The 144179-nt window shown below is 35.3% G+C and overlaps 1 long non-coding RNA gene across 1 annotated transcript; it reads left to right on the forward strand.

The window, feature by feature from the left end:
- The first annotated feature begins 24931 nt into the window (after window positions 1-24931).
- On the forward strand, window positions 24932-120218 carry LOC139363116 (uncharacterized). Its single transcript, XR_011623027.1, has 3 exons — window positions 24932-25185; window positions 79793-79927; window positions 120135-120218. It is a non-coding gene; the product is annotated as an uncharacterized lncRNA (long non-coding RNA).
- The last annotated feature ends 23961 nt before the right edge of the window (window positions 120219-144179 follow it).

Here is a 144179-nt window from a genome sequence, read left to right on the forward strand (position 1 = left end):
AACAGTACCTTGACCTCTACCTATTAGATGTCAGTAATACTCCCTCTCCAAGTTGCGACAACCAAATATGTCTCCAGACATTATCAAATGTTGCTTGAGAGTCAAAATGGTTTCTGGCAGAGAACCAAAGTGGTCTAAAGTCACCATTTCATCTCTTTCATTCCTTTAATGCTTTCTAAATTATCATGAGGGATAGTAGTCTTACTATCTCTGGCACTGAATCTCTAATGTCACACATTTTAGTTTTTAAATATGTCAGCACCACACTTCTGATAGCAATTTCAGTATTAGTCATTTATCACCATTATGCTGAGTAACAAATAGCACAGAAGTGAAAAGTCAGTGTTGCTTATAACACCTAAGTTTGTTTATCACTCATGTGTTAGCTGAGGCAGCTGTGAGTTGGCTGTTTGTCATGTGTCTTCTTCATGCCAAGATGAAGACTTTATTGGTAGTCATCATTTGGAACATGATCTTCTCAAAGAAAAAGAAAAAGCAGAAATAATCTTGTGATGGCTCATAAAGTTTCTGCTAGGATATAGAATACTTCAGATTATACCATGCCAATGCAAGTCATATGGTCAAGCCTGAAGTCAATTGCCTGGGAAAATTTATTCCCATGGGAATACGCTGAAGCTAAGACAGCAAATAATTGAGAACAATGATACAGTCTACAATGATTAAAATAATTCTTTAGGGTTATAGGGCAAGGCTTTATCCCTCTGGGCAGGTGATTTCCCCTTCCTGAGCAGAAACAAGGGACTGAGGGTTCAAGACCTACAGTGGAGAAAGAGAGAAAACTTTTCTTTAATATGGGCAATTTAATGTTTGGATCTGGGCTCTGAGGCATACTACATTAATGTACATAAGCTTCCCTCTGCACCAAATAGATTAATTGGGAAATAAGCAGAGCTTCTTGGATAGGGAAATCGTGACCAAATTTGGCCTGGGTACCCTGAGAGTGGTCTCATCAAACAGCAGTAATAAGTAACTTTCTCATACTGCATTCTCCATACCTTTGCATTCTCCATACCTTTGTATGGTACTATGGTATTACGTAGGCTATGCTGTGGCTGTGTTGATTCAGGGTATAAGGTGGCAATTGTTTTCTATACAAGGCAAGATAGTAAATATTTTCATCTTTCTGGGTAACATGGTCTCTGGATCAAGTCTTCGATTTTGCCATTGTAGCATGAATGTAACCAGAATGCAAATGAATGTGTGTGTCTATGTTCCAATAAAACTATGAAATTAGGTGGTTGGGCTAGAAGGCTATAGTTTGTCATTCCCTGGTTTAACATAAAAGCTTGTTTTGTGCTTCAGATAGAGTGATAAAAAACACTTGACTCTCACTCCAATGCATCATCCCCTCTCTAAGGTCAACAGAACTGCAGGAGTTGGCCAGTGAAGGTGCAATACAGTGGTTAGTCTAGGGAGGCTAAGGCAGGTTGAATGACACACTTAACCTCTGAGGACCTGCCAAGAGACACCACAGAGAGTGGAAAACAAGCCCTGACACAGTGATATTATTTAGAATTTTTAAAATGCACTCCCTTTCTAGTGTATGTAATATACCACAATCCCTTTTGCAACGGAGTCTCACTCTGTCGCCCAGGCTAGAGTGTAGTGGCACAATCTTAGCTCACTGCAACCTCTGGCTCCCAGGTTGAAGTGATTCTCCTGTCTCAGCCTCCCATGTAGCTGGGATCACAGGTGTGCACCACCACACCTGGCACACACCAGTATACAAAATAATATACAAAATAATAATAAAAAATTATTTTTGTAATTTTTTAGTAGAGATGAGGTTTCACCGTGTTGATCAGGCTGGTCTTGAACTCCTGACCTCAGGTGAACCCCCTGCCTCAACCTCCCAAAGTGCTGGGATTACAGGTGTGAGCCACCTTGCCCATCCCAGTCATTTCTCTATGTAGCTCCATCAGAACATTTTAGTTCTGATGGAACTATATAGAAAATATTTTCACATCTCCCTAAAGGTTTTACATTATATATGTATGTTAATCTAATTGGTATATTTTGTCTGGAATTATTAACAATCATCACCATGACCCATGTAATTAGCCAGACTACTCAGTTAAAAAATGATCCGCAAGTATTTACATTGCTGCTCCCATGTGCTTACATAATGCAAGAGACTGTAGGACAGTTCAAGGCAAAAGTCCCATATTTGACTGAGCCAGTTGGGAGTGAAGAAGAGGAGGTATCAAGTTGTTACATACGTTATTGGAGAAATTTCCATGATTTGGCTAGACCCCAGCTACCACTGTTATGAGGAAAAGGCTGCTCTGGCATTCCTGTCATGCTCAAGGCGGCACATTGTGGGAGGAGACTGAGCCTGGAGGAGTCAGAACTCAGTGATTCCTGCAGAAACAGACAGGGGCAGCAGCGGTTGACTTTGGCCTTGTCTTTTTCCCAGTTTGCTAAAGTCCTGCCTGTCAAAATGCCAATTCCCTTGGCATGGGAACTTGACTTTTTCCCCAAAAGACTAAATGTTCCTTCTCCTGACTAAGAGTCACTGTCTGGGTCAAGAATTTTGCTTTCGAGCTTCCCTGAGTCTAATGCATTCAACTGACCAGTGAATTAACTTTGGGAATATAACCAATTGCTAGGAAAGGGACTACTTGTTCCTAGATAATTGACTCTCTTCCTTATTTTGTTGTAAAGAAAAAAAAGATCAGTAAGATGAAGGGCTGTGTTGTGAGATTCTTGTTTCTGCTTTCCTCCAAAAGAAAATAATGTAAAGTGATTGAACAGCAGAATCGCATTTTTGAGATAGAAATGTTCTTAAAGATGTTCAAGTCCTTCTTTTAGAATTGAATTAATAACAATAATGATCAGATTTTTTAAATAATCCAACTAAAAGGATATAATACCTTTGTTTGTTGTGTGCCCTCTCACAGCCCTTGCAATTTTTCATTGAAGGGTCAGAGAACCCATTAAAATATAGTCAGGATATTGAAGATCATCAAGCACATTAAGAAAACTCAATATATGCTCAATGAAGAGTTTGTAATTGGTAGTGGCAGAGATTCTAAGCTTTTACTATTATTTCATAAACCATGAAGATAAAAACAGAACAAGATCATGTATCTTCAATTTTAGCGCACATTAATAACAGTAGCCTTCAAAGTTTTATGTATGCTGATAAGAGGAAATAAAATTTCCAAGTATTGGAAATTCAGGACTGTATTATTGAGTATTTTTTACACCTTAAGTTATCGTTTTATAAAATTGAAATATGCACTTGGTGACTTTTATTTTTTTACCTTCTATATGTTACCATGTTTAATAAAGCCAATTTGAAGTTACATTTTCACAAGGATTTTCATATAAGCCTTCATAATCCAAGTTCTTTTAACCAACTTTTTTTTTTCCTAACAAGAAAAACTACATGACTTTTCATTATGTTAAAAGTTCAGAGCAGATCGCTTCCTACAGTCTCTATCTTCATAACTTCTCCATCTTGATTTAAACCACACATCAATCCCAATGGGCAGCTAACTTCATGTTACCAAAATTTCCATTAAAATCACTTTCTTCCTTTTCATTCATAGCAACCCCAAGTTATAGCAAAATCAAATGGGTAACTAAAAATAAACATCTCATTCTGATACCATTATTTTAGCACACATTGTAAATTAATTAATTCAGCCAAGAAAGGAATGTATCTGCTGATCTTTTAGAAATCCTTGTTTATTACCAGTGACTGTGCTCACTAACAGATACAATAACTATAAGGTGATGCTATTAAGGACTTCTATAGTATGTTATTGAGAGTAAGATTTTTTTCTTAAAGATACCGTAAAGTAATTTTGGGGTTATGAGGCATTTTCTTTTCTTCAGCACTGTAAAGGTAGAAGAATCTCTATAAACATATTAGAAAATAATGTTGAAAAAATAATCTTTTTGTCTCCTAGATTGTTGTTTCCTTTAATTTTTTCCCTACTGCTATAATGTGCAGAATAATGACCTCTCAAATGTGTCCACAGTCTAACTGCAGGAACTTGTGAATATGTTAGCTTACATGGCAAAATGTACTTTGCAGGTGCAATTAAATTAAGACTTTGAGTTTAATTGGTTTTCCTGGATTGGCCAGGTAGGGCTAATGTAATCACATGGGTTCTTAAAAACTTTAGAACCTTCAAACTCCCTCTACGCTATTGTCAGAGGGGCATGTAACCATGGAAGGATAGTTGGACAGATGCAACATTAGTAGTTTTGAAGATGGAGGAGGGGCCACAAATCAAAGAATGTGGGCAGCCTTTTGAAGATAGAGAAAGCAAGAAAACAGATTTTTCCCTTTAACCTTCTAAAAGAAATGCAGCCCTACTGACGCCTTGATTTTTAGCCCAGTATTGAACTTTTGACTTACAGAAGGATAAAATAATAAATTCATGATATTTTGAGCCTCCAAATTTGGGTCAACTTATTAGAGAGCCAAAACAAAACTAACCAACTGCCCATGGTTGTTTTCTTAATTATCCAGTTATCCATTTGACCTCAGAATGTATTCAGTGTAACATCTTACGTTATCTCATCTTTTACTGCCTCCTCTGGTGTCATATGTGATAGTTCTTACTAGTACTCAATTTTTCAGATTTCAACAAGAACATAACGTATGCCAAATAGCCTCAACTGTATCATATGAACTGTGTATTTCTAAAACTTTAATAAACCTCCATATATTCTTTTAATTTTAAAGTTACTTAACTGCATTTGACCCAACATAAAAAAATGCATTTATTTCATCTGGAACTCAGTAACTTTTCTTGATTTCAGGTTTTATTTTCCCCTTCCTCTATCCCTTGTAGCTTTTCCTGCATCAGCAACCAGAAGAACAAATAATGGAAAAATTTCCATTGCTAGTAGGTATTACACAATTATCTCTGCTCTCCTTCTTTTCTAATTTATGCAGCAAACATCATTTGGCAATAATCCTAGTGGTGAAATAAAAACTAGGAACTTTCAAAGAAACCATTATATTCCCATATTGATAGTTTCCTAAAATTGTCCTGGTCTTGTCCACCAAAACAACCTTCTCTCAAATAAACATTATTAGTAAAATAGATGATGCATCTTCAGAGATTTTTTTTCAAAACAACAACAATGACAACAAAACCTCAGTAATTTTCTCAAGAAAAAAAATTCCTTACAAAAACATGAGAATTATGGTTTTCTTCTTTCAATAATGTCAAAAATATAAATGTAGATTCTCAAAATAATTCACTATCAACTTAATTGCATCTTGATTTAAGATCAGTATCTCTAGAGTCAGAGAATATTTTTTCCTTCTTTTTATTTAATTGGAGTATAACTCATATATGATGAAATTCACATATCTTAAAGGTTTATGTCTGTGAGTTTTGTAAACTACGACCCTAATGTTTCCACCAACCATAGAATCATCTCATCAACCCAGGAAGTGTCTTTCTTCTTGTATCAGTCCATTTTCATGCTGCAGTTAAAGACATACCCGAGACTGGGAAGAAAAAGAGGTTTAATAGACTTATAGTTCCACATGGCTAGGAAGGCCTCATGATCATGGCAGAAGGCAAGGTGGAGCAAGTCATGTCTTACAGGGATGGTCAGGCAAAGAAAGAGGTGTTGTGCAGGGGAACTCCTCTTTATAAAAATATCAAATCTCAGCTGGGCGTGGTGACTCATGCCTGTAATCCCAGCACTTGGGGAGGCCGAGGTGGGTGGATCGCAAGGTCAGGAGATCAAGACCATCCTGGCTAACATGGTGAAACCCTGTCTCCACTAAAAATACAAAAAATTAGCCAGGCGTGGTGGCAGGCACCTGTAGTTCTGGCTACTTGGGAGGCTGAGGCAGGAGAATGGCATGAACCTTGGAGGCAGAGCTGGCAGTGATCCAAGATTGCACCACTGCACTCCTGCCTGGGTAACAGAGAGAGACTCCATCTCAACAACAACAACAACAACAACAACAAAATCTCTTGAGATTTATTCACCATCATGAGAACAGCACAGGAAAGACTTGCCCCCATGATTCAATTACCTCCTACTGGGTTCCTCCCATGACACATGAGAATTGTAGGAGTCACAATTCAAGATAAGATTTGGGTGGGGCCTTAGCCAAACCCTATCAGTTCCTTTTTCAGTCACTTCCCATGCCCTAGAGGCAAGGGCTTTCTGATTTCTATCACCGTAGATTTCTTGTGTCTGATTTTAAACTACCAATTGTACAGTATGCTCTCTTTTGTGTCTCTATGTCATTTACCATACTTGTATCATCACTTAACATGTGTGTATGTGTGTGTATCTCTCATGATTCTGTGTCTTTGGAGAACCCTGAAGAATACAATCACATCCATGGATTCACTCAATCTTGGGTAGAAATATTAAAAAAATAATGTGCCTGAACGTGTACAGACTTTTTCCTTGTCAATATTTCCAAACAATATAGTATGACAACTACTTATATAACATTTCTATTATATTAGGCATTATAAGTAAGATGACTTAAAGTATACAGGAGAATGTGTATAGGTTATAGACAAATCTATACCATTTTATATCAGGGACTGACCATCTATACATTTTGGTATATGTGGGAGGGTACCAAAGGAAAATTATAGATAGATACATAGATACACAGATACATAGATACAGACAAATTTATTACGGGAATTGACTCATGCAGTTATGGAGGCTGAGAAGTTCCACCATCTGCTGTCTATGAGCTGGGGACCCAGAAAAGCTAGTGACATAATTCATGTATAAAGAACCAGTGGAGCCAAAGTTCTAAGCCCTAGAGTCTGAAGACTCCAGAACCAGAAGCTCCAGTGTCCAAGGGCAGAAGATGAATGTTTCAGCTCAAGGAGAGAGAGAGAACAAATTTGTCTTTCCTCCATTTTTTTGTTCTAGTTGGATCCTCAGAAAATTAGATGATGCCTGCTCATGTTGGTGAGGGTAGATCTTCTTCACTATATCTATTGATTTAAGCACTAATCACTGTTGGAAACACCCTCACAGACACACCCAGAAAGAACGTTTTACCAGCTACTTGTGTATCCTTTGGCCCATTCAAATTAACACATAAAATTAACCATTACATTAACTACAACATGTACGAACTGAACAGTATTATTCACATGACTGACTATACCAAAATTAATTTGCCCATCGCCTTGTTGATGGACTTTTCTGCCTCTTTCAGGCTTTGACTAGGATGGATAAGGCTACTAGCAACCTTCTTATGTAAGTATTTTTCTTAACATATGCCCTCAAAACTAGGAGTAGAACTACTGGGTTATATGGGGGAAGAAATTGCCAAAGAGTTCTCCAAAGTGATCATGCGTTGTAGGTTAGAGTATAACATAATACAAGGTTCTAGTTGTTTCATAATTTTGGGCCCCGTTTGCACTGTCAATTGTTTTTATTTTACACAATTTACTTTGTGTTAAATAGCATATTATTGTGGTTTTTTCTTGTAGTTTTACATGGCAAATGATGTTAGCCACCTTTTTATGTGCTTATTAAATGTTTGTGTATCTTAGCTTGTGATGTACTTTTGAGAGTCATTTTTATATGGGTTTGTTGTTACAACTTTAGGAATATTTTTAAATACATGCTGAATATAATTCCTTTGTTAGGCATATGTGTGACAAATTTTTTTCCTTTCTGTGGTCCACTTATTTATCTCATTAAGAATGTCTGTTGACCAGCGGAGATTTTTATTTTCATGAAGTCTAAATTATTATTTTGTTTCTTTTGCAGTTAGGGCTTTTTAGGTCATGAGTAAGAAAATATTGCCTACAATACAGTAGGTTAGTTTTATGTGTCAACTTGACAGGTCCATAGGGTGCCCAGAAAATTGGTCAAACTCTATTCCGGATGCTGAAATTGGTTGACTGAGTAGAACAGATTACCCTTCCTAATGTGGGTGGGCCTCAGACCATTAGTTGAAAGTTCCCATAAAATAAAAAGGCTGACCTTCTCCTAAGTGAGAGAGAATGCTTCCTGCCTCCACACTGGAACTAAACCATTGGCCTTCCAGGATCTCCAGCTTGTTGACACACCCTGAAGATCTTGGAACCTGAGAGCCTCCATAATCATGTTAACCAATTTCTCATAATAAATCTTTTCTCTCTCTCTCTCTCTCTCACACACACACACACACACACACACACACACACACACACAGAGAGAGAGACAGAGACACACACACACACACACACAGTTGGTTCTGTCTTTCTGGAGAACCATAACATACCTAGTCTAAGGTCATGAAGGTCTTCTCCTGTTTCTTTGTATAAGCTTTAGGATTCTGGCTTTTTTTTTTTTTTTTTTTTTTTTAATAGAAAGGATCTTACTTTGTCACTTAGGCTGGAGTGCAGTGGCATGAACACAACTTACTACAGCCTCAACTCCCTAGGCTTCAGTGATCCTCCTACATCAGCTTCCTGAGTAGCTGGGACTACAGGAGCATGCCAGCATGCCTAGTTAATTTATTAATTTTTTGTAGAGATGGGGTATTGCCATGTTGCCCAGGCTGGTCTGAAACTCTGGGGATTAAGTGATCTTCTTGCCTCAGCCTCCCAAAGTGCTGAGATTATAGGTGTGAACTACCATGCTGCTGGGCCATTGTTTTAAATGAATTTTTGAGGATGGAGTAAAGTAGGAGTTGAGATGATTTTTTATTCCTCCCTGAGTATATTCCATTGTTCCAGCACAATTTCTTTAAAAGCTTTTCTTTCCCCATTGAAATTACTTTGTAAATTGATCAAAAATCAATTGTCCATATAGATGTGTAAATATTTCAGTACTCTGTATTCTCCTAATCTTTATTTTTCCTAGTGCTATTACCATAGTGTCTTAAATACTGTAGCTTTAGAGTAAGGCTTGTAATTAGATACAGAAGGTCCTCCAAATTTGTTCAAGATTGTTTTGATATTTGTATTTCCATATAACTTCCAAAATGAACGTGTCAATTCCCTCCAAAAAAATGTCTGGAACATTTTGGGTATTGCAATGAAACTGAAGATGTGAAATAAACATATTAGCATTATTGAATCTTATACTTCATTGGCGTGTTGTATCTATTTAAGTTTTCATTAATTACTCCTCACAATATGTTAAGTTTTTAATATCAACATTTTTCGCACTTTCTGTTAGATTTGCTTCTAGGTATTTGGTATTTTCTGATGTTATTGTTTCTTAATTTTGTTCTTTGCTTAATATAAATGAGGTAGTTATAGATAATTTATAATAAAAAGAAATATATATATTTTTAAGAAAACTCTTTGATAACTGCTGCATCTGGGACCATCTCTATGTCTGTTCTTTAGTATCTCCTCTCTTTACTATGAATCAGATTTTTATACATATTTATAAGTTACATACTTTTTATTATATGCTGGATATTATGTATAAAATGAGGCTGAAATAAATATTTATACCTAGAAAAGCTTATGTTCTGAGAAAAAAAGGCAGCTCAGTGTAGTTTTAAGACTATTAGGTATGCAAAGTTTATCAGGCCCAAAAAGACAAGAGCAGAGACTTCAGTTACTCCCCTGAACCACCCCTACCCCAACACACCTATCATGTTCTGGTTTAATTGTAGAAAGGCATTTTGTTTTTTCTTTCCTTCTAAGTAGTTTCCAGACTAGCTGATAAATTACCTAAAATGTTACCACAAGTTGCACAATGTGACCTTCACACATTATCTTCATGTTCCTAGAATTTGTGATACAAAGAACTATGTATAGCCAATCAATAACTTATGTCAACTTAAGAATTGCCCTTTCTGTTTTCCTTTAAAAACTGACTGGTAACTGCTGCCAGTCAAAGCATATATTCAGGGCAAGTTGAACCCATGGCTTCTGGTTTATGGTGTTCAAACTTGGCCTAAAGAAACTCTCTGCTTATACTAATTTTGTCTCAGTTTCTTTCCTTAGGTCGACAGTTTCTTCTTTGGTCAGGCTGTTAGTGTGGGGAGCTGAGTTCATCTAAAAGGTATTTGATTTGGGCAGACTTTGATGAAGCTCCAGTTAGTTTTAGTTTACAATTGGTTTCAAACTTTGGAGAATCAGGACTTTTCCTTAATCAGGGATTGAGATTCTAGCATGTCAAGACTCTTTATGCTTTACGATTTAGGTGCCAGTTTTCTGAATGAGGTGAAATTCTCTCTCTCTCTCTCTCTGTCTGTCTGTCTGTCTCTCTCTCTCTCTCTCTACCTCTATCTCTCTCTCCCCCTGCCCTCTTCTTTAAAGTTTGTCAGCCCACTTTATAGTGGCTACGGCATTCTTGTCTTGCATCCCCATCTCTGACTTTCCAAACATTAGAAGATCTTCTGTCTTACTGACATTTCCTCAGCTTTCTGAAAGCCTTTACAAATGTGTTACATGACAGCTTGGAGTGCTTCATGACTTTTAGCAATCCTGCATTACTACCATCAGTCTTCAGCAAGATGTACCCTTATTGTGGAAGAAGGTCTATTTGTCTTAGGGGATGGGGGCACTCTCTCAGATTTTGTTGCATTAAAACTATTCATGCATTCACTAAAGACTCCAAAAAAGTTAATAAGTGAGTGTAAACTCCAAATGGCTTGGGCTCCTTGGGATTTTCATTAACTGATATAGGCCACATATGGCCATTGAAAGTTCATTGAAATTTAGCTGGCTGCTCCTTGCTCCAGTGCAGGTGATTTTGATGATAGCAGTGCAAGTTTCTTCTTTTCTAGAAGAGTTCATCATTTTCTGGAATTTAATTCATTCAGGTTCTCTATGACTTTGGCTATCTGGTGGGTTTAAAAAATAGTATTATGAAGTTCTTCCGGCTTGTTCTCATTTTTGTTTCATATGGGAATCAGAAGTCCCAAATCAATTTGGACTTTTAAGTCAGTGGTGCTGCCAAGAGCCAATGGTGTGGAATTATTCTTACATCTGAAAGTAACTTCTTTGATTTTATGTTTTTCTTCTGTTTTTGATTTGTCATTGATTTATGGTGATGAAAAAGTCACCTAATTTTGAAGAGATGAATTCTTTGGGAACCCATCATAAACTTTTAAGTCAAGAAAAAATGGTTGTTATTTCATATGCCTGAATAAAAGAAATGTGAAGATTTTTTTTTTTAATCAGCTGGCTCTGCCTTTGCTAGTCCAGTGATATGGTTTGGCTGTGTCCCCACCCAAATCTCATCTTGAATTATAGTTCCCATAATTCTCACGTGCTGTGGGAGGGATTCTGTGGGAGATAATTGATCATGGGGTTGGATTCCTCCATACTGTTCTCAGGGTAGTGAATAAGTCTCGTGAGAGCTGATGGTTCTATAAGGGGTTTCCCTTTTCACTAGGTTCTCCTTTTCTCTCTTGTCTGCCACCATGTAAGATGTGCCTTTCACCTTCTGCCATGATTGTGAGGCCTCCCCACCCACATAGAACTGAGTCTATTAAGCCTCTTTTTCTTATAAATTACACAGTCTTGGATATGTCTTTATCAGCAGCAGGAAAACGGACTAATATGTCCAGTAAGTTATGTGTTTCAGAGATGTATGTTAAGCCATAACTTAGTGTCTCTATATAATAATAATTTCTATGGGTTCACATTTTTGTGTGAATGGAAACTTGTCTTTTGATTAGGAAGTCTTGTGTGATTATGAATACATTTCCATCCTTTGAGGTCTCTTTCCTATTTCTCAAAGGAAGATATTTAAGAGTGTTTCCCTTACCTTCTTACCTTTCTGTGCTCTACTATCAGGACACTCTAACAACAGTGTGGTGGTTAATAGCTTGGGCTCAGGAGTCTGATGGTTTTTATTTTTTATTTTTACTTTTTATGGGAACATAATAGGTGTATATATTTATAGGGTATGTAAACTATTTTGATACAGGCATGCAACGCATAATAGTCACATTTGGGGTAAATGGGTATCCATCAACTCAAGCATTCATCTTTTCTTTGTGATACAAGCAATCCAATTATACTAGCTTAGCTATTTAAAAATATAATAAATTATTGTTGACTGTAGTCCTCCTGTTGTGCTATCAAATACTAGATCTTATTCCTTCTATCTAACTATATTTTTGATAGTTTTGATTTGCATCTTAACACTGTCTGTTGGGCAACTAGGTCACAGTACTTAATCTCTTTAGTCTTAGTTTTCAAATTTATCACATGAAGAAAGTAGCAATATCTATCTCACATAGTAATTTTGAATATTAAATTGGCTGACACATAAAAACCTTTAAAATAGTGTACAGCACATAATGAGTACTTAATAAATGTTAGCTTATATTATTTCATAGTGTTTAAAGAGCAATTTCAATGTCTAGGTGGTGTGCAAAGCAACTTGCAAGCACCATCTCACTTAAGAATCCCTAAAATCCTGGGAGACCAGTATGAACACAGCCACTATGCTGATGAGGAAGCTCAGACTCAGGTGGCACAATTTATAAGGTAAAACCAGAGACAAACCCAGGTCTGTTTTATTCCAGAGCCATGCTCTTAACTACTACCTTGATAACTTTCATTTCCAGTGGCATTTCCCATGAAAATTGTTCCAGCATTCATTTGCATAAAACTTTCCAAGGATTTAATTTCTCAGTAGAATAATTGCATAGGAATGCAGACGTTCTTGATTCTAAGATCACATATCACTCTGATTATCAGTAAGCTTATAATGTTCCCATTTTATCAACACCATCAAGGGCTATGGGAACATACCAGAGAGATGCTCAATGCCAAGCTATTCAACCTTAACAATCACAATAACTGATATTTATTGATAACTTATTATGTGCCTAAAAAACTATGCTAAATAATTTAAATTTATTGTCTCATTCACTATTTGGAAAAATACTGTTATATAAAAGGTATTTGTGCCCTTAACTACAGTTGAGGACATTGAGACTTAATTGAGGTTTAATTACTTGTCCAGTGTTATGGTTTGAATGTGTTGGAAACTTAATTCTCAAAGCAACAGGAAGGTGGGGCCTAATAAGAGGTGATTAAATCATGATGGTGGAGTGCTCATGAACGGATTGATGTTCTTATATTGGGAGCAGGTTAGTTATTGAGAGACTGTGTTGATATAAAGCAAACTTGGCCTTCAGTGCCTCTCTCTGACTGGTGCACTTGCTTCTGCCTTACATCTTCTGCCTTGAGATGGTCCTTTCCAGACACCAGCATCATGCCTTTGGATGTCCCAGCCTCCAATACTGCGAGAAATAAATTTTTCTTCTTTATAAATTACCCAGTCTCTAGTATTCTGTTATAGCAGCAAAAAATAGACTAAGACACCCAAGTTGATACAATTTGTAAGAAATAGAGCTAAGAATTTCTTCCTGGTCTTCTTGACTCCAGGGTCCATATTTCTAATGACTTCCTGCAGAAAGACTGACTGCTGTAGTTTGCTTGGGACCAAAGGTTTTCCCAGGATGTGAGACTTTTAGCACTAAAACTGGAACAGATTTAGGCAAACCACCATGGTGGGTGTCTTAGTCCATTTTACGTTGCTATAACAGAATACCTGAAATTATATAAAGAACAGAGATTTATTTCTTACATTCCTGGAGGCTGGAAAGTCTAAGGTTGAGGAGTCCACATCTTGCAAGTGCCTTCTTGCTGCATCATCTCACGGCAGAGGGCAGAAGGACAAGTAAGCATACGAGAGAGAGTGTGTGGAAGGGAGCCAAACTTTTCCGTTTATCAGGAATCTGCTTCTGTGGTAACTAATCTACTTCCACAATAAAGTCATTAATTTATTAGTGAGGGCAGAGTCCTCTGAAGATTAATTTCCAACACACAAATTGTGAGGGACACATTCAAACAGTAGCAGAGGGCCACCTTACAATTCAAGCTGTTGTTTCCTGTGAGTGCTGTTCAAAATTACTTGTATAAGGATCTTGGCGTTGGAAGGGTAATAGTATAGGAAATGGTGATGATCCTGTTTTAGAATACAATAGCATTCAGGACCTCCTTAAGGTCTTCATGATCTTCTGGACACTTAACACCTTCATTACCTTTCTTTTTTTTTTTTAATTTATTTATTATTATTATACTTTAAGTTGTAGGGTACATGTGCATAACGTGCAGGTTTGTTACATATGTATATTTGTGCCATGCTGGTGTGCTGCATTACCTTTCTTAACATCTTCCTTCTTGAGGCTGTTAAAGAAACCAACGTACTTCAAGAGACTAAAAAAGCCCGTGGACTCTGGAGAATCTAGATAAAAACTATAGGATGTACTACATTACATTCGTTTCTGAATTTTTCATGGCATAAAGACTTTTCTATGTTACAGACATTTTTACTTCAATATTAGAATAGAAAACCAAGTTATATTAAGGGGAATTTTACCTTTTTTCAGGCAGAATAAACAAGAAGTTAGAAGTCAGGTGTGCCTCAGCAGTAGGTGTACAAGAAAAGCCAGAGTAATCTATGGGAGTCAGTAGCTAGATTTTAAGAGACTGCTCTACAAGAGGTTTTATTTGCTATTCTGAAAAATGTAAAAGAAAACTTACCTGGTCAGTGACTTAGTGAGGCCATAGGGAATCAGCGATTGCCAATTCTGATGAATAGAAGCTGTTTAAGTAGACAGACAGGTGGGCACCCTTACAGGGTCTTAGGGCAAAGAGTGTGAGGATGGAAAATTAATGACGTCTCTCAATGCTCGGAAAGAGTTCTAAGTAGAGCTTTGCTCTCAAGGCCGGAGGAGAAAGAACTGTGAATTCTTACAGCTGATTTGCAATCATAATCTGACCAGATAATGCACGGAAGGAATTCCAAGGGGATGATGAAGCGAATTTTTTTTTCTTTCTAGATGGCTTCACCTCCCTCCTTCCTATAATTTTTTAAAGTAACTATTTACCGAAAAGGTACTATATTTTAGGGGGAGGAATTTTTGGAATACTTTCGTGTTCTGTTAATGCTGATTTTTGGAAACAGTGCTTTATTTCTTTTGTTTTTAATTTTTGTTTTATTTTGATGAGAGAGCAAAACTCCTAAATTTCTAGATATTTTGAGAAAGCTGACATAATAATCATAATCAAAACATTTTATTGGGTGCTTGTTTTGTGGCAGAAAGAGTATTAATCCATTATTAATGGTATTTTATGTAATCCCCATAATTACCTTTAAGTTTTCTCACATTTTATTGATGGCAAAGCAGTTACACAGCACTTATGTCACTTGTTCATGATCTCACACCTAATAGGTGTCGCAGAAAGGATATGAATATTTATGTGCCTGTTTCCAAAAAAAATCCCTGACACTTCCTGCATGAATATCTGGGCCATAACACTAACGAAACCACCAAGAAATAGAGAAAATAAATGAGGACGAAGGGAATTTGGAATTGGTATTAGAGGAAAAAATGATGAATACCAATTGTGATTTTGAAACCAACCGCAGTTTGTCCTAACGTCCCTTTTCTGAATATCGTCTCAGGAGGAAAGGCCCCAGAAGTCTGAACGAAGAGTTCATGATTATGAAGTGGGTCTGCAAAGAGTGGACTGTGGCTGCCGGAAAGATATTCTGCTTAGATCTTCTCTCCAGAAAGAATTTACTGTTTAGCTCCAAGGACTGCAATTAGCTGACAACTTTTAGCTATGAGTGCTTTAAAGACCTACTTCAGTTTTTAAGTTGAAGTTAGGCTTCTTCTTCACAATGCCCCCAGCCAGTTATTGATTGTGAAAAGATACTAGGGTATGGATAAATATCAAAACAATAGACTCCTCTCCGGGTGATCTTTACTCTGGAGCTCCCTGTTAGATTGGCCAGACTTTGCCAAATTTCTACTGTGGTCTGAAGCTCTCCTTGAAAAATCCTGCTTCCTCTTCCTTTTCCTTCCATAGGTATCAAATCTGCATTATTTTCTGTGGCCTTTCCCTGCCCGATTCTGCACCTCACTCAGTTTATATTTCATAGTCATTATCCCTTCCTCAATTTACATTTCATAGTCATTATCCCCCTCCTTCCACCCAATAATCTTCTTGTACTCCTATCATTGCCTCAGCCTCTGCTTCCCAGAACACCCAAGTGACACAAACTCCCTACCCTAGTTATTATCACAGTTGAGCATTCAATCTGACAGTCACAGAAATCAATACTCAACACTGGATATAATTCTATCCCTTGTGGAGACCAAACAGTCATTTGATCTCAAGTTGATTATATTAGCCATCTTGTCTTCGAAGATGCAGTGATTCATCTTGACTGGAATTGATTCACATTTTCAATGTGGATTTGACTTTCCTGCCTGCAAGGTCTTAGCCAGTGCCAATATTCAAGGGTTTTCATAGTGGTTGATTCATCAATATGTGATCCCACATAGCATCTCCCTGAATCAAGGGACCCACATTACAGCAAAGTTGCTATGTAAGAATGTACATAATCATGAGGGTCACTGGGCCAGATGATAGTGCATCATTCCGAAGCTGCTGGAATAAGAGAGAAATTGATTAGTCTGTTGGAGGTGCAGATGAAGAGCCAGCTTGGACATCAGATTCTGCAAAAATTGGGTAACACTTTTGGGGATGCAGAAAGGTCAGTTACTGTTCTGTGTTTCTAATAATAGAATAAATGGGTCTCCAAAGCGGGGACAGAAGTTGGCATCATCTTGCTTATCATCATCTTAGTGACCCACTTAGGTAATTTGTGCTTCTTCTTCCCACAATTCTAGACTCTCTAGTCTATAAATTATTTTTCACAGAGGGGAAATGCTTCTAATTTGGGACATAGTGAGACTCCCATTAAACTTTAAGCGATGACTCTTGCTCCTTTGGATTTATTCTTCCAATAGACAGTCAGGCAAGGAAAAGAGTTACCCTGGCAGGGGTAATTGATTCTGATCATCAGGATATGCTAGGCATGCTATTACACAATTTGGGCAGGGAGGAATATGCTTGGCACCCAGGTGATCTCTTGGAGCTTTTCTGGGTACTTTTTTGTCTGATATTGATAATCAATGAACAAGTGCAGCAGCCAGGGCACGAGAAGGGCAAGATGACCAGGGATAAAGGTCTACATCATCTTACCCCAGTGCATCATAATCACGATGCCTAGACCAGTAGAGATGCTGGCTGAGGGTGACTGTAATCTGGAATGGGTAGTAAATTGAGGAGATGATGAACATTAGTTGTGACCTTGAGAGCACCTATAGCAATGTGTTTTTTTTTTTTATTAACCTTCCACTTCTAATATTCCCTATGAAAAGAGATCAATCAGAATCCCAGAACAGCTGTGTTCCAGAGGAAGTACATTTAATATCACATTGTTTAATTTAACATCACATCGTTCCAAGCAGGTCAAATGGTGAACTGTACTGGATATTGTGGTGGGTTAACCATATGTTCCCCTAGCCCATCTTCTAAGAGTTTTGACTGCTGAGGGCTGGATGCTGAGGCCTTCCTTAGGAACTTGGTTTGGCCAAAGGAAGCTGCTTTGCTCATAGTTACTTCTCCTATAATGAACAAGGGGAAAAGTGCAACAAAAAGCTGTATCATTAGCACTGCTTTGCCTCATTATCAAGTTTGGTGGAACTCTGCCAGCCACCAACACCTGGTAAATTACATCTTTTGAGCTTATTCCGGCTACATTCATCTTCTGAAATGAATTGTGTTTCCATAGGCATGATTGTTTTCATTAAAGAAAATAACAGAATAATGTTAGGGATTCATTTAGCAAATGCAATTAGCTAGAAACACAACAGAAATTATCACTGAGAGCTGAAACTAGGGTGAGGTGAGTGAGGCACTTCCTTCAGGTGTTAGATTCAAGATGGTGTCAGAAAACTCAGTAGTCAAGGTGGGTAATATTTAATGCAGTTTCACTAAGAGTAGATTCTAAGTGTCTTCACAACAGAAAATAAGTGTGCATATGCTAATTAGGTAAATTTAGCTATTCCACAATGTATACATATTTTACTATTTTTGAAATATGAAATATGTATATACTATTCCACAATGTATACATATTTCAAAATATCATGTTATAGATAATAAATATAAAATGTGTCAAAAATAAGTTGAAAATTAAAAATAATGTGAAACATCCACAATAAATGGAATACCAAAAATTTTTTTAAAAGATTACTACTTATGCTTTGTTGTTTAGCATTTAACTCTAGCATGTCCTGGCATGGCGCTGTTGCAATGCCAAGATAACATTAGGTTGTCTTGTTCACATTTTGGAGGGGCTTATTTTGTAAGGTCATTAGGATGATATTTAGAGGCTGGGAAGGGGAATAATTTGTGAAATGAATTCCATGATTGGAAAGACATAACACGCCATCTAAAGATTCATTACTTATCACCTCATTGGGGTTGGGGAAACAGTTTTTGAGAATATTTTAGACACAATTTTTATTTTAGCAGAACATTGGACTACATGAATTCTTCCTACTTTCAAACTGTGACTTTTTAAAGCATGTATCAATTCTTCTGTTATATTCAAAATTTAAAAAATTTAAATATAATGTTTTAGTCATATTATTGTTTTAGTATGCAGACATTTTTCCTCAGGGAAAAGACATTGTTAGGTTATTGTTATCCAGAATAATAAAGGCAGTAAGTCATTTTTTATTCAAATACTAATCTGATTAAGATTTAGAAGGTACAGAGCAATAGAAAACAGAATATTCAAAATAAATATATTCTGGCATCAAAATGTAAGTGTTTTATTTATGGTATCTACCTTATTAATAAATTAAAACTGATTGTTACATGAATCAAATAATTAAAAAGGATGCAAGTAATTCACTGAGCAAAACTCTGCTTCAGGTCAGATTTTCAGTCTTTACAAAATCCAGAAAATGTGATTTCCACGTTCATTACACTAAAACAAAGAAAACCAATTAAAATAATGTGCAGACAAATTAAAGTTTGTGTTTTAATATTCCCTGATACCATTAACACTGTAGATTATTAAAACTAAAATACTTTTAGAAATCCAATTTATTTTCATTCTTTAAGGTCATTTTCTTTTTTTGTATTCTTCTCAGGTTGGGAACTGAATGAAGGCCGGTTTTTCTTTTTTGTTTTAAGCCTATTTATTTTCTAGTCTTCATGCAGTATAATTGTTTTAAAAACAGAGTTGGAAAAGAGTTTAAATGAACATTTCCATAATAATGTTTAAAAATGTTCAGGAACATTTTCTTTTCAAATTGTTTTAAAAAATATTCACTGAGTTCTTCCATTAATTTGCCTAAAAAATTACAGTAAAATAACAATAAATAATATTTATGACAATGAGCCCACCTGAAGTTTGAAATATAATAAACTCTCATTGTCAAAGAGAAATGCCAGCTTTAAAATGGTAATGTCTTGTAAAGAGAGAGACCATGCATATAATGGTATTTAAAGATCATAGAAATGGAACATATATATTTCTAATTATTAATAAAAGCATCCATGTTGTGATGTGGAATATTTTTTGTGGATTAAAAGTAATATTAAAACAAATCACATAGTACAGAAAAGTATAGACCAGGCGCGGTGGCTCACCCCTGTAATCCCAGCATTTTGGGAGGCCGAGACGGGCAGATCACGAGGTCAGCAGATCGAGACCATCCTGGCTAGCACAGGTGAAACCCCTGTCTCTACTAAAAATCCAAAAAGTTAGCCGGGCATGGTGGCGGGCTCCTGTAGTCCCAGCTACTCAGGAGGCTGAGGCAGGAGAATGGCGTGAACCTGGGAGGTGGAGCTTGCAGTGAGCGGAGATAACGCCACTGCACTCCATCCTGAGTGACAGAGCGAGACTCTGTCTCAAAACAAACAAACAAACAACAAGAAAAAAAAAGAAAAGTATAGACAATAAATAATACATAATAAATTTACTTATAGATATTTCAATATATAAAAACTGAAAACATTTTGATGTGTTTTCTTCAGGATATATTTCTATTTTTCTCAGCACTCCAAATATAGTTAGTTATCAGCCGTTTTTTACTTAACATTATATGCCATTAACATTTTCCAATATCATTAAGAATTCTTCCAAAATGTTTTTATTAATTGCATGTTATTGTGAAACATAAACAAAATACAAAATAGTATTTTCCCCTCATTCCTGTGCTTACAGCATTTCTATTGTCTTGCTTCACATTTTTATTATTAATATAAACATTGAAATGAACATCATCAGTTTGAAACTTTTCATGTATTCATTATTAATTTATTCATATACTTTTCTAGAAGTTGAACTGCTGAGTAAAGAGGTTTAAATATTTTCCAGATTTAACACACGTTGGTAAACTGTTTTCTAGGAATGATGGACCAATTTACATTCCAAACAACAAGAAGCAGCAAAAATCAATTTAGACTTGAGATCATTGCTCTTGGTCTTTTGAGTATTCATTAAAAATTCTATAGGTGAAAAATCGTAACTTCTAGTTTTAAATTACATTTATTTAATTACCAGTTAGTTTAAGTTTTAAAAAAATGTATTAGTTAAATCATTTCTTTTTCAGTGAGTTTTGCACTAATGTTCTTTCCCCGTTTTTTGCATATTGTATTGTTTTTCTTTGTAAATTAAAAATATTAATTATCTGTTGTGTTAATAGAAAATATTTTTCTTAAGTCTTTTAATTCGCTTTTAAACATTTTGTGTGTTTTGTAGTTTTTATGTATTTATGTGCTTTTCTCTTTTTTAGAAGGTTTATTTTTAATAATTAGGAAATGTTTTCTAGTTCAGAGATGAGATAATTATTTTACTAACCTATTGTCCTCTAATTTTTCCTTGATTTTCCTTTATAATTTCTCTCTCTAAACTTAGTTCAACTTTCTGAAGTTTATTTCAGTGTTTGGAGCAAGAAATAAACTTTTAGTTAAAAAATAAAATTTTTAAAAATTAAAATAAGAAGTGAAAAGTTTAATCTCCCTTTTCATTACTTCCTGCCTCCTGTTTCCATGCAAAGAAGTAACCTTAACAAGTATTTATTCATTTGCTCTTACATGTACTCATTTTAGATTACTCATCCATTTGGCAAAGATTTTAGAGATCCTACTATGTATCAGCCACTATTGCAAATACCAGAGATAATGGTGAGCTGCCTTCACAGAACCCTCCTTGCAACAGAGTGGAGCAGAGAAGATTAAGAGTTAAATACATGAAGAAACACAGTAATTTCAGAGGGTGATCAATAGTATGAAGGGGGGAAACACATTAATGAGATAAAGAGCAATGTGGAGAGCCACTGAGGGAAAATTTCATTTCTCATCTCTTGCATTTTACTTTTTATTTTATATAGCTGATTAAAAAAAGTCTTTCTGAGGAGGTGACATTTAACTTAAGATGTAGAGGAAGAGGCATCAGCTATGGGAAATTTGGGTAAATTAGTTCCAAGCAGAGGGAGGAGTAAATATAAAGGCCATGAGGTAGAACCAGATTGACACATCTGAAAAACAGGAAAAGGAAGGACCAGAAGCACTGAGGTTTAAGCGGGGAAAAAAAGGAACCCCAGTAAGGTCAGAGGTAATTTCCCTGAAGATTGCCTCATGGATTGCTTCTACAATCCATTTCTCAGATTTTGAATCAGTTCTTGACATGTGTATTTGGGGCTAATGTTTTAATTTCTGCAGCGTTTGAATGCTTGGGGAGTGTATATAGCATGGATTACTGCTAGGGGTATTCGAGGGCTGACAGACTTGGGTCCAAACGTCTATACTGTCACTTACTAAATGTGTAATCTTGGGCAATATACACAGCCCCTTTAAGACTTGAAGCTTCCTCAGCTGTAAAAGGAGAAATAAAAATTCCCAACTTACAGAATTGTTGAAAAAATTAAATAAGATAGCATTTGTAAAAGATTAAGTTGGCAGCAATAGTAAGCCAAAAAAGTTACAATTTGGTAGGAAAATAACTTTTATTATGATTCTAAAATTATTATTCCAGATCTGCTTTAGAATATCTAAGATATCCTAAAATAATTCTTTGGGGATTTAAAATATTTAGATTTGTTTACACCTGTAGGTTAACTAAAGGAATATTGATATCTTATTATTCCCATCTGGAAACAGTCACTTAAATGGGAGAAAAGTTTTTCAATCTACCCATCTGACAAAAGTCTAATGTCCAGAATCTACAAGGAACTTAAACAAATATACAAGAAAAAGACAAATAATCCCATTAAAAAGTGGGCAAAGGATATGAACAGACATTTCTCAAAAGAAGACATTTATGTGGCCAACAAACATATGAAAAAATCTCAACATCACTGACCATTAGAGAAATGCAAATCAATACCACAATGAGATAGCATCTCACTCCAGTAAGAATGGTGATTATTAAAAAGTCAAGAAACAATTGATGCTGGCAAGACTGTGGAGAAACAGGTACACTTTTACATTATTGGTGGGAATATAAAAAAATCTACAACAACCAGAGATAACATTTGACCCAGTAATCCCATTACTGGGCATATACCCAAAGAACTATAAATCATTATACTGTAAAGACACATGCACACGTATGTTTACTGCAGCACTCTTTACCAACCCAAATGCCCATCAACCCAAATGCCCATCAATAATAGACTGGATAAAGAAAATGTGGTACATATACACCATGGAACACTATACAGCCATAAAAAGGAATGAGATCATGTCCTTTGCAGGGACATGGATGAAACTGGAAGTAATCATCCCCAGCAAACTAACACAGGAACAGAAAACCAAACACCACATGTTCTCACTTATAAGTGGGAGCTGAACAACGAGAAGACATGGACACAGTATGGGGAAAACACATACCAGGGTCTGTCAGGGGTTGGGAGACAAGGGGAGGGAGAGCATTAGGACAAATACCTAATGTATGCATGGCTTTAACCTTAGATGACAGGTTGATAGGTGCAGCAAACCACCATGGCACGTGTATATCTATGCAACAAATCTGCATATTCTGCACATGTATCCTGGAACTGAAAATAAAATAAAAATAAAAATAATAAAATAAAATAAAGTAAAATTCATCTGATATGGTTTGGCTGTGTCCCCATTGAAACCTCAACTTGAATTGTATCTCCCAGAATTCTCCCATGTTGTGGGAGGGAGCCAGGGGGTAATTGAATCATGGGAGCTGGACTTTCCCATGCTATTCTCATAATAGTGAATAAGTCTCATGAGATCTGATGGGTTCATTAGGAGTTTCCACTTTTGCTTCTTCCTCATTTTCTCTTGCTGTTTCAATGTAAGAAATGCCTTTTGCCTTCTGCCATGATTCCGAGGCCTCCCTAGCCATATGGAACTGTAAGTCCAATTAAAACTCTTTTTCTTCCCAGTCTCACATACATCTTTATCAGCAGCATGAAAATGGACTAATGAGGTAAATTGGTACCAGGAGTAAGGTGTTGCTGAAAAGATACCTGAAAATGTGGAAGTGACTTTGGAACAGGGTAACAGGCAGAAGTTGGAACAGTTGGAGGGCTCAGAGGAAGACAGGAAAATGTGGGAAACTTTGGAACTTCCTAGAGATTTGTTGAATGGCTTTACAAAAATGCTGATAATAATATGAACAATAAGGTCCAGGCTGAGGTGTTCTCAGATGGAGATGAGGAACTTGTTGGGAACTAGAACAAAGGTGACTTTTTTTTTTTTGAGATGGAGTCTCACCCTTGTTATGTTTTAGCAAAGAGACTAGTGGCATTTTTGCCCTTGCCCCAGAGATTTGTGGAACTTTGAACATGAGAAAGATGCTTTAGTGTATCTAGTGGAAGAAATTTCCAAGCAGAAAAGCATTCAAGTGGTGTCTTGGCTACTGTTAAAAATATACTGTTTTAAAAGGGAAACAGAGCATAAAATTTCAGAAAATTTGCAGCCTGATGATGCAGTGGAAAAGAAAAACCCATTTTTTTTGAGGAGAAATTCAAGCCAGTGGCAGAAATTTGCATAAGTAGCAAGGAGCTTAATGTTACTCCCCAAAACCATGGCGAAAATATCTGCAGGCAATGTCAGAGACCTTCATGGCAGTGCCTCCCATCACAAGCCCAAAGGCCCAGGAGGAAATAGTGGTTTCTTGGGCTAGGCCCAGGGTCCCTGTGCTGTGTGCAACCTAGGGACTTGGTGCCCTACATCTCAGCTGCTCCAGCAGCGGCTGAAATGAGCCAATATAGAGCTCAGGCCATGGCTTCAGAGGGTGCAAACCTCAAGCCTTGGCAGCTTCCATGTGGTGTTGGGCCTGTAGGTACACAGAAATCAAGAACTGAGGTTTGGGAACCTCTGCCTAGATTTCAGAAGATGTACAGAAATACCTGGATGCCCAAGCAAAAGTTTGTTGCAGGGGCAGGGCCCTCATGGAGAACATCTGCTAGGGCAGTGTGGAAGGGAAATGTGGGATGGGAGCCCCCACACAGAGTCCCTACTAGGGCACTGCCTAGTGGAGATGTGAGAAGAGGGCCACTGTCCTCCAGACTCTAGGATGGTAGATCCACTGATGGCTTGCACCCTGCACCTGGAAAAGTCACAGACACTCAACACCAGCTGGTGAAAGCAGCTGAGAGGGAGCCTGTACCCTGTGAAGCCACAGGGGCGGAGCTGCCCAAGACCATGGGAACACACTTCTTGCATCAGCGTTACCTGGATCTGAGACCTGGAGTCAAAGGAGATCATTTTAGAGTTTAAAATTTGACAGCCCTCTGGATTTCGGACTTGCATACACCCTGTAACCCCTTTATTTTGGCCATCTTTTCCCATTTATAATGACTGTATTTATGCAATGCCTGTACCTCCATTGTATCTGGAAAGTAACTGACTCGCTTTTGATTTTACAGGCTCATAGGCGGAAGGGATTTGCCTTGTCTCAGATGAGACTTTGGACTGTGGACTTTTGAGTTAATGCTGAAACAAATTAAAACTTTGGGGGATTGTTGGGAAGGCATGATTGGTTTTGAAATGTGAGGACATGAGATTTGGAGGGGCCAGGGGTGGAATGATATGGTTTGGCCGTGTCCCCATTCAAATCTCAACTTGAATTGTATCTCTCAGAATTCCCATATGTTGTGGGAGGGACCTAGGAGGAGGTAACTGAATCATGAGGTCAGGTCTTTCCCGTGCTGTTCTCATGACAGTGAATAAGTCTCGTGAGATCTGATGGGCTTATCAGGGGTTTCTGCTTTTGCTTCTTCCTCATTTTCTCTTGCTGCCATGATATAAGAAGTTCTTTTCACCCCCTGCCATGATTCTGAAGCCTCCCCAGCCATGTGGAAACGTAAGTCCAATTAAACCTCTTTTTCCTCCCAGTCTCGGGTATGTCTTTATCAGTAGTGTGAAAACGGACTAATACAATTTTCCTATATCATTCAAAAAATTTATAGAGATTTTTCCCATATAAATTCTACATGTTTTTTGTGAAGGTTAAGTTTTACATGCATATTTATAAGAGTAATTAATAAATATATTAACAGTCAGATTTTAGTATCAGTGTTATATAATAAACCTAGTAATTCCTTGATTGGCAGCTGATATTTTTGTAAATGGAATTACCTGCTTCTTGAGAGTTTAATGCAATTTATAGTTAAAACAATCTGGCTCTGAAGCCTCTTAAACAGGAAGTATTTTGATTTTTTTAAAGATATGTAGCAACTATTTGTCTTTTAATTTTGCCTATTTCTAAATATTTTTACAGAAGTAGCCAATTTTTAATTACCAAATTTATTAACACAGAAATATAGTGTGTACTGTATAAAACCTATATTTACTTTTCCCCCCTTAGTCTAATTTTGCTTATTTGTGTTTTTTCTCTCATTTTTCTTCATTCAATTTGTATTGATTTGCTAGGGGTGCCATAACATAGATACCACAAGCTAGGTGGTTTAAGCAACATAAATGTATTGTCTCACAGTTTTGTAGGGAAATAATCTGAAGGGAAAGTGCTGACTCCTTCTGAGGGCTGTGAAGGAAGGATTTGTTCCATACCTCTCTCCTTGGTTTGGAGATGGCCATATTCATGTTCCTATAGAGTTTTTCTATATATGTATCTGTATCCAAATTTTCACTTTGTATAAGCACACCAGCCAAATTGAATTAGAGCCCACCCTACTCCAGTGTGACTTCAACTTAACTAATTACATCTGCCACAACCCTATTTTCAAATAAGGTCACATTCTGAGGTCCTGGAAAATAGGACATCAGTATAAAAAATCTGCAGGGGGGAAGCAGACACAATTTAAGCCATAACACAATTTATCATTTCATTTTTTTTTTAATTCAGAAAAGTATGCCTGGGTTTTATCATTTTTAGAGATTTCCCACTTTATAATTTCATCATTTTCTTTCTTCCATATTCTTCCATATTTTTTTCTAACTTCATTTTGTTTGCTTTTGAAATGTTTATTTTCTCTTATTTAATAATAAGGAAATACATTGCCTTCAAGTGGTCTTTTCTCTATGTACAGCTCTTGCTGTATCATATATTTTGATCTGTTTTTGTTAAATAATTTATTATTGCATGTTTGCTTTTGACTTTGAAAAATCATTACTAAAGAAAAATATTTTTAAATTTCCAAGTGTAGAATTTTTTAAAAAATGAGACAGAAAATCAGTATCAGGAGACAGTTTAGCAAGCTGATTTCCAGTTATCTAAGTGAGTGATAATCATTACATTGACCACTTACCATGGTGCATGTTTTGGTTATCAACCTCACACAGAGAAAATACATTTTAAGTTTTATACTCAATTGTGCATTCATGTCTAAGACGTGAATCCACGTTAAACTCATTAGGATATTTTGTTAACAAAACCAGACATCCAAGATGTGAATTAATAAGGAACATACCTGTTGTGGGAAAACTTCCATATTAGTGACCAGTTCATTCTTTTCAAAGGTACACCTATAAGAGGTATTAATCAACTTCAGAAGTTAGCTCTTTGAACAAATAGAGTGAGTTAAATAGATTACAAATCTTGGGCACAAGGATAATATCAGTGCAAAACTATAACAGAAGGAGGTTGTTTCTAGTAAAAAGGGATGTTCTGGTGATCTCTGGTTAAGTTTCCTACTCCTCTTGAAGGGCACTACCAGCTGCTTTAGCTCAGTGCTTGGGCAATCAGGACTGAGGAATGTACTGTTATTGACTTGTGATATCCTTAGCTACACTAACGTTTTCATTTAGGTTATAAGGAGAACTTGCTGATTTAGGCAGACTGGACCTCTTTAAGGTGAGTTTTCCTACATATGCAAACGCTCTTAAAAACGAGGCTAGTCCAAAAAAACACCCAACTATTCTATCAAAAAGACACGTGCACTCTCAAGTTCATCACAGTACTGTTCATAACAGCAAAGATATAGAATCAACCTAAGTGCCCATCAGTGGTGGATTGGATAAAGAAAATGTGGTACATATACGCCATGGAATACTATGCAGCCATAAAAAGGAATGAAAACTATTGTTGGGTACTATGCTCAGTACATGGGTGATGGGATCATTTGTGCCCCAAACCTCAGTGTCAAGCAATATACCCAGGTAAGAAACCTGCACATGTATCCCCTGAATCTAAAATTAAAGTTGAAAAAAAATGAGCATAGCAACATTCTTTTCACTTATTCAAGAAATAATTATTGAATGCTAATGTAAGCTTGCCTCTGTGCTCTGTCCTGAAAATATAGTTGTAAACCTAGCAATAGGGTCTCTACCACCTGAGGCTTTCAAAGTAGAAGAGGAGATAGCATATGATCATATAAACAAATTTATAAATAAAGAAATGTTTGATTTACCATTGTAATATCTGCTAGAATGGAGAAATATATAAGTAACTTGTGAACTAACAAAGTTCACTCTTCGGAAGTGATATATAAGATGACTGTCTTAGAATAAGAATTTCAATAATGAAAGATAGATGGGTTGAGCATTCCAGAGAAAGGAAATTGCAATGGAGAAGAACAGAAGTCTGGACCTCCAAGCTGGCGCATGGAGAAAATAAAGTAAAATAGGAAACAAATAAACAAAAACAGAATGACTACAACACAAAAAGCAAAGGGAAGAATTGCAGAAAAGGAGATTCCTAGAGACTCTGCAGAATCTTGTAGATCATGTGAAGGATTTATCCTTTTCTTAAGATAGGGTGGCCATTGAAGTGTCAAGAAGAGAAATATTTTAAGATTAATTTGACTGCTGTGCTGAGAGTGATGGGAGCTAAGAGAAGATGTGGGAAGCTCCGTTACTATAGTGATTTAGGCCAAAAGTTGGAAGGCTTGATGTAGGGTGGCAGCAATGACAATGTTGAGAAGTAAGTGGACTGGAGATATGTTTAGTATTATTGGTAGAATTCACAGGACTTGGTACTTGTTTAGATATTCAGTGTAAATGAGAGCGCTATTAAAGATAACTCACAGATGTTTGACTTGAGAAATCTAATGGATGGCCTTGCCATCTCCTGACACTTAGTAGAAGCTCAATAAATCTTATCTATTTTTAGCTACTTGTGTAATAGTCACAAGAAAAATATGGACACGTGACAAGTTTACCCCATCCCCAATGTATCACACCATACATACATGCATATAGAAAAGCCACTTGAAAGAAGAAACTTAAACCAAACATACAAGCAAACAAAAAGTAGGCATACACCAAACTAAGCTACAAATTGCCTTTTAGTCTAAATCATTAAATAATTCATAGTTTGAAGGCTATTTAGTTGAAGACCTGGGTTACAGTCTCACACTGCCTCTGACTCTGGGGTGAATTTAGACAAGGTGAAGTGGCTTTGGTTCACTGAACTTTAGTTTTCTCAACTGTAAGAAAAAAAGGCAAGGACCGTTGGCTATTTATTATTACAAAACCTATAATCCTCTAGTAGAGAGTCAGATCCATAGAACACTATGCAAATATCTGCAGTGGTCATAACTGTGGTTATGTAGTAGTCACTATCTTTGCTTCATTATTCACACATTTATAATATGTTTTATTGCCTAGAAGGAGATAAGAGTAGGATGGTGGTAGAAAAGCAAGCCTAATTTTGGAACATGTTTGAACTATTCTTTTCAGATAGCCTTTTACATTTTCTATGGAAAACACAATGCTAAGTTGTTTCTTTTTAGTATAACTTTCTATATTTTTACTGTAGCATCCCATCTGCTTTTGGCCCTCAGTTAAATGTCCATTTGTTTACTGGTATTAATTTGCAACAGCTATTTATTAAGCAGAGAAATAATTATAGCTAGTAGGTCGTCAACTTTAATATTTCTTCTTCAAAATTCATCAATGGTTTCCAGTCCCTTTAGAATAAAATATCAACTTGCTACTAGGGCTTAACGGAAAATACTATGAGCTGGCCTTGACTGACATCTCTATTATCATCTGATATCCTCCTTTCCTTTGCTTACCATTTGTGAAAATACCTTTGCTCCAGCTTTGTATGCCTTTTTTTTTTTTTTTTTTTTTTTTTTTTCAGTTCTTAAAACATTGCAAGCTGTCTCCTGGCTCAAGACTGTATATAAGCCAGTCTCCCATTCTGGTAAAGCTCTACCCCTAGTCTTTTCTTGCCTGCTTCATCCATGATATCTCAGCCTGAATGACATGTCCTCCAGGAAGCTCTTTGATTTTTCCGCCTGTCTTGTTCTCTCTTGTTAACTTCTTTTACATAATCCTGTTTGTTTATTGCATTCATCTTTTCTAATTGTTTAGGAATGTTTGCTTTTTCAATTTTTTCTTCCAGGAATCATAGCTGTCTATTAATTATTATGCTATTAATTATTACCATGTTGCCTGACACAATAGTTGGTGTCTTTTAGACACTCAAAAATATTTGTTGAATGAATTAACAAATAATAGAGTTACAATATCTGGAATATAAACTACAGAATCTGAGTTCTGAACTTTTTCTACCTATACAGAATATGGTATTTGAATTCCATCAGCTTACCTTCAACTGATCTTGAGTCTCACAATGAGATAATTCAAAAGCATTTTTTAAAACTGAGAAATAGTACAATGAAGATAGTGTCCCTGAGGCAAAGTTAAGAATAAACACAAACCTCTTCTTCAAGTAACTCCTCCCTTTTTAAACATTTTCTCATTTTTTCAAGTGATGAAGAAAATATCACCATGTTATTCACACATATGCCTGAAGCATGTTTAAGCTACATTTTTTCAAAGTGTAAATTTAATTTAAAAGTCAGAAATAGCCAACAGAGTCATTGTTTTTATAGATTTAATCTGAATAAAGAATGTAAAAGTTTGATTTATTTTCCACATTAATTTAAGTTCAAATTGAAGGTAGTTTTTAAGTCCAAAGCCTGTCTCATATCACAAAGTAGTGTGCAGTTATCATCATTTCATTAGTTGGAATCTACTCAGAATTTCAAAGAAAAGAGAGAGTGCAATGGGTGCATAGATTGAGGATTAGAAATCATTGTAAGTGATGTATCCATGCTTTAATTATACAATAAAAGTCATGTAATAATATATCTTGGACAGGAAGGATTAAATGATGTGGTATTTCTCAGTTGGGGGAGTTCACAATAGTCTTTCAGATAACTCACTTGACAATCTTTGGTAGGGTGAGAGAAACTATATTTTGAGCCTAAGGGAAATTTGTATGGCTTCGCATATAATTCTTTTCATGATGTCCACTATTCTACAATTTTCCTTTAGCCATACTGGTACAGTAACAGAGGAAAATTTTTCTTATTATTTTTTTCATTCTATATCCATTTAATCAAGTGTTTCCTAAGCAATCGGCTAAAAAAATCCATTTCTCCTTCCTTTCTGTTTTCTCTAACAATGGACTTAGTTTGAGAAAATTTTGTATACTTTGTAGGTATTAATCATTATGTAGTACAAATAAAAAGTCCTAGGATTTTTTATACAATGATTCTAAATGTACATTATTTTCTCAATCCGATTTTGGGAATTGAACCCCTGCATTTCCATTTAGAGGGGAGAAAGATGCAATGCATTGTATTCACCATAGACAACATCAAGCATACAATTTATGCTCTGCCAACTTACTCTCAGGTTATACAAAATGGCTTGCATATTTTTCACATTTTTATAATTTATTCTAAAGTACCTATGAAAACAGTACTATAACCTTTGAAGTAGGAAATTTATCTCTAGGTAATATTCCCATCCTGTCAGAGCCATCCAGCTAAGTGATATTGATGGGACTTTAATGATATAAATTCATTACAGGGTTGAGTTGTTTCTCACCATTGTGTGCCACCATGTTGTCACACTGCTTTCAGCTTCAGTGCTCCCTGCTACTTGTCTCTCAAGAAAGTTTTGCGTGTAACTGAAGCATGAGCATGTTTATCTCAGTTTGAACATATGTGTGAGTGTGGGAGAGGATTTCATTTTGCTGATCCAACTTGTGATGACTGTTTAGTTCCTCAAATCATTTTTATTTTTCTTTGTCTATTTATTCCTTCCAGGACATCTTTCATTAAAAAGGACATTAAAATCTCCAAAAACAGCCACTCTAGAGCTGTTGCTGGCCATTCGTTAAACACAATAAAGATGACATCAAATATGTTAACTTTTAAAATATTATATTTAGAGTATAATGCATGCAAGTTAATCTACATTCAAGTAAAAAATATTACAATTAATCTGTGATCAGAAAAGAAATATTAGTATAACATGGTGATCATATAAAATCACAGAATTTTGAAGTTTTTATGAGCAGGGATGGGTGGGGGTGGGGGGTTAAGAATGAAAAAGAAAAAAATAAGGAAATAGAATATGTATCAAGAGCTTATGGAAATGTTTTAAGCTAATAGACAAAGTATGGAAATGCTTTTTATGCTAGGTGATGCTTTTTAAATTCTAAAACCAGATAAGGTTTAATAAAATCAATGGAGAAGAAGAGTTAGGAAGAATCTTAGAAGACACCTAAAAAAGAAAGAAAAAAGAAAGGGAAAAGAAGGGAAAGGGAAGGATCAGGGAAGGGAAAGGGAAGGGAAAAGAAAGTGGCTTTGACTATGAACCATGACTATGAAATGTAAGAAGTACATTTTACCTTGTGACCCAATATGTACATGTAAACGTACACATATAGTACTGAACATTTCAAGAAGAGATAATTATAGTTACTATATGCTATGTACTCTTACCTATTTTGTAATTAGTAAAGTTTAATTTTATAACAGTTTTAGGTTCCAGAAAAATTGAACAGAAAGAATAGAGAGTTTCTACATACTCCCTCCCTTCACACAGGCACGACCTCTCCCACTATCAACATTCTGCACATTTCTTACAACTGATGAACTCACATTGACATATCATTATCACACAAAGTCCACAGTTTCCATTAGCATTCGCTCTTGGTGTTGTACATTCTATAGGTTTTAGTAAACATATAAATGACATGAATCCACCATTGTAGTATTGCACAGAATAGTTTCATTAGCCTAAAAATCCTCAGTGCTCTGCCTATGCATCCCTCTTTCACCACTAACTCCTGACAAGCACTAGTATATTTACTTCAGTTTTTGCCTTTGCTGGAATGTTATATAGTAGAAATCACACAGAATGCAATATTTTTTGATTGACTTCTTTTTCTTAGTAAAATGCATTTAAGTTTCCTCCATGTCTTCTTGTGACTTGATGGCTCGTTTCTTTTTAGCATTAAATAATATTCCATTTTCTAGAAGTACTACAGTTTATCCACTCACCTACAAAGGACATCTTGGTTGCCTCTAGGAACTGGCAATTATGAAGAAAGACGCTACAAATATCTATGTGCAGGGTTTCGTGTGGACATAAGTTTTCAGTTTATTCGGGTAAATACTAAGGAGCACAATTGCTAGATCATAAGGAAAAAATATCTTTAGTTTTGTAAGAAACTGTCGAAGTATCTTCCAAAGTAGCGACACCATTTTGTATTCCTGCGATGAATGAATCAGAGTTCCTGTTGCTCTATATCCTTACCAGAATTTGGTGGTGTCAATATTTAGAATTTTTGTCATTCTAATAGATGTCTAGTAGTATCTTATTGCTGTTGTAACATGGAATTTCCTAATAACATATGATATTGAACATATTTTCATATACTTATTTGCAATCTGTGTATCTTCTTTGGTGAGGTGTCTGCTCAGGTCTTTTTTCCATTTTTAAATTGAATTGTTCACTTTGCTGTTTTTGAATTTCAAGAGTTCTTTGTATATTTGGGACAACAGTCCTTTATCAGATATTTCTGTTGCAAACATTCTCCCCTAGTCTGTGGCCTGTCTTCTCATTCACTTGACATTATCTTTCATAGAGCAGAAGTTTTTAATTTTAACAAAGTCCAGCTTATCAATTCTGTCTTTCACCAACTCTGCCTTTGGTATTGTATCTCAAAGGTCTTTACCATATGTATTGGTACATTCTTGGAGTGCTATAAAGAACTACCTGAGACTGAATAATTTATAAAGAAAAGGGGTTTAATTGGCTCATGGTTCTGCAGGACATACAGAAAGCAAGACTGAAGAGGAAAGCAGACACATTCTACATGGTTGAAGCAGGACAAAGAGAGAGTGAAGGGGGAAGTGCTATACACTTTTATAAACAACCAAATCTCATGATCTCATGAGAATTCATTCACTATTATGAGAACAGCAAGGGGGAAGTCCACCTCCGTGATCCAATCACTTCCTACAATGCCCCTCCTCCAACAATGGGATTGAGTTGAATATATAGATCAAATTGGAGGAGTTGACATCTTGACAATATTGAATCTTCCTATTTGTCTCTCCATTTATTTAGTATTTCTTTGATATCTTTTATCAGTTTTATAGTTTTTCTTATATAGATCTTATACATATTTTGTTAGATTATATCTAAATATTTCATTTTCAAAAGTAAATGGTAATGTGTTCTTAATTATACACTGCTGATATATCAAAAGGTGATTGTTTTTTGTATTTAACCTTCTATCCCACAACCTTACTCTAATCACTTAATAGTTTCAGGAATCTTTTTGTTTATTCTTTTAAATTTTCAACATAGATAATCATGTCATCTTTGAAAAAAGACAGTTTCATTTCTTCCTTCCCAATCTGTATATCTTTTATTTCATTTTCTTGTTTTATTGCATTAGCTAGAACTTCCTAAATAATGGTGAAAATGAACAGTGAGAAGAAACATCCTTGCCTTGCTCTTGATCGTAGCAGAAAAGTTCTTATTTTCTTATCACTAAGTATGATGTTAATTGTAGGGTTTTATGGTAGGCATTTTTAAACAAATTAAGGAAGTTCCCCTCTATTTCTAGTTTGCTGACAGTTCTTAGTATTAATAAGTGTGGGATTTTGTCAAATGCTTTTTCTGCATCTATTGGTAGAATCATGTGATTTTTTTCTTTAGCCTGTTGGTGTGATGAATTACATTAACTGGTTTTCTAAGGTTGAACCAGCCTTGCATATCCCATCTGGTCATGGTATAAAATTTTCTTTATATATTGTCAGATTTGATTTGCTACTATTTTGTCGAGAATTTTTGCATCTATGTCTAACAGAGGTATATGTCTGTAGCTATTTTGTTTGTTTGTTTTGTAATGTCTTTGGTTTGGGCTTTAGGGTAATGCTAGCCTCATATAACTAATTAGGAAGAAGTCACTGTTTCTGTCTTCTGAAAGAGACTAGAGAATTTGTATAATTTATTTCTTTAATGCTTGGTAGAATTCACCAGTGAAGCCAGCTGGGCCTGTTGCATTCTGTTTTTGAAGGTTATTCAATATTGATTCAACGAGGTTTATTCAAACTGTCTATTTCTTCCTGTGTGAGTTTTCATATAGGTTATCAAATTCGTGGGCATAGAGATGTTCTTAATCCTTTACTATCTTTTAATGTCCATGAGATCTGAGGAGCTATTCCCTCTTTCACTTTTAATGTTAGTAATTGGCGTCTTCTCACTTTTTTTTTTAGTTAGCCTGACCAAAGACTTATTAATTCTATTGATGTTCACAAAAGGTCAGCTTTTGGTTTTGTTTTCTCTGTTGGTTTCCTGTTTTCAATTCTCTTAGTTTTCCTTCTAATTTTTACTTTTTCTCTTTTTTCCGCTTACTTTGTATTTAACAGGCTTTTCCTTTTGTGGTATCCTAAGGTCGAAACTTAGAACACTGGTTATTTTATCTTTCTTCTTTTCTAATATATGCTTTTAACACTATAACTTTCCATTTGACATTTAAGATTATTGAAATGAGTGGATGAATATCCACAATATTTGTTATCATTTTCTATTTATTCCTCTTGTTCTTTATTCCTATTTTTGTCTTCTACACTTTTTCTATCTTTTATGGCTTTAATTTAGCATATATATACACACACACACATATATACATATATATACACATATACATATATATTTTTTGCTTTATTAGTGGTTGCCCTAGGGTTTGCAAAATATAGTTATGACTAATCCCAGTCCATTTTAAAACAACATTATACTACCTAATGGGTCATGCAAGGTAACTTACAATAACAATATATTTCTAATTCCTTCCTTCTGTCCCATGTATCATTGCTGTTATTCGTTTCACTGATACATAATTATACATAATTATATAGTCACATCTATATATATAAGCACACATAAACAAATACACTTTTACTATTATTTTTGACAAAATGTCTTCAAGTAGATCAATTAAGAATGAGAAAAAGAACAATTTTTATTTTATCTTTGTTTATTAATTCTCTGATGCTATTCCTTTATGTACTTACAAGTTTCTGACCGATACCATTTTACTTCCCTCTGAACTTGTTTTAAAACTTTAAAGGCAGGTCTACTGGCAATAAATTCCCTCTATTTTTCCTTTATCTGAGAAGTATTTATTTCTCCTTTACTTTTGAATAAAATTTTGCAGGATACAGAATCCCAGTTCAGTGGGATTTTTTTTTTCTCAAATCTTTACATATTTCACTCATCTCTTTTCTTGCTTGCATGGTTTCTGAGAATTATGATGTAATTCTTATCTTTGCTCCTCTATAGATAAGGCTCCCCTTCTTCACGCCCAGCTTCTTTCCATTTTTTCTTTATCATTAATTTTATGAAGTTTGAATATGATATACTTAAGTGTAGGATTATTTTTTTTGTTTGTTTCTTGGTATTTATCCAACTTGCTGTTCTCCAAGCTTCCTGGGTCTGTGGTTTCATGTTTGATGTTAATTTGAATAAATTCTCATTCATTTGTGCTTTAAATATTGCTTCTGTTTCCTTTTCTCTTTATCCTTATTCTGGTGTCTATTTCATGTATGTCACACCATTTATAGTTGTTCGGCAGTTCTTGGATACTCTGTGTTTTTTTTTTTGGAAGTATTTTTTCTCTTTGCTTTTCAGTTTTGGAAGTTTCTATTGTCATATCCTCAAGCTCAGAGATTCTTTTCTCTGCTTTGTTCAATCTACTGAGAGCATCAAAAGCATTCTTCATCTATGTTACAGTGTCTTTTTTTTTTCTTAGAATATTCTAAGAATTTTTAAGAATATTCTTTTTTATTAAGCATTTCTTTTTTATTCTTTCTTAGAATATTCACCTGTCTACTCTCTGCTTCCATTACCTATTTGCTCTTGCAGAGACTACATTCTCTGTTAAAGTCTGTAGCATATCAATCATAGTTATTACAAATTCCTTGTCTGATAATTCCAGTATTCCTGCTGTATCTGACCCTGATTAGATGTTTATTTAATCTCTTCAAACTGTACTTTTTTGCCTTTTAATATACCTTATAATTTGTTGTTGAGTAGGCATGATATACTGGGTAAAACAAAGGGCAGTAAACAGGCCCTTAATGTAATAGTTAAATTTCAGTGGGAAGAGGAAGCATCCTATAGTCCTATAATTAGGTCTTTTGGTGAGTCTTTGCCCGTGGACTTTGAATTTCCCCAGTGCTTCTCAATTTGTCCCTTTTTAGATGGTTGGAGGGGGCTGGAGTTGTTTATATCCTTTCCTTCAAGTGGAAGGCTAGAAGGGGCTGGAGCTAGGTTTTCCCTTCCTCCAGGAGGAAGGTTACAGCTGCTTAGAAGTTGGACATTTCTTTACCCTGATAGTGAAGCTGATAAAATAGTTTCTTCTGCAGACAGGCCATGTTAAGAAGAATAGTATGCTTTGATGTATTTCAAAACGGATTATTTCCCCCTCACATTGCTGGAAGCATGAGGGGACTTTCCTCAAATATTTACTGTGAAGACCTGGTAGAGGCCCTGGAGACAAAACTTACAAAAGTGTGAGGGTCTCCCTATGACTAGGTTTTCCTGGAGTTTTTATCCCTCAAACTTGTGCACATTGAGCCTCTAGTTCAAGTTTTTCTGCCTTAGCATTGATTCCTACAGTGGTTTATGCTTAGGAGTTTCTGCCCCAATAAGTTGTGAATCTCTGTATCTATCTGTCACTCCAATTTCTGGGGCAGTAATTTGCCCTGTGATCTTCCTTCTCTGATAGATCTTAGAGGAGGACTTGGTTTCCAGTCTGTTCAGCTCTTTAGTTGTTGCCATGGAGTGGTGACATCTAAGTTCCTTGTGTATTGGACTGGTCTATTTTTTTTTTTCTAATTTATTCTGCTTCACCTAATAGTTTAAAAAACACAAACTAACACTCATCTTCTTTTTTTCCAAATGAGGACACTTTCCCAGACAGGTTGTGTGATTTTCCCAAGGACAAGCAGGCTGCTACTTGCAGATCTCTGAGCTCCCATGACAGAATATTTTCTATTATGATTCAAGGAAAAGAACCCAGGGTTAAATTTTTAACTACCAGGTTCAGGGCTGGCTCTTCTACATTCAGTTTGGAAAGATATTTTACATTTTTACTGCAAATAAGCAAGTACTCAGATTTTTATAAAGATAATTCTGTACAGCCTTGAACAAATTATTTAACCTGCTTCCTACTTTACAGGTTTCCACACGCCCACTTTTCAGTGCTTCAACCACCGATGACTACTTTATTTAGTGGTTCTAAGTTTTATGATGCCATAGTTTATGCTTTTGCTAACATAAAGTGCTATGAATTCAAGGCATCTGCCACACTAATATCTTTGGTTGCTATAATTCATTTTTTCTATCAATAGATTAATGCCCCATCATTAAATTTGATAGGAAGAACTACTATTGTTACCAAATAGACTATTTTATATGTGTGAGAAAACTTTTCAAGGTCATTATCTCATTGATTCAACAAGTCATGTAAACCGTGCAGGTTAGTTCTTATTGCTCTTTGTTTACTGGTTACCTTTGAAATGTTTTGTCATTGTCCAAATTCTCATATCTAATAAACAACAGAGCTAGGATGGAACCAGGACTTCTATGTTCTAAAATAGTGCTCTTTTCATAATATAGATAAAACATAGCAGAATAGCAGAGTCAGAAGCTTGGAGCTTAGTTCCATACTACAGTGAATCTCTCCTGACTGGTGCTATAGTATAGCTGATTCTTCCCTTACAGCGTTATGGTACCTTCTCAATGAATAAAAGCTATTCACCCATCTGTGATGTAAACTGAAAAACAAGCAAATAGCTTTGCTGTGGCCTTCAAATATCAAGTATCAAATTATTCTTTGCAGAACAGCATATCATTTCTTATAAATTAGAATGTATTTTCAATAAAATTTGCTTATTTATTATAGGATGACACATAAATATGTGTTGATTTTCAGAGGCTCATTACCTTATGGTTTAGGTTGCATTGTCAATTTGAGTGAATTATCCCAAGTAAGCATCCAAGCTAGGTAGTCAAAATTCCCAATTTCCAGGGGAGCTGGGGCTGTACTTACTGCCCACGTCCCCACCATCAGAGCCAGCATTTCCACTACCTTGACAGCTGCTGTGCAAAGCTCTGCAGCTTTAAAAAAAACAGAAGTAGAAGGAGGAGATGAGCTGGGACAACTTAAGAGACCTGAGCCCAGGGACACATTCCCAGGCTGGAAACTTTGCCCATATGTTGAGGTAATTTTATGGTGAACAACTGTCTCAGTTTGCCTGGGACTGAGAAGTTTTCCCATATGTGGGACTTTTGGGGCTAAAATGAAGACATTCTTAGGCAAACTGTGATAAGCTGGTTATGCTAGGTTCTGTCCCCAAAGGTAGATTGCTAAAAGTGTCCAGAAAATTTCATTTGACTGTGTTACACTCCTAATATTTCAAAAATTCAAGGTTAGTTTGAATTAAGAAAAATAAATAGGCTAACAGAGCCTGAAGTTAAGGGGTTAAAATAAATTTGCTTAAAATTATGGCTTGATTCCTAAAAGTTATCTACTATAAGCTCAAAAGGAATGGTAGTTTGAGATAAGATGTCGGGAAGGATCAAAATAGAAGTAATTGGGATCATGGGGAACTTTGTATTCTAAAAGAGAGGAAAGAGAGGAGACTTTCCTTGTTTACCTTTCTAAAGTAGAAGTATGGGGATTCTATAGAGGAATGGGGTGGGGAAAATCACTCGGAGTGTAGGGGGAGAACAAGCAAGGGCTTAGAAAAACATAGAAGAATTAAAGTAAAAAATAAACCTAGACTATTTTGATCAAATTTCCTTTGATCAATAATCCTCCCCGAATCAGTAAGCAAACCTTCTATAGAGAGCACATGTACATACCTATTGTGTTTCTAGCCTACTTTCCTGCTCTCTTATTCATTCCATGAATTCTAGCTGCTAGGATGCTGATCCAAGGTTAGTAGCTCATATACTAGTCTGTTTAAGCCTCTGGGGATTTAAATGTGGACAAAACAGACACAAAGTCCTTCCCACATGGAGATTATAATGTGGAGTGAGAGAGAGACAGGCAATCCGTAAAGCAAACTGGCAGTTTACAGTACATTAGACAGTTGTAAATGCTTTAGAGGAAGATAAAGTCAGGGGAGAGGGTAGGAAATAAGAGTATTGCATGTTCATAAAGATCTCACCAACAAGGTAAAATTTAGAAGCAAACACATAAAATAAAATGCTTTAGAAATCAGAAATTCCAGCTGGCTATTATTCTGGAGATTTAATTCGTAGAGCCAGTAGACATGTGCAAAGGAAAGCTTTGCCTCTTAATAAATAAATAATAAAGGCAGAACACTGAACACAGTTGGAAAAAGTTAAAGAGGCTGACAGAAGAATCAAGCTTCTCTATGCGTATAAGACAATACTACTGCCATTTTATTTCATTTTCATTTGTTTGCCTGGAATTGACCAGAGAAATACTAGAATCTGCACCTTACCTGCAGCCTCAGGCACTGTATGCTACAAAGAAACCTCTAAAAGTGAACCGGAGCACAGCACATAAACCAGGGTTTCTCTTGACACAATTTGTCTCATACTTTTGTTTCAACAGAAACTAGACATTCTTCAAGCCAAGTTATAGGAGCTTACAGCCTGAGGCATTGAATTGCATTGAACATAAAAGCCCTTATTCAAAAATAACTTATTTAAACATTCTGTTATAGCTGCATGGTATTTATCTATCAGAGTGGTGAGTAAGTCTTACATCAGTAACTCTTGGTTTTTCTACACACTCCATAAATCACTGACAAATACATTATTTTGAAAGCAAAAGCTAGCATCTTTTGTTTTTCAGCAATGTGATACTATAATAATACCATTCTTACAGATTATAAAAGTGCTCTTTTTGAGTACGAAAGGCACTCCAAATACTTCTTGGCACTTAAGCTAGATGTTTATCTCATTAAATTTAATAGATATTGATATTTGCACAGTTACTATAAAATAGAACAATTGCTTTTCTTGAATTATTTTGACTATTGATCCCCTTGAGTGGATGACAAAGGTAAGAAAACAAATCTGGTCTTGCATCACAGATATTCATGTGCTATAAATGACCAGAAAAATTTAAATTAGCATGTTATATTTGATAACATCAATAATTAATTATTTTGTAATCACCAATTGAAGTACACAGACTATGGAATTTTCTAATTTCTATAAACCAACTGTGGTCTCTCAAGGAACAGATAATTATGCCTTCTCCTTCATGGGTATGAATCCAGAGGTTCTGTCTATTGGAGTCGCTACATCAGAGTTTACTATAAATTTGAAAGCTAAAAAGTACTTTGGGGCAAAAGTCTGCAGGTTGACTGTTTTGCATTAATGTATTTGGCGGTTCTATTGTCATTCAGGGGTGACTGAATTGTGGCAGTTGAAAGGACTCCTCTGGGGTTGCCTAGTTTAGGTTTTCATTGCCAAACTCAGCTAGTTGATGTAACTATTATATTGGCATGATGATTAATTCTCTTTATAAAGTGTTGACCTGGTGGGCTTGCCTTGCCCAGTTTTCAATCTCAACCGTCAGTCAATAAGATAACAAAAAGAAAAAGTCTAAGCTCTAGGAAGCTAAATAACTGAAATTAAGTTAATTTATACTAGATAGTTTCATTTAGTGAACACTTGATTTCTTAATGCCTTTCTTTTTCATTCAAAAACAGGGAAGGGGCACTTAGTTAAAATTCATGAATACTGATTGTTTTCAACTACTGGTAGCACTTTACCATTTATTATTAAAACAAAAAATAAATTTACCATGTTTATTTCAAAGTGGATACATATCCCTAAAAATAGTGCCATGAACTCATATGGCAAAGGGTATATTTAACTTTATATGTCAATGTAGATCATGTAGTTGTGTACTTTTTTTTTCCGGAGTGAAAATGGGGTTTCTGTGAACTACTAGCTTTTCACTTACCCGGAATAATTTTAAAAACTAAGAAGAGAAACAACAAAAAACAGAAATAGGAAAAAAAAAAATAGAACATCTTTGACTGGAAGGCAGGAACTCTTCAACAGGAAGTTGTAATTAAACACACAAGCCAAGCCAAAGTTTTAAATATGATATCTGCTTCACTGTGAGATCTTGGTTTGAGGTCAGTAAGAGAAGAAACAGTTCAATGTTCATCACCCATTCATCCTTCAAATACTTATTGATTGCCTAGCATGTGCCTACAAATTGGATAAAACTCAGACTTTTTCTTAAAGAGTTCATAATCAAGTGAGAAACTATTATAAAAATGTCTGTATGTGTATGTGTATAGATGTACATGTATATACACACATACAAATATACATTGTATATAGGTAAATATATAATTATATACTATGCAGCCATAAGAAAGAATGAGATCATGTCTTTTACAGGAACATGGATAGAGCTGGAGGTGATTATCTTTAGCAAACTGATGCAGAAACAGAAAACCAAATATCACATGTTCTCACTTATAAGTGGGAGTCAAATGATAAGAACTTATGAACACAAAGAAGGAAACAACATACACTGGGGTCTACTTGACGGTGGAGGGTGGGAGGAGGGAGAGGAGCAGAAAAGATAACTATTGGGTACTGGGCTTAATACCTGGGTGATAAAATAATATGTATAATAAACCCCTGTGACGTGACATGTGTTTACCTATGTAACAAACCTTCACTTGTACCCTCAAACCTAAAACTTAAAAAAAGAAAAATTAAAATTAAAAGGAAGAAAAAAAACAACCAAACACAAAATATATTAAATGTTACAATAGAAAATAATAGACACCACATATAAATACCACAAAGGCAATTATATTCCATATGATTTGTGACACAAATTACACAAATTCAGAATATGAATACAATTAGAGTACAGTGTATGCTACAACAGATATATCTATATAATAAGATATTTGTAATTTCTCAGTATATGGGTTGTAGGAAAGGTTTGAAAAGAAGGGTTTCTTCAAAAAGGTTTCTGAAAGCTTTTCAAGAGAAATTCAAGAAAAGGGGAGCAATTAGAGAGATAAAAGATTAAAAATCAAAACAGGGGGAGAAGACAAAAGTGGAGTTGAGAAGTGACGGTAGCCCACAGGGCAGCATCCGCATGGTGAGAGCCTTTTGCATTAACAATGGACGCTAAAATTTGGCTTTGGGTGAGAAAGCACATGGATAGTTGGGAGAGCTCATGATAAAGAGATAATAAGTGGGACCCCCCACCCGTCGACCGGAACTCTTGGTATATAGAAACCTTTACCTAAGTCTCCTTAGAAAGCACAGGTATTTGATTATTTCTGTGTTTGTACATGCGTGTGTGTGTGTGTGTGTGTGTGTGAGATTTGTTATGTCCCCATTTACGGATGGAATAAAAGTAAAGAGTAAAGATGTTAAAGAGCATACCATTCGTTATAAATTAGCTTTTAAAAGTGTGGCTTTTTTGTTGTTGTTGTTGTTGTTGATTTTTGTTTTTGTTTTTGTTTTTTTGTTTTTTTGTTTTTTTTTTTAATGGAGTCTCACTCTGTTGCCCAGGCTGGAATGCAGTGGCATGATCTCAGCTCACTGCCACCTTCACCTCCTGGGTTCAAGCAATTCTCCTGCCTCAGCCTCCCAAGTAGCTGGGACTCCAGGCATGTGCCATGACACCTGACTAATTTTTATATTTTTAGTAGAAATGGTGTTCCACCATATTGGCCAGGATGGTCTAGAACTCCTGACCTCGAGGAATCCGCCCACCTCAGCCTCCCAAACTGCTGAGATTACAGGCATGAGCCGCTAGGTCCAGCATAAAGTTTTAATGTTTAAAGTAATCTTTGCTTCTGTAGAGAACCTTCTTGCCAGAGTACACAACCCTCCTGGTGGTAATGCTAGCTGATGTTTGATGAAATTATGTCAACATTTCTTTTCATGGTGGCTAGTGTGATTAAACATCTTTCATCTCACAGCTTTATATGATATATGCATTAAATTGCTCTGCTTCTTTTTGCTATTCATAACTTTTATTTGGTGAAATAAATTGTAGACATACTGTTGCAGCTTTTTAACTCCTGTTGTTGGTACATGGGCAGGGGTGTTACAGCTTTTTTACTACTGCTGCCTGCAGCTCAGAGAGCATTACAGCTTTTTCACTCCCACTGTTTGGTGAGTTCTGGGTTCTTGTCCCATGACCAAGCAAAACAATGTACATGGACTCCTGAGAGAGGGTAAGTCAGAGTAGAATTTATTTTTTATTATTTTTTATTTTTTGAGACGGAATCTCGCCCTGTTGCCCAGGCTGGAGTGCAGTGGTGCAATCTCGGCCCACTGCAACCACCACCTTCCAGGTTCAAGCGATTCTCTTGCCTCAGCCTCCCAGGTAGCTGGGATTATAGGCACTTGCCACCACACTCGGCTAATTTTTGTATTTTTAGTAGAGACGGGGTTTTGTCATGTTGGCCAGGCTGGTCTCAATCTCCTGACCTCAGGTGATCCGCCCGCCTTGGCCTCCCAAAGTGCTGGGATTACAGGCATGAGCCACCGTGCCTGGCCAGCAGAGTAGAATTTATTGAGTGAAAGTAAAGCTCTCGACAGTGAGCAGGGACCAGAAAATGGGTAGCCATCTGTGAGACTGAGTCTGGGGTGTTTATGGACTTAGAATGGGGGAATGCATGTTGATTGGTTTATGGGTGGGCTTGGAAAAGGCACTCTGAAATTAGTCAAAAGGCACCATTCAGAAAGGGCCAATTGAGACAGAGTGGGTAAGACAGGGATGGAAGTTGTCTCTCTGGTCCATGGATCCTATCTGGAAATGGTAGCTCAGTTTTCAGGCTTTAGACTGACTGTGGCTTGAAGGTCAAGTATCACTGGGGATCCATCCCGGTCTTCCTGGGAATTTGTCTATCTTCTGTTACTAGCAATACATTTTGTGAATTGCTGTTATCCCAATTGATTGATCTGTATTTTTGTTAAACTTGTATGCTATAAAAACAGGTATCAAAATCAAAGTCAGTCTCTACAGGTAAAATTGATGAACTCTAGTAATGGTTTTAAAATGTGAAGGAATAACCATTGTTTAAATAGAAAACCTAATTGGCACCTGGCTTACTTTCCTTTTTCCATGTTATTTATTTATCCACACAAATCTCTGCTTTATTTTTACTAACCTCCTCGGTTTTTAGAAATTTCAGCAATACTTATACTTTTACAAGGCCTTATTTATTATACATTAAAAGGTTTTCTTCTTATTTCTTTAGTTTGTATAACATCTTTGTGAGATAGTCAGGCATTTGTCTTAACTGTTCTACAGAATGAAACGTTATGTGATGCATTTGTCTAGAGTTCAAGTTCAAGATAAATCATAGTAGAGCTAAGTTTTAATCAAATGCTTTTCTAAACTAGTTCTCTTCTCTCTTTTTCTTGGTTTCTCTCTCTCTCTCTCTGTTTCTGGCTCTCTTTTCTTCTTTTTATTTATCAAATACTGGTGTTCTATATTACATCAAAATCACTTTTCATAATTTTTATTTGCACATGACAATTTTTTGTTTAAGTCTTCAACATGGTTGGCAATTGGTTGTACATGTGATTCTTTTAAAAGTGGGTAAGGGATCAGCTCACCCACTGATCAACCCAGTGGGTGATCAGCTTACCCACTGGGTATGGGAAGTGGTGAGGAAAGGATTTTGGTTATGGACTATTCGTATACAAGGAATATTTACAAATGGTTAGCAGAAACTTCATGACTCCCATTGCAGTTACAAGAATAAATATTTTTCTTTTGTGTAGCCTGACAGCTCAATATTCTGAGATAAATTTTTGAGAGTCTTCTTTCAGCACTTCCACTCAAATTGTCCATATACCTGTTCTTTTCTCTCATTGTACATTTTCCCTTTTGCTAAACACTCAAGTAAAATGACATTAATAATTCTGATCTAGTTTTGGAATTTTCTTACAAAGGCAGACTACTGAAGTAGCAATAAAATATATAAATTGGACATTATTTGTTTCATAAAAATAGTAATTAGATGTGAGTTCTTGGCCAAATTGATATCTTTGTCCCACTAGCTATGTATTATTACTATCTCAAATTTTTGGAGGATGAATTTATAATTATAACTTTTTACAAATCACAAGTGAATATTTATACAAAAGTAATTACCATCTATAACTATTAAATCCTACTTAAACCAAATTCAAAACCTGTCATTGACTAGTAGAGATGACTTGAGTAAGTCAGTTAATCAGTTTTTGTTTCTCCAACTACTGAATGAAGGTGTTAATGAAAAGATTGAGTACAATTCTAACATTATAAAACCCTATTTGGAACTTCTAGAAAAAATGCTTTAAGCATGAATGTATTGTATTCATGCAGTGTATTGTTCAATGTTAGATTGGAATGCCATATTTTTTTCATGTAAGCCCTGACTTATCCCCACAGTTCAGCTGAACTGTATTTAGTAAAAAATAAATAATGATGTGTGTGGTATTTTTAGTTAGAGGATGTTATAGGAGTGGTTACAGTCTCTAATTCTGTGAGCTATGAACAACGAAATTTCTAAAGAATAAGGTAGAGGTAAACCAGAGATGGAAGAAATGCATCAAAAATGGGTTGAAAGAGACAACAAAAAAGAAAGTCCAATGTGTGATATAAAATAAATAAGGAACACAAACAGGGGCTCATGGATGGAGGACAAACAAGTTTAGTAATAGGTTTGGGATATGACATATTGTGACATTTGGCTCCCCATAAGCAATATAATAACATCTGACAGCTATAATCTCTAGAAAATTCGTATCAATGATGTTCTTTCCAATAATGAAAAATAAATGAAAAGCTGACGTATTTCTTTCTTTCTTTATGTCTATTTGAGCTCCTGAAATATAGTTTTTAAATCTAAGGAAAGGAAAACATCCTGAGAAAATATACAGTAAAAAATATTTGATGAATTTTTTTTCCTGTAAGTTATTGGGGTACAGGTGGTATTTGGTTACATGAGTAAGTTCCTTCCTTATTTATTTTTCTCCTTGTGCAGTTTTACCCCCTGCTTCTCTCCCGTTGGATCCCTGTGGTGGAACCAGCCAGCTCTCAGGGCCTTTCTGCTGCTTTCTCTACTCCTATATTTCACTCAACTCTCCAAATTGACTCAGCTCCAGGTAAAGCCGGAAACTTCTCTGGCAAACAGACCCTCAGCGCTTTGCCATTGGGGGTGTGTGTTCTGGAGAGAAGGTTCTCCCTTTCCCCCTTCCCCAGTTGGGGCACTCACAGTTTTCGGGGGGTCTCCTGGGTCCTGCAGGAGCAGTCTGCTTCCTTTAGAGGGTCCTCTCGGGATTGCTGGTTTGTTGTTGCAGTAAACCTTGAGCTAAAATTCACAGTGTGAGCCGCTGCCCGCTGCTCTGTCTGGAGCTGCGGTCTAGTCCTGCCTCCCATCCGCCATCTTTCTGGTCTCTCAAGTTTTTAATGATTTAATTGATAATACAATAATAGTTAAGCATATTAAAATTCAGGTATTAATATTCAGGTAATTGTTTAAATGTACTCTAGGATAATATTATGTTGGCTAATAGAACTTAAATGTCACTGAGCAGAACCTTTGAAATATTATGAAGAAAGACAATATTTATCTATCTTGAACTAGACTGCAGCCAAATAGGATGTCCAGAGTCATTTGATTATATGACACCCATATGAGAGTACCTGATGAAGGATAAAATAATTTTTAGATGACAAAATTGAATAATGTATCTTTTTTTGGGAGACATATTCACACTAACTATTATCTAGGACTTCTGGCATTTTAAAATTTAAATTTGAGAAGTAGGTAAAGAAGAAATAGTTTAGAAATAGAATGTACCTTTACATTTAGTCTATTCTTTGAATCAAACAATTTTTGGCTTAGCGTACACAAGGGAAATAAAATTATACAAAGCATGCTAACATGACAGAAATGAATTACCGAGATAGATATTAAGACTAACTAGAAAATAAATCTTAAAATCTTAAATAAATGGGTGGATGGCAGCCGTAGAGAAAAGTGCCTTATTCATTCTATTGTCAAAGGTCACAATTGCATACAACTGTTTATTGAGAACCTGTTAAGTGCTCAACATTGTGCTACACTGTTTATTAAATAAACAGTAAGCATAAACCATAAATTGTTTATCAGTAAATAGTATTAGGCCAATACTACCTACTAATAGTAAATTAGTCTAACAGAGTTTGGGGTTGATGAATCAACTTCAACATGAAGGTTGTAATTAGAGAACAGTACAGGACTTTATATAATAAAATAATGAAATGATAAAGAGGAGGGAACACTTGACCTGGGAGGTCAGAAATTTCTGTTTAATTCTCCAGTGCACATTCCATCACTTAACATTTATCAGTCTCTAAGGAAAGGAAATAAGCACAGAAACTTCATGTCTCTTTTTGCTGATAAGATTTATAGTAATAATAAAAGCTAATTTTATAGTGTTTACTTCATGTCTGATATTATTTGATGTGCTTTGTAATATTTGAGTTAATCCTCACTAAAGAGTTAAGTGCTGTAGATTTAAGAGATGAGAAACCAAAAATTTTGGGGGTCACACAGTTGGTAAATGGTGGCTTTGAGATTAAACCATGTGGTTAATTATGAAGCCTGTAATTTTAGTTATGACTCCTTCATCCAAAAACTCTTCTGACTTTATAAATCTTTAAAATGTATCCTGCAAATGTAACAGACATGTAATGGGGCATGAAAGAATTAGAAAGCAATTGAATGGATGCTCAATGTTATTACATGGGAAACATCACGATACAAGCCAAATGGAGACCTGTTTTAAATTCTTACCGAATGAATTAAGAATCCTTACCCAAAGACATTTTTCTCACTGGATTCCTCTTCCACCTCCATTAACACCCACTATTATCCTTAATGCTAACACAGCACACACATACCATATAGATGTTTTCTTAGTCTGTTTTTTGTGCTGCTGTAACAGAATAGTTTAGACTGGGTAATTTATAATAAAGAGAAATTTACTTGGTTCTGGAGACTGCAAAGTCCAAGAGCATGGGGTCGATATGTGAAGAGGGCTTTCTTGCTATGTCATCCCATGGTGGAAAGTGGAAATGTAAAAGAGCAATTGTGGGAGAGAGCATCAGATTAAAATTGCAGCCTTCAGCCTTTTTGTAAGGGCAGAGCCCTTACAACTAAACAACTTACATTAGGCCCTACCTCCCAACACTGTTGCACTGGGGGTTATTTCCAATGCATGCTTTCTGGGGGACAGATGCAAACCATAGCAATGCATATCAAGATAATTTGGCGTAACACTGAGTTGGCCATCTCTAGAGTACACAAAAAGAGAACAGCAGTATTGTGTGATCAGCCATAAGGATTCTGAAGCAAAAGTGACTACATGAACTACTGACTTGGGACACCAAGAAAAGTATTGCAACTGGATAAGGATATAGCCTCAGTCACCCTTGTTAATATGCTTTCACTGGTTCTAAATCATGCTGCTGAAGAATTTTATTTGGCATATATAACTATTAATATATCTAAAATAAGGCTATTTTGCTTTGGCACTTATGCCAACCTTGAAAAACTCAAAGATGCACAAAGTCAGATCCATGAGGAATAACATTAAGTTCTAACATTCAATCAGAAAAATGCAGAACTAGAGAGTCATTTGTGACTTAGTAAAATACAGTGACTATCTTTCAACCACTTCTTTAACTTCTATAATTACATTTGTACACAAGGATATCCCCTCATTTTATGTAATTTTATACATTTGTTAGATGCAACAGAAACTCAGAGGTTGTCATCTTATATTGAAGCATTTTAAATTCACGATAGACTTTTAATAATTTTTATTCTTTAACTAAAAGCTAAAAACAACTAATGAGAAGCCAATACAGTAAAATATATTTATTTGTATCTTAGGCTGAAATTTTATCATCAATTCTTAAACATATGCCACTAAATGGTGGGAAGGGGTGAGAATTTATTTGCTTATGCTTTATCAGTATATACCAGGATACATTAGTTATCCATATCTGAAAGCACACTTCTCATGGTAAGTAATTTCTGAATGGAATTTCATGAAGTTTTATAGCTTTACTATGACTAAAATATGTAATTTGAATAAAATCTTTGCAAAACACAAATGAACAGTATTCACGCATCCAAAGTGAGAGGGGGATGTGGCTTAATGTGGGGTGTGGCCTGTGAATCAAGTGGAAGGCTAATCATTCACACTTTGTGCTTTTAAACAAAATAGAAATATAACTTGGGACTCCTGGAAATGATTGAAATCACAAACAAAAAAAAATGATGTGTCCTTCACTTTTCATGTAAGTCATACTTGACATAAAATATATGTATTAAAAAATGAATAATTACCTAGAGTATTTTTTTACTAACCAATATCTCAACATGTAGCAGTCAGTGATAAGTAATTTTATGCATTTATAGTAAGAATTATCCTCACTATTAAAAATACTTCAGGGTCCAACTTAGTTATAGAAACGTATTTAGTTGAGACTCTTAAACAAATGCATCTTTGATTTATTTCCCTGTCACACTGTTCTTCTCTATGTATCCTAAACTAAAAAAGTCATATTATCCAAACTTTTAAAAGATTGTAGGGTAGCAGTTTTTTAAAGGTTATTCATAATCAGCATTTGAAAATAGCACTTCATCTCTCATATTCGCTTAACATGCCAGTTTTAGTTGTTATTTATTATCTATTAAATCTGATTGAAACAAAGCAGAGAGAGTAATATACTATAGCACAATTTGTTTCTCACCTCTGCTGTTGCTGGATTTTATTTGTCTAATATTATATTATCTCATCATATTGCAATTATTTATTTATCTATCTTCTTCACTGGTCTATAAGATCCTCAAGAGCAGAAGAACTGAGTGGGGTTGTAAAAATGCTGTGTCTTTGGTATCCACAAATATGTGTGGCTGGGGAAGACAGGGACTATTGTTATGTGGCCAGATCAAAAGATTTGTCTAAATTGAGCCTCAATGTATTTTTTAAAAATCCAAGTGGCAAGTCCAAAAGTAGCTCTTTTATTTTTACGATACTTTAAATGAGATAGATAGGCCCTTAAATGGATATGTTATTCATTCGTTCATTTGTTTTCTTGAAAGTACTATGATGTATTTCCACGAGTTATTCAATGATTCAAGCAAACTTTCCTAAATTATTTCAGACTTGTGAGGTTTTACTACATAATTTTCTATTAGAGTGAATTTATACAAGAATTTCCCTCACAACATGTTTTTTTTCTTCCTTATAGATTACAAATAATTCGTGTTACCTAGGTGTTTGTAGGTCTCATCAATACCTGTTTACAGTTAATAATTTTTCAACTGTTATTCAATTATGTCATCATCAGATGACTTTTTAAAGGTGATAGCAGTGATACATGATTATTTAAATATTACAAAGGATCATTTCAAAATGATAAATATCTATATGTGGGGTTATCCTAGAATTGGTAAAAACCAATCTGAATTTATAGAATAGAAGCTCATGGTCCTTTTAGTGAAGAATTAAAGGTAAAAATCACGGGAAGGGGGAAATAGACATGTAAGTAAAGTCACCCTAACTGCAGTATTAGAAAGGCTGTACTTTTATATGGCGTTTGTGAGTAAACTAAAGTGTCATAAGAAGTATTTAATGAATACATTGCCTTGTAACACTCCACAGGGTACATTTTAGGTGCTCTCTAGTATTGCTTTTCTCTGTATGGGTATTTCGGTTTGCTAATGGTTAAGGAAACAGAACTGCTTCTGATTATGTATGTTTGTTAGAAACAGTTGTTCATGTAAAACACCAGTGACTTTGATGATTCAAACTTTTCTGGCTATTTCAGGTAATTAAACACAGATGAGAATTTACGACTGCTGGGGTTTTCAGAACTTTTCCTAATGCTCTTGATGGTGATATATAGATGTGAGGGAACAAGGTACTTACAGCCTATACACACACATAGAAAAAGTACTTTTTGTTTCCAAACACTTCTGCAACTCAATTATCATATGGTAATTTATGTTAATTAGTTTTCTTTCACTCTGAGGATTCGTCAACTACCTAATGGCTCAATTTTAGCTCAGACTGGTTGTGTGATATGGTTACAGAGTTTTTGCTTCAGGTTTGTCACAATCTTATGTTATTGTATAAGCATTATGGCCTTAATTTTATTCTCTCAAGCCATTAGTATAATGACAATTGAACTTTTCATGAAGTAAGCCCAAAAGTTAAGAAGAGACTATAGTCCGTAATACTTGTGGTATCATGACTCTGAGAGTGAGAGATGAGAGATGCTGACCATGGGTGTATGATTTCTGAAGAAATAACAAGAAATTTTTAGAATTCTCCAAGTGCTACTTAATTTGCCATAATTGAGACACTTTACTAGAATCAGGATAATTCATCTTAAACTATGCATATAACATTTTAGCCTGGGATTAATGAAGTTAAGTGTTTTCATCAAAAGATTATCTTATTGTTTTGAGAATTTATTTCCCTTTTCTAAAAATTTTGCAAATATAATTCTAAATCTGTAGAACCTCTTTGATTAGAATTCTGATTTAAATATACTCTTGTATTAACTCCTAAGATGGCCTTTAACAATACTAATATCTTGGTATTCATGCCCTTGTGTGATCCCCTCCCCTTGAGTTGACTGAATTTAATGATATATTTTTAGTGAATTGAATGAGGCAGAGGTGATGGAGATTCAGAACTTTTCCTAATGCTCTTGATAGTGAAACATAGATGTGAGGGAACGTGGAACTCTCACAAGTGTCTGAGATTGTGTTTTAGAAGATTGTGGCTTCTGTCTTGGATGTTCTCTCTCCTTCTCCTGCGTGCTTGATCTGAGGGAAGACAGCTTCCATGAGCTACCTTGTGGAGAAGTCCACATGGCAAGAAACTGAGAGAAGCTTCTGGCCAACAGCCAGTAAGGAACTGTGGCCTACAGTCTGACAATGTGTGAGCAAATGAATCCTGCCAAAAACCACATGAGGGAGCTTGGAATAGGATCCTCCCAGTTGAATCTTCAGATAAGACTGTACACCTAATTGGTGGCTTAACTGCAAACTTATGGGATGTCTTGAAATAGAGATAGTCAGATAAACTTCAACAGAATGCCCGATCCTCAGAAACCATGAGATAATGATGCTTGTGTGTGTGTGTGTTTTAAGTGGGTAAGTTTTAGAGTAACTTATTATACAGAAATAAGTAACTAATACAACTGTGTATAAACTAACCTTTTGAAAATTAAAAAGAAAAGTCAAACTGGTTTCTGAGCGTCAAGTAGACTTTTAATGAAGCAACTGTTAAAATTTAATTATTTAGTTTATATGTTAGTTTGCCATGGTTGCCATAACAAAGTACCATAGACTAGGTGTTTTAAACAACAGAGTTATCTTTCCTCACAATTTTGAAGGCCCAATGTTTAAGATCAAGGTTTTGGCATTTTTGTTTCTTCTGGGGCCCTCTCTCCTTGGCTTGCAGATGGCCATCTTCTTCCTGTGTCTTCATATGATTTTCTCTCTTTATTTCTGTAAAGACCCTATCTCAAAATAGTCTGATATCCTGAGGTACTGGGGATTAGGACTTCAACATAATAGTTTCTAATAATAATGGTTAATATTTAGTTGGCATTAATGTATTATCTCATTTATCACAATAACTCCATATGATACATGCAATTATTCAGTGATAAAAAGAAGAAAATTAAGGCTTAAAGAGGCTAATTAATATGCTTGGAGTTATACATCTAATGTAGTCAGTTTTCATGCTGCTGATAAAGACATACCTGAGACTGAGTAACTTACACAGGAAAAAAGGTTTAATGGATTTACAGTTCCATGTGGCTGAGGAGGCCTCACAATCATGGCAGAAGGCAAGGAGGAAAAAGTCACATCTTACGTGGATGGCAGCAGGCAAAGAGAGAGTCAGTGCAAAGAAACTCTCCATTATAGAACCATCTGATACCATGAAATTTATTCACTATCACAAGAAATGGGAAAGACCTCCCCCATGATTCAATTACTTCCCCCGGGTGCCTCCCACAACATGTGGGAATTCAAGATGAAATTTGGTTGGGGCCACAGCCAAACCATATCATTCCAACCCTGGCCCCTCCCAAATCTCATGTTCTCACATTTCAAAACCAGTCATGCCTTCCCAACAGTCCCTGAGAGTCTTAACTCATTTCAGCATTAACTCAAAAGTCCACAGTCCCAAGTCTTATCTGAGACAAGGTAAGCCCCTTCTGCTTATGAGTCTGTAAAATCAAAAGCAAGTTACTTGCATCCTAGATACAATGAGGGTACAGGCATTGGGTAAATATAAAAAAGGGATAAATTGGACAGAACAAAGAAGCTACAGGCCCCATGCAAGTCCGAAATCTAGCAGGGCAGTCAAATCTTAAAGCTCCAAAATGATCTCCTTTGACTCCATATCTTATATTGAAGTTATGTTGATATAAGAGGTGGGTTCCCATGGTCTTGGGAAGCTCCACCCCTGTGGCTTCACAGGGTACAGCCTCTCTCCCAGCTGCTTTCACAGGCTGGCATTGAGTGTCTGTGTCTCTTCTAGGTGCAAAGTGCAAGCTGCCAGTGGATTGCTACCATTCTGAGATCTGGAGGATGGTGGCCCTCTTCTCACAGCTTCACTAGGTGTTGCCCTAGTAGGGACTCTGTGTGGGGGCTCCAACCCTGCATTTCCCTTCTGCACTGCCCTAGCAGAGGTTCTCCATGAGGGCCCACTCCTGCAGCAAACTTATGCCTAGGCATCCAGACATTTCCATACATCTTCTGAAATCTAGGCAGAGGTTCCCAAACTCCAATTCTTGGCTTCTGTGCACCTGCAGGCTCAACACCACAAGGAAGCTGCCAATGCTTGAGGCTTGCATCCTCAGATGCCATGGCCCAAGCTCTACACTGGCTCCTTTCAGCCACTGCTGGATCAGCTGAGATGGAGGGCACCAAGTCCCTAGGCTGCACTCAGCAGAGGGACCCTGGGCTTGTCCAAGTAAACCATTTTTTCCTCCTGGGCCTCTGAGCCTGTAATGGGAGGGGCTGCCATGAAGATCTCTGACATGCCCTGGAGATATTTTCCCCATTGTTTTGGGGACTAACATTCGACTCCTCATTACTTATGCAAATTTCTGCAGCCGGCTTGGATTTCTCCTCAGAAAATGGGATTTTCTTTTTTATTACATTATCAGGCTGCAAAATTTTCTGAACTTTTATGCTCTGCTTCCCTTATAAAACTGAGTACCTTTAACAGCACCCAAGCCACATCTTGTACGCTTTGCTGCTTAGAAATTTATTCTGCCAGTTACCCTAAATCATCTCTCTCAAAGTTCCACAAATCTCTAGGGCAGGGGGAAAATGCTGCCAGTCTCATTGCTAAAACATAACAAGAGTCACATTTGCTCCAATTCCCAACAAATTTCTCATTTCTATCTGAGACCACCTTGGCCTAGACTTTATTGTCCATATTGTTATCTGCATTTTGGGCAAAGCCATTAACAAGTCTCTACGAAGTTCCGAAGTTTCCCACATTTTCCTGTCTTCTTCTCAGCCCTCCAAATAGCTTTTGGATTATTTATAACCCAAAGAATAAGTGCTTGAGGTGATAGATACCCCATTCTTCGTGACGTGATTAATTCGCAATGCATGCCTGTATGAAAACATCTTGTGCTCCATAAATATATGCATCTATGTACCCACAAGAATTAAAAAAAAAAAAAAAACCTAGAAAAAAGTATAGAGTAGCATTGACATGAGCCCTTGCACAATCTGGTTCTAGGAGAAAAAGTTGGGTTTCCCTGCAGCCTTCTTTTCCACAGTACTACTGTTCTTTTGATCTATCTCAAACTATTTTATTCTCTTTTCCTACAAAAACTCCAGTTCAGGCTGAAATCTTGTTACAGTATGGTGAACTGCTTTTTTATTTAAAGAAATAACTCCTGGTTTTAGTGATTTACCTCTGTTCAGAAATAGTGAAAGACTGTAGATACCTACTTTTTACCAATTGCTCAAGTGATTTTCTATTTAATGCTTTTAATGCTGTTAATTTTTTGACATAAATTTCATTTTTTACTTAACTTCATTTATATAGCCTTTAGTCTCACATTCTTAGCTGGGTCATTCTTCCTTTTCTTCATAATTTTGTTTTCAGCCTATCAATCAGAAATTGTTTGTTTATAGCCTATTAGAAATTACTCTGAAGATTTACAATTTCTTATTAAACATCACAAAGCAGGGAAAAAGAGTAAGAACAAGAAAAGCCATTCTACTGTATAACATCAAGCTTATATAACCTTTATAATTGGGTTTTAAAAAGTGAAATACTTCAGCCTGTGAATAGGAACTTTATGGTTTATCTTTATTCCCTTTTAAAAATAAGAACAGTAAAAACATACACTTCCATATTTCATTAAGAAGTTTGTTTTGGAATTAAATCGTGAGTGCTATGGGCTGAATGTTTATGAGACCCCAATATTCATGTGGAAACCCAAGGCCCCTTGTGATGTTATTAGGAGGTAAGGCCTGTAGGAGGTAATTAGGTCATGAGGTTGGAGTCATCATGACTGAAATCAGTGCCATTATAAAAAGACATGATTTATGTCAAAAAATCAACAGCATTAAAATCATTAAGTAAAAAATCACTTGAGCAATTAATAAAATGTGTTCTGTCTCTGTGCTCTATGCCATGTATAGATACAGTGAGATGGCTGTCTGCAATCTAGGTAGTGGGCCCTTAACAGAGAGTGGGTCTCTTAACACCTTGATCTTGGACTTTCTAGCTTCTAGAACTGTGAGAAATAAATTTCTGTTTTTTAAGTCATCCAGTCTATGGTGATTTTTGTAGAAGCCTGAACTAACTAAGACAGCAATTTGTATAGAGGTACCCCTTTATCTGTGGGGGACATGTTCTAAGACACCCAGTGATGCCTAAAACTGTGGAGAGTTCCGAACCATATATATATATGTTTAATTTATAAATTAAGCATAGTAAAAAATTAACAACTAACAATGAAATCGAATAATTACAACATTATGTCTGCATCACTACTTTTGTACTTTGGGGCCATTATTAAGCTAAATAAGAGTCACCTGAACACAAGCACTGTGATACCATTACAGTTGATCTGAGAACTGAGATTACTAAGTGACTAAGGGTTGGAAGCACCTACAGCATAAATATGCTAGACAAATGGATGATTTATGTCCCAACCAGGACAAGTTGGGTTGTTACAAAATGTTATCACGCTACTCAAATAATGTGCAATTTAAAATTTATGGATTGTTTATTTCTGGAATTTTCCATTTAACAATTTTTGACCATGATTGACTATGGGTGCCTGAAACAATGGAAAGCAAAACCATGGATAATAGCAGCAGACAGGGGCTACCATGCTAAGAAGTAAAGGTGCTTCTGTAACAAATACATAAAAATATATGACTTTGGAACTGGCTAATGGGTATAGGTTGGAAGAATTTTGAGGGACATGTTAGAAAAATGCTGATACTGGCATGAAGGGACTTTTAGAGGTCATTTTCTTAGAGAGAACATAATTAATCGGGAATAGTATGTTGCTCGAAATATGGACAGTAAAAAACTTGGTCTGTTTCTGCTGCTATAACAACATACCTTAAATTAGATAACTTATAAATAACATGCATTTATTCCTCACAGTTCTGGTAGCTGGAAAGCCCAATATTAAGAAACCAGAAGATTTTGTTTGTGGTCAGAGGTCTCTGCTTCATGGATGTTGCCTTGTTGATGCATTCTGACATGGCAGAATGGGGACACAGGCTCTTTCAAGCCACTTTTATAAGAACACACATTTCATTCATAAGGGTTAAGCCCTCATGAGTTAATCTTCTCCCAAAAGTCCTACCTCAATGTCATCAAAATGGGAATTAGGCTTACATAAATTTGGTGGGACACAAACATTCATACCATAACAATGCCATTCTGATGAGATGTCAGATAGAAATGAAGAACATGCTATTGAAAATTGGAGGAAAGGAAAATTTTGTTACATTTTATCAAAGAGGTTAGCCAAATTATCTTCATATTCTAGTGTTTTGTGGAAATTAGAAATTGTGGAACAATCAAATTGAATATTTAACTGAGCAGATTTCTAAGCAAAGTGTTGAAGGAGTAGCTTCATTCCTCCTGATTGCTTAGGGTAAAATGTGAAAGAAGAGAAATGAATTGAAGATGGAATTGTTAAGCAAAACGGAGTCAGAACTTAAAGATTTAGAAAATTCTCATCAGGCTTTTTATATTTTAAAATACGAGAAACAGTGTTAGGAAGATAATGCGAATGATATGGTAGATGGAGCATTTGGTAAGAAGATGAGTGTGGCTGTGAACCACAGACTTAAACGACCATCACAACAGAAGCCAGGAATAGATATAGGATTATGGTAGCAGAAACACTGCTATCTGGGACATAATTAAGCAGAGGAAATGAGCCCAAATGAAGAAACACTGTTGAACTTCTTAGACTTTTAGGAACATACCATAGAACTATTTATCTGTGAACATGCTTTTGTTTAAGACAAGGAAAGAAGGACCTAGAAGGTGATGCAGAGGATATCAAGCCTGCCACTCCCACCACAGACCCAGAGTGAATAGGTGTAGGGATAGGGCTGTTGCTATCTCAATTTCAAAGGATAGGACCAACACTCAGTGGAGCCATGAGAGTGACATGGACCAACACTCAATGGAACCATGAGGGTGACACTGCACAGAACCATTGGCTTCAGACCTCTACCAGGCAGAACTGCAGAGAAAAGGCTGCAATTCCAGTGGGTCCTGTAGGCAGGACCACTGCCTCAGTAGATCTGAAAGGCAGAAAATCAAGCCAGAGAGGATTATTATTAAGCCTTAAAATGCAACACAATTTTCCTTGCTAAGTTTCAGATTAGCTTGGGACCCGGCACTCTGCTTCTTTCCCATTTCTCCCTTTTGGAATGAAAATATCCTGTGAGTGTTCCACTCTTATATTTTGGGAGCATATAACTTGTTTTATTTCAAAGGTTCACAGGTGGGGAGGAATTTTGCCCCAGGATGAATGGTACCTCGAGTCTCACTCATATATGATTCACATGACATTTAGATGAGGCTTTGTACTTTAGGCTTTCAAGTTGATGCTAGAATGAGTTAAGAGTTTTGGGGCTGTTGGGATGGAATAAATGTATTTAGTTTGTGAGTATGATGTGAAGGTTGGAAGGCCAGATTCAGAATGCTATAAACTGAATGCTTTTGTCACTGCCCCCAAATATATATGGTGAAATCCTAAACCTGAATGTAATGGTTTTAGGAGGTGAGACCTTTGGGGTGTAATTAGATCATGAGGGTGAATCTTTCATGAATGATATTAGTGCTCTTATAAAAAGATAAGATACAGTTTTTTTCCTCTCTCTGTCATACACCATGCGAGGATACTAGGAGAAAATGTCATCTGTACCCCAGAAAGGTGCCCTTACCAGACACTAGATCTGTTGGCATCTTGATCATAGAATTCTCAGCCTCCAGAACTATGAAAGAAAAAATTCTGTTATTTAGCCACCCAGTCTAACTGACTAATCCAATGGGTCAAAAGATAAATATATAATGATCAAGAAGACCAAGCCACAAAAATATCCGAGGTAGTTAATTTAGCTCCTGAGATAAAACAAAGCAGGACTCTTTGCCTATCAATGTGCCTAAAAATAAAGAAGTCAGTGAGAGACTACTGGTCTCCATTTCTGCTGCTCAACTCCAAATAACTTTGGAAGAAATGCAATCAGGAAAAAAGAGTTTTATTCTGATTGTCAGGTCTAAAGGATAGGTGTACAAGGTGGAGAAACTGACAGTATAAAAATTCTAAGCTTTTTTCCATTTCACTTGATAGAGTGAATGCTGTATCTAGACCATTATTATCATTGCCCCAGATTCAAAGCACTCAGTTTATCCAAGACTGGTAGGGTTGGGGGCCTGTAGAGCTCAGCCGTGGCCCAGTAGAAGCCATCATCTGGAATTTATCACAAGCTATTTTCATCCATGAGGAAATGTACTCAGACTCAAAAGAGGCTTTTAGACTGATTCCAACTGGGAGGATGAGTATATACATATACATATATATGTATATGAAATTATATGTATATTATACATATATATGTATAATATATGAAATTAATGTGTGAAAAAATACATATGTACACCTCTTCTCTGCTATTCTTGTTCTGTACTTTTCAACTTCTAATTCAGTTACCTCCTTTTATTGTTTTTTTCAATAAGAATGATTGACTGTTTTTTCTAACTCCAGAATCAAAATTCTCTTAAATTATTATAGGATAAATGAAACATTTATTTGCTTATAATTTTCTGGCAAGAGGAGATGGCGTTCAAGATTTCTGTATGTTCCTTTTGCAGACCATGGAATATCTAAATCAAGGAATATATCTTTTTAATGTTGATTTTTGAATAACTGGAACAATGCTAAAAATTCCCAAAATATATGAGTGGGTAGTATATTTAATTTGATTTAGCGAACTTGAAGTTTTAAACTGGAGTTATAATATGAAATCTCAGGGCAGCGTGCTAGAAATCAGGAGGACTGGGTGGGGGCATTCCTTGACCTTTCCATCTCCTAGAGTCCATCTCTACCTTGCAGTCATGTTCTATGATGAACTACTGGTCTCGTAGTAGGGGCTCACTGAGTATTTGACCAAGTGGAAAGGAAAGTCAGGTTTACTGGGAACCCTGAGGAGCTCTCCAGAGTGTCATCCAGAGTGTGGCCAGCTCTCTGTCCTTTTTCTGCTTTGACTTCCAATGCAGAGTGATTCTCTAGCAGAAGACAATATGGAAAAAGGTAATACAGAACCACACAGGAAAAAGAGTAACTGATTATGCTTACTTTAACCTTCATAGAAGCAAGGCCCTAGTATCCTCTTCTACAATTTAACATCTAAAAACCCAGTGATAGATCTCAATTCTCTCCTTTCTCATCTAGATATCTGAGGGTCTCCTTGATATTATTTCACTCTCAGTGAGAAAATGAAGCCTTGATCAACATTCTCAGTGCTTTCCCTACTTAGAAGTTCATTCAACAGTTTGCTAAGTTATAACTTTCTTGACAGCAATAGTTAATTCTGATTTTATTCCGCCTCCTGCATGTGTGCCCAGCACCAAATAGGTGCCAAATACAGTTGAGAATAAATAAACTATTTATTCAATCACTCATGAGTTTGAGCACTATTTTCTTCATGTTGAAAATTTCCTTTAACTTTTTCCAGTTTAGTTTTTATTGTTTTTTGCAAAGCTTATTTACTCTTTTAAATTTTCCTCCCAATTTTTCAATAGTAAAGAAGTACAAGACTGGGCATCATGCTCTATAAGAGCACAAACATTCAGTATTAAACGGAAAGATTACTTTATAATTTCAAACTGCAAGAAACCTTTTAGAGTTTTAAATACTATGTTTCCTTAAAGAAAATAATGTTTTACTGCTGACTCAGGATCAGCCTAATATCCATTCTAAAATCCTCCCCTTCCCTGCTAAGGTCTGTTTCTCCTGTATTAGCACTGAGGCAGTCATCCATTATAATAAAATCCCAAGACAGAAAGACAATTATCTTTCTAAATGAGCTTGTTCCCAGTTAGTGAAAAAAAATAAAATGCCTAATCCACAAATGTGTATTTTCTTTGCATTTCAATATACATGAATACTATTGTTTAAGCTTTCAACCAGGATTATGAGTATGATTCCCCTTTCTCCTTTAGGACAGGGATCTATATATAGGCAGTAAAGACACTTTAAAGAGTGAAAACCAAGAGGAGGCCTGTTGAGATGAGCTGATAATAGAAATGGGTGTCAGACTGGAGGGCAACAGTAGACTGGTGAGTCTAATGAAGAACACATGCAAGCATTGAGGTCAGGGTAAGGCAGGAAAGAAAGCCAAATAGACAGATCAGAGGCTGATAAATGCAGAATCAGGAGGTCAGATAGGTAGCTGGAACTAAAAATTAAGCTAAAAGCTATTAGCCAGGGGGTTTTCAACTTTAGGGAAAGAAGGGCAAGAGCAAAAAAAGAAATGACTGATAAAAGACTTCCTGTTGGCTCAACTCTTTCTATTTCTCTATTTCCCTGAAGGAGAGTGGCCAGAGAGTACAGAAGGCCACTGAGCAAAGTCAGCTGCAGAAAAAAATGAAGAATCAAGGTGTAATCACTGTCTGAAGAGAAAGCTCTTACAAGATCTATTGTTCCTAGACTGGAAAAGCAAAACTTGGCTTAGATAGGGCCTTGATTATTATAATAATACTTCAATCAATCTCAGTTATATTGGATTGTTTATTAATGAAGACATACATTACCATTAAGAAGGACCTTAATATTGGCCTTTAGTTCTCATATCTTTTCTAGGAAAAGTAGGCAAAGTGAGAAATTGTATGCATTGCTGCAACCCTGTGGATCTCTGCTTATATTTATTGGACTTAGAGTCAAACTGCATTCTCTGTGCTCTAAAGTATGGGTGATCTTGTGACAGACAAAAATATTTTGTCTTAAAAACTAATTTGTTAGCAGGAGCCAATGATCCACAATAATTTGATTGGAATTGAGACATAGAAAGAACATGGGAGTTGGCATTAGAAGACAAAGGTTCTCTTCCAGGAATGGTACAAACCTGCGTATTACATTTGGCAATGACATTTATTTCCCTCTTTGTCTCACTTCTCTCAACTATAAAATCTGGGAGAAATCGATGAGATCCTTTCCAGTTCTGCAATTGCCATCCCTTTCATGATGGTGTCTGAAGACAAAAGGTAGTATTTGTTATTGTTTATTTTTTTCTTTTCAAATATGAAGCACTACAAAAATAAAATGTTAGATTAGTCCCAAATAAATGTATATTTTAAAATTTCCTTAAAATGATTTAGTGATTTAGAATATAGCTGGATAGAAAATGACATGAAATTATAATATTCTACCTCAATATCAAATGTCTCTTCCCTACTCTCGAGTTGTTTGTAAGTATAGGATTTTTGTAAATGATAAGAAGGGAGCAGCCATTATATGCTAGCACATTATAGAGTTTTCAGGCACAATTAGTTTTGCAAGAGAAGATAAGTAAATATGTATTAATTCTTTTTACTATTTAGATACACTTTTATATCCTTTGCAGGTTCTTATCTCTTTGGGAAAAAGAAAGGGCGTGACCATGGGTCTGGCAGATGGTAACAATTCTATCAGCCCAGTTCCCACATATGAGCCACCATAGTTTGTGATAAGTCATTTTCAGTTGATTGCTAATTTACCTCTAAATTATTTAGTAGTTTTGATTTTGATTGTGCAACACCTAGAGGCAGTGATCTGCTAGAAACTAACAGCCCATACAAATTTGACTTTAATAACAGTCATTTGCTCTTAGAAGTTAAGTAATAAAAATGCTATCAATATAAATGTCAGGAAGGAGGGAAAATGCTCAAAACACTTAGGACATCTGAGTATAGAATTTGCTAAAAGTAAATTGATTGTAGAAGAGATTTGTTTGTGTATTTTAATTGCAAATTTCCCTACCAATTAAGAAAAATAATATTAAAAAATAAAAACCTAGGAGAGTTATTTTGTATTTAGAAAATGGCATAAACACAATTTAAATAAAAATAAATGCTAAATTAAAAATTAATTAATTAATTAATTGCCTTCTATTAAGCTTAGTACAAATTTCTGTCAGTGACCTCCACACACAGATAGATATTGGGTTGCAGATAAAAATGATAAGAATTCAAATTAGTAATATCATGGATGCAAAATAATTATAGGGCTAATAATAGGTGTTTATTATGTGCCAGAATCTGTTCTTACTACTTTGTAAGTAAATTTATTTAATTCTAACACAAACTTATGAGGTAGGTACTATTATAATTTTTGTTTAATAGTAGAGGCAATTGAGGCATAAAGTCACCTTTTGCCAAAGCTCACAAGCCCACCCATGGTCTATTTTCTCTAGGTATAGATACACATATGTACCCATTAAGAAAATAATGTTAAAGGTTAATTATATATAAATGCTGCTAGTCAAAACATTTAATATCAAGTAAGAGTAGTAAGTTATTAGAATAAAAATATGTATAATGTTATGTTTAAAACACGCACTGCAAAATTAGAGCTCTATAGTCACCTACAATGTTTACTTTTATCTTCTTTTGTTTCCCATGAATATTTAAATTCACTACTTGGTTTTGAGGTTCAATAAAGGAAATGCACATGAAATCATTCCTCCTCCCTGTTTCTTGGTATGCATACTACTGTCTTACACACATAGCAATTTTTATAATATTGTTATGTCTTTTCATATCCTTAACCCTTAACATGTTCCTAATGTTATGAGTGCATTATTTTCTGTTTGGAGATATTCCTTTAATCAGTGTTTATATTGTTTCATTGATTCACTAGATAAATATTTATTGAGAGCTACTGTCATTTGTCAGATGCTGCCAAGTAGTGGGGTAAAATGATGGATGAAGTACAGTGACTATCTTTAGGAAGACTGGTCATATAACTAGGAGACTATTTTATGATATGTTAAGCCTAACATTAAGTAGTATTTATCTGGGGGAAAGGAAATTAATATTGTAAACAGAGAAATAAGATACACCTTAGGATGACACTCCTTTCACATGTAAAGAATGAACTGCAATGGAGGCAATCATGGAGATCCTAAAGCCAGTTAAGAGACTGTTAGTAATACAGGAAGGAAGTCTTGGTGACTAGCACAAAAGCAGTGGCAAAGAGGATATACAAATTTTTAGAATTTCATGAGGTCTATTCATTAGAATTTAAAGATTAATTGAATATAGTTGAATAAATAATACTTTCCAATTTTATGGGGTGAATGATAGATGACCAGGATTTTCCTAGTATAATCTTTGGCATGTGGTTCAAACTAGCATAGTAATGATCAAATGTAGCCATTTTCTTCTATGACCAGTATTTTCAAAATAAATATTTACACATGAAATACTAAATGGATATTTCTTAAAAGTAGTAATTTGACTTAAATAAATAAATCACTGGAACATATGCTTTGAGAAAATTAGGAAGAATCTCAGGATAAGTAAGTCAGTGAGGAATATAATCCATTGTGTGTGAGAATAATCCAAGAGATGTCTGAGAGTAACCTACATGCAACCAAATTCTTAGAGAATGCAAACATACTGAGACACACAAAAGGTGTTCTTAAGAATGCCTTTGTAGTCACCTTGTTCTTCTTCTGAAGAAGGAATGTGTTAATGTGTTCAAAGATGGATTAATCTTAGCCAGGCATCCATAAGAGTTCCAAGAGAATGTATGTATATAGATTCTACTAATTTACTAGGTTTCAGCACAGGAGTTGTTCAGTCCCACAAACATGCAGAGGTCTGTTTCTTAGAGACTTTGGCTACTTGTTAGATAAGTTGACCTTCTGGATTTTATATATGGATCTTTCTGAGTTTGGTTAATGTAAATCTGCCCTCCTAAGACATACGGTTGCTCATGGCATGTTGACAAAAATTATTGCCATGAGGGACAGATATGGGACTAGGATGTATATTCAAGATAAAGCCTTCCTAAAAAGGGCCACATCTTGATGGCCAGCAAGCCAGCTTTCCTCTGCTGTCCATGGCTTTGATATGGACTTTTCTCTCTAAAACTATATGACTATCTCAAAGAGTAAATTTTATCTTTTATTGGAAAATTATTTTACTAAATATTTTAAGAATCAGCATTTTATTGCATAATTTGAATAGCACAGACTTTTCATTTTACTGTTTGGGGAAAATAGGTACTATTTATTTCATTAAAATAATACAAAATATTTTTCAGCTGAAAGTAGGCTTGGTCTGTTCTAACTATTTTAAGACCCGCCTTTTATCTTTCTGGAACCGTAGCTTGCTCTCTCTCTCTCTCTAATCTATCTCCCTCCTGACTTTCCCCCCTTTCTCCCTCCCTCCTTCCCTACATCTCTATTATCTGTCTCTTTTATTTGTTTCTTCACAGCCACTAACAGCTAACCCTGACAATTTACCTCGAGTGTTTGAACCACCCTTTGCAAGAGGGATTCAGAAAGGGGCTATGGTGTGGAATGAAGAAGGACAAACCCATCTCTTTTAGTTGAAACATAATTCATATATCCTGAGCCCTACTAAAGGTAGGGGTAGGTGAGATGACTTTTGAAAGAAGACCTACGTGCCTCACAGTAGCAACAGTCATTACTGCAGGATAGAATTACTGATAAAGGTTCTTGTCATCTCTTCAGTTCAATTTTATAACCCGAATTTGCAGAAAGTTTTAATGTAAGGTAGCATTGAAGCATAACCTGTAAGATTAAAATCAGGCTCCAAACACCATCCATTTAAACATTTTCTATTTTCCCTAATGAAAAACTTAGTCTCAAACCACACTGAAATATCACTGGAGAACCTAAGATATTTAAGCTTGCCAGGGTACCTGGATCTTGGGAAATTATCTTGGAGTCATTTTGGAATGAGAAAGCAGCAGCATTAGGCTAGCATTCAAGTCAAGTGAATCTGCTAGAATTTTGTTTTATTTTGTGTTTAAATCATTTGTCTTTTCTGTCAATCAAAGTTATTCCACAAGCCTCTTTGAGGTCTTCATTTGGGTTTATAGCTTTCAGATGATACCCTGCAGGAAAAGTTAATCAAACATATGGGCAAAGTTTATTTCTTTACAGAAAGAAGTAAAAGCATGTCCTCATCCCTACTCTTGATGTGTTAAACTTTCAATCTAATGAAACATTAGAATTTACATGGATAGGCTCTGCAGCATAAGTGGGTATTTCAAATTCCAAGTCCTGTTATTACATAAAATGTTTGAATATTATATTCCTTATTTTCTTGTTCGCTAACTTTAAAAATATTTTGGGAATGAATGGAGAGATTTATTGAGATGGATTATGTAAACTGAAGTTTAGATGATCTTGAGTTTTAAATTTATTTTTTCTAAATGGAGGTGGTAGTATGATTTTAAAAGTAAAAGACCTGTGAATCTAAAGTAATATTAAAGATATTTATATTACATGTATGCAACCACAAAATAACTCCATAATATACCAAATTAAAGAGGTAATTAGAAAAAGGCATCCTGTAATAAAAATATAGTACCCTGTCACAGCATCATACTTTCCCCTTGATTATATTATGTATATGCTATGATATTCACAAATTACCTAATAATCAAAATTCTTTGAATTGTTTTGAATACATCTATATGTTTCTCAACAGCACTCTCAGCAAAGCACCATTATTACTTTGTTAAATACTACTTTTGCCTACTTGAGCTTAACAAACAAATCTAATGGTACGAAAGAATTTAATTTCAGAGCTGAATGATAATTTATTAGACACTGTTAATTCACACAATTCAAAGTTAATTATGTTTGGAAAAATTAGGAGTATGGAAATTTTGTTTTGTGAGCTATAGCTTTTATGAAATTTTATATTCCGATTAAACAAAACTGATAGACAAGATATATAACAAATTATAATATTTACAGATGTTTTGTGTGTACATGTGTATGCCTAATCATATCATATTTTAGACTCTAATTAAGTCACACTTGGTAGATTTTGTATACTTCATGAAGAACTTGTGTTTCATTTTTTCAGTTTTTCTTCCTTGTTACAATTGAAGGTGAAATTCTCAATTATCATTTCCTATTTTTTCCTATTGTTTCTTTTCTCATATTATAAAAATTTAGTGACTTTTTTTGGCTTAAATTCACCAGACCAGCAAAAATGTGTAATAAATCACACTTCTAAAGAACGTTAAAATCAGCTTCCCAAGATGTGAATGTGTGTTACATCTCTTCCATACTGTTGTCTCTCCTAGTCAAGCTTTAAATAACAATGGAAACTCTTACTTTTGTTATGTCATAAATAGAGTCATAATGAAACCATTTCAGCTTTCAGAAAACACAGGAGACAGCATATTATATCCATAACTTTTTCAAAGGACCCATGGCAAGAGTTTGAATATTTGTTGACATATTCCTGTATTTTAAATGAGCAAAACCACCCTGGGATGTAAGTATAAAAAACAAGAGAAACAAAAAGAATACATTCTGGAGAGTATGCTTATCACGGGTCCACAACCTTGCATATGACTTCCTTGAGTCTTTAGCGGAATTCCATGGTAATTCTTCAGATCTCTTTGTTCACCCTGAACATCATTTATCCCTATGATCAGAACTGCCAATTTTTGAAGCAGTTGGATCCCTTCATTAATATTCTTTCAATTATTAAAGCTTCTCTACATACCTATCTACTCCATTTCAGAGCTGCCATAATTAACGGCAGCTTTTTATAATGGTACTTTTAGCCGAATAATGAAAACAGTCATTTTTACTTAAAGTAGCCTCATCAATAAAATAGAATAAAATTCATAATGTTATGTACTTTCTTTGAAAACTGTAAGCTAATATTATTTACAATTTAATGTGTTTATTGAAATTTGTTTAATTGCCTTTGTCTTCTTTATTTATGTACTTTTTTTTCTGTTTGTCTTAACAAGAAAGAGACCAAACCCATTTCATCAAAGAAACTGAACTTTTTGATGAAATGCATATTTATTTTGGTTTATTATTTAAAGACTTGTCTGCTTTCCATTAGATCTTCTGGTTATTTATGTCTGAGATTTTAATTTGCATGCTTTTCACTTCAGTTAAATTGTTTTGAAGGTTAGAGAAAGATGATGAAATAAATCTCTGGCAATTGGAAAATCTCTACATAAGAACATGATCATTTTTGATTCCTAAGTTCTATAGCCATGGGTCTGGAGCTTGGCCAGACATCCTCTAGTACTTACAATGCTTACTGTCTTCCCTTGCTTGTCTTAGTGGTAACCCATCATGCTTCAGTGCCACACAGAGCATCCAGCAGACACAAATGTTCAGGCCACAAAGCTGAGTTCTTGTACCTGGTTTCACTAATGGGACTTATATTTTGCTGTAAGCATGCTGGGAGGGTCTAATCTTTTATTCAAAAGGATAAACTTCTTCAGTTTAAAATTAAATGTTATTGGTCATAAAATACCACACATCTCCTCATTGTCTTTTAAAATAGAAATGAAGATTCTGTTAAACATTTAAAAGATACCCAAGAATGGCTGCTGATAAAAAAAGGAGATTGAAGCAATAAGGGTAATAAAAATTCAAATATAAATTAGTAGAATAAGGTTATTTCAGATAAAAGAATGATTGTCTGAATTATAGGATGTGGCACGTGGGATGGATCTTTTTAATACCACATACTCTTTTAGAGATGTGGTAACCAAGATATCCTTGGCTGTTGAACTTCAAAACTCCTAGCTAGGTAGAGCAGTGTCTTGCATTTTGAGGATTCTCAATTCATAAACTTGCCTTACATTAGTGTTGAGGTCCTTTGTTTCTTTCCATGAAACTCTGTCCCTCAATGCAACACTACTACCTTCAACATACAAACAGCATCATGGGTTCTAGGCCTCCAAGGCCAGTATCTTAAATCTAGCTCAGCTTTATAAAAATCAAAAGGCAATCTGAAGGACTGGGTCCATCTCAGTCATCAGTCTGGTGATTATGACCAGGTTCCCTGGTCATTATATGACCTGGTTCTCTGTGTACACATCAGATAATAATTAGAAAACGATCACCAAATTTTTCTAGGAGCCTTACTTATAAAAAACAACAACAACAACAACAACAAAAACGTATTTTTCAATGGTTTCCTTGGAGTTAAGCATCTTGGGGTGAAGGGTAAAAATTACTTAATTAAAAAATAGCTTTAAAAACAACAACAACAAACTAAAGCATCATCTGGGCATTTAGGAAAAGAAAAGGAGATGCGGCCCGGCGTGGTGGCTCAAGCCTGTAATCCCAGTGCTTTGGGAGGCCGAGACGGGAGGATCACGAGGTCAGGAGATTGAGACCATCCTGGCTAACATGGGGAAACCCCGTCTCTACTAAAAAAAAAAAAAAAAAAAAAAAAAAAAAAACTAGTCGGGCGAGGTGGCGGGCTCCTGTAGTCCCAGCTGCTCGGGAGGCTGAGGCAGGAGAATGGCGTGAACCCGGGAGGCGGAGCTTGCAGTAAGCGTGAGATACGGCCACTGCACTCCAGCCTGGGCAACAGAGCAAGACTACCTCTCAAAAAATAAAAAAAAAAAAAAAGAAAAAAGAAAAAGAAAGAAAGAAAAGGAGATGCATGAATCCCCAAAATGTAGCTTCCATAAAGTAATAGATTACTGTTATCTATTCCCAATATTGCTATAATTATATCAGAAAGTTTTAAACTGTATTATAGTGTCATGCATATGATATAGACATTATATGGACACACATTTTTCCCCTTTAAATAAGATTATATGAATTAACTCAAGTACGATTTGGAAAGTGCTACTAAAATTAACACATCCTTTGAAAATGGCTACTGGAAGGTAAACTATTAAATCTTATTCATTTAATTTGTTGCCTTATTTAGATCTTGTTTTGGATCCTCATTAAGCAAGGCTAACCTGATCAACCAGCTGGTGATAATTAAGTTCTACTTCACCACTGGCATTGCAGATGGCAGCTGTTATCCTAGTCATCCATCCAAACAAAAAGGATGGCAAAAAGCCCTCCCAGATCAATTATAAAATAAATTCATTTTCCTCTCTTTTTCTTCCGGGAAAAAGAATTTCAGCCTAAAAGGCCAACAACTTTTATTTTTAAAATTAATTATTTAGAGCAAATTCACCCCAGAAATGCAGAAAAGAGAAAGATTATTGGCATGTCCCTGAAATTAGAATTTATCTTGTCTATCAAGAGAGCAAGATAAACTGAAAAATTTCCTTTTAATCATACTTTCTTGATTAAAGATAAGTTCTAACTTTAGGAATATGTGTGTGTGTATATACAGATAGATGAGTATTTCTTTGAAGATTTTGCATACCATGTAATGGACTTTGCTATAAGTATTTATCTCTACTGCTCAACTATTATTATTTATTTAATATTGTTAAATTTTCTAACCGTAATGTATGGTGTCCCACCAGTGGCCTGTTAAGATTTCACTTGTCAGGGACTTCAACTATAGAGATTGTATAAAAGGCCACAGGCATCCAGAAATCTAAGAATAAAACACTAGATAAGAGTGTTTTCTTTTCAGGTAGCATTAGTTACCCCTGGGATCATGCAGAGGGAAGATTGCTTGTTTATTCCGGTGCTACAAGTGCAATACATTTAGGGGTGCTACGCAGTCATGGGCCAATTAGGCAGCAGCTGGAATCAATGGAGGTTTTTCAGACAGAAGCTAAAGGGTCCATTGAAGCCATGCTGTTCCACGAACTCTAGAAAGGCTGCTTCCTCAGAGAAAATCCTTCTCTCCTTATCCGCCCTGTTTTTTAAAACTGAAGTGCAGTTTCTGTGGAATTTCCCCCTGCAGTACAATTATGGAGTCTCATTCTGAAAGCATTTGACTCTATAATAACAGCAACAGCAGCCTCAGCAGTTAGATAATGGCCTGAAATTTGAGATCGGGAAATGTTTTTCTAGCAATGGCTGATAATGGATAATAAACAGTGGCTTTAGATTATATGAGACTGCTAGGGATCAATATACTGAAATGCTTCTTAGCATTGATGCTGTTTTTACTGACAGAATGAGCACTGCTGTTCATGTTAGTAGCAGCATGAACAGCAGACTGCAGATGTGGAAAATTAAGGAAATTTGAGGGTCTCAAATCCCCCCAAAATTCATGTTTCAACATGTAGTAGAAATGAGTAAAAGCCCCAGAAGGCATAAATTTTATTAAAATACCTTAAATGGCTAATTCTATAGTCAATGACAAATTAGAACCAGTAAATTAACTTGTGCTAGACTGCAGTAGATTATTTTACTGAACTTTGATCTCTGCTTTTTTGTTTTGCTACTATACCTAGCATATATGTGTTTCAGTTATGCCTAAATTTCAGCAACCTATGATTTGTGTGTGCTTTCTTTTAATATTTATAAAATTGTTGCAGTAGGTAGTAGGCACACATATGCAGAACAGGAGAGTGCCCCCCACCAAGAATGTCAGGCAACAATCAGTTAGTTGATGGTCAGGTGGTTGTTAAACTGTCTCTGTAAAATAATAATTGGTCACAGCCAGTGTCAAGGAAAAATAGTCTCCCAATAGATAGAAAACACCTGAAGCTGGTGATTAGCAGCTTCCTGATACAATCTCAGAAGTTGGATGAGCAGTCCCAAGCATGCGCACTAAGAGGCAAACTGGCAGAATTTACCTGGCCTATGACCTTCCTCTAGAACACTCGACTGGTAAGGGAAAAACGCCTCAAGTGAACATGTGCACAACTTCAGTAAACACACTGGACACGTGGCCCCTTCTAGGTTCTGGCAGGCCACTGCACCTGCAAATAGCCCACTCCAAGAGAAGAATCAAGGGAGAAAAAATGCAAACCCCAGGACCAGGCCAATGTACAAAAATCCAAGTCAAGAACTGAATGGCACACTTGGATGTCTCAAGTTGCCAGCTTGGCCTCTTCCAAGTGTACTTTACATCCTTTCATTCCTGCTCTAAAACTTTTTAACAAACTTACTCCTGATCTAAAACTTGCCTTGGTTTCTTCCTCTGCCTTAAACCTCCTCTTGCTCCTTAGTCAGATTATTTCCTCTGATGAGGCAAGGATCAAATTTGCTGCAGACCCATTGGATTTGCTGCTGATAACAAAGTCACACTAGAAGTCGTATAATATTGATAAATGACAAAGCTTCAAGTGTAAAAAAGTGCTGATGGATCAAATGCTTAAAAATTTGATATGGTTACTGTATTATCTTACATAATACAGTTGAATGCAACATAGTTCTTAAAGTATTTCCCCCCCTCCCCACCCCAGTATTAAATCACTTATTATGAGATCACTAGATTGACCGTTGTATGCCTTGTATTAGGCAGCTTCTTTTTTTAGTAATGTGGCACATATTATTTTAAATTATTTATTTAGACAGACATTGAGAAATAGGAGCATATAATCTTCTGCAAAAATAATGAATTTGATAAGCAGAATTACATAAAATAATACTGGAAAATATTGGAAATCAAGTCTTAGACTATTGACTGTTACAATTTCTTTTCACTTTTTTTTAAACTTTTGTCTCTTCTTTACCTTCTATCTTCTATTGTTTAATTCACCTTGCCTTCATCCCCTGATTCTTTCTTCATGTACTTGCATGTGTGGGTGTATGTGTGTTTTAATTCTTCTGAAATAAAGTGTGTAGTGAAGACGATTTAAAGGGTCAGATTCCAGTTGCATAAAACCTCTTCAAGAGAATTACTGGGTATGAGAACCCGGAAGGGTGCTGTGGTGATCCTAGAGACCCCACCTTCATAAGGGTCTTGGGGCAGAGCCCTGCCAGGCAGTTGCTAAGTAATAGCCAAATGGCCCTTACCTGGCTTCAGTCAGACCAAATAGTGCGGCACCATCCAATGCTTTGCAGAAACCTGAGAGAGCTGTTTCAACATTGGACTTGCTTATTGTTTGTTTTTCTTCTGTGTAGAACTCTAACCAGTGAAGAGAAGAGAATTAATAAAACAGCCAAGTGCGTTTCAGCACACCAGATAGGCTGGAGAGACCATAGTCAACCTCTTACCTGGAGATGTGTCCTGCATGTAGCCACTTACCGTAGAGTACTGTACCTTAGAGATTGATTTAAAGATCAACCCTTTTATTTACTATAAAATAGAAAATAACCCCTTGTTAAATGTAGAAACGAGGTTTCAAAGAAACTGTATGCTTAATGCTCCATAGAAACATGAAACTTTGGAAACTATTGAATAGATGGCCTGTTTCTATTTTATGTATAATTTCAAGACTTAAAAAAATTCCAACCAGATTAGTTGTGAACCACGGCATTTTCCAAATATTAATTTATTCTCTGCCTCAGAGTTTACTAGCATCCACCTCGTAAGGCTTTTGAGGATTTAATAAATTAGTACATTTATAATTGCTCAGAACATTGTCTGTCACAGAGTATTCAAAAGTATGACCTGTTGCTATTTGTTATGACCTATGTGCTCATAATGTTAACTACAGAGGAACTTACATAATTGATATATTTATTAAATAACTTTTAATATAAATAACATGTATAAAATACAATAAAATCAGCTAACAAGAGAATGGGAGTAAATTATTCTTTCTTGGGTTGGAGGCAAGTGCTGGAAAGCCTTCATGTGAGGTAATATTTGAGTAGGGTTTCCAAGGATAGATAGAAGCTTGCTAAGTAGACAAAGACAAGATTAACTTTCACTGCAGGTCAAATAACATTACTCTGTGTTTAGAGACAGCCAGTGTTTCCCTCATATTTGCTTGATAAATGTTTCTATTTTAACGTGTACACACATCACCTGAAGACCTTGTTAAAGTTGCAGATTCTGATTTAGTAGATCTGAGTCAGGACCTAATATTTTGTACTTCTCAGGCTCTGAGTATGAAGACACTAGATTATTATAAAATCATCCGTTGGTACAATATACTTCCCCAATTATATGGGGACCTCTGCAAATACCAAAATCTGAGCATACTTAAGTCCCACGGTCAGTCATGTGAAACCTAGAAATGCAAAAACTTGACCCACCATCTAATTGGGTTTTGCATTGAATAAAGTTTTCAATACTTTATTTTCAATGTGTGTTTGGTCAAAAAAAGTCAACGTATAAGTGGACCCGCACAGTTCAAACCTGTGTTGTCCAAGAGTCAAATGTAATCTCATCTTAACATTGTTTTTAGATACTGTTAACTGATTTTATAAAAAATGTGTATCCTTAAAGCACAAAATAGAAAATAATGCAGAACTGTCATTACTCTCATGACTCACTCAAAGCTTGATGTGAACTGATTAACAATCTCTGGTGGATCTTATTTTAGCAGTTGTTAACCTGGGGTGCATGAATGAGTTTTAGGTGTCTGTGAGTCCCTCAAATTGTAGACACACTTTTGTGTGTCTGTAAGCTTAATGGTTTTTCATGGAAGAGGGTTCATATTTTTCAACTGTTTTTCATGATGTTCCTCCTCTACCTGACTCATATGAGTGGAGCTTCTGGTATTCTATTCTTAGTCATTTGAATACACATCTCTTGGAGCTGTGTTGAGCTGTGGTCAACTGCCTTTACTGACTTATCTATGGTTTTCTAAATAGAGATCTAGAAGTCACTTTGCTAAAGTTGCTTTGGACAGATTCAGTGGGATATACAAACAACAAATCTAAGAGTTTAGTCAGTAATTTGTTCTAATAAGATCCACTATATCTAGCCCCACTGGGCTATGAAGGCTACTGAGACTTAGCCCTATCACATCGATGAGACAGTAGGGGTGTATTCAGGAACCTGGGAGCTAGACTAAATAAAAGTGGGCTTCTTTTAGGCCTCAGAAGTGAGAGAGATGGGCTTATAACTTGGGAAGACAAGGATTTAAGAAAGGTTTTAAATGAAGGGTTTCTTAATAGTAGTTTTCTTCCACTGGGACCCAAAATGCCTACTTGGAATTGGAAGAAAATGCTCATAATACCAGTGGTGTTTGAGGAGGCACATTTATAATCCAAGGCCCTCACAGCATACCAGAAACTGATGGAAACTTTTTTTGAGAGACACTATAATCAGAGGACAGGTGGGACAAGAGCCAGGGCCCTCTCCTGGTTCCAGGTCTTGTTTCTGAGGACTGAAAGCTTACAATCCAAACCACAAATCTGAAGGTCTCTGGCATCCTTGGCCTGACTGAGCCAATGCCTGCCATGAGCTCTGCTCAGGTGAAGGGTGAGCAGCAACAGGCAGTGCCAGGATTGTCAAGTGGCAGTGGCATTGTGGGTTATGTTCAGAGCCTGCAGCTATAGGGAGAAGTATGGTCTTGCTCCTGCAGATGAGTTCTGGAAAGAACTGGATGGCTTGTCAGGGTTCTAGTCAAGTCAAATGACCCACGGTTTAGTGAAATGCTTTAGTTTCAACTGAGAAAACTCGAGGATAAATCAAGAATAAAGATGAATATCTCGTTATATATATTTTATACACAGGAAGTCAGAAAGAAAGGCTACGGCTTAGCGAGCATGCAAATTAATATTGGCTTTTCCTAGATCTACTGAATGCGATCATGAAGGCAGCAGTGGGTAATTCTGAACCTCAAGCACTGAGGAACTAGAGCTGCTGATATATGGCCAGACTTAATTAATATTGAGCTGAAGCCGAGACAGGGCTGGATACGCTGGCTGAAGAGCTTCAATGCATGCGTTTAGTCAGACCAAGGACAGGGCGCCTGCTGGTGTGTGATAGGAACATGAATGCTACCTAAGCACATTTTCTATTTGAGTTGTATCCTGGTAACAATTACAGAATCTATAATGCATAAAATTGACTTCTGATTCTGTAATCATGTGTTCACTTGAGAAGAGGCAGTGAGATTTTACAGCCAGTGCTTAGGACAGGTGCTAGAATCAAGGAAGTGAGAATCATTTGTAATGTCTGGGTTCATGTTAGACTAGGTTCATATTGAGACTCTCAGTAAGAATGAGGATTATTTGCTAGTTGTGATGAGGGCAGCACAGAGCATGGCATGAAAACATTTATCCTATCAGTTATAGTCCTTTTTTCATTTAATTAACATTTATTCAGTGCTTCAGTATATGGTCACAACACTATTTTAGATTTTGATAGTAAAATAGCTAACTAAACAGTCAGACAAAGGGACAGGCAGTCCATGAAGACAAGACAAAATCCACATTTCAGGACAAACAAATATCATGACTCTAAGTGTTACAAGTGTTATAAGGAAAACACATACACACACGCACTCACACACAGTATTAGTTCATTCTCATAAGGCTATGAAGAAATACCTGAGACTGGGTAATTTATAAAGAAACAGAGGTTTAATGGACTCACAGTTCCACATGGCTGGGGAGGCCTCACAATTATGGCGGAAGGCAAGAGAGGAGCAAAGGCATGTCTTACATGGCAGCAGGCAAGAGAGCATGTACAGGGGAACTGCCCTCTATAAACCATCAGATCTCATGAGACGTATTCACCATAATGAGAAAAGCATGGGAAAAACCCACCCCCATGATTCAATTACCTCCTACCAGGTCCCTCCCATGATAAGTGGAGATTATGGGAGCTACAATTCAAGATGAGATTTGGGTGGGGACACATCTGAACCATATCACATACACACACACAGACACACACACAGACACAATTCTGGGCTAGTAAATCAGTACTAAAGGGGCTCTTCTAGGGTGGTCAAGGGAGGCTTGTAAGGAGGTGACAGAAGCCAATTATATTTCCTCCCTTTGGTTTTCACTGTTCTTTCATGGCAGAGTCCTTGCTGGTAGACAGATCTGGGGTACAAGACAATCAGGAGGGCGCAGTGTCAGTCCTACAAAGAAGCTGTAGTGCTGAGAGGGCAATAAGATGGACACTGAGGTTGGACACCTGGGCAATAGGCCAGACTTTTGGATGGGCCCTATCTATGGCTGGGGATAGGGACAATTTCCCTTTAGGAATTGAGGGGCCAGGGACTTAGTCCCTCAGTCAGTGGAGACAGTGTGGGAGGGTGAGTAGCAGGTGAGAGCCTAACTGGCAACTATGGAGGGATAAAAGTATCCAGATCAAGGGAGCGTCTCTAGCATGCATTCAGCTTCCCTTCTTGGATGATACCCCTGAAAAATCTGAGAAGCTGTAGGATAGTCAAATGTGACCTTCCAAAAGTTGCTGGTATCACTCAAATTGATACCAAACACTAATCTAATCTAAAAAGTAATCTAAAACTCATAAATGTGTGTCGCTGAATTCATTAAAAGGTCCTGGATAGTTATTTAAAACCATTCTCTGATTAATAGACTTAAACCTTACCAATGAGAGAGAGAGAGAGAGCAAGAGGGAGAAAGAGATCGAGAGAGAGAGTGAGAGAGAGAGAGAGACTGTGTGTGTGTGAGAGAGAAAACTGTGCAAAATTTGTCTTTGATGACTAAAGTTAGCAGAATAAACTCATAGGATAAGTCAAGTCATCTTCTCGAACTATGGTTTTATTTTATTTTACAAATGAAAAAAAAAACTCTTTAAAAACTTCTCCTCGTGCAAGAAAAACTTCAAAATCTGAGAGAAATGACAGGTATTTTAAGACTAAAGTTTGATTAGAAATGTGATAAGATAGAGGTAGTTCTCAAGAACAATGGAGGAAATTTGAAAATACTCCCTCTGAACTCCAGAAATAGAAATGCAAATCTGAAACTGTCGCTGAATGATTTAAAGAAGTTGAACAAACTTAAGGTAATCATATTGCAGATCAGGCAATTCTGAGGTGAAATTAAGGATGGGAATCATATAAAAGAGGAAAAGGTCAGAGAAGAGAAGCAAGAGTAGAGAAATAAAAGGCAAAAGAAAATCATAGCTTGAAAGAGGTAGAACAAAGGCCATCTTCCCTTTGCACTTAAGTTAGGTATGTCCTCCTGTTGTCTTCTAGGGTAGGGACAAGAAGCTGATCTAGAAGCCAGATGATTTGATGTTTCTGTTTATCCATTTTACCCAAAATGTTGATTTCCCATCTCTTCATCCAGTTTTCTTCCGCTTCTAGTTTTTTTTTTTTCTGGTTATCCTGATCAATTTTGATTTTCCTTTTCCTGGAGTGTTCATAGAGAAGATACAGCTTAGACTGCCAGATAACTGGGTCGTCAGAATAAAATCTAGAATAGTTTCATATGTATATACTGTATTTTAAAGTAAACTTGGAAGTTGATTCAATTTCACACTTTCAATCAAATGGCACTATTGTAATAGAGAACCATTATGAAGAAGCTACAGAACTTCAAGCTCGGATGTCCTCAGCTTCGATAAATTGAGGTTTGCAATACACCAACCTTAAGTCTCTTTCACTAAAACACCTTTTCTCATTCTGACCAGAGTGAGCATACTTATCCTCAACTGTGAAGAAGCTAGATTAAATGGTCTAGGGTTTGCTCTCTCTTGGGGAAGCTCTATGTGTGCATCTCACATGCCACCCTTCTTGACACTGTGTTAGTCAAGTCCTTTTGCCTGTACTTCTGTTTTGGTTTCTGATGAGAACTTTACTTTTCTGTGACAAGTTTGATACATTGTTGAGAAGTTCAGTAAACTTACAGAGGCTCTGACTTTCAGCCTATGTCTCATCTTTTGTGGGTCCTTCCTCTCAGGAGAATACACAAGACATTATTCCCTGACGTGCCTTTTGAGGCTCTGTAAGAAATGAACACTTTACCAAAAACCCCTTTGTTGCCTGCTGCTTGAAAGTGAGAATTACCACTGTGGGGGAAATTACAGCTCAATGGTTCTCCACTCTGACTTCACATTAAAAATACCTGAGGCACTTAAAAAACAATGCAGATACCTCAGCTCCCAGTCCAGGAAAGTTAATCAGAATCACCTGGATATAGGTAGTTTCGAAAGCCCCAGGTGATCCTCATGATTTGCCACAGCTGAGAATCATTGCCTCTGTTAGTTGCTCTGTCTGTCTAATTGAAGTAGATTCTCTCAGGTATTGCTGAATAAGGACCAAGTTTACTCTAGCTCACTATTTCTGTAGAAATTGAGATTCTATGATGATTGCTAGAGGTAACTTTTAACAAGTTAAAAAATTTCTAGTTTGATAAGTTTTTTGTTTGTTTGTTTGTTGGTTGGTTTTTTTTGCAAACATGGTGTGGTGATTTTTAATGTAATCTACTCCAGTTAAAGACTATGACAATCTACTATTTATTATCACTATTCAAACTCATGAATAATGAATAGTATGTAACAAATCAATGTTATATGCTTTACTTTAGCACCCAGGAAGCTCAAAACCAATCTATCTGGATATAACAACTCTGAACAGCATAGCCTGATCATCTATATGACTTTGACACCATTCCTTTCCCCAACATACCACCTATTCTAATTTATATTATCCTAAATGTTTTTCTCTTATTTTTCTATTTTATTGATGGATTTCCTATCAACTGTCATAAATTTTTAATGGAATGAAATAAAGTACGAATAAATCTTTAAAAAAAAGAAAAAAGAAAAAAAGAAATTGAGATTCTAGTAACCACTATCAGGAGATCTATATTAGGTCAGTTCACTCAACCCTGGTTTTCCTATTTCAGCTTCCCTTGCAACTCCATCAGTGGAAGCCAAGTTGGGGTAGACATGGCACAAGGACAGCATGGAAGAAAGAAAAAAATGCATCCCCTTTTTTGTTGTTATTTTCTCAACAGTCTCTGGAAGAAAAGAAAAAGAAGGTAAGTGTGAATAAAACCTTTGCAGCTTTATCCAAAGTGTTAGAATCTATACTCTATATTTCTTGTTGGATATAAACTAGGGCAAATAACACCCTCAGAGAAGTGTTTCTTTTCTTGTTGCCAAAAATGTAAAACCAGGATAAAAGGTACAAAGTTTTCTACGTGAGGTTTGGAGACAACTCACCTGTTAATTTCCTGCTCCTGTTGGCTTACTTGCCTAGCCTTCTGACTTCTGCTGCCTATAAAAAAGTCATATATGGGCATTTGCAGTTTTGATGAGGTAAAATTTTAGAATACTCTGGACAAGATACCGTCACAAAGTAAAATGTTGGGGTTCATCAGTTTCCGTTCGGATAAGCTGAAGGGAAATATTTGAAGGTAATTTAATTTCCAGAAATAAGAGTTCAAGTGTGATCATTAGGTCAGTGTAGAAATTAAACTTATTCTTTATAACTTATTAAGTACCATGAGAAATGTCTAGGAGTGGATGCAGATAATTTTACAGTGACTTTTAGCAAAAAGGTATTCCAAGTACCACTCTTTAGGGTCTTTAGGAATGAAAACGTAGGTATGAGGCATTCTCACCTGGATTGTAATGGTTCTGATAAAATGGCATGGAGGTGTAGAGATTTGAAAAGGAGCAAATACCACCCAGTTGCTTTTTATTATGGTTATTGAACTGTACCTGGTAAAAGGAATAACCAAGAACCCTTTATGAAGCTCTGGGAAGTCACTTGAGTGAAGCCAAGAAAACTACCTCATTTAAAAAAAGCACACATCCTGAAAGAAAATCAGATGAAAGATTATGTTCTCTCTCAAATGGTATCTGGTTAGCAGGGCCTGAGGCAGAAACTCAACATTGAAAACTAACACAGACAGATACCCTGCCACCCTTATCCTGGAGGAATTTCTAATTTCAAGAACAGCAGACCCGGACTGAAATCAGCTTCTGTATCTCCTCAGTGAGCAGCAGTTACTCTTATCCAACAAATGTTTGTAGAATACATGAATTATATATAAGAATATATATAATTATATAAGAGAATGAATAATGAGATAAAAAACCAAGAAGGCACTTTAACCCTGCCACATTGGTAATATCAATCAAATGTCTTCAATTATTTCCTACCCTTTGATCTAGCAATTATACCTTAGGAATCTGTTCTAAGGATATAAAAAACACAAATTTATGTGAAGTATCTTCTTAACAGCATTATTCATAATATTAAAACTTTACAATATTGGATTAAATCTAATTGTTCAATAATGTGAAAATAATTAGGTGATTGCATATTATGTTTCTGAAAGCTGTATAATATAAAAACCCTTATTTTCTACTAAGTGGAAAAAATAAATGTATATACACATTTTTCTTATAATTAAAGAAATAAGTGACTTTTCTATCTGTCTACAAAAGACGAAAAAGAAATATGTCACCATGTTGACAGTAGATATCTGAGTATTTGGATAATAGAGATTGTTATTGTCTACATCTTGCACAAAAAGTTTTATGCTACTTTTTTATTTGGAAAAAACTGGAGATGTTAATTTTAAGAAGCTCTTTTTATATCTTGAGATTGTAGATAAAGATATTGTACAAAGATTCCTCTGATACAGTTCAATCAGAGTATTTACCATGTGGTAAGCACTGTGTGAAGTTGTAGATGGTACTGAAGTTTCTTCAGAGGGTGTCTGGGGGCAGAGAGCTAGCTATAAGCACGAAAGTCCATTTAATGTATGCTAAATTGAAAGGCCTGATCGAAGTACTGGGGAGGGACAGAGTAGATTGAGGTATATGAGCTGCTGTAGGCAGAATGACCTCAAGAATGTTGAAGCTGATGGAATTTCAAAGAACAAGGTGTTATAAAGAACAAGGTGTTATAAAAAACAAGGTGTTACAGGCAGGGCCGGTGGTAGAAGTAGAAACAAACACTGAGTGAGCTATGAAAAAAAGAGAAGGCAAATCTGAATGGAGATTGCATGTTGGGGAATAGTGGAAAATAAACTTAGATAATTTGGGGGAAGTTGGATTTTGAGCAGGGTTATGAATTGGCAAGAGAACTGATAGTGCTGTGTGTGTTCAATGTAAGAATGAAATAAGTAAGGCAACTAAGTCAGTTGTTGCAATTTCTCAAGGACTAGGGGACATGAAAGAGCCAGACTGAGTGGGATCTACTCAATTGATGATACACAAGCTATAAATAGTCACCATCAAATGGTTGTTGGGAGAAAACACAATCTGCAAGACGAAAATTGGAGAGGGTAAGGCCAGGCTCTTGCCTGCAATCTCAGCACTTTGTAAGGCCAAGGTAGGAAGATAACTTGAGGCCAGGAGTTCAAAACCACCCTGGGCAACATAATGAGACCCTGTCTTTACAAGAAAAAAATATAAATTGGGCAGAATAAAAAGAATAAGCCTTTTAGGTTGTGAGTTAGAGGAAAAAGAGGTAAAGAACACAAATGAACAAGGCAAACACATGAGGAAGTGTGCTCTTGGCTAAGGAGTACAAAAATTCAAAATAGCAGAGTGATTCAACTCATTCATCTGAGTGCCTCCCAGAAACCATATTGCTGCTTTAAACGTGGAAACTGTAACTGACTGAATGAAACGTTGTGTTGTTTGCATTCTGTTGCCATCTGCTGTGAAAGCAAGGCCCTGAAGGTTTTACCTACAAAGAAAAACTTAAATTCATAAGATGTTTTGGAAATTTTTCTCAAAAATAAACTACAAAATTTTCTCAAGAGCTCCAAAGAATGTGTAATGACAAGTAAACAAGGCAGAATTAAAAAGAAAGAAAAATCTTGGGAAGAGTTACAGGGATATGTTAGTGGCATCATTGAGAAGGAAGAAGGCAGATTTGTAATGATGAGTGAATTAAATGGAAACATAATTTATCTTTATTCATAGTATCTCAGATAAAACAGAATTTTTAATTAAACATACAATTATTACAGAAAAGGCAAGAAACTCTGTGCCTTGAGATGAGAGAGAAAGTAAATGGGATGACACAGGGTCAGGGATCTGCTGTGGGCAGCCCCTGATGCTTTTGTGACTGTTGGTCCAGCTTTTGCACTAGATAGTTCCAGGGGTCTTGAAAAATAGAAATCTGGATCAATGTTGCCATCTGTCCAGGCTTAGTTTTGGCAAGCTGTTAACTTATTGCCTCAGGTCATACATTGATTCCTAGATTAAAGGATTAAAGCACTAATGTAAATACACTAATCCAGCTACCAGAACCACAAAATGGAGGAATAGGCCTCCAACTTTTAATTTAGTTATGCTGTCTATTCAGGATATTTAACAAGGGGGCTATTATGTCATGCGTAGTAAGCATTTCTAAAGGCTCTGACAAAGGAAGTCAAGTCTTGTGAAGGGATCTGCCTTATAAAGAAGGTTAAAGTCTACTGAATGGTTTTAATTTTTTAAAAATCTTGTTGAGACCAACTGAAATTAAGTTAATAAAGGGTTAGAAAGATAATTCTGGAAGAGAAATGAACAACAAAAAATTCTGAGTAAAAACTAATTGAACAAATGACGTAAGATATTTTAAAATGCAACCAGCAAAATTAAATGCAAAGATTAAGGCACCCCACTTTTAAATACTCTTAACAAAAATAAATAAAGCATAGAAATTATGTAAAGAGCTACTTTATTTCTCTTGTTTTTTTTTTTTTGAAAGATACATGATATCTGGATATCCTAAAAAAGCATGTGAGTCTGTTGTGATCACCAATAATAGTAATTAATGAGACTTCTGATGGCCATTGATGTCAGGATTAACTGTGTGATATCTGCAAAGCTAGGGAGTATGCCTGAAGAAATATTGTTATTGAACTCCTGGGAATCACTCGTTAATGAGTGTGTGGGTTAAACTACAAGTTTATTACCTGGTACATTTTTAAGGAGAACATTTCTACTAAAAGCACTTGTCCAAAATGATCTGAAGAACATCAATAAAGAACTGTAACACCTCTGCAAAATGATGCATTTATAAACTTTGACCATACATGACCTTATTAGCTATGGCAGTAAGATGTTACTGAGAGTGACAGGCACTAATCACAGTCCTTGTAGAACTGGAAGGAGCTTTAGAAAATGATCTTTGCCAATTCTTTCATTTTATGAATAAGGGAGCTAAGGCCAGATAGGTTGTCACTTGCCCAAGGTCATATCATTAACTGGTAGTAGAGCTAGGACTGGAATCCCAATATCCAGAGAAATCTTGGATTGACAGTTCTGACATTGATCATCTTTCCTGGATATCCCCTTGCCCTACCCTACCCTGAATCAAGAATAATGTGGACTCTTACCAAAGAAACAACAACAAAAGAGGCTATTGATGAGGGAAAAACAGGTGCAAGAGAATGATAATTTCAAAAGTTATTAAAGGGTAGTGTGTATATATATATGTGTGTATATATATATGTACATATATATACATATATGTGTATGTGTGTGTATATATACATATATATGTTTTCCTACCAAATTTAACAATTTAAAATTAAAGACTGAGAGGTGTGTTTATAACACATTTATTTCTCTTTTCTTTTTTCTTTTCTTTTCTTTTCCTTCTCTCTCTCTCTCTCTCTCTCTCTCTCTCTCTCTCTCTCTCTCTTTCTTTCTTTTTGAGATGGAGTCTCGCTCTGTCGTCTAGGCTGGAGTGTGGTGGCGCAATCTCGGCTCTCTGCAACCCCCACCTCCTGGGTTCAAGCAATTCTCCTGCCTCAGCCTCCCTAGTAGCTGGGATTACAGGTGCCTGCCACCATGCCCAGCTAATTTTTATATTTTTAATAGAGATGGGGTTTCACCATGTTGGCCAGGCTGGTCCTGAACTCCTGCCCTCGTGATCTGTTGGCCTTGGCCTCCCAAAGTGCTGGGATTACAGGTGTGAGCACTTGCACCCGGCCTTATAACACATTTCTTCAAGATACACAGATTCCTTTAAGATATACAGAATATGGAGGTGACTTAAATACTTGTTATTATCAGCAGTTTCACCATCGTCATGCCATTATCATTTTTTGAGAACTCATAATGTGCCTGGCACTGTTAGATATTTTACAGACATTATATCCTTTGTTCTTAAAACAAGAAGTATGCATTATTTTGTATGTCACAAAAACTGGTCTTAAAAAGCATAAGAAACTTGCTTAAGTAGTATACAGTTACTAAATAATGGAGCTAAGATACAAATCCAGGCATCTTTGGTCTCCAAACTTGTGTTCTAATGACTATTCACATCAGCCCACAACTCACCACTGTTAAAATACAAATATTAAGAGAGTGACATAATTTGTCTTTTATAACATCATGGAAAGATTTCAGTATCAGGTAGCATTCCAGAATATCTCGTATTTTACCAACTCCCCTTGCAATACTTCATGCGAAATGTGTACCATGTGGCAAGAAGATGCAAAGTGGTGAGTGGCACAAGAGAACCTGGAGGTAATTATAGGTAGGGTGAGCAGAGGAGAAGGATCCCAGTATGGAAAATGACCCTTCAGCTGGCCTCCTACGAAATCTGCTCCCCTGTCTCTAGACCCGGATAGTTTCTGAGTAAACGGTTGCTGATTATTAGAAGGTAAGTTTCTGAAAAAATATTTTAGAACAGTTGTAAAAACTGTTGCTCAAATGTTTTAGTTTGTAGAAAGTTGTCAAGATGTTATAGATGCCCCACAGATTCCCATTTAAAAATCTACTACATTCCTAAATTTCAACTATACGGTTTTCAAGTATTTTAATGAGCTGATATGGACAGCTAACCTTGTATGAACTCTCCACTCGAGGCTGTGAGCTGCTTCTCTCAGTTGTGGCTTGGCACCTTAGAGATTGCCTTTTTTTTTCATTCAGGTCAGATGTTTTTCAAATATTTGTCATGTTTTATGATACAGAAGTCTGCGAAAGGCATGGTCTATGATCACAGATTTTTTTTAGTCTAGTGGCAAAGACAGACATTGAGCAAATAAATACATGAACAAAGACACAATTGCAAATTGTGCTAAGTGTTATAAAGGAAACACTAAAACAGTGAGTGGTAAAGAAGCATCAGAAGGCTAAGTTCCAGATGAGGTGGGCAGAAGAGAAAGGTCCCTTGGCTTATATTAGGCCTGTTAACATTCAAGTTAAGAGACCTGTATTTCATGAAGGAGGGTGGTGAGAATGCACATACGCTACAGAGAGAATTTGAACTATGACAAAAATAGGTTGGGTTCAGTCTGAAAGAAGGAATATTCTTGGAAGCCAGACATAATTACACATACTTTACATATTGGCTAGCTATATACAATGGTGAAAAACTGAGGAAATAAAGCAAGTATGATATGAAAGCAAAAGGAAATTCCAAGACCTTGTAACTAGTGATGATAAAGGAAAGCTGCATTATCATGGTGCATCATAGCGAGTACTCTAATGATCCATCTTTCATTAATAAAGAGTCCAGTTACATTGCCATTAGCAGAAGACAGCTTTTAAAAGGAAGAGTCTGGAGAAAGCATTCATTTTTTTTTAATTCATGCTTTTTCTAAACTATGTGCCTGCCCTTTCAACTAATAGCAAAAGTGGTCTTCTGATGTCTGAGGAAAGGTGAATGTTGGTAGGTGGGAAAAAAACTCTGTCATTGAAACAAAGGCTACTGTATTTCTGGGCCATCTACCAATGACACACTCATTTATTATTCTTGAGACCCAGGCCTGTTAGTACTATTCCAACTAGCAATCCATGAAAAAAATGGAGGATGGATTTAAATGAGAAGGATGCCATCTTCCCTTCAACAATATCTGGGCCCTCTAGAGGCCAATAACTTTTTAATTTTCCATCTGCATTGGTAAAGGGTTAGCACTTCCGAATGTGATAACATTTTTTGAAAAATTAGGGGAGCTGCATCTATACAAAGAACGAGGACTCTAGACCCAGAATTACTTACCTGCAGACCATTCATTCATTCATTCATTCATTCATTCATTCAGATATATCTCATATATTCAATCAACATTTATACCTCGTATGTTTAAGCACTTTTGTTAAGCCTTGGGGATTCAATACAGAACTAAAATCTAGTACAGTAAAATTCAGCATAGCCTTTAAGAACTTCAGAAAGCAGAGAGGAAGGCTGCTAAATAAGTAGAAACATTTTAAGGGTAGAAACGAAAAATTGCACCTGATAGAGTTTGACAAATAAGACTTTATTTAAGGCTGTTGCAATAGGGAAGAGATATTGAACTTAATTCTACTGAAACAGGCAGGAGAGTTTCTAAGCTCTGGGACAAACCAATGAAAAAGTACTGGAGGATATTAGTGGCAAAGTTGGTCAACGTAATTAGGTGATGGGTGTTTGGAATTGGTGCTCAGGGAAATTAGGCTCCTCCCCTCCCACAGAGATAGTGATGGGGTGCTATCTTTCTTGATGAGTACATTCAAAGGGTGGTCCCCAAGTCCTTAAAAATACATTGCTGGCTTGTAAACTGGCAAGAGGCTGGGAGAAAATTTTTGTCTCCAGGGGGCAGAGAAAGAATTACAATTTCAAGTATTCTGAAACAAATGTTCTAAGAAAAGGGAAGTCAGGGGCCAATAGGAAGAAACCTGTTCAAAACGTATTCAAGCTGATGGGAAGGAACATGAAGGCTGTCTTGATTAGTACAGAGTAATCAATGCAGTGATGGAATATTTATCTCAAGGAACATACAGGAAGATAATAGTTAAGTTATATAGGCAGTATAAGTTAAGATGACTCACAGTGCCATTTAAAAGTTAAAATAAGAGGCAAGGTGGTGTGGTCAAAAGATTTTAAGGTTTTAAGCCTAACTGTTGCTTGTTATAACAGTGTGTAATATTGGATCAGTAACAGTATGTTTGAGCTACTGCTTTTATCTTTGATGGAGAAATGGCTGTCTGCTCTACCTAATTCATAGGTTGTGAATATCAAATTCAATAATATTTTCCTATTCACCTGGACCCCATTTAAGTAGTACAGCAGCAAATGGATGCAATAAAGAATTGTTAAATTGTCAAAAGATTCTAAACCTAGCCAGTTTAACAAACATAATGTTTTTAGTTTTCAAATAACTAGAAATTCTCTTTTTATATAAACCGTCTCCCCTCAAAATTTTCATTCGGAAATGTATTGCTTTATTTCATTAAACCATCATAATTAGCATACCAAAACTTTTAAAAATAGTATAAAAGAGAAAGCATTTTCATGTTTCAGGTTTTTCTATCAAGAGATTACTACAACATGCCCAAGTGGGGTTTATTTTAGAAATCAAATGGGTTTATGTTAGGGAACTTACTAATATAATTAATAAATCAGAGAAAAATACTATTTTCAAAAGGCTCAGAAAGGTAATTTTATGATATATAACCACCAGTTCTTATTTTTAAATTATGAAAAAATAGGAATGGACAGTTACCTTTGTAATGAAAGGCTATCTATTGAAGTCAACAGAACTTCATACTTAACCTTGAAGCATCAGAGGCATTTCCATTAAAATCAGAAACAAGACTTAGAGGCACTAACACTACTATTAGCGTTGTTCTGGGAGTAGGAACCAATCAATTGAAACAATCAGCAGTTATAAGAGATAGTATCATTAAAAAAAAAAAGAGGGAAATTATGACTCACAACATTCTTAGACAAGTGTAAATTAAGAGATTCTGCAGAAGATAAATTAGAAATATTAAAAGTTTATTAAATAAACTTATTATAAATGTATAAACAATATAGTTTTATATTGTAGCCAAAAAAAATTGCAAAAATAATTTTAAAATGCCACATTCCAAATGACCTAACAATTGAATTATAAAAAGAAACGCAGAGAGACTTTGTGAAAACAATTACAAATCGATAATGAGGATGAAATTAAATGGCTAAACAAAGAGACATAATGTGTTCCTAAATGAGAAGCTAAATATTAGAAAAAATAAATACATTAATTATTTTCATATTAAGTCATTGAGATAATGTTATTCTAAACAGAATGAAGAGAATATTGAACTTGACAAAGTACTTTGCGAAGTAATAAAGTAGTTATAACATCATAAAAGACATCTACATTATTAAAAATATAACCATACATAACTGAATGAAGAAAACTTTTAAAAATTTTCTCCTTTCTTTCTCCTTCCTAGCCCCACGCATTTTCCCAAAGTGTCCAAACAAACAGAGTAGCTTGAGGTATCTGAAGAAGGGCCACCCCATTGCATGTTACAATGTGCTATCAGTAGACAGTTCTTAAAGTAATATGTTACTGGCATAAGAGGTACTACAACACGATTTAAAAAGATTGACTATGACCAATGTGGTAAAAGGAAGATGATTGAATTTGTTAGGCTTAGGGGAGTGCCTGGCTCTCTGTAAGCAGATTGCTGATTGAATCAGAGTGGATTCGTTGTATGGTGCTGGAACAATGGATCCAGAACAAAAATAAACCTAGAGTCTTTTCATACACCATGCCCCCAACTTATTTCACCAGCTTATTTCACTAACAACCACATGGAAATATAGGTAAACACAATTTCAGAATGGAGCTCTTTCTAAGCATAAACTTGGCAGAAGAAATGGTATGGAAAAGTGATTTATTTGACTGAATAAAGGCTACCAATACTTTAAAAGTCAAAGAATTAGAAATAATAAACTAAGGGATATATTCAGAACATATATATTAAATGTAGAAGTATTATTTTTCTATGTAAAGATATGTATTGCTAAAATCAGTTTGAAAAATATCACACCAGTATAAAATTCAGAAAATAAAGAGTAAACTAAAAAATTATCTATAAAAGCAAACATGTAAAAATAGGCTTCTTAATAGTTTATAAGGAAAGTAATAAAATTAAAACAAAATACTCTTTCATCTTCTACATTATGACAAGTAACCAACATAACATCTAGTGCTAGACAGTAGCAAAATGGGAGTTTCTCTTGTACACCAGTAGCTTGGATATAAGAACCTACAGGCTTTCTGGAAGCTTAGTTGACAAATTGTATTAGGAGTTTTAAATAACCTTTAGACTAGAAATTTCATAAATAGGAATTTTTTCAAAATGTGTACATTTAGATTAGATATAATCTAAATATTCACAGATATGAGAAAGGCTATATAAATCACAGTACACCCTTAGAATAGAATATAAAAATATGTAGTCATGTTTTTAGAGAGTTTTAATGAATGGAGGAATGTTTATAAAAGGGAGCTGAACAAACAAAACAATTAGAATGAAATTAGATATGGTAGAAATACAATTTCATATGTTACATATGTAAATGCATAAGCAAAGACATGCCTGAAATCCACTGAAATAGTAATCTTCATTGTGGGTAAACTTTCATTCTTTTTCCTCTAAAGTGTTCTAATTTTTAAAAGTTACCATTACTTCTGTAGTCAGAAAAGAGTCCTAGCAAAACATAAATGTATTGAGGACTGCTAGTGGTTTGTTTATAAAATGGTTGTTGTCATGTTATTCCAACAACAATTGCAAACATCCTGAAAACATTGGGTAGATATTATATAGATTATGAATAATTTTTCTCTATACTCAGACCAACTATAACCCTAATACTAGCCATTCTGCTTCATAAATAACAAAGCAAGCCACACTTTTTCAAAATTAAAAAAAAAATTCCCATTGTTCCAGAGATTATGAAAAATTATGTGTAATATAATCTTAATGCATCCGATAATAAGACAGATAATGCAAATTTATTCTGGGCACTGTAAAACAATGGAAATTTTGCACTTTATATCAAGTATCTTTTTCTAATTAATTTATTTTTTTATTTAATATCAAGCATTAAGTAAAACTTACATTCTGAAAAAGATTACATTGTCAGGAGTCATAAAAATTAAAATATTAGAAAAATAATCAAGATGATAGTTTTTCTGGGACTACCTAAATTCTAAACTCCAGAACTTTACTGATAAAAGGAACAAATCTTATTTATTCACTGCAATATTTTCAGTGAAACTTCCTATCCCCATTAGTTTTATGTATTTATTTCCCCTCATTTTCGTATTAGTGCCTGACCTCATCATCATTTCCTTTGTGCATTAGTCTTTCAGTCAACTTGATAGTTCCCTACAGGATCCACTAACCTGTTCTAAACATAGTGACCACTCATTAAATAAATGGATTTAATTCTATGTTTCATGCACATGCAAAATTATTGCTGAATTTGCATGTTCAATTTTATATTATTTTTCTCTACTAATGGATAATGCCTTTACAGGTATTGTCCATTTAATACCCTGCATGCCTAAGACTCAGTAACTTTCCCTAAATATCTAGCTATGAAATTAAACTATTGAATATTTAATAATGTTTAAATATTAATGTTCTTGGAGGGCAGGAATATATAAAAATGGGATTCATATTTTATTCCCTTAGATAATGGTAGTGAAACAATAATCATTGCATCTCCTGAGCATATAGTTTGCTACAGTGCACAAAACTAAGTAAATGTCCATCATATAGAGCTAGCTAGAGGCCTGAATTATTGGGTGTGAGATGTCAATACAATTTGTATATTAATAGTTCTTTGCTGGATTTCCTAAATTAGGTAACTTACCTTCATTTACTTAATGAAGTAATTAGAGACTGTTATAAGAAAGTTAAAATTATAAATTATTTTTTCTTGTTAATGAAAGAGTTGTGGAATCTAAGAAGGTCTTAATGAAGTGTCAAGAAATATGTGGACTAAGAAAAAGTAGAGATATATAATTTTGCTTAATTGTGTTAAAAATAAATAAGTATTACCAGGATGGAAGAAATCTTGCATGTTCCGCTAAAACAGGAGAAAACAGAAGCAGCAGGAATTATGGCTGAAAAACTCTTTGTATAAATCAGTGGTTTCTGAACTGGTGCAACTGCAACATCAGAAACAAATGGATAGTCCACTGAAGTATGGGAAGAAAGTAGCAGCACTAGCATTTACAAATTTCCTGGAAAAAAAATTAAAGTTAAGCTTTGCCTATATTTTAAATATGAATTGGTACTGGAATCTTCACTGGTTCATCATGTCATATTTCTTATTTTGTGAAGAATCCTGAGGGAAGAGTAGAGGTTGCACAACCTGAAGAAAATGTTTGCTCTCAGCATTTTGCAATGCATTATAATGTGCATGCATCCCATTAGGTGGTTTTATGGATTATATTATCTAGTTTTGACTACAGTAAACTTCTGCAAATGGACACATGATCAAAATAAATTCTGTGAATAACTCTGGATTGAAGATAATATTTGTAAGTACAAGTAAGAAAACAACTCTCCTCCCTACTCCATTAAAAAAAAAAAAAAAAGCTGAAATTTCGGCTTCATGTATAGGTTTTTTACTAGGTACATTCCAAAGCAAGATTAATGAAGATCCAATCAGGTCAGGTAAAAAGGTCAACTGAATTCTTTGAAATTATGAAATTATTAAGAAACTTGGCTGGGTGCGGTGACTCATGCCTGTAATCCCAGCACTTTGGGAGGCCCAGTGGGGTGGATCAGTTGAGGTCAGGAGTTTGAGACCAGCCTGACCAACATGATGAAACCATCTCTACTAAATATACAAAAATTAGCTAGACTTGGTTATGTGTGCTGGTAATCCCAGCTCCTCCAGAGGCTGAGGCAGGAGAATTGCTTGAACCCGGGAGGGGGGAGGTTGCAGCGAGCTGAGATCGAGCCACTGAACTCCAGCCTGGGTGACAGAGTGAGACTCCATCTCAGAAAAAAAAAAAAAAAAAAAAAAAAAGATTTGAACAATATGAACGATACACTTCAATACTCTATTTTTAATAATAAACATTCTATACATATTGTAAATGATATATCATACCTTGAAATATTGGCTAATAATAGTATATTTACACATCTGTATACTTTTTAAAGAAATCAAGTAAATATATAGATTATGGTCATGCATAACTGTTTATTTCATTATTTATATTTATTTTCAAATTAATTAATTAATAATTGCTGATATGGGTACTTCTCAAAGAAGTTTGAAGACCACTGTTAGAGATTGTGAATTTAGCATTATTCTGGATAAGGTGGACCAGGGCTGGGTTAGGCAAAATGGTAGGAGTTAATATAAAGTGAATATTTATCAATATATACCTCAAAAAAGTAAATCTAAGCATTAGATGAGAGTTAGGAAAAGCCTGACAGTGATCTTCAATTATTGACTAATCAATACTCCAGTACTGACCAAAATTTCCATAATATTACTGAATCCCGTTTGAAAGCATAGGAGTGGTGCTATACACTGTTCCAAGGCAAGATTCCCCAGGGCACTTTCGATTAGTAACCTATCTGACAGCTGAGTTCCATGCTCAATTTCTAAATGTAAGTTTTTCCTGCTGAAGTGGATCATCCAAGACTATAATCAGGAGCATGTGTAGACTACCCTTCTAACTGTAAATTAATACTGTCTCCCTTCCTTTAGCCCTGACTGGTGCTATGCTGGATGTTGCAAAGTATTTCAGAATGGCTACTATAGGAGTCTGTATTCCAAGCTTTATTTTAGATCAGAGTAAAGCAAAAAAGATGCATTTGCTCTGTCCTATAGGTTGTACTCTCAGAATAAAATACCCTATTTAGCAAGAGGAGCAGAACCTCTGGGGCAGCAAATAGGCTGTTTTATTCCAAAATGTTAGGCAAAGCTAATGTCTGGGACTATCTCTGGAATCCCTACCACAGTAATGATGAACCCTAGAAATCTGGAGTTTCAGAAAGCCATCATAAGAGGGAAAAACTGGGTCCTTCTTGTGGGAGACTGTAGACTTTCTCCAAAGACAGGAAATTGCTGCTCTACGAATGATGTCACTACTCAATGGAGGTACTCCCTAGCATACTACAGTACTCTGAAATAAGTTGTGGTAACTTTGGAATGCCAGAAAGAAAATAGACACAGAGCTAATTCAGAAGCTGGGAAAAAGTGACCAGACAAAATATGAAGCCTATGCCTGAGGCATTCACCAGATAAAAACAAACAAATGAAAAACACTAAAGCAGATTCATACCAGGCTTATATCTGAAAAGTCACAACTAGACTCATACCTGAAAAGTTACTAAAGTTACTTTTATTGAATTTTGTCTCTAGGAACAAATTGTGCACATCTGGGCAATAAATACCTGGTGATAGATGGTTTAACTCATCTTGGTTAGTATGTCTCACAGGAGAAAAGAAAGTAGCAAGAGTCCACCATAACTAGAGTGTCATGGGAACAAGTTTTCTCTCTTTTTATTTTGAGATGGAGTTTCACTCTTGTTGCCCAGGCTGAAGTGCAATGGTGCGATCTCAGCTCACCGCAGCCTTTGCCTCCTGGGTTCAAGTGATTCTCCTGCCTCAGCCTCCCAAGTAGCTGGGATTATAGGCATGTGCCACTATGTCCGGCTAATTTTGTATTTTTAGTAGAGATGGGTTTCTCCATGTTGGTCAGACTGGTCTCAAACTCCCGACCTTAGGTGATCCGCCGGCTTCGGCCTTCCAAAGTGCTGGTGTTACAGAGGTGAGTCACTGCGCCCAGCCAAATTTTCTCCTTTTATGGATTTTTTGCTAAGATTCATTCAAATTAAATTAGTGCATTTTTAAAAGAGCTTTATTTCTAACAAATTTCTCATATTTAACGTTATAATTTGATAAGCTTTAATTTGGTGTATACATCCATGTAAACATCACCATAAGAGAGGAAACATAGTTATCACTCCTTTGAGGTAAGTATAAGACCCAGGGGGAAGACTTTTTATAATGAGAAGAACATTATGCTGATAATAGATTTTTGAGTAATATTAACTCATACAAGGGATAGAAAAAGTGTAAGAGATGAGAAAATAGAAGTCAAAAGAAAGGTAGGAGGAATAACAGGAGGAGGAAACAAATGATGAGAACAAGTTTTAAAAGGGACAGGGTATAAAAGTAATAAAATCAAATGAATGAAAAATGGTAAATATCCACCAACTTGGCACAGGAAAGTAATTGTGGGAGAGATTTTAATCAAAACTATGAGGGTAAAAATCATAGTGCCAGTGATTTTGTAGCAATGGGAGGTGAGGAGATGGTAATCTTGAATATAGAATACCCTTGTCAGAAACATGGATCGAAAGTTCCAGGAAACTATGGTACTGAGAAAGAGTGTAGGGTCCCTGCAGGTTTAAGGGTTTGCTTGTTTGGTCTGTTTTCTATTTTTGTTAATGGTTGATAGTTGTTTACATATATTGACTTTTAGAGAGAGTAAGTAAGAAGATGGTGAAGATAAAATAGACTCAGGGATAATTAAGAGTGTGAGCAAATGAAAAAGAAAAGAGAGAAGACCCAGATAACAAGTGAAAGAATTATTCAGGTTAAGAAAGAAGGGTCCTCCTTCTAACAAATGATGAAAAACATAGTTGAATATCTATTTGGGGCAATTTTATCTTTTGACTTTTCTTATATCTCTTCTGTTCTGATTTCTCAGTCAATTGGCTAAGCTTGTGTTTTCCTACCCAAATCTCTTTCTCTCTCTCTCTCTTTCTCTTTCTTTCCTTCCTTCCTTCCTTCCTTCCTTCCTTCCTTCCTTCCTTCCTTCCTTCCTTCCTTCCCCTTCCTTTCCTTCCTTTCTCTTCTTTCCTCCCTCCCTCCCTTCATCTCTCTCTTTCTTTCTTTCTTTCTTTCTTTCTTTCTTTCTTTCTTTCTTTCTTTCTTTCTTTCTTTCTTTCTTTCTTTCTTTCTTCCTTCCTTCCTTCCTTCCTTCCTTCCTTCCTTCCTTCCTTCCTTCCTTCCATCCCTCCCTCCCTCCCTCCCTCCCTCCCTCCCTCCCTTCTTTCTCAGATGTTCTTAGTAAATGGTACCACCATCAATTCAGGACAACAATCTAAAAGTCGTCCTCAATTTGTGCCTTTCCTCTACCTTGTATATGCAATCCATCAATATATCCTTCATTGCAACTTTCAAGATACGTTTTGAATGTAATCATTCCTTACTCTCCCTACCACCAACAACCAATTCAAACCATCACTATCTATCTACTGTACTCCTGCTAAAGTTCCTTAATGGGTAGGTTGACCATAGATATAACTTCCTAACCGAAAGAGAGCATTTTCTTTGAAACTGATTAAAAAGATATTTATACTTAAAAGGAGCATTAGAAAAGGCCCAAAGGGCCTAAGAGGAGTGATCATCCCACTAATAAATTCCCGTTTCCATTCTTGTTCCTATGCAGTCTGTTCTTCATATGACTGCAAGAGTAAAGAGTAATCAAATGGTGCCAACATTCCTCCTCACCTATTCCCACCTTCAAACTTTTTGGAGACTTCTATTGGGCATACAGTTAAAAGCAACTCCCACTCAATAATCTGAAAGGCCTTGTATAAGCTGAGGCCTGATCACCTTTTCCAATTCATTTCAGATCTTAGGCCCACTGCCTATCTTTTTCAGAATCTATCAGCCAAATAGCTCTCTTGCCTATTTTATATAGCTCAAAACAAAACAAAACAAACAAACAAAGAACAACAATAAAAAAACAAATTCTGTGATATCTCAGGGCCTTTTCATTTGTTCTTCTTTCAGCTAGGTTGGACTTTTCCTAACTCATTCTATGGGTGGTTGTTTCTGAAGAGTTAAGTCCAAGTTCAAATGTCATCACTTCAGAACATTCCTTCCTCGCCACACAAGTAGCACACTTCTAACCTCCCAGGCACTGTCTACCCTACTACTTGTTTATATTCTTTTTGTCACAACATATAATTATTATGTATTTTTGTTTACTTCTTTGTTATTTATTTTCTTTCACTGATAGGTAATTCCATGAGGTCGAAGTCCATGTCTATCTCAGTCATTATTATGCTCTAGTCAGTGTGTGTATATAGTAACCACCCCCCCAAAACACTTTTTGAGTGAATATGTGGATAACAAATAATTATATTAGCAACAGGGAAATCAGTGATAGAATTCTTAGCTAATGGCCTCTACTTTTTCTGAGAGGTAGAAGAAAAATTAGCCTACAAAAAATCATGAAGCCTAGTTCAAGAATAGACTTAGATTTCAAAAATAGATATATAGACGTTACATATGTACATATCTATTACAGGTACAGATTACATATGTGCATATTACATATGCATGTATCTATTACGTGATAAAGGTAACACTACTGTATAGTGGGGTCGGGGGAAGAATGCTCCTTTTACTAAATTGTGCTGGGTCAATTCTATCCATATGAAAAACTACATCTAGACCTCTACTTTACAACACAGACAAAATCAGTATCAGACAGATTGAAGACATAAATTTGAAGGGAAATATATAGCTATTAGAGGAAAATGTATGATAACATCTTCATGACCTTGAAGAAGGCACAAAGTTGAGATACGGTCACATAAAAATTATAAGTTGGACTATACTAAAATTAAGAACTTGTGCACCTCAAAAGATTACACTAATAAAATGGGAAAAATATTCACTGTATATATGTCCAAATTATATGTAGAAGTCCCTAAGATCAATAAGAAAAAGATGACTAAGTAGTAATAGAAAGAATCTTGAACAGACTCATCACAAAACAAGATATCCTAATAAAACCATGAAAAGGTACTCAATTACAGTCGTCTGAGAAACCAAGTAAAATATGCTGAGTTTTTAACACAAAGTGAAAATTAAAAGTGATGATACTACACATTCTCCAGCATAGCTGAAATGAAAAAGACAAATACCAAGAGTGGAGCAACCAGAACCCTTTCACACTGTGTGCTATGGTCTGAATGTGTTTCCCCAAATTCATGTGTTGGAAACTTAATCTACAATGCAATAGTATTGGAACGTGGGGCCTTTTGGGAGGTGTGTAGGTCATTAGGGCTCTGCCCTCATGAATGTATTAATGCTGTTATTAAAAGGGCTTGTAGGAGTGGGTTTGCCCTCTGTGGCTCTTCTGCCTTTGAGGACAAAGCAATAAGGCCCTCACCACATGCTGGTGCCATGATATTGGACTTCTCAACCTCTAGAACTGTGAGAAATAAATTCCCATTTTTTAATATAAATAACCTAGCATCAAATATGTCGTTATAGCAGCACAAAATGGACTGAGACACTATGTGATATAGTTTGGATATTTATCCCAACACAAATCTCCTGTTGAAATGTAATCCCCAGTGTTGGAGGTAGGGCCTCATGGAAGGTGTGTGGATCATGGGGGTGGACCCCTCAGGGCTTAGTGCCATCCTCATGATAGCGAGTGAGTTTTCATGAGATCTGATTATTTGAAGTGTATGGCGCTTCCCTCCCACACTCTCTCTCCCTTGCTTTCTTGCTTTCACCACGTGAAGTGCCTGCTTCTGCTTTGCCTGCTGCAATGAGTAAAAGCTCCCTGGGGCCTCTCCAGAAGGTGAGCAGATGCTGGCGCCATGCTTCCTGTACAACCTACATAACTGTGAGCCAATTAAACCTCTCTTCTTTATTAATTAGCCAGTCTTACATATTTCTTTATATCAACCCAAGAATGGCCTACTACTTTGTGCAAAACTATAAAACGTTACACCTGCTATGGAAAGTGGGTGTTCTTTTTTTTTTTTAACAACTAGTATAGCTGAACATATGTAGGAAATATGATCTAACAATTAGATACCTAAGTATAATTTTACTCCTAAGTATACATCTGTCAGAAATGTACAAGTATTGCAACAAAAGACATGTACTAGAATTTTTATAGCAGCACTATTTTTAATACCTCCAAACTGGACACATACCAAATGTCTGTCTATAGTATAATAGAGAAATATACTATGGTGTATTCATAAAATGGAATTCTACGCAGCATTGATAATTACAAACTATACTCAACAACATTGAAGAACCTCAGGAACATAATGTTGAACTAAAGAAGCCATAGACAAAAGAGTACGCACTATATGATTAAAAAGGAAGAGAAGAAAGGGAAAAAGAGAAAATGCAAAATAACCTGTACTGTTTGAAGTCAGGAGAAGAAGCCTGGGGGCATGGCAGAACTCTGGGTTGCTGATAATGTTTGGTTTCCTGGTTAGGGTACAGGCTTACACAGCATATTAAGTTTTTGCAAACCCATAAAGCTATATACCTTTATGCACTTTTCATTATGTCATGTTGTACTTTAATAAAAAATAACCTTAAAGCTTATGTAGTTGTGGCAGGATATAAGGATTGAGCATACCTGTAATAGCTAATGTTTAAGGGAGCTAACTAGGAGGCTTGCCAAGCAGTGTATGGTGCCAGGCTGAGGTCAGAGGCTTGGAAACTATTGTACATAGCTATGCAATGACCTCCAATCTCATTTTGGCAGTTGTGGTACACATGTAGAGAAGGTAGACTGTTACAGATCCAGGTGGAAGTTTTTTCAGGGTGGAGGTGGCAGAAGGTTATAGGGGAAAGTAAGTTCACGTTGTTAACAAGGGATGCATTCATGTTAGTGAGTCTAGACTGGATAAGAAGACAAAATGAGTTTATTTGCACACTGAGGAAAGGTAGGAGATACAGAACTAGAAATTGTATGGCTTTGAATTGTAGTAGGAGTAAATAAGTGAGAAAATGAAGGGATAAGTGGTAGGATAGTACAAATGGGAATTTACAGCTGAAAACTTCAGAAATGGAACAGTTCTAGGTAATCACAAGGTCCAATGTGGAGTTATGGGTTTGGTGGGCGGGGGAAAAGTGGATATGAAGGTTATCAGAGTTGAAAAGCTCAGTAAACTATAAACCAAACAAGTGAACTGGTCTTCTGCATAGGCATTGAACTAATCAGAATATTGAAAAAATTTTGAGTGGAGGGGAAAGTCATGCACATGGTACTGAATTATTTGATAAATGTGAAGAAATGACTTGGAGGCTCATGCATGTCTCTTTAGAGCCAAATGGCATCCTATGAAAGGAGGTCAGATGCGCACAATGAGGTGGAAGAGTAAAAGTTGTTAAGGAACTAGATGGGGTAGAGTTGGGGACTAGCAGCATGTTGACACCTTTCCTGGGGCATGAATTCCCTGTTCTGGTGACTAGCATTCTCCATTTCAGACAGCTGGGAAGTCAGTGGAGGAGAAAGAGAAAATTTTCAGTAAAAACAAGGACTGGGAAAAATATCTGATAAAGAAATGCATATGTAAAAGTGAGTTGTTTTGTTTTGCTTTGTTTGCTTTATTATGAAACAGTCATTTTAGAAGGAATCAGTAAAGATTTTGGAGGAGAATATCGGTAAAAGCTAAGTGGGGTAAGTAAATCACATAGCTATACCGAAATGAGAGTGATGGGATACATTCTATGTTCTGATTAAGGGTGAAAAGAATGTTAAGTATGGCGATATTGCTGTATCTCCAAGTTCCAAGTATTTCTATTGTTTAGTTCAACAGTCCCCAACCTTGGCACCAGGGACTGGTTTTATGGAAGACAGTTTTTCCATGGATTGGAGTAGGGATGGTTTTGAGATGATTCAAGCACATGACATTTATTGTGCTCTTTATTTCCATTATTATTACATTATAATATATAATAAAATAATTATATGACTTGCCATAATGTAGAATCAGTGGGAGCCCTGAGCTTTCTTTCCTGCAACTAGATGGTCTCATCTGGGGATGATGGGAGACAGTGACAGAACATCAGGCTTTAGATTCTCATAAGGAGCACACAACCTAGATCCCCCACATGCGCATTTCACAATAGGGTTTGTGCTTCTACGAGAATCTAATGTCACTGCTGATCTGAGAGTTGGCAGAGCTCAGGTGGTAATGTGAGTGTTGGGAAGCAGCTGTAAATACAGATGAAGCTTCGCTTACTCACCCTCCGCTCAGCGCCTGCTCAGTCCTGTTCCTTTCGGGCCATGGACCAGTTTGTGGCCCAGAGGTTGGGGACACCTGGTTTAGTTACTTCAGTATTTATACAGGGCTGGGGTCCAGGTGGAGTCAGATAATCGATGATGTAGGTAGATGGGCTGTCCTTAGGGTTCCCACAGAATGTTACTGATGCAGAATGCTACATCAACATGTTACGATGCCTCTAGAGAAATTCCAGGCTAAGGTTAGAGAGAACGATACTGCATTTCCTAAGACATATGCCTTCTTTGTAAATTGTAGCAGTTTCTGGTGGATGGGAAAACTCGGACTTCTCCAGAAGGAACCATAGAATACTAAACTAGTTCTTAGCATAATGATCCATCGTATTGATTCCTAATTCCCAAATGAGATGGTGACGGCTAACCAAGGAAAGTAAAATTCCTTAAGGCTGGAGCAAAATGTAAATGGGACTGTTCCCTGAGGTGAGGCTGAAAGAAGGTCTAAGAAAGAGAAATAAACCATTTCTAAGGATAAGCTATGCAGTAATGAAGAGGAAAATAAATGAGGTAGAAGCCAGGCTAGCTCTGCGGTGACAGTCTCTTGTCTATTTCCCACAGGGGTGGTTTGCTTGTTTCCTGGGCTGGTGGAATTTCCCTTGGTAACACTCATGTGTTGCCACTCATGGTCTTCTTTAAAGGGTTTGACCAACAGCTGGGTAATGAAAGGGTGTGCTGTAGCCCCAGGGGCACAATCACTGTCTCTACTGCAGTTTAAGAGTGCTCTGAATTTGGCTTGTGAGTTCATGTTGTGCCTTTGAATGGATAAAGGGCTGAATTTCCTAGATAATCAGAGTCATTGCCTTTCCATTAGTTCGCCAGGCTGGAAGGCCTAGAGTAAGACATTTGGTCAGATCTGGACGTTCTGTAGCAAATGCCTTCTGGAACCTCATGACTAAAATTATGAGGAAAATGATTCAAAGCAAGGTTTTCAGGCACTTTACAAAAACAGAAAACCAATAACCACATACTTGAGAGTAAAGACTCTTGGAATGCTTAAAAATGTTTATAAGGCTCAGGAGAACCTTTTTTCAGAAAGTAAAACATGAAAAAATATGTGTATGTGTGTGTGTGAGTGTACAAAACAGATAACAAAACACCAAAAAATGACTAACATGCAGAATGTATAATAAAAACGTTAAGAAAGCAACATCTTTGGGAAATTCATTTGTTAATTTCTAAGTGAAAAGCATACAAATTTCATTAGGTTGGGATTTAAAATATCTAATTCAAATTGTAGAATAAAGTTACAAGAAATTAAAGACTTTTTTGTTTTGGTTTGGTTTTCTTTGCATGAGGATGAAGGGGTAAATATCTAGATGAGGGAAAAATCTATCTCCTTAGTTTTCTCTTGAGAAAAACTGTGCCCTAAAAGTCTACTGAAGCAACTTGCATGAGAAACAAATATGTTCTGAAACATCCACAAAAAATGCTTTTTACCTCTTAGCTCTGTTTTAGGCCTTAGCCTGTACTCTGTCTCTTTTTCTGCTTTGTGGGACTGAATTTAAATCAGTAAATAAAAACATAACGATGTTAAAGCACTTCATCAATTTGAAGTATTTAACGAACTGTTCCAGGGTGCTATATCATGTTATGGATGCTGGTTCAACTCCTACTCTCAATTTCTAATGACCTAATTTATATTGTGGCAATAGTTTTACTTTCAGGGTAGCTATGATGACCTTTTCTAATCCCAATGTTAATTATATCCCATCCCCCAAATTTTCAATTTGGTGTTATATGTTTCAGTTCTTAAAATAATTATTATATGTAATCTGTGATACCTAGAAATATTTTATTTCTCATGTCATAAATATCATATAATTGTTTCTTTATCTTTGCTGCTTTTAACATTACACAGTATCCATCTTTCTAATGGCTAAAAATTAAATGTGACATTGTATTTTGTATGTGCAAGGAGTTCAGCTATGACTAAGTGGCAACAACTAGAAAATGCTCCCGTGGAAAAACCACTAACAAAGCATTATTTGCCTTTACAGTGCGGAAAATAAATGTTGTATTTTATTCCCTTCCATCGTCACCCTTAGAGCCTGCAGTAGCATCAAGAATAATGCAAGGTCATTTCTAAAGTGTTTGCTTTTCTGTGCTTTGTTCACCTTTCCTCTTAGGGAAGGAGGTTATGTGTCTGAATTGTGGCCCCAATGTCTCCAGTGTGTCTAGAAGTTCCCCTTTAATTACTCAGGTAGATAGATAAAAATAGAGTAAATGCACGAAACTTATGGTTTCCATAAATGCATTCATTGTAGCAATTTTCATTATTATCCATACCATTTGAAGGCTGTTTGCTTTTAAAGCTAGCAATTTCTAAGTCAGAAGCAAAATCGAACTATAAAAAATTAATTTCAAAAAGAAACTAGTGAATCTCTTCCTCCTTATCACTTTAAAGAGTACATTTAATAATTGTATTTTTTTTTTAACTCTCTGGGACTTTCTTTCCTTGCTTTGACAAGTAGATAATGGATCTTTCTGTTATGTAGAACCCAAGTCCAGAATTCATATTCTACCACATAAGTAGGCTCTTTGAAAACCATACTTAACTGAAAAACTGAGTCTAGGTAAGTTTTCCTCTTAATTAACCTGTATAATCTGTTTTTAGAGACAAAATGTATTGCTTCATTCACATTTTAATTACAGAGGGGTACAAAATCTTAAGTTTTAATTGGCTGAAGAGAATTATGTGCAATGAAGTCTCATGGCAAATGGAACAGAGTGCTTTGCAGGGACTAGCTGGTTCTCTGTTAAGATTGGGGGTCTCATAATTGGAAAGGTTTAACTCCCTTCCTGACTCTCCAGTATCTCAAAATCAGTAAAGAAAACCTTAATAGTTGCCCTGATCTTACAAAAGACTGTCATAGATGATTTCTTCAGAGTGTTCTTAACACATTGCAATTAGTACTTTGGGCATAGTTACGGTACCTGCTAGCCCATAAGCAGTTAATGTCGATGGGATAAATCCAGTAGCATTATTATAAATCTGTGCTGAATAGTTGAGTGAAATGCCCATAAAAATCACCTAACTCCTTATGATTCCAAACCATTCCAAATCTTCTTAAGCATTTATTATGTAAACAATATTTTTAAGCCAAAAACATTCGAAGGTCTTTATATTTCTGATGTAAATGTTCAACTCTCTCCCTTGTTCCCAGTTCGCTTTCCATTTTCTCTTTTTATTCATTATTCTTAAAAGCCAGTCACTTTTTCAAAACTTACTGAAGTGAATCCGTCTTTTCACTGGGCTCTGACAGATAGAAAGGCTTAAAAAATGCAAAGTCCTCATGATAGGACATCTGAGGAAAATATACTGTAGATTTCCTTCTGAATGCCTTCTCCAGTATGAAGAGTCCCAAGTAAAACATTTCAAGTACGCATTGGGAGCATATATACAATCAGCTGAAGACAGCTTCCCTCCCCTTTGCTCTGAGCATTTCACTGAAGTCTTCTTAAGTTGGATGCCAGTATGACATTCTGACACAAATATATGGTTTTAGCATTTGACTCAGAATTAAGCTTGTATACTGCCAGCATTAAATATATGAAGTATTTACTTGATGTCAAATTAGAAAAGATCATTCATTTTTAATGATCTTTAGAGATGTGGCCATTTATTTTTAATGTTCCACCTTACTCTAGATGACTAGGTTCAAGTAAGTGCTATTTCCATTAATCTAATTCCTTTTCAACCTGTATCTCTTTTATGCCAGAAGCATTCAGTGATTTCAAAAGGAACTCCTTAAGTTATAGTGATATTCAGTAAAATGGGAAATAATGTTGCTGTCAAGATGGAAGATTTTTCTCAAACAGAAAATATTGGCCTACCCACAGCCACATTCTTGAATATTAGTCTATGTTGTCAGACTTTTATGATTAACATTTAATTATTGGCTGCTCTGACTATGGAGTACCCATTCTTTTATTCCCTTACTTTCCTAGTAAACTTGCTTTCACTTTACAAAAAGCAGAACATTCAATTATTATCTGTCACTGTGCTTCTTAATAGTAACCCTTGTATTAGAATATAAAATGATTTGATTTAGGAAATATAATAATGATTTTTTTGGAAACAGAGATATCACTGGGATGATCTCTCCAAATCAATGGACAGCACTTTTTAACCATAAGTTCAGTGACAACTCATGACAACTTATATCCCCCTAGAAATGTGATGTCGAGATGTCAGTCTTCAAATTAAGAAAAAGAAAAATCCAAATCATAAAATCAAATCTCTATCTGATAACAGTTTGAGCTTGGCAAGACCACCACCAGGGGGAGCAAGTTACTGGACAAAGGAAGTGATGTACAGTTTCAGAATTTTAATAGAAAATCCGGCTTCAAAGAACAACATGATACCACAATTGGTAAGAATAAAAGAGAAACAAGATGACTCGAAATTACATGAACTCCTAACTCTCTAGTATCTTATTAAAATAAAATTGCTTCACTTTAGTTTCTGGAGTGAGTTGCTGTGACACTACCACAGTTATATTTTCTTTGTAATGCGTTTTTCCCAGTGAAGTATCCTATCTTCCACAGCCCTTATGACCTACATGCTGACAGCACTTTCGAAAATGCAAATTACCTTACAAATTTAATGACATAATACATATCAGGTTCATGTAATTATGAATAGAAAAAAAATCTGGAAGTTGAGAGGGCCTGCCTGCTTGACAGGCAGTATATGCAATACATTTTACATGTGGGAGGGTTAATTCATATGTCTTTTAAGGCACAGTCTTCAAATATTTTACATCTAAATTAAGGGAAACTAACTTACTAAAGGAAGAAAATAGAGTGACTTCTAAGCAAGCTATGAGCATGTACTTTTAAATCCCATGACTGAAATTATTTGAGAAATCCTTTGTGATATAAGAAAGATTATTCATAAAGAATTTTAGCACCTGTTTACAAATTCACAAGTCATGTTAAGCTGCATAACTTGAAAAGAAAACCTTTTGAAGGAAACAACTTGTGTCAGTGTCATTATGAATATTTTACATTGACATCAAACAGAATAAAACCCATATTTTATTTAACATGATCTATTTATTGATTGCATACTGGGTACACAATTTTAAACAAAACAAATATGACCACATTATCCCATGTCTAAGAAGAAAGGAGAGCATTCAACACATAATTTTTCTAATCTAGGATTATGTAACAAAGTGTTTTGAGAAAGCACTGTTTGCAATGGGAAAGTATAATGGAATTATAACTTTGGTTGGTTACTTAGGGTAGTCTTCTCAGAGGAAGTTTTAATGTGAAGAATTGTCTAAGTGAATCATGAGAATGGAGACTGGGAAGAAGAAATAATAGTCCAGTTAGAACTGTGTCTTTGGGAACTGTACGGAGAGGATATCTTGACATATTTGAGGAACTGAAAGATTCCTATTGAGTCTCCAGTTGAGTGATCAAAGGGATGTAGGTCAGAGTAGGTGCAAGTAGGAGAACTAAGGCAACTTATGATTCTTTAAGAGTCTTATAAGATACACATTGAAAATTTTAGATATTAATCAGAATACAATGGGGCTTTTATTCTGATTTGTACAGATTTCCAGTACAAAAAGAGTTTTGTACTGGAAAGTGACATGATCTACATTATGTTTTGAGAAGGTTATATTGGCATATGTGTGAAAAAAACTAGAGGGGAAATAGAAGGGGTACAGGGAAACTTATTAGGAGGCCTTTGTGGCCATCCTGGTAAGAGATAATGGTGGATGAAATTATGGTGGTGACACCAGAGAAGCGAATAATACACACACACAAACTAAGTAGAGTCAAAAGGACTTAGTAATGAATTGATTCTATAGAATGATGGAGAGGGGAATGACAAGGCTAAGACATGCCCTTTTTGGTTAAAACAAAGACTGGGAAAAAGCAAGTTTTGCAGAAAAAGATTAACAATTCATGTTTCTAAATATGTGAATGTTGAAAAGTTTGAAATACTTGTAAGTCATCCAGGTTGACATCCAAGATACTATAAATTATGGCCTCTGCTCTTATATACATGCATGTGCATGAAATAGGCAATGTAATTGGACTGGATACATGGGAGTTATTGGCCATCAAATGGTCATTAAAGGCAAGAGAGTTGACAATGACAAGATTAATCAAGGATAGAATGTAGAGTGAGAAAAGGGCCTATTACCCAATGTTGAGAAACTTGACTATTAAACATTTAGAATAAGTAAGAAGCTGGCTACAGAAGTTGAAAAGCAGGTGACATCAAGAAAAGGGGAAATCTAGAACTGTGATCATTTGACAGATAAGTGAAAATATTACTTAAATGCTAAACTTTTGTTGCATGTTTTGGGATGTTTTGTTTTTAATGAGATAACTGTATCCAAGAGGGTTGAAAGTTATGGTGGACCATGGTGACTTTATTTAGATTTATTCTTTCCAATCAAGGTTATTGTTCATGTATTTTCTCAAGGAAATAAGAATTTTATTAGTATTGTTTATTGATCAGTCATGAAAATGTAGACTATACAGATACTTGAAGCCTACATTCTAATATTCATCATCTTGCTATTTAGAAAATAAATTAAATACATGTACCTTAGATTAATATTTTTTGGTTTCATACTTCTTGAAGAACAATAAAGATTTTAAGAGCTATAATGGCTTTGAGTGCTGTGCAACTTTTTTTTCAGGTCTTCCACTTTATTAGCAAGCACTTAGAATCATAGCATCACTGTTCATTAGAACTAGAAGAGATAATTTTTATTTTTATGTATCTAAATATTTTAACTTTTAATTTTAGGTTCAGGGCTACATGTACAGGTTTGTTATACAGGTAAACTCATGACTCTTGTGTAACTTATTTATTTATTATTTTTTTTAATGGAGTCTCACTCTGTCCACAGTCTGGAGTGCAGTGGCGCCATCTCGGCTCGCTGCAACCTCCACCTCCTGGGTTCAAACAATTCTTCTGCCTCAGTTTCCTGAGTAGCTGGGACTACAGGCATGTGCCACCATGCCCAGCTAATATTTGTATTTTTAGTAGAGACAGGGTTTCACCATGTTGGTCAGGATGGTCTTGATCTCTTGACCTCAGAAGATCCGCTCACTTCGGCCTCCCAAAGTGCTGGGATTACAGGTGTGAGCCACTGTGCCCAGCCTCCAGTGCAACTTTTTAATGTAAATGTTGGAAGTGCAAGGTACCAGCATTTTCTTTTTTCACGGCTCATTTGTGGTTCATGCTCTCACATAGTCAGCCATAGACATTTCTTCCTATTGTTTATATGATGTTCCTGTTTTCACTTTGTATACTACTTTAGTTAAGAGCAGATTCTTGACTTCTATTCATTTATAGGCACTCCTAAGTTTGGGTAATTCCTCCAACTTTCCACAAGTTCCTTCTGTGAAGCAAATTTCTTAGAAGTTAGATTTTAAGACATTTGAAATGACTTTCCCTGTTACACTCTAGAACACTGTTTACTTCAGCTGATATATCCCTGCTTAGGTATATCACACTCTTTCACTAGGTTTCTATATCCATCCATCTAACTTTCAAACTTGCATTGTTTTCTTACTTCTTTTCAGTTGGCTACCTTAATCTATTTCTCAGGGCACAAATTTCTTCCCCAAAGTTTTCTGTGTATTTTTCCCCAGTAGCTTGGGAGAGTCTGGTGTACAATCTTAAGACATGAAGTTCAGAAGAAATGCATGCAAACAATTCCATCACATGTCTCAGAATAAGCTCTACAATGTAGTGAGTAGATCACAAATCTCTTTTAATGTAGCATGTTTACTGTTTGTGTTCTTTGTTCTTAACACTTCATCATGGTGAACTGCAGTTGCAAGCGAAAACAACAGAACTGGCATGCATTATCAATCTAATATTTTGTTTCAAATTAATAGCAGCTATGTCCAAATTTTACTCAATTAATAAAATTATTAGTAAATGTGCAGTTAAATATTGATCTCATTTTTGTATGTCAGATAGACATGCTGATTTTGACTGGATTTTCCATTTTAAAGTATTACCTTTTGTGATGCAGATAAGAGGTATAAATAAACTTTTTGTAAAAACATATTTTATTTGATTGGTACAAGTTTTTTTCATTAAATGTAAAATCATTTAAGAGGCCAGATTTTCTATCAGACAAATGAATATGAAAACAATGTTATGCTGGTCTTAACATAACCATTTGGATTGACCAATGTGTCCTAACAAAGTAGATTGAAAGATAATTACTTCACCTTGAAAATATTGTTAACAAAATAAACATCCACTTCTATAATATACTTAGACTGTAATTAAAATTCCAAATATTAGAATGACTTGTTTTCTTAAAAATTTCTCTGTAAAACCTTGGTTATTTATGGTTTTATTGCTATGACAATCATTCCTAGGCCCTAATATCCAAGATGTCTTCTTTTTTTTTTTTTTTTTTTTGAGACGGAGTCTAGCTGTGTCGCCCAGGCTGGAGTGCAGTGGCCGGATCTCAGCTCACTGCAAGCTCCTCCTCCCGGGTTCACGCCATTCTCCCGCCTCAGCCTCCCGAGTAGCTGGGACTACAGGCGCCCGCCACCTCGCCCGGCTATTTTTTTGTATTTTTTAGTAGAGACGGGGTTTCACCGTGTTAGCCAGGATGGTCTTGAACTCCTGACCTCGTGATCCGCCCGTCTCGGCCTCCCAAAGTGCTGGGATTACAGGCTTGAGCCACCGCGCCCGGCCCCAAGATGTCTTCTTATCGGCCAATGTATCTGAAAGGGGTGGATGGGTAAGACACCCGGATAAGGAGTCCAGACCTCGCTCACTAGCTGAGTTACAAGAGAATTTCCTATGAATGTTTTAACATGGCGAATTATTTTATATTCCACAAGCAACTCTACGTAGCTATGATATGCTTAGAGAAGGCCCGTCCAACTGGTATTGAGAAGAGCCAATGTACTGAATTGTCAAAATAAGATGATGTGCTAGTCAAGTTACTCCAGAGAAATAAAGAGAGAAACGGTGTGTGGAGAGAAAGAAATAGAGAGAGACACATATTTTTTAAGGAATTGGTTTATGAAATGATGGAAGTTGACAAGCCCAAAATAAGTCAGGCAGGCCAGCAGGATAGAGACCTAAGGAAGAGTTACGGTTCAAGTGTGCAGGCAATCTGCTGGAAGAATTCTCTCTATTCCCTCTCTCTACAGGGAGGTTGGTCTTTTTCTTAGACTTTCAACTGATTGGATGAAGCTCACACACATTTTGGAGAGCAATCCACTTTACTAAAAGTCTACTGATTTAAAGTTAATTCCATCTAAAAAATAGCCTCACAGAAACATGTAGAATAGTATTTGACCAAATATCTGGGCGCTGTGGTCTAACCAAGTTGACACATGAAGTTAACCATCACACATGGTCTTCGTAGCTTCTAAGACACAAGGAACACCTTTAGCAGAAAACATACCTTTTTGATTACATCAGTATCCTTTCCCTTATCATTGTCTTATGGCCAGAAAATTCAGATATATTCTATAGAAAGTTTAGAGTCCTCCTGAGAGAGATTTATTTCACTAGATGGGAATTTCACTTGGTTTAGTATCAATGCAGCCAGCCAATAAGTCAACCTCTAAATTTTTTTTATTTTGGACATAAAAATTAATATCAGTTGAAAAGGTTTTTCTGTAGGCTAAACTAGCTTTCTACTTGTGCTGCCACTGACATTACAAGCAAGAATCCGAAAAACAACATTGAGATGCATTGTGAGAAATGCCTTGGGTTTAGATCCAATTTACTGATACCCTGTAACTAATCTGTTATACAGTACAATTTCAAAGACTAGGAGCCCTCTGGCCTGGTTATCATTAATATTGAAATGGAAAATAACTAGAATAGACAAACTCTGTTATGCATAAAGACAATAGAGAACTGAAGAAGACGTATTTTTTTTTCAGTATGTAGAAATGCTTCAAAAGGTGTTTTAATTCTTTTATCACTAATTTTCGTAAGCCATGGTTTTCAAACTTTGCCTATTTCTTAAATTTTAAAATTGCCTTTGTAAAAATCAGTATATAAATTATAAACTTACTGAAAAGTGGAACATAAAGATTAGTTTGATATAGTTGCCAGTTTTCCTTCTGATCTTTTTATATCTATAGTTTTTGTTGTGGTGGTACTAAAACAGTTTCAATTATATGTTATTTATAATTTTGCATGCTGATTTTTAAAACTGATTTTTATGTAAATACATTTTAAATTATACAGTATCTGGCATATACTACAGGCATTTGTTTAATGTATGAATTATTTAGTGAATACAGTTGTTGTAGCCCATGCTTGTTGAAATTCTGCATAAGCACTATTTTTAAGTTTTGGCTTATTTAACAAGTAAATATACCATAATTATGTAACTATTCCCATATTATCTGACAGCTAGGTTGTTTTCAGTTTTTTTAAAAATAAATAATTAGATGATGCACATCTTCAAATGTGAGGTGTTTTCTGCTTCCAAGACTCTCAGGTATATTTGTAGAAGTGATAACACTAAGTCAAAGATACAAACATTTTCCTAGAAAAAAACGAAAATATACCTGTTAAGGTAATTAGGCAGAGACATGGCAGATTCCTTGTATTGTAAAATTTTAGGCTTTCAGTTCAAAAAATGTTTTGTTCTATAAAATGGGCTATAACTTTAATGAGAAAAGATATACTTGCAGGGATGCAAAAAGTATGAAAAAATAACAATACTAATTATATGCCTTTCTTTCTGATAAACCTCTGACAGACCCACGATCATTCTCTGGACTAAACTTCGGGGGTTTGGAAGTCCATGTAAACAAAAAGTGACAGAATTTTATAAAGCCTTTAAAAACCAAATAGCTGACATTTAACTATTGTTTTGGATTAACCAAACCACAGCTTTATTTCATACAAATGGAAATTCAATAGTTGGTAGTATTGAAAAAAAGAAGGAGATGAGTAAGGGAGAGTGCTAAGTACATGTTTAAAAAAATGGATTGACTTGGATTAAAATGATACATAATGTGAATTGACCTTACCAAGAGTTCACAATAAAGATAACAGTATTCTGGACATCTGTATATTTTTTTCTTTATCTATATTCACAACAGAATATTGGTCAGGAGAAACTAAATGCTAATATAACTAGTAATGCTTTCTTCCAACCCGAAATAGATACACATAATATTAGAAAAGTGCTGTTTAAACAGTTTATGTTATATGACACATAGAAAATATCTTCTGAAAGCATGAGCTAGTCCAACCACTAATAAGGTCAGTGTATTAATCCATTCTCACACTGCTAATAAAGACATACTTAAGATTTGGTAATTCATTTATAAAGAAAAGAGGTTTAATTGACTCATGTTTTGCATGACTAGAGACGCCTCAGGAAACTTACAGTCATGGAAGGAGGGGAAGGAAACTCATCCTTTTTCACATGGTGGTAGGAGAGAGAATGAGTGCCCAGTGAAGGGGAAAGCCCCTTATAAAACCATCAGATCTCGTGAGAACTAACTCACTATCACAAAAACAGGATGGGGGAAGCTGTCCCCATGATTCAATTATCTTCACCTCTTTCCTCCCATGATGTGTGGTGATTATGGGAACTACAATTGAAGATGATATTTGGGTGGGGACACGGCCAAACCATATCAGCTGGAAAAGCATTTTAAGTGCAGGCACTAAAAATAAACATGTCAACAGAGGATGCATAGAAGTAAAATACCTTTTGTCACTTGTTTTTCCTATCAAGAGTAAGAAACAGATGGGTCCTACCTCAGTCCATGCTAAGCTACCTGTATATTTTTTTTCCATAGGCCCCAGGAAATTATTTGGCTTTATTTCTTGTCATAGGTTTTTCTTCTGTATTTCCTGAGACTCTTATCTTCATGATGCTGGCTCTTTATTTTCCTTTGAACCAAGATAATCCTCATGTTTTACGACTAACCTCTTTCTAGACAATAAAAGACAATATAAATACAACAGTTAAGTTCAGGGGAGTTGCAAAGGTTTCAGGTACTTACTAAAGTTTTCAGTTATTGTTATTAGATAATGCTGTACATTTTCTGTTATCTCACTTCTACTAAACAAGTGATAAATGTAAGGTATGAACACAGGAACAAACGTTCTTTTTTTTTTTTTGTCTGAGACAGAGTCTCGCTCTGTTACGCAACCTTGCAGTGGTGCGATCTCGGCTCACTATAGCCTTAACCTGCCAGGCTCAAGCGATCCTTCTGCCTCAATCCCCTGAGTAGCTGGGACTATAGGCATGTGCCACCATGCCTGGCTAATATATTCATTGTTGAAAACTGAAAAAGTAAAGAAAGGCATGCAGTAATGGTTCTCAAGATTTTCTGTGTATAATAATCAGAAGCATCCTGGGGAAGCTCCTGGAAAGGTGGTCCATGGACCTGTGGCATCAGTATCATCTTACAGCATGTTAGAACTGCAGATTTTAAGGTCTTATCCTGGACCCACTGAATCTGCATTTTAACAAAATGCCCAGGTGATTCCTATGCATGTTAAAGTTCAAGATATGTGGTATTATTTCACTTGTATGAAATGTACAGAAAAGGCAAATCAAGAGAGATAGATAATAGATTAATGATGCCCTGTGGATAGAGAATGGAGATTAACAGTAAAAATACATGAGGGATTTTACTGGGGCAATGGAAATGCTTTAAATCTGATTTGCGATGACGATAGCAGAAGTTGGTAAAATCTGTAAAATGATCGAATAGATGGTATATGTATATATATAATATGTAAACTACGTCTCAACATTAAGTTAGAAAAAGCATATGTTTGCCAAAATGCAGATTCATGAGTCCTGTCTTAGATCCCATGTTGTTTTATTTAGTTTGTGGACCTCCAACTGAAGAACAGTGATATAAAGTAAATAGTAACAACCTAAATCGAAAACCCACCCCAACCATCACTTGAATGACTCTTCTCCTTCCCCTTGTTCTTCACATGCGTTGATGAATACCAGTGTCAGTGCATGTAGCTCTACACTTTAATTGCTAGGTGATAAATATCCCAAAGTATGCTGGCATCTTTTCACTATATCGATTGTGATGAAGATTTTTTTCAGTATTACAATGTGGTAGTTGCAATTTTCATTCTTGCTTCTATGTACATGTGCAAGTGTTTGTTCAGAATAAGTACATAAAGGTGGAAATTTAATATAACTTTATGAACATTTACAATTTTAATAAATACTTTAAAACAATCTTCAAAAAAACCCCTAATTGCTCTCTAACAATATGGAATAAGAATGTCCATTTCCTCTAGGTAAATGATTTTTAAAGGCTATCAGTCTTTTTCATGTTACCCATGTGTTGGGCAGAAAAATATAATTCATTATTTCAATTTGTATTTCTTTGGATGAGAATACTTTCTATATTTTTCATCATTCTTCAAACTTTTCTTTTTTTTTTTTTTGGCCCGTTGCCTTTTGGAGATACCTATTCTTTTCTTATTTATTTCTATAAACTTTATTTATTATGGTAAACCAATCCCATTTCTTTTCAGAACTAATGCTTATAGTGTGTTATATGCATTTTCACTAGCTTATGGTTTCTTTTATCCTAATTTGAAATGTTTATGTAATTATATGTGTCAGTCTTTGTGTATTAGTTGAGGATATAACTTCTCTAATTATATACTAATCCCAATGGCATTTATTAATTACTCTTTTTTTCTACTGAGAAATATTTAATAATTTTCTGAAACTGTATTACCACACACACACACACACACACACACACACAAACACATGCCTAGCTTCATTTCTAGGCTCTTCATTATGTCTTTCTGTTTCTTCTCTAGTACAAATAGTTTCAAATACTGCCATTTCAAAATATACTTTATTATCTTGTAAAGCTAGTTCTCCTTCACGGGTTTTTCCTGGCTAGCAGAAAAACAATCAATATTGCTGTTCAAGAATAAACAAATGATTTTTTCATGTGTCTGTTGGCTGTATGCATGTCTTCTTTTGAGAAATGTCTGTTCATATCCTTTGCTCATCATCACTAGCCATCAGAGAATTGCAAATCAAAACCAAAATGAGATACCATCTCACACTAGTTAGAATGGCAATCATTAAAAAGTCAGGAAACAACAGGTGCTGGGGAGGATGTGGAGAAATAGGAACACTTTTACCCTGTTGGTGGGATTGTAAACTAGTTCAACCATTATGGAAAACGGTATGGCGATTCTTCAGGGATCTAGAACTAGAAGTACCATATGACCCAGCCAAATCATTACTGGGTATATACCCAGAGGATTATAAATCATGCTGCTATAAAGACACATGCACACGTATGTTCATTGCGGCACTATTCACAATAGCAAAGACTTGGAATCAACCCAGATGTCTATCGGTGACAGACTGGATTAAGAAAATGTGGCACATATACACCATGGAATACTATGCAGCCATCAAAAAGGATGAGTTTGTGTCCTTTGTAGGGACATGGATGCAGCTGGAAACCATCATTCTCAGCAAACTATCGCAAGAACAGAAAACCAAACACCGCATGTTCTCACTCCTTGGTGGGAACTGAACAATGAGATCACTTGGACTTGGGAAGGGGAACAACACACACTGGGGCCTATTATGGGGAGGGGGGAGGGGGGAGGGATTGCATTGGGAGTTATACCTTATGTAAATGACGAGTTGATGGGTGCAGCACACCAACATGGCACAAGTATACATATGTAACAAACCTGCACGTTATGCACATGTACCCTAGAACTTAAAGTATAATAATAAAAATAAAAATAAAATGTAAGTTAAAATGTCCCACTTAAAAAAAAAAGAGTAAACAAATGATTATCTCTCAATTCCAGGCCTTTCTCATTTTTATTTCCTCCTCTTTTTAGAAAAATTTGCTGCTAATGGGATAGAGGGTGTCGTTACACACATTTGCATTACCAATATTTTGCAAAATAAATTATGGTATATGAAGAGAAGAACAAACATGTTTCTAGGACTTCTATATGTCAGGCATCTTAACTGTAGATATTCTCAAAATAAAAGAAGTAGGGAGCAAGCAAAATCAAGAAGAGCTACTCTAAACTCTTGGTGTCTCAAATATTTTTATCCTATGATTTCCCCAAACAACATCGAGTCTTCAGTGAAAAAATGTGGTAGTATTTTTGTTTAGCCAATTAAATCTTTATCTATACCTAAATTCCACCCCCCACACCCCCATGTATCTTATGTATCTTTCTGAAGAAAATTAGAAACAGTGATTGGGGAGGAAATCAATTGAAGAATCCAGTACAAGCAGACATATGCTGAATCTCCTTTTCTTCCTCTGTACATCCCTTTATTAGTATGACTCACATGATTACCTTCCTCTGCCCGAGACTTACACGCTGATGCTTCCCAGAGTTTAATCCTTTCCTCCTTATATCTCCTTATAGATCTTAGAATCAAGTGCCTTTAGGAGAAGGCCAGTAACAAAAGGAGTAGAGCAGGTTTTAATAGGATAGTGCCTGGTGAGAATTGAGACAAACCAGAAGGGGCATGCCCCATTAAATGATGTTCATATTCAAACATTTAATAAATGCCCTACTGACTCGAAAAATCTACCTGGCAACCTTTGATCCTTTACTCTCCTGGGCATCTATTCCATGTCTGAACTTATCATTTAATGTGATAATTACTCCTAAGTCTATGTATTAGCCTGTTTTCACACTGCTATAAAGAAATACCTGAGACTGGGTAGTTTATAACAAATGAGGTTTAATTGACTCACAGTTCTACATGACTGGGGAGGCCGCAGGAAACTTCCAGTCAAGGCAAGGAGCAAAGGGAAAGCAGGTACCTTCATCAGGCGGCAGGAACTAGTGAGAGCCCAGGAAAAGCTTCTACTTTTAAAACCATCAGATCTTGTGAGACTCACTCACAATCAAAAGAACAGCATGGGGGAAACTGCCACCATAATACAGTCACCTCCTATAAGGTTCCTACCTTGACACATGGAAATTACAATTCAAGATGAGATTTGGGTGGGGATACAGAGCCAAATGATATCAATCTATATCATTCATTCAGTTTTCTTAGTTTTACATCAACATATCCAATTCTGTAAGGAACATTTCTAAGTACACATCAGATATACACCAGATAAATATACATACAAACTAAACTCATGTTATAAACCTGCTCCTCTTCATTTATGTCTCATTTACTTTTAGTGCTAAAGCCAGAATCTTGGAAAACAACCATGACTGTCTACTCTGTCCTTTAACTCCAAATGAACAGCAAGTCAAATACAAATAACCTCCTTGGTTTTGCTGAAGTCTATGTGTTATGCCTATTCCCACTTCACTCTCTTAGTTTGACTTTTCATAATATTTTTGTTCTGGATGATTGCAAGAGCTTAATTATATCCCCAACTTTCTCGTGTCACATTTTAGCTTGTTTAAAAATACTTTACTTTTATAATCTTTCTACAATAAAAATTTGTTGGAGACATTTCTCTGCTTCAAAGCCTCAGTGGCTCACTGGACTTCAGGTACACATGGCTCTTGGTCTTATCTCTACATCTTTTCTGCTTCCTTTCTCATCACTTCCATTGTCCCATCTTCCTATTCTACCTTCTCTAGCCATGATCATTAGCCTGCATGAAATGTGGTGTGCACTTCAAAGTCTTTGTTCATGATATTTGTTCTATTTCATGGTAATCTCCCCCAACTCCCTCGTCACATTCCACGTGGCTAACTCTTATTAACACTGCAGGGCTCAACACCGTGTAACTATTCCAGGAAATTCAGTGTTTCTTGTTTTTATACCTACTTTAGCATACATAATATGCTCTTTAATCTTTTTGTTTCTCTCTTCATTACCCCTAGTGCATCTTGAAATAGTGACTGAATTTTGCTTATTTTTTACATGTGCAATATATATCTGTTACAGAGGAGATATTAAATAAAGGATTGTTTAAATATATGGATGAATGAGTGACTGGGTATAATGGGCAGTAACCTAGAACTTCAGAATGCAAACATGATTTGGGAAGAAGAGTAACATTGGGAGTGCCAAGTTTTCATGATTATTTCATGAAAGAAGTATCAGACACATTCAATATAAAGAAATATGAAATAGTAAAAATATGCTCCAGAAAAACCCAAATAAAATCTGAATTTTAGTAAACTGCATGAGTAATATAACTTGAAATATGTATAGAAATAATATTGTTTGTTTAATTTTTGTCCAAATACTAGAATACAATTAAATCAAACTTAAGCTTTATTTCAGAAAAAAAATCTGATTCTTGTGGGCACACATTTTCTAATAAATAGTACACTCAACATTTTGTTATAAAATTAGTAATAACTTTAAGATAAAACTCTCTATTGATGTGAGGAGCTGCCAAAATTTGCCTTATATCGTATGAAGAATCACTGAACACTTTAATATTGCCAGCATTGGAATGTTACATCGATTTCTTTTTTATGTTTTTCATGTCATACCAGGTTTAATAGTTAACTATTTTTAATGGAATGAATTAATCAAATGAATTATGATAAACTGCATTATAATGGCATTCTGTTGTTTTGTAATTTAATTGAATGTAATTTCATATATCTTTTAGGTTTGTGATAAGTCTTAACACAGAAATAGAGACATTGAGTGCTTTCAAACCAAAATCTTTGCTTTCAGCCTAAGCTCATGAGCATAGCACTATGATAATCCTTGAATTAGTTGACTGAAAATAATAATGTTAGTAAAATAAAATGATTTACCATAAGCCAAGGAAATTAATGTAAAATTCTGAATTCTGAAATTATTTAAAAATTCTAAAATTATGGATAAAAAAGTTCTTTGAAGTTCTTTAGGCAAATATTTGAATATTACCAAAGTAGAATATGGAGATAATTTGAAAAGTAAAAATGTGAAATAAGATCCTAAACTTAGTAGGTATAAATTAAATAAAACTTAGGAGGCTGGCAAGGTAAAATATTGTTTTTAAGAAGAAAATTTCTGTTGGAAATGCAATTTACATTAAGGATGTGTAAAAAGTATTGTATTATGATGCCACAGCTTTGAGTTTATTATTAGGCTATTTGATAGTGTAATTTAACCTACTCTAATATGAGGTAGTAAAAGTCCACACCAGCTATAATCATAGGCCATAGAGGAAAACAAAGCACCCAAAGAATGCCTGCACCTGCAATGTTACCTACATACCTAACATGTGGGTTGAAAATCTCTCAGTAATGATTGGATAATAGAATTAGAATAATTCTCTTTGCTTGATGTTTAACAAAGAAAAGAAAGACTAAATGGAAATTACATCTGGCAGCCTCTCACACCAAGTACCATGCAATTACTTCTTTCACTCCAAATATCAAGGAACTATGGGAGAAGATAACAAAATTCTTAGGTTAGAAAATACTAAGATCTTAACATAAGGTTTTGTGTGGTTTTTTTTTTACATTCTTCCTGTCTGCTTAATTTGAGCATGATATGATCTCTGATTTTTCTGTTTATATATTTAATTGTACAGATGTCAACACAAAAACATTGAAAAATATTAGTAGTTTATTCCAAATTAAATATATATAATTTTCATAACACATAAAGATAATTATAACTAATTTATTAATTATAATTAAATATAAAAACAATATTTTCTACTTTTGATTACTATGCTACATAGTAATCAAATATAGATTATACATATAATAATCAAATATAGAAACTATAGACCTTTAAATATCACTTAAAAGGATAAAATATTAAAACACTTAGGCTTAAATAAGGTTTGAAAGTTATTTTAGTCAAAAGACTGTAGGTATAATTGAAAGTAAGAAATATTTCACACCCCTATTCAAATGCCAATAAATAAGATGAAAAGATAATGAAGTAAAATATCACTAATACATGAAACCATGTAAAATATGGGACAGAAATAAAAAACTGAATGATTTTATGCCAAATCCTTAAAAATAAGTATTTATGAAACAGAAAGAATGGAAAGACTTTGAACCTTATATAAATCTTTGCACTATTTCCTTCTATAAATAAAATGTTTAAGAGTACGAAATTATGCAAATAAAGAGATCATGGCCATACTGAAGTTAAATACCCTTAAAGTTTTGGTTCTATTGTTATGCTCCTTATATACAGAGGAGTATATTAACTAGTATGTCATTTATGCTGGTGGTATAAAGTAAAATCAGCTTTTCTTAAATTATTCTCCAAGAAAGCTTAAGGAATAGCCATATGTTTTCCCCTAACACAATGAATAAAGGCTGTTTGAGAGAATTGCATTGTATTTGTGATCCAGGGTTTAGCGTGGTACAAGAACAGCAGTATTGTAAAACTGACTGGGTAAGCGTCTTTTCCTCTGAGGCTTACGAATGCTGGAGCTGCTCTCTCATGCAGCCTATTTTCTGTTTACCATACAGATCCATCACCTTCCTTGCCACTTCAGCTGTGTCAGTTCAAATGACTTCCCAAACAGTCTCTGGAACGCCAACTGTAAAAGATGGATTTATTTGCTCAGTCTCCTTACTCAAGCATGTATCTTGGATGGGTATGCAGTCAGTCCTTTTTTTTTTTTTTTTTTTTTTTTTTTTTAAATGCACAACTTTTAAGATACAGTTAGCTCTGCTATGATAACTCAAATTTGCTCCAAAATAATAGGTAAGAGATAATTGAAGCATAACATTAATTTTGCATTTGACTACATGCAATTTTCTCCACTAGAAACACAAGGTGCATGCAAAAAAAAAAAATGCACCCAGTTGAATGAAGCTATGTGGGAGTAAACTAAACACATATATGCACATCTTAAATATGTACCAGTTACCTCTGTTTATCAGTTATTTGTGAGACACTCATCCATATCTGTTCTTACAATTTTCCCTCCTATTTCAGATAACCCTGCTTCCACCATTGCATACTAACTCACTAGCTAAAAACTGTCTTATGCTCATTCCTACAAGTAAAATTCAGTGACATATTTATTGTAGTATTTATGCACTTTTAAATGATTAACCTATTTAAAAATGCACTACTTCGTGTTACAGCAGCACTGACCGTAATACCAAGAATAAAATAAACTCAAACTATTGCATGCTATAATATATAATATATTCTCAGATTTCACAGCATAAAAGATGTTGGAAACCATGCATGGGAAACTTAGAAAAAAAATGACAGTGCTTCTCTTACGGAAAAATTCTGCTAGTTATTGTACTTTATAAAATTATTGTCATTACTTTCTAATTGTTCATGTGTTTTCACATCAGTACAACTTATTGTTATCAAAGTATAATAAGAATTAGAAAATAGTACACAAGGATTCTCTCCAAAAGTATTTTTGTAGTTTGTTCGATCTTATTGAAGCAAGAGCCCAGTTCCACTGATATTTTGTCATGCAAAATCCTGAGAAAATCTATGAATACCCCCAAATAAAAATAAATATCTGTTCAAGAGATCTATTGTACAAAACAGTGACTACAGTTAATAACAATATATTGTATTTTTGAAAAATCCTGAGAGTAGATGGTAAATGTTCTTATGACAAATATGATTATGTCAGGAAATGCATATACTAATTAGCTATATTTAGTCGTATACTGCATATGTACTTCAAAACACAATACATATAATTTTATCTGTCAAAAAATAAGTAAATAAAAAAATCTGAATTTTAAAATATTTATATCAAATCTATGCCTATGATAATCCACATTCCGGGATATTTTGCATAAATATTTAAGCCTTATTTCTATTAATTTATAATTTAAAAGTGAATGGTAATACTTTTCAGTTTCAGCTAAAGAACGGGGATTTTTTCCCACTTTTAAAAAGTAACTTTAGCTTTTATTTTAGATTCTGGGGTACCTGTGTAAGTGTATTACATAGATATATTGCATGATGCTGAGAGGTTTGGGGTGTGATTGATCCCATCACACCAGTACTGAGCATAGTACACAATAGTTTTCAAACACTTGTCTGCCTCTTTCCCCTTCTCCTTAGTCCCCAGTTTCTAATGCTGCCATCTTTATGTTCGTGAGTACCCACTGTTTAGCTCCCATTTATAAATGGGAACATGTGGTATTTGATTTTCTGTTCCTGCATTAATCCTTTTAGAATAATGGCCTCTATCTGCACTCATTGCACAAAGAATATAATTTTCTTCTTTTTTTATGACTGTGTAGTCTTCTATGTTGTATACGTACCACAATTTTTTTATCCAATCCACCATTGATGGGCACCTACAATGATTTCATGTCTTTGCTGTTGTGATTAGTGCTGTGATGAATGTCTGAGTACATGTGTCTTTTTGGTAGAACAATTTATTTTTCTTTGAGTATATATTCAGTAATGGGATTGCTGGGTCAAATGGTAGCTCTGTTTTTAGGTCTTTGAGAACTCTAAGCTGTTTTCCATAGTAACAACTAATTTACATTCACACCAACAGTGTATAAGCATTTCCTTTCCTTGGCAGCCTCACCACAACCTGTTGTTTTTTGACTTTTTAATAATAGTCATTTTGACTGGCGTGACACAGTATCCCATTGTGGATTTGGTTTGCATTTCTCTGATGATTAACAATGTTGAGCATTTTTTCATTTGTTTGTTGTCTGCTTGTCTGTCATTTTTTGAGAAGTGTCTTTTCATGTCTTTTGCCCATTTTTAATGAAGTTATTTATTTCTTGCTTATTAAATTGTTTAAGTTCCTTATAGATTCTGAGTATTAGACCATTATCAGATGTATAGTTTGCAATTTTTTTTTCTGATTCTGTATGGGCTGTCTGTTTACATTGTTGAGTTTTGTATTAGTCCATTTTCACAGTGCTATAAAGAATACCTGAGACTGGGTAAAAGAAAGAGGTTTAACTGACTCCCAGTTCTGCATGGCTTGGGAGGCCTCAGGAAACTTACAATCATGGCAGAAGTGGAAGGGGAAGCAAATACTTTCTTCATAAAGCAGCGGGAAAGGGAGAGAGAGCAGGAGAAACCACTACTCATAAAATCATCAGATCTGAGAAAAACCAGCCTCATGATCCAATCACCTCCCACCAGGTCCCTCCCTTGACATGGAGGGATTACAGTTCCAGATGAGGTCTGGGATTAGACACAGAGCCAAACCATATCAAGTTTGTGTTGCTGTGCAGAAACTCATTAGTTTAATTAGGTTCCACTTGTCAATGTTTTTGTTGCAGTTGCTTTTGAGGACTTAGTCAAATTCTTTGCCAAAGCTGATACCTAGAATGGTGTTTCCTAAGTTTTTTTCTAGGATTATTATAGTTTAAGGTCTTGCATTTATATTTTTAGCTCATCTTTAGTTAACTTTTGTATATGGTGAAAGGTAGAGGTCTAGTTTTATTCTTCTGTATATGACTATCCAGCTATCCAGCAACATTTATTGAATTGGGAGTCCTTTCTCCATTGCTTGTTTTTGTCAACTTTGTTGAAGATAAGAGGCCTATAGGTTTGTGGCTTTAATTCTGAGTTCTCCACTCTGTTTCATTGGTCTATGTGTCTGTTTTTGTACCATTACCATGTTGTTTTGCTTACTATGAGTTTATAGTGTAGTTTGAAGTAGGGTAATGTGATGCTTTTAGCTTTCTTCTTTTTATTTGGAATTCCTTTGGCTATTTGGGCTCTTTATTGGTTCCACATAAATTTTAGAATAGTTTTTTCTAGTTCTGTGGAAAATTACATAGGTAGCTTGATAGAAATGGCATCGAACATGTAAATTGCTTTGGGTTGCATGACTATTTAATGATACTGATTCTTCCAGTTCTTGAGCATGAGATGTTTTCTGTTTGTTTATATCAACTATGATTTCTTTTAGCAGTGTTTTACGTTTTCCTTGTAAAGATTTTTAACCTCCTTAGTTAGATGTTTCCTAGGTATTGGTTTCTTTTTTGGCTATTGAAAATGAAATTTTATTTTTTATTTGGCTCTCAGTTTGAGTGCTATTGGTGTGTAGAAATGCTACTAATTTTTGTACATGATTTTGTAGCCTAAAACTTTACTGAAGTTGTTTATCAGTTCCAAGAGCCTTTTGGCAGACTCTTTAGTCTTTTCAAGGTATAGAATCATATTGTCAATGAATAGTTTGCCTTCTTCTTTTCCTATTTGAATGGCTTTTATTTATTTATCTTGCCTAATTGCTCCGGTACTGTGTTGAATAGGAGTGGTGAGGGTGGGCATCCTTGTCTTTTTCTAGCTCTCAAGGGTTTAAATCGATGAAAATATGCAAGGCTAGTCTCAATTATTTTAAAAGGTTTATTTGCTAAAGTTAAGATCATGTGCCTGGGAGGCAGATCTATGCCTTTCTCTAAAGATGATTTTGAGGGCTTCAGCATTTAAAGGGAAAAGGGAATATATTGGGGAAAGAGGAAGAGTTAAAAAAAATGTCAGTATATAAGAGACAAAGGTTTTATCATTTTGAGTCTTTGATCAGTCTTTCACTGAATATATATTTTTTGTGTGAGAAGGACGGTAGGAAAAATAGTCACTTATGCCTTTGTGTATCTCAGTTAATCTGCATACTTACATAAGACAACATGAACAATAAGGCGGAGGAAGCAATCAGATATGCATTTATCTCAGGTGAGCAAAGGGATGATTGAGTTCTTGAGTTCTGTCCTTTGTTCTGCACCTATGAAGATAAGCTATCAATTTACATTGCCAGAGTGAAATTCAACAAAATTATTTTAGGTTAAAGATCTTGGGTCCCACAAGGAGTTTCCTTAGGGACAAATTATGAGGAAGGTATGTAGCTTTTTGTCTTTGAACCAAATGGGAAGCAGATTTGTGTGACCCAGTTCCTAGCTTGACTTTTCCTTTGGCTTAGTGAGTTTGGGGATCTGAGATTCATTTTCTTTCTGCAAGGGAAATCCTTCCAGTTTTTGCCCATTCAATATGAGGTTGGTTGTGGGTTTGTCATAGATGGCTTATTATTTTGAGATATGTTTCTTCCATGTCTAATTTCTTGAGTATTTTTATTATGAAGGTATGTTGGATTTTATTGAAAGTATGTTCTGCATTTATTGAAATGATCATATGTAAAAAAAATTCTGCTCATGTGGTAAACTACATTTGTTGAATTGCATGTTGAAAAATCTTGTATCTCAGAAAGGAAGCCTACTTGATCACAATGAATAACCATTTTGATGTGCTGTTAGACTCAGTTTGCTAGTATTTTGTTGAGGATGTTTACATCTATGTTAATCGGAAATACTGGCCTGTACTTTTCTTCTTTCATTGTGGTTTTGCCAAGTTTTGGTATCAGGGTGATGCTTACTTCAGAGAATGGGTTAGGGAAGAGTCACTCCTCAATTATTGGAATAGTTTCAGTAAAATTGGTACCTGTACTTTCTGTACCTCGGGGAGAATTTGGCTGTGAATCCATGCGGTTCAGAGCTTTTCTTGATTAGTAGAGTTTTTATTACTGATTCAGTTTCAGAACTTGATATTGGTCTGATCACAGTTTATTTCTCCTCATTCAATCTTGAGAGATTGTGTGTTTCCAGGAAAGTATCTATTTCCTCTAGATTTTCTAGTTTGTGTGCATAAAGGTATTCATAATACTTTCTGAGAATCTTTTATATTTATGTAGGATAAGTTGTCGTATCACCTTTGTTGTTTCGGATTGTGCTTATTTGGATATTCTCCCTTTTTTCTTTGTGAATATAGCTAGCAGTCTATTGATCTTGTTTATCCTTTCAAAAATCCAACTTTTGTTTTTGTTAAATCTTTATGGATTTTTACGTATCAATTTTGTTCAATTCTGTGCCGATTTTAGTTATTTCTTTTCTTCTTATAGCTTTTCGTTAGATTGTTCTTATTTTTCTAGTTTCTGTAAATGTGCTGTTAGATCATTATTTTGAGGTCTTTCTTTCTGAGGTAGGTGTTTAGTGCTATAATCTTTCCTTTTAAGTTGCTTTTGTGCCATCCAAGAGTTTCTGGTATGTTGTGTCTCTGTTTTAATTAATTGCACTTTAAAAAAAAATTTCTTTCTTAATGTTATATTTTACCTAAAAGTCATTCAGGAGCAAGTTGTTTAGTTTCTATGTAATTTGTGGTAATTTGTGGTTTCCAGAGGTCTTCTCGGTATTGATTTCTGTTTTTATTTTACTGTGGTCTGTAATATGGTTGGTATAATTTTGATTTTTTGAATTTATTCAGACTTGTTTTATGACTGAGGATATGGTCAATATTGGAGTTTGTTTCATGTGCAGATGAGAAGAATGTATATTATGTGGTTGATGGGTAGAGTTTTCTGTACATTTCTGTTAGGTCCAATGAACCAAGTGTAAAATTTAAGTCCAGAATTTTGTTGTTAGTTTTCTACCTCAATGATCTGTCTAATGCTGTCAGTGTTTGTCAAAGTTCCCCACTATTATTGTTGGCTGTCTAAGTCTTTTTGTAGGGCTAGAAGTACTTGTTTTATGAATCTTGGTGCTCCAATGTTGTGTGCATGTATGTTTAGCACAGTTAAGTCTTCTGGTTGAATCGAAACTTTCATCATTATGTAATGCCTTTCTTTGTTCGTTTTTTAACCACTGCTGGCTTAAAGTCTTTTTCATTTGATATAATAATAGTTACTCCTGTTCTTTTTTGCATTTTGTTTGCATGGCAGATCTTTCTCCAACCCTTTACTTTGAGCCTATGGATGCATTTATGTATGAGATGGGTCTCTTGCAGACAGCAGACAGATGCATCTTTCTCCTCTTATTTTTTTTATTTTTTATTTTTATTTTTTGAGACAGAGTCTCGCTCTGTCACAAGGTTGGAGAGCAGTAGCTCAGTCTTGGCTCACTGCAACCTCTGCCTCATGGGTTCAAGCAATTCTCCTGCCTCAGTCTACTGAGTAGCTTGGACTACAGGTGCACACCAGCACACCAAGCTAAGTTTTGTATTTTTAGCAGAGATGCGGTTTCACATGTTGGCTAGGATGGTCTCGATCTCTTGACCTCATGATCTGCCCTCTTTGGCCTCTGAGGATTACAGGCTGGGATTACAGGTGTGAGCCACCGCACCTGGCCCAGGTGTATCTAATTTTTAAGGAAATTTGTAACTTAATATTTAAAAAATGATTGAGTAATCACTTTTGAAGTGGAGTGGTGTAGTAGAGACTTCCAATCTGTTCACAACTATAGTAGCTGTGAAAACCAGCATAATAGTAGTTCCTGGAGGGTGCAGAGCAGGTTTGAACCTCCTCAAAATTTCCATTCTCATAGAATTGTCCATATTTATCCATCTGACAATTTGTTAAAAAGCTCCATTCTCAATGTTTGTCTTAATTTAATTTCATTCAGAACTTGTTCTATGCAAAAAGCCCTATATCAAAAACATTGTCAAAAAGTCAGTGGTCATAGTTTAAGAGCTGCCCACAGTACCATTACCTTTTGAGACTCACATGAGGCTGACCAAAATGTCAAAAGAAAAATGAAGGAATATAATGTCCATATGGGCTTTGGAAGTCTTCAACATCTCTGTGAGAATCTATTTATGTTTGTATGCAGGGCTGGATGCATACCTTGGAAAGACCTGTGAAGGCTCTAATCTCTCATCGGGACTGGTCTTGAGGCTCTGTGCTAGCAGTGACTGTTTTAAAGTTGTAAACTGACTGCTAGAGAATTCACATACACAGGAAGACCCTCGGCAAGACTGGGAGACTTGATGCACATTACTTTAAAAAATCTGTGTCTAATCATTAGCAGGCAACAGAGCTAATATAATAGAAATAATTTACTGACCATACATGCAAATGAATACAAACTATACAGAAGTAAGCCAGAAAAATTCCTAAAGAAGAAATCCTCACCAATAATGGCAACAATAGCAAATAATAACAACCAACCCCAGGAAAGGAATTACATTTAGATGTCCAGGTTACAACAAAAAGTTTCAAGATGTGAAAAAGAAAACCAAAAAATGAAACCTGGAAAGTATCACCCATATATAAAGAAAAAATTGTAGTCAGTAGAAACTATTTCTGAGGAGGCTCAGACATTTGACTTACTAGATTTTACTTGACTATTTTAAATATGCTTAAATAACCGAAGTACAACATATCTCAAGGACTAAAAGAAGCTATTAGAATATTCTCACTGAATAGATTTGAACAATAACAGATGTAAATTATTTAAAAATAAATAGAAATTCTGGAGTTTTAACGTAAATTACTAAGACAAAAAATTGACTAGAGGGCACAACAGTAGATTTAACAGAAAGAAAAAAGAATAAACAAATATGAAGATAGAGTAATAGAGATTATTTAGTCTGAGGAATAGAAAGAAAAATAAATGATGGCTCATTTATTTTATACAGGTGGGACCTATGGACACTACCATGTATGCAGTGTAGGCATGTTGGAAAGCTCACAAGCAGAAGAGAAGGAGAGGAAGTAGAAAGAATACTGGAAGAAATCATGGCTGAAAACTTTCCAAATTTTATTTTAATAATTTATTTGCATATCCGAGAAGCTCAACAAACTCCAAGTAGGATTATATTAAAGAGATCTACACCAAGGTATATCATAGTCAAACTGCTGAAAGAATAGGACAAAGAATCTTGAAAGCAGTGGGGGGAAAGCAAATCATTACATACAAGATTTCTTCAGTGAGCTAAACAGCTGACTTCTCGTCAGTTACCACAGAGCCAGAAATTCAAGGTACTGAAAGAAAAGGATTATCACCTAATAATTTTATATGCAGCAAAAGTAGCTTCAGGAAACAAACCACCTCCCTTCCCTAAAACAAAGAATTTGTTGCTAGTAAACCCACCTTACAAGAAATGCTAAAGGGAGTCCTTTAGACTGAAATGAAAGGAGACTAGATAGTAACACAAACTTATATGACAAAGTAAAGAGCTCCAGGAGGGTAACTACATAGGGAAATATAAAAGATAGTATAAATCCATTTTTGTTTGTAACTCTTTTGTTATCCTATTTTAAAAGGAAAACTACATAAAGCAATAATTAGAAAACTGTGTTGATTATCTTGCACTACCTAAAGATATAATTTGTATGATAATAATACATAAAAGGGGAGGAAAGAAAAACTTGTTGAAGCAAAGTTTTGTACATTTTGAAATTAAGTTAGTATTTATTTCAACTGGATTTTTTAAAAAATTAAGCTGTTATAATCCAAGTGCAACCATTAAGAGAGTAACTAAAAATAAAGTAAAAGAAATAGCTATACTCTAAAATGGTATACTAGAAAATATTTAAATGCAAAACTAATAGATGATTACAGAAAAGAAGACATAAAACATGGAGGAAACGAACAGCAAAATGGTCAACAAAAATTATACGTTATCAGTAAATATATCAAATGTAAAAATCCTTCAGTCAAATGTCACGAATTTGCAGACTCTATTAAAAAGTAATCCAACTTCATGCTATCTGTAAGTGACAAACCTTAGACTGAAAACCAATAATAGGTTTAAATTAAAAAGAAAGAAAATAATATACGATTCAAACAGTGCCCAGAGGACAGCTGGTGTGGCTATATTATCAAACAAAATAGGATTTAAGACAAAATTGTTACTAGTGACAAAGAAGGATGTTTTATAATGATAAACAATCTATCAGGCATACAGTAATTATAAACATATATGTACCTAACAACAGAACTGCAAAATATATGAAGCTGTCAGAATTGAAGCTGGAGACTTCAATATTCTACTTTTAAGAATAGGTAAAGACAACTAGGCAAAAATAGTAATAACTTGATAGAAGACTTTAACAACACTATTAATGAACCAGACCAGACAGATGTCTATAAAACACTCTATGCAACTAGAGCAGAATATACATTCTTCTCAATTACACATGGAATATTATTCAGGATGGGGAAGAATGTTAGTACTCCTAGAGAATGTTAGATCATAATAACAGAATATTTATGTTAGGCCACGAAATAAGTGCTGAAAGAAAAATAACTTCCTTTTCAGATTGGAATGGAAGAAATAAAATTATCCTGATCACAGATAGCATGGCATTGTATATTGAAAATCTTAAGGAATCAACAGAAAATTATAACTAATAATTCAGTAAGGTTGCAAGATATAAGACCAATATATAAAATCAATTGTATTTATATTATAGAAGCAATAAAAATAAAATAGAAAATTTTATTTTAAAACTTAAAAAAAAAACTAAGAATAAATTTATAAAAGGAAGTTCAAGCCTTGTCACATTGAAAACTACAAATTTCAAAACAAAAGGAAGTTGTAAATAAATAAGAAGACATACAATGTTGTATTAGATTCCTAATACTGCAATAACAAATTACCATAAACTAAGTGGCTTAAAACAACACAAATTTAGTATTTTACTGTTCTGAAAGTTAGATGTCTAAAATAGGTCTGCAAATTTGTATTCCTTTTGGAGGCTTTTTTTTTGCTTTTTCCCTCATCTTTCATCTCTTCTTTGAGTCTCTTACCTTCTTTCCTTTATGAATACCCTTGTGATTATAATGGGTCTACCTGCATAGTCCAGAATAATACCTCCATTTCAATATTCTTAATTTAATCACATCTGCAGAGTTTCTATTATCCTGAAAGGTAACATATTCACAGGTTCCAGGAATTAGAATACTATTAATTTTGAAATGTTATTCTCTGCCTACCACATTAAGGGATTAGAAGATTTAATATTGCTAAAATGGAAATATTTCTCAAATTTTTATACAAATTAATCAATATGCTTATATGAACTTAATTCTTACCAGGTTCTCAGACACATTTCTCAATTTTGAAATTTACTACAAAGCTGCAGCAAAGAAGATAGTATGCTTCTGGCATAGGCTACACATATGGATCAATGGAATAGAATCGACTTCCAGAAATCAACCCTTATGTTTATGGTCAATGGATCAAAAAATTTTTGTGGGGTAGGAGGAGTGTGTTCTATATATTATTGGGGACATACTTATAACCAAAAAGGATTTGTTATTGATTCAATACCAAACATTTTCTGGATATCCCATATTTTATCTGAAAATACTACCTATTGTTATATGATGATAAAAGAAACCTTGACATCCAGTTGTAAAAAGTTGTGTGTTGGCATGGTATATGTCAAATCATTGCTTTGCAACTAACTTTTAAGAGAAATCTGTTACCATAATTTTTGGAAAAGAAAAATTACAAGTATTTATAAGATAAATTTTAACTTCACAAAAGAAGAGAAATACTATACTGTGAATTTTCAGATACCTATTTCTATCATGACCTAAATGTACAAGAATATAATGGGAACAGAGCAAAGTTTTTATTTTTAATTTTTTTTCCCACAAGACACATAATTGTCAGATTCACCAAAGTTGAAATGAAGGTAAAAATGTTAAGGGCAGCCAAAGAGAAATGTCGGGTTACCCACAAAGGGAAGCCCATCAGGCTAACAGCAGGTCTCTCAGCAGAAACTCTACAAGCCAGAAGAGAGTGGGGGCCAATATTCAACTTTCTTAAAGAGAAGAATTTTCAACCCAGAATTTCATATCCAGTCAAGCTAAGCTTCGTAAGTGAAGAAGAAATAAAATCCTTTACAGACAAGCAAATGCTGAGAGATTTTATCACCAGCAGGCCTGCCTTACAAGAGCTCCTGAAGGAAGCACTAAACGTGGAAAGGAACAACCAGTACCAGCCACTGAAAAAATATGCCAAATTGTAAAGACCATCAATGTTAGGAAGAAACTGCATCAACTAACAAACAAAATAACCAGCTAATATCATAATGACAGGATTAAATTCACACATAACAATATTAACCTTAAATGTAAATGGGTTAAATGCTCCAATTAAAAGACACAGACTGGCAAATTGGACAAACAGTCAAGACCCATTGGTGTGCTGTGTTCAGGAGACCCATCGCACATGCAGAGACACACATAGGCTCAAAATAAAGGGATGGAGGAAGATCTACCAAGCAAATGGGAAAAAAAAAAAAAAGAGGGATTGCAATCCTAGTCTCTGATAAAACAGACTTTAAACCAACAAAGATCAAAAGAGACAAAGAAGGCCATTACATAAAGGTAAAGGGATCAATTCAACAAGAAGAGCTAATTATCCTAAATATATATATGCACCCAACACAGGAGCACCCTGATTCATAAAGCAAGTCCTTAGACATTTAAAAAGAGACTTAGACTGCCACACAATAGTAATAGGAGACCTTAATACCCCTCTGTCAACATTAGACAGATCAACGAGACAGAAAGTTAACAAGGATATCCAGGAATTGAACTCAGCTCTGCACCAAGTGGACTTAATAGACATCTACAGAACTCTCCACCCCAAATCAACAGAATATACATTCTTCTCAGGACCACATCCACTTATTCCAAAACTGACGGCATAGTAGGAAGTAAAGCACTCCTCAGCAAATGTACAAGAACAGAAATTATAACAAACTGTCTCTCAGACCACAGTGCAATCAAACTAGAACTCAGGATTAAGAAACTCAATCAAAACAGCTCAAGTACATGGAAACTGAACAACCTGCTCCTGAATAACTACTGGGTACATAACGAAGGCAGAAGTAAAGATGTTCTTTGAAACCACTGAGAACAAAGACACAACATACCAGAATCTCTGGGACACATTTAAAGCAGTGTGTAGAGGGAAATTTATAGCACTAAATGCCCACAAGAGAAAGCAGGAAAGATCTAAAATTGACACTGTAACATCACAATTAAAAGAACTAGAGAAGCAAGAGCAAACACATTTAATAGCTAACAGAAGACAAGAATTAACTAAGATCAGAGCAGAACTGAAGGAGATAGAGACACAAAAAACCCTTCAAAAAATCAATGAATCCAGGAGCTGATTTGTTGAAACGATCAACAAAATTGATTGACCACTAGCAAGACTAATAAAGAAGAAAAGAGAGAAGAATCAAATAGACACAATAAAAAATGATAAAGGGGATATCACCACCGATCCCACAGAAATATAAACTACCACCAGAGAATACTATAAACACCTCTATGCAAATAAACTAGAAAATCTAGAAGAAATGGATAAATTCCTGGACACATACACCTTCCCAACACTAAACCAGGAAGAAGCTGAATCCCTGAATAGACCTATAACAAGTTCTGAAATTGAGGCAATAATTAATAGCCTACCAACTAAAAAAAAGTACAGGACCAGACAGATTCCCAACTGAACAGAGCAAAGTTTTAAATGAAACAATTTTTTTTTTTTTACTCTTACATGATCTACACCAGTGATAGAAAATATGTCTTCAATCCTACCTTCAAATCTTCCAGAATTTTTTAAATATAATTTTGAATAAAATGCACATAGTTGGACATTTAGGGGTAGAAAAATGTATAGATACATTTTTCCATTATATACAACACCAGTGCATGTTGGACAATACTTCTCATCCCAAGACCTTTTTTGAAACATTTCCTATAATTGCAAATGTCTCATCTTTCTTTTAGCTCATTGTATACAATGATAGGTACTGCCTTGCTCAGTAATATAATTATTTATCATGGACAATATAAAATTATATTTTTTGTTGTATATTGGGAATACTGGGAAATAACTATTATAGTCTGGTTCACATTTGCCTATTAACTGTATACCTTCTAATTTTTTCCTACTTAAAATTATCCACAATCCAAATAATTCGTATTTTCCTAGGCAAAAGGGAAGCCATTTGAACATTATTGAATTAATAATAAAATAATGGCTTTCAGCTATTTTCACTTTGAGATTCAATTGTATTAAGGGAAGATAGGGAGAGATGTACGAATCCATTTCTCAAAGCAAGTGTCTTATGTTTTTTACACATTTTAAGTTGGGTGGTAAAGATAATTATAACTTTTTAGAGCATCATTATATAATTTAAACTGTTACTGGAGATTCGTGGTTTAATTTGTGTTCTTTATATATTATTTCCATCTACATGACAGAAACTAAATTTAGTATAGGTTTGAAATGATGAAAATTGATATGGGGATTATCAAGTCTGTCACATATCAGAATGTGTTTGCCAGAGTTCTGCTACTTAAATATTTTGACCAAGAAATCTATTTATAAGCAATGACTATTTTTTTTTTTTTTTTTTTGAGACGGAGTCTCGCTCTGTCGCCCAGGCTGGAGTGCAGTGGCCGGATCTCAGCTCACTGCAAGCTCCGCCTCCCGGGTTCACGCCATTCTCTGGCCTCAGCCTCCCGAGTAGCTGGGACTACAGGCGCCCGCCACCTCGCCCGGCTAGTTTTTTTGTATTTCTTAATAGAGACGGGGTTTCACCGTGTTAGCCAGGATGGTTTCGATCTCCTGACCTCGTGATCCGCCCGTCTCGGCCTCCCAAAGTGCTGGGATTACAGGCTTGAGCCACCGCGCCCGGCCAGCAATGACTATTAATATATTTTTGAACTACTATATTAAGGAACACTGTTTGGGGAACATGAATCTAATCCAAATTTTTCTTCCTCATTTAAAATTGGTTGTAATATTAACTATTTTATTTATGTTAGTAATACCACCGTTCTTCCATTTTCTCAAAGTAGAATCCTAATGTATTGTACCTATTAGGCAAAAAGACTAGTTCTTACCATAGAATTGTCCATTTACTACATTTACCAATTCGTGTGAGTCACTTTTGCAGAATACACACATACAAAAAGTCATAGAACCTTTTTTGTTTTTTTTCAGTAAGGGAAGAATACATATCACACACACTACATGGTGCTAATTCTAGAGTTAAAATTACCCATTACTGGTATTTGAGATTGATTACTAGGATGAAGATACATAGTATATCATCAAGAAACAACCAACATAAGAGGAAACTGATGTAAATAAACTGCATATTGTGGGGTATGTCAACTAGGAAATTCACAAGCAAGATTATGTACGTTTATTCAATGCTGTCTATGAAGACAGCCTTCTAGCCTTAGCGATGCTACTATACTACAACAATAATTTGAGTATCTTTTTTTCTTAACTCAAATAGTCAAACTGTCATATAGTGCATATACTTACATTTTCCTTTAAAAGTAAAAAATAATAAAAGAAAGAAACTAGAAACCAAACCAGATAACAACAAAAACCAATCAATTAATTGTTAGCTTTTTTAGCTCTTCATTCTCTTATTGGTTTCTATTATTGTGTAATAAATTACCCTAAAACTTAATAGCCTAAGAGAACAAACATTTGTCTCACACAATTTCCAGTGTCAGGAACCCTGGAGTGGCTTAGTTAGTTGGTTCTGTTTTAGGATCATTTATGAAGTTGCAGTCAGGATATTGGCAGAAGGTGTAGTCATCTGAAAGCTTAGCTGGGGAGGGAAGAAAATTCTTCAAGAGCGCTCACTCATACGACTGTTGGGTAGAGGCTTCACTTTCTATCTGCCTGTTGGCCAGTCTCAACTCCTCCTATGTAAGCTCCTCCAAAGTGTTGCTCGCGACATGACAGCTATCTCCAAGGCAAATGACTTATGGAGAGGGAAATTAGGCTCCACTTCATGCCAGAAGGAGTATTAAAGAATTTGGGAGCATATTTTAAAACCACTACGACCTTAAAATTTAAGATGCTAAAACAAATTTCTCATAGGTCTCTCTGACCCTAAGTTTTTCATTTTAAAATCCAATTGGCAGAGAGTAACAAAATTATCTTCTAATAATTCTCTTTTTGAATATTGCTTCTATGCTTAAAAACTTAACAAAAATTTCCTGTAGCTGTTGCATCAAGTTGACACCAGTGCCTAATTTCCAGTGTTGCCCATAATCTTTCTAAAGTATAAAGGCTAACTTATAGCCTGAACTGATTCTCGTTATAAAATCCCATTTTACATTAAAAGATTCTACAATTCAGATAAGACATTTCCACAGGGCAACTGCAAAAATCAGACTCCTTGCCTTTTATCTTAAAACCACACCCTGTCTTCCTTTCCCTTTTACTCACTCAAATCTTCCTGTTCTTCCAGGACTAGCTCAAGTCATATAAATCTTATTTACCATTCTCTCCCTGACCTCATTCATTACCTCTCTTCTGTGAATCCACATTGCAGCTAGCACAAGTGCCATTTTTTTCTAGCACAGAATTGTTCTCAAATTGTTTCACCTACGATTGTGTTATTCCTTCCAGGTGGAGAAAGAAGTCACTTTTTATCATTTTTAGTTTCCATAGATGCTTACATATTTTAGGAAATAGAGGAGGTACTCAACAAATTTTCACTGTTTTATTTCTCTTGAATGTAAGATTGAGGTATGCTTTTGATACCATTTGTTCACTTAAAAATATAAGAATAAGAAAAAGAACTACCATTTTCCATATCTATATCTATCTATCTATCTATCTATCTATCTATCTATCTATCTATCTATCTATCTAATTTTTTAAGATGGAGCCTCACTCTGTCACCCAGGCTGGAGTGTCATGGTGCGATCTCAGCTCACTGCAGTCTCCGCCTCCCAGGTTCAAGTGATTCTCCTGCTTCAGCCTCCTGAGTAACTGGGATTACAGGCACATACCACCATGCTCAGCTAATTTATATATTTTTAGCAGAGACCGTCTTTCACCATGTTGGCCAGTCTGGTCTTGAACTCCTGACCTCAGATGATTCGCCTGCCTCAGCCTCCCAAAGTGCTGGGATTACAGGCCTGAGCCACTGCGTCCAGCCATATTTCTTTTATTTCTTTGTTTAATATAGAAATTCAAGCTGTCCAGCTAAAGGTTTTCTTGTGATTCCAGATGCAGGGTAACACTGGAAAATAACTCATGGTAGCAAAAAACTCTAATCCCAAGCATGAAATTTATAAAATTAGAATTTATCTTGCTTGTGATTGAAACAAAAATAACTTTTCTGTTCTCATTGTTCTTAAAACTATGGTTAACATAAAGAAAACATAAGGAATATATTATTTCTGTTTCCTCTGAACACTGAAATATAGAATGATTTGATTCCTAAAAGTCATAAATTTTACATAGATCGCAGTTTTGTCTTAGTTCAAAAGGGAGTTCTTCTGTGCTAAATGTCTATTTCTCTAGAGACTTTTTGAGAAAATCTTTGAAAATATTAGTTGCCTGTAGTGCTATTTCTTAGAAAATAAATTATATTAAATACTGTATTTTACAGTTTTACTTGTCCCTTTTCAAATTGCTTAAATCTCCTTCCTCTACGTAAGTGGTTATTATAGAGAAAAACCACATTTTTGAAATAATATTGGTTTTAAATTAGTTTTTATAATGAAACATTTCAAAAATAAACAAAAATGATGAGAAGAATGTAACAAACCTCCATTTACCCATAACCCAGATTCAACAATTATCAACATTTTGGTAGACTTGTTTCATCTTCATATGCTCCCTACACATTAAAGACACTGATTATTCCTACAATGAACTTCTGTTATAGATCCAAATGGTTTTCAGAGTTACAGAATTTAAAAAATACGAATCTTGTCTCTCCTATGACTGTATGAAATGGAATGTGAGGACTGATAGCATCATACCTTAATCTTCTTACCCTCAGATGAGGATAGAATCCTGGAGAGGTTCAATTTCTAACTTACCTACTGTCAAATAAATGGTTTTCAAAGTTGGAAGGAAAGTCTCTATTTCCCGCCCTCTCATTTTTTACTTCTTGTTTGCTCTGGTCACTAGTTTTAGAAAACTTCCTTCCGCAGGAGAAAGTAGCCTTAGAAACAGAGATAAACATCATTGAGGTCACTTTGCTGCAGTTGCCTAAGCACCCCACCCCAGCTGGGTCCTTCAATCAAAGGCTTATGAAGAAGTTAAGACAAGCACATGTCTTATTCTCTCATGTGTTTATGACTGTTTTTATCTTTTTGGAAATATGTTTGAAGTTCTATTTTTTTTTTGTTATACAGTTGTATCATTTCTAAAACATAATTATGTATATCCATTTTAAAATTGTATACTTATTTTTTTTTCAATTCTAATTCCATCAACTGGTATCTCCAGAACAATATCTTTCTTTTGTTTCCAACTTTACTTTTATTGTTTGGCAATTAAAAGTAGTGCAAGATTCATAAATACATATACAAAGTAGTGCATAGTCTTCATATTTTATTTGAAGTTTTCAGTTGGAATAAATATATTTTTATTAACTGCTTTTTCAATATCCATGGAAATTACTATATGATTTAATATTTAAATTTAATATTACTAGACTATTATGACATTCTTGGCTATGACCTGTTTTTTACTGTGTATTATTTGTTCATTGCATTGATGAAATAGTTCTATGAATGTTTATTTGTAATGTTTCCATTAATATTTGTAAGTTAGATTTATCTGTGGTTTTAAAATATGTGTGCTTGTTAAATATTATTTTATTTAATAAAAGCTTATATATAGCATTATGTATCTGGCACTGTTCTAAATGCTTCATCAATATTAACTGCTTTAATCCTCATGATAGACCTATAAAGGAAATACTATTACCATTCTCGTTTTGTAAATTGTAAAATAGAAACAGAGGGAAGTTAAATATTGCCATTACTTGTTTTGTTTTGTTTTGTTTTTTGAGATGGATTATTGCTCTGTCTCCCAGACTGGAGTGCAGTGGCATGATCTCTACTCACTGCAACCTCCACCTCCTGGGTTCAAGCGATTTTCCCACAGCAACTTCCCGAGTAGCGGGATTCCAGGCATGTGCCACCGTGCGCAGCTAATTTTTTTATTTTTAGTAGAGACAGGTTTTCACCATGTTGGCCAGGCTGGTCTCAAACTCCTGACCTCCAGTGATTTGCTGGCCTCAGCCTCCCAAAGTCCTGGGATTACAGGATTGAGCCACCATGACTGGCCAAGTATTGCCATTACTTTTAATGGCAGAAACCTCAATTACTTTTGCACCAATCTAATAACTCCAGTAAAAAGCTAATTGAAGACAGGTTTTGAATCCAGGCAGTTCACAAATGAAGCAGTAACAACAACAGAGATTTTCCTCTTCCTTTCCACATTAATTTGGCAGACTTATTCTATAAATTGATTGGTGTATGTTTGAAGGTAATAGTTCCTTGATAATTTTATGAAGGTAATGAGCATATTTAACATTTTCACAAGGGGAAAAAAAACTTATTTTACTTAGATTTCCAAATTTACTTCTAAACATACAAACAAATTAATCTCACAATTATTTTAATGTCCTGTGCCTTTGGTCATTCGCACATTTTTATTTTTATATATTGTGTTGGAGTTTTCATTTTGATTTTTGAATAGGTTAGCTAATAATTTATCTAGCAGGTAATTTCTCTGCAAAGAACCAGCTTTTGGTTTATTTATTAGTCTACTCTTCTCTATTGGTAAATTCATTCATTTTCAGCAACACAATTTTAATTTATCCTTGGAGAAAGTCCTGATTCTTCTCCTAGTTATGTACTTAAAAAATCTGTCTCCTTAGTTTAGGTCAGCTCTTTGCAACTTTCTCTTCTATCTTTCCTATGGTGCATATATGACTATTACATAATTAACTGTCTAAAATCTCTTGGCCTCATTTCCGTAAATAATATATCCTACCTCTTGAAAAATCCAAAGAGCCCTTGAATATGCCTTTAATGAACTGCATGTGTGTACCAATAACTAATAAGAAAATTATAGCAGGTGCTTGGACCATTTTCCTTGTCCTAGTGCATCTAGAGTATAACTGATCAAAAATTAAGTGGATTGTTATCCATAGTTAACAAAATCCCAAACATCCAATATACATATTCCTAAAACTTACCAGTATTCACAAATTTTGGGGTGATCCTCAGATAAACTCTTGTCCACAAAAGCAGTAATCATCATGTTGTCCTGAGACTTTCTTTTGTTTGCTTACGGTGTCCCTGGATTAACATGGTGAACTTGAGTCATAAGACTTCTAAAATAAACATTTAATACTAAGAAAGTTTTCAGAGTTGGTGTTTACCATATATATCTGGCATTCTTCAAGAAAGTCTAGCATACTCTACTTTTATCAGATAGTTATTTCAAGCTCACATTTCTCAAAATTTCTAGATCAGTACCGTAATGAGTTATGGTCAAGTTTGTCCATAACCCTGGTGAAAACAATGATACCATCTAATTATTGAAGCTCTTTACATGTTATATATTTAATCACCTGAAAGTAGGGGAGAATCATTTCAAATTAGTTAAGCTTTAAAGGGTATGTGAAGGTAGTGTTTACTTTGTACCAGTAAGTAACAATCATGCTCATTCAAGTTAAATATTAAAAACAGTGACTCTTTACTAGGTGGTTTAATTTGTCCTGAATATAGTTTTCTGATCCACTTTAGGGCAGTTATTCAGAGTAAAACAGAGCCCGTATGTATATTTTTCCTGATTTCGTACACACCATTGTAAAGTGGCAGAGGATGATGACAATTATTTCATTAACAAGAACTCTCTAATATTCATTGATTTGAGAAAATGTAATTTTTTTCTAAACATTTTTTACACAGTTGAGTTTATATACCTTTTATTTTGAGGGGTTTTAATACCTCTTACATCAAATCCAATGGAAATATTAACTTTGCCTTGGGAATTCATTTTCAATGTCTTCTTCCACAATTTAGATATTAGAAAGTCTGTAAGTCCAAAGTTCTTGAGATTTATTTTGAAGGATGCTGGGGAACACCCCAACGACAGGAGAAAGGGAAATTAGATTCTGTTGGTTCTTTCTTTCTGTAGGCTCTCTCATATGGAGTGGGATATGGATGGGTTCTATTAATTTGAATCTACATGCTATTGAATAAACACAGCTAGCAATCTTTAAAATATGCAGTTTGTTGAAATTATAGCCTCTATTTTCTGCATAAATAACAAGTCGGTCTGACTGAATTGCCCTCTGACCAGTCTTTGCATTCTTAGGTTATATTAAATCATCAATCACACAATCAAAGTAAGGGTAGGCTTCTTTATTCAAACACATAATATTAGAACCACTTAACCTTTGTTGTAAGAGGTAGTCCAGATATTTTCATTAGATAATTATAATGATCATGTGCAACTCACTGATAGGGTCTATCAGCTCAAAATTTAACTTAACTACCACTTCCTATGGCAAGAGGAACCTGCCATATGTATTTTCTGGTAAGACTTGGGAATAGGTTATATCCTAGACCTGTAATCTTTTCCTGATCTCTCTTTAGTGACCTCATCTGCTGAGATATGAAGGCAAGATTCTCTTCTAATCCTAAGCCCTCTACCTGTACGCCAGGCCACCAAAAGATAGTAATGTTATACAAATATCTAACATTTATGGCACTTATTCTGTGCCATGTACAAGTATAATAATTCATTTAATCCTTTCAACAATCTTATGAGATTGATAGTTTTATTTTCATCTTATTTGCAAGTGAGGAAACTGAGTCAGAGTTTTAACTGACCAAAAGTTGCACAGCTAGAAAGTAGTAGGTCTGGAGTCCTACATAGACATCAGTCTCCTGAGTCTGTGCTTGCAATCATTGTATTGTTGGACTTCCTGCAATAACAGATCAAGGTGTGTTCCTTCAGGCAGAACATCCTTGGACCTTATTTCATATCCATTCTTCAAAGCTCTATCTTTTAATTGGATTGATTATTCTAGTCACATTTAATGTTATCATAGATATAGTTAGATTTGCATCTGCCATTTACTTTTTATTTTCTATGTCTCACATCTTTCTTCTACCTCTATTCCTCTACTACCTTCTTTTACATTAAGTAAATATTTTCTGTGTAACATTTTAACTGTTTATTTTTCACTTAAATGTTTTAAGAGTTTCCCTATAGTGTGCCATTCACAACTTATCCAAATTTACTTCAGATTTATACAAAATTAATTTCAATGGGATATAAAACATTATTCCTGTATAAAGTTGACTCCTGAACATCACAAATTTGAACTGCACGTCTACTGATGCACAGAGTTTCTTCCACCTCTGCTACCTCTGAGAGAGCAGGACCAACACTTTTGCTTCTTCTTCCTTCTCAACCTACTCAACTTGGAGATGATGAGGATGCGAACCTTTGTGATGATCCAATTCCACTTATTGAACTGTAAATATATTTCCTCTTCCTTGTGATTTTCTTAATAACATTGTTTCTTTTCTAGCTTACTTTATTGTAAGAATACAGTATATAATATATGTGATATATAAAATATGTGTTAATACATTTTCTATATCATTAATAAGGCTTTTGGTCAACAATATGCTATTAGTAGTTAAGTTTTTGGGGAGTCAAAAGTTATACACGTTTTTGACTGTGCTGGAGTTGGCACCTCTAACTCTCTCATTGTTCAAGAGTCAACTGTAGTTCTATTCCCTCTCTTTTTCCTGCTATTATTGTGCCATTTTTGTTATCATTATCATTATTATGAATATTACATATGTGAAATGGTCCCCACTTATTTGTGGATTTGCTTTTCATGGTTTTACTTATTCACATTCTACTATGGCTTGAAACAGTAAATGAAAAATTCTAGAAACAAACAATTCATAAATTTTACATTGCATTGGGCTCTGAGTAGTATGATAGAAACTTGTTCCATCCTTCTCCTTCCTGAGTGGAACATGAAGCATTCCTTTATCAACTGTATCCATGCTGTCTATGCTACCTGTCCATTAGTCACTTAGTAGCTGTCTGGGTTATGAGACTGACTGTGGTAATATTGCAGTGCTTGTGTTCAAGTAACACTTATTTGACTTAAAAATAGGTAGTGATGCCTCCATAGTTATAATTGTTTTATTATTAGTTATTGTTGTTAACCTCTTACTATGTCTAATGTATAAGCTAAACTTTATCATAAATGTATACATATAGGAAAAAACATGGTATATATAGGGTTCAATATTACACACAGTTTCAGGCATCCACTAGGGGTCCTGGAATATATCCTTCTTGGATCAGGGCGATACTGTAGATTAAAAACCCCCAAATACATGTTATGATTATTAGTTTAGATATTTCCGTGACTACTAAAGAAGTTAAGGAAAGAATAAAGAGCAATTGTATGTTTATAGAGTTTGTTATTTTCTCTTTATTTGTTCCCCCGGATTCTAGTTACTATATGGTAGCATTTTTTACTTCAAGCAAACTTAGCTTCCTTTCACTTTTTAAATATGTTATTGTCAAATATATTAGATTTTTATATGTTAGAGGTTCAAAAACATGATTATTTGTATATTATTTTATGTAACTTTTAAATAGCAATTAAGCAATAAGGGTAACAAATATGCATTTAGATTGTCTTTTGTAATCATGTAATTATCTTAACTGTTCTTTTTGTGTGTATGTGTGGGTTCACATTACTATCTGGGGTCACTTGCTTTTAGCCTAAAAAATTTCTTAGTATTTCTGCATTTCTTGTTTCTTACAATTTCTTGTTTCTTCCAGCAACAAATTCTTTCAGTTTTCAACCTGTGAATGTTTACATTTTGGCTTCATTGAGATAGTTTTGCTAGATATAGAGTTGCCAGATGACACTCCCTTTTCTTTCAGCATTGCAGATATGCCTTTCCATTGCATTCTAGCTTTTATTGTATCTGATGAGAAGTCAGCTATTAGCCTCATAGGAATTACATTGTGATGAGTCATTTTTCTCTTGCTGCTTTCAAAATTTTATCTTTGCATTTAGCTTGCAACATCTGAACTATAATGCTTCTGGGTGTGGATCTCTGTGTTAATCCTACTTGGAGTTTGTTGAACTTTACTTTTTTGTTTGTTTGTTTTTGAGACAGGGTCTCACTTTGTCACCCAGGCTGGAATGAAGTAGTACAATCATGGCTTACTGCAACCTTGACCTTCCACAGTCAAGCGATCCTCCTGCATCAGACTCCCTAGTAGCTGGGACTACAGGCGTGTACTACCATGCTGGGCTAATTTTATTTTTTTTTTAATTTTTGGTAGAGATGGGGGGTCTCCCTGTGTTGCTCAGGCTAGTCTCCAACTCCTGAACTCCAGCAATCCTCCCACCTCAGCCCATCAAAGTGTTGAGATTACAGGTAAGAGCCAGTGAGCCTGGTCTTGAGCTTTAGATGTATAAAGGAATGTGCTAGTTCATGATAAATTAATAATTTTCAACATGTTTTGAAAATTATTAGGTATTATAATTTAAAATATATTTTATGCTTCTTTCTCACCTCTCCTCCTGGTACTTTAAAGTATGTGTATATTGCTGCACTTACGATGTCCCACATTTTTTTTCTGCTTCTTTGTTCACTTTTCTTCATTCTTTTTTTCTCTGTGCTTCTTATTACACAATATCTATTGATTGATCATCAAGTTTGCTGTTCTTTTCTTCTTCCATTTCAACTTTCCTGTTGAGCTCTTCTAGTGAATTTTCATTTTAGTTATTATACTTATCACTCCAGAAGTTACATTTCGTTCTTTAAAATACTTTTTATTTATTATTTGTTTATATTTGATAAGATATTGCCAAAATTGCTTTAATTCTTTAAGCATAGATTTCTTTAGTTTTTTAAAGATTTCTGTAATAGCTGTTTTGAAGTCTTTGACTGTTAAATCAGACA

The sequence above is a fragment of the Macaca nemestrina genome, chromosome 5 (assembly GCF_043159975.1).
Source record: "Macaca nemestrina isolate mMacNem1 chromosome 5, mMacNem.hap1, whole genome shotgun sequence".
Lineage (NCBI taxonomy): Eukaryota > Metazoa > Chordata > Mammalia > Primates > Cercopithecidae > Macaca > Macaca nemestrina.